The sequence below is a fragment of the Trachypithecus francoisi genome, unplaced genomic scaffold (assembly GCF_009764315.1).
Source record: "Trachypithecus francoisi isolate TF-2019V2 unplaced genomic scaffold, Tfra_2.0 Contig00586, whole genome shotgun sequence".
NCBI classification, from domain to species: Eukaryota; Metazoa; Chordata; class Mammalia; order Primates; family Cercopithecidae; genus Trachypithecus; species Trachypithecus francoisi.
The window spans coordinates 4805774-4935656 of NW_022680749.1; the positions used below are offsets into that span (position 1 = coordinate 4805774).

Here is a 129883-nt window from a genome sequence, read left to right on the forward strand (position 1 = left end):
AAAACATGCAAAGCTACCTTCTCCCTCCAGAAGCTGCCATAAATAATAATGGAGATAAATTATGTAAATCCTCTAGACCAATGCTAGAACTTAGTAAGTGATATGGTTTGGCTGTGGCCCCACTCAAATCTCAGGTTGAACTGTAGCTCCTATAATCTCCACATGTTGTGGGAAGGACCCAGTGGGAGGTAATTGAATCATGGGGAAGAATTTTCCCATGCTGTTCTCATGGTAGTGAGTAAGTCTCACAAGAGCTGATAGTTTTATAAAAGGCAGTTTCCCGGCACATGTTCTCTTCCCTGCCACAATATAAGACATATCTTTGCTCCTCCTTTGCCTTCCACCATGATTGTGAGGCCTCCCCAGCCATATGGAACTGTGAATTCATTAAATCTCTTCCTTCATAAATTGCCTAGTCTTGGGTATTTCTTCATAGCAGTATGAAAGTGAACTAATACAGTAAATTGGTACCAGTAGAATGAGGTGCTGCTGTAAAGATACCCAAAAATGTGGAAGCAACTTTGGAACTGGGTAACAGGCAGAGGTTGGAACACTTTGGAGCACTCAGAAGAAGACAGGAAAATGTGGGAAAGTTGGGAACTTCTTAGAGACTTGGAGAGCTCAGAAGACAGGAAGATGTGGGAAAATTTGGAACTTCCTAGAGACTCACTGAATGGCCTTGACAAAAATGCTGATAGCGATATGGCCAATAAAGGCCAGGATGAGGTGGTCTCAGATGAAAATGAGGAACTTGTTGGGAACCGGAGTAAAGGTCACTCTTGCTATGCAAAGAGACTGCTGGCATCTTGCCCCTGCCCTAGAGATCTATGGAACTTTGAACTTGAGAGAGAGGATTTAGGGAATCTGGTGGAAAAAATTTATAAGCAGCAAAGCATTCAAGAGGTGACTTGGGTGCTCTCAAAAGCATTTAATTTTATTCATTCATGAAGATATGGCTAGGAATTGAAACTTATATTCAAAAGGGAAGCAGAGCATAAAAGTTCAGAGAATTTGCAGCCTGATGATGTGATAGAAAAGAAAAACCCATTTTCTGGGGAGAAATTCAAGCCTGATGCATAAATTTGCATAAATGAGAAGCCAAATATTAATGCCAAGACAATGGGGACAATGTCCCCAGGGCTTGTCAGAGGTCTTCAAGTCAGCCCCTCCCATCAGAGGCCCAGAGACCTAGGAGGAAAAAATGGTGCCATGGGCTGGGCCCAGGGCCTTGCTGTTTGTGCAGTCTTGGCACTTGGTGTCCCGTGTCTCAGCTGTGGCTAAAAGTGGACAACATATAGCTCAGACCATTGCTTCAGAGGGTGCAAGCCCCAAGCCTTGGCAGCTTACACATGGTGTTGGGTCTGTGGGATCACAGAAGTTAAAAACTGAGACTTGGGTACCTCCATCTAGATTTCAGAGGCTTTATGGAAATGCCAGAATGTTCAGGCAGAGGTGTGCTGCAGGGGTGGAGACTTCATGGAGAAACTCTGCTAGGGCAGTATGGAAGGGAAATGTGGGGTGGGAGCCCCCACACAGTGTACCTACTGGGGCAGTTCCTAGTGGAGCTGTGAGGAGAAGGCCACTGTCTTCCAGACCCAAGAGTGGTAGATCTATCAACAGCTTGCACTGTGTGCCTGTAAAAGCTGCAGGTACTCAATGCCAGCCCATGAAAACAGCCAGGAAGGGGGCTGTATCCTGCAAAATCACAGGGGCAGAGCTGCCCACGACCATGGGAACCTACCTCTTGCATCAGTGTGACCTGGACTTCAGACATGGAGTCAAACGAGATCATTTTGGAGTTTTAAAATTTGACTGCACCGCTAAATTTCAGACTTGCATGGGGCCTGTAGCCCCTTCATTTTGGCCAATTTCTCCCATTTGGAACAGGTGTATTTACCCAATATCTGTACCCCCATTGTATCTATGAAGTAACTTGCTTTTGATTTTACAGGCTCATAGGCAGAAGGGACTTGCCATGTCTCAGATGAGACTTTTGGACTGTGGAGTTTTGAGTAAATGTTGAAATGAGTTAAGACTTTGGGGGACTGTTGGGAAAGCATGATTGGTCTTGAAATGTGATGACATGAGATTTGGGAGGGTCAAAGGGAGGAATGATATGGTTTGGCTGTGTTCCCACCCAAATCTCATGTTGAAATGTAGCTCCTATAATCCCCACGTGTTGCAAGAGGGACCCAGTGGGAGGTAACTGAACTATGGCAGTGAGTTTTCCTTTGCTGTTCTCGTGATAGTGAATAAGTATTATGAGATCTGCTAGTTTTATAAAGGGCAATTCCTCTGCACATGACTCTTGCCTGCCACCATGTAAGATGTGCCTTTTCTCCTCCTTTGCCTTCTACCATGATTGTGAGGCCTCCCCAGCCATGTGAAACTGAGTCCATTAAACCTCTTTCCTTTATCAATTACCCAGTATTAGATATGTCTTTACTAGCAGCATGAGAACAGACTAATACAATAAGTGTTTAACAAATTTTCTTTCCCCTTAGTTGTTCCTCCACCCTCCCAAGAAAACCAATAGCAACATAAAGGGAGCTTCACAGGTTATCAGAGCAGCTGTTGGGTTATATATGCCATGAATTCATGAACTCGCATGAGTTTGAAATTGTCTTTATTCAGTTAGATTTCTTTGTGCCTGTACATTTATTAAAGATTCAAATATTCCCAGAAGAAAACATTCATAAAGCCATCCTTCATCTTGGTAAAAGTAATTTTTCAAGTGAATTCTTTTTGTGACTAAAAGTCCTACAGAAGATATCAAAAGCAAAAACCAAAGATGCCAAAGAGGAGCTTCACAGATGTCTAGAGAGTTTTTGTAATCTAAAATCAAAGCCTGACATCAGAGTCACAACTAAATCATGAGATGAAACAGCTGGTTCTTGAACAAGAGTAACTGAAGATATATGCCTTTAGTGTGGACATCACTCAGTGTCAGCAGGTTTGTTGCTACATGACCAATGCGTACACATGCTGAGAAATTCCCCAGTGGCTAAGCCAAAAACAAAGTGTGAATTTTTTCATTCGCTACAGAAATTATTGTATTAAAATTAAGCTACTGATACGATAATTCCAAAAAGCCTTAAGATTTCTGCATAGTTCAGCTAAGATGACCAGATGGCCCAAATCCTGCTATAATTCAGCCTAATATATCTATGTCTTCCACTCTCCTTTTACTCTTGGGGTAGAAAAGGGAGGAACTAGCCATGATCAGCTACCCTTCTTTTCTTTCCACCATCCTTCCACAAAGAATAGATGTACTGAAACGAACTCACTTAAGCTGCTCACACTACCATCCTAGCCTTTGAAGTAGTCTGAACCTCTAATGTTGCTACCCTATCATCTCACATCTCTTTAGTGGCCCTGAAATAAATCACCAATTCTGTCTCTTCTGTCCCCATAGACAGTGTAGCCTAAAAATGCCTGGGCTCCCTGGATCACAGAGAATTTGGAATCAGGAAAAAGTCTCTGGAAGCTGAAGAGCTTGAGGGCCTGTAACACTGAGGGATTTCAAAGACTATCCTTTTATCCATTTTGTCTTCTTCAGTGACATGCTTCCTTTCCCCATACCTCCATCGCCATCCCCAAACTAGATATATTTTTGAAGTTGAAATCTTCTTTGAAAAATCAATAAAATTCTATCATTTAATAAAATATATTCTCTTTTTTTGGCCCAGATGTGTTTTTAATAGTATATCACACCCAAACTTCTGAAGTCATATGTGTAATCATGGGGTAGATTGTTAATAATGAACCTGGTTTGGCTGAAGTATTGTAGCTTTATTTTATTTCCTCACATATTCCTTTATGTAATTTTGAACTCACATTCTCAAAATGAATGGCTCTGGTTCAGTAAACAGATATAAATAAGACTGATCTTTGGACAGACATAAACGTTATTTTTATAGAAAGAGCTCATTTCTTGCACACCCATACCTGAAGTTCAGCCAAAAATGTCTTCTTTCTTCAGAAATCTGTGCTGCTGGTATTTCTTAAAGAAAGAATTCTAAATCAGGGAGGAAAGAATGACCTGAAATCTCATCAGTGTCCTAAATTCTGTACTAGTAATTTTAGAACCATAATTTTAGAACATGAGATTGCACTGAGGAGCTAATAATAATATTAAAACTTGTTGCTATCTTTTCTCAGCCTAGATCAAACGTTTTATAAGCAAAGAACACCATAGCTCTAAAAACAATTGTAATTATTACTATGTCATTTGCAGGGCAACCTAGATTAATTCTTTGTTTTGAGAGGCCACCTTGTCTTCTCTGTATGCTAAAGGTAGAGGGAGTAGAAGTAAAAAGCAAATTCTTTTTAAATATCAGCTTACTCAAATGGTTAAAAAATATTTTTCAGGTGCAGTTCCTTGGTCTGTGGTTTAACATTCTGTAGAGTTTTCCCTTGCTATTCAAACTTTACTCATTATTAAAAGGAGGAAAATAAAACCTGAGAGAGCCCCTAGGGTCTTGTTTTATTTAAAAGTCCTTCAGGGATCTCATATGATACATCAGTGTTGACTACATCCCCCTTCATTGTTTTCTGTATTTTCAATTATTTTTTGATAATTGTTGACTGTTACTAGAGGCCAAGCACTGTGTTAGGATCTGAAGGTATTAAGTTGACTCCATTCCTGTTTTCAAGACAATAACTCAGTCTATTTTTAACTTTTAAGTTCAGGGGTACAAGTGCAGGTGTACTACATTGCTAAACTTGTGTCATAGGGGTTTGTTGTGCAGATTATTGTGTCTCCCAGGTATTCAGCTTAGTGCCCATTAGAATAATTCAGTCTTAAAAACTGCTGGTTCTAATCAGTGCCTCTACTTACAATGAAAGTCATCATCATTTGCTTCTGGAATCTATCAACTCTCCTTTTTCCTTTCAGTCCTTTGCTCTCTCCAAAAGCTCTTCTCTAAAATGTAGCTACTGTTTGACTACTAACCTCTCCTTTTACTCTCTTCACCTTCACCTACAATACACTTTCCCCAATAGACTAAGAATCTACCACTGTAGAAGATATGCAATGATATAGGAGTATAGCCTTTCAAGGAATATAACTTTTTAAAGAGGACCTTGGGAGAGGACAAAATTTAGCTCAGGCTAAAGCTTCTAGCAATGAACTTTCACAGTGTGACACATATGGCTACTTGATGTGTTAAATCTCTTATGTTTACAAAAAGCAGAAATATACAAACATAAATACAAAGTAGGATTAATGGTGAGAATACAGGTATTTCATGGACCAAGGACAGAAAATGAAGAATAGATGGGAATTCAGTGGCATTTTTACTGGAAACTAGAAAAATCAAAGGGAGTTATGGTTCTCCATCTCTCTCTTTCTTTCTCAAGGTTTCTAACTTCTACTTCTCTCTGAGCTTGGTGCATCTGCCTTTCTCAATGAGCTGATTCTTCTCATTCACCTTGCACATGGCTGAATGTAGCCAGCAGTCCTGACTCCATATCATAAAGTTCTAGTCCTTCTACCCCTCACTAACTGGTATCAATCTTGACCCCTCAATTCAAATATGAAGAAGGGAGAGAAACTGGGAGAAAATATGTGAGTCAGAGTCTAATTAATCCAGCTCATCTCTTCAAACCAGGCTACAAAATTTGCAGTTTAATGCATAGGCAAATATTGGGTAAGGCATTCCTCTTAGCCCAGAAAGTATCAAGGTAGCAAAGTAGATAGGGCTGTCTAAGCGGGATCTAGATAGGGCAGAAGTTTTAAAAACCCTGTGTGTAAGAACAGGCAATGACATATCTTTAATGGACCTGGATTCTGTATCCTATCATAATATATCTGTAGGTTTTCACATATTCAGCCCTTCCTCTCTTCCTCCTTTCCAATTATTATCACTATTATTTAATTTGAAATCCATTGTAAATTTGTTTGCTTGTTTTCCACATCTTTTGTATTATCCTTCATTTTGGGTCCTCAACCTTCAGAACCTAGTTAGCACTGAAACAAAATAAAAATCTACACAGATGCTCTAGTGGCTATAATTGTCCACTTCTAAAGCAATCATGATAAGAAGGTACTCAAACCATATCCATCTGTCATGGCACACTGTGGCTGGAACACTGTGTATCATAGAGACAAGTGGGCAAAAAAGATGAGATATTCTAAATGCCCTTCAAAAACATAGCCAGAAAGGTGCGGAGGGGCCTCTGAATTGCCTGCTCTTTCAACTGACAAGATTGAACTGGCCCTGCCTCAAAATATAATTTGATATATTTTCTATACTTACCTGATCTCTTTACAACTCTATCTCCCTTTGTTTTTCTCTCTCTTCCTCCTCGCAATATGTTAGCCCTAATCTTAGCTGTTGAGAGAAAACAAAACATTTTACTACAGATGGGTAAATTGCTCACTTGCACACAATACATAGTGGTCCAAGAAACTGTGCCATGGAAGATATAAAATAAAATCTGCCCTGATAAAAACTCCCTTATGAAATGCTCCAACATTCCCTAAATTCAACTAACCAATAGGATTATATTACACACCTCATTTCATAAAGATGACTTTGATGACACAGACAACTTGAAAAGTAAATTCTAATTTCTGTCCTTTAGAAACAACTTTTTGGATGAATAGGAATGAACTGAATGCTAGAAGAATGGTAAACAAAATAGAAGGAGTACTCAATTAAGTTTCCCAGCTCCATTACTGGATCTATAATTGACTAATCTTGTGAGTTTGGCAAATTACCTAACTCCTATGGGGCTCAATTTTCTCAAAAGTCAAGCACTGGGTTAGATGCTAAAGCAATCACTGTTGGTTCCAGGAGTTATTCTCTCCCCTTGTTTCATTCTGTTATAGCTTATCTCCTACTATAGAAAATAAACGTAATTATTTTCACTTCTTTAGCCTCCCCTGCAGCTAGGACATGGGCACCTAACCAGTCTTAGAAAATGAAACTGATCATTCTGCCTGGGGCACTCTGGGAAAGGTTTTCATTGCTATTGAAAATAAATTTCCCTCCTAACTACATGTCTTTGGAAGTTTTCATGGCTGCAACTGTGAAAGCCATCATACAAACCATGACATAGCTAAGAAGATTACACAGAATCTGACCCAGAGCCCTGCCAAATTTTTTAGATGCTGAATCATCAGCCCTAGAAGTCAATAAACAATGTCTCATTATATAAGCTATTTTTATTTAGGTATTCCATTACTTATAGCCAAAAATGTATCCTTATTATGTTGATACCATTATTTCTAAGACCCCTACCAGCTTTAAGAACACATGATCCTATATAAAAAAGAGAGAAAAGCAATGAAAGTTGTCCCATTGATAAGTAAATTATTTTAAGGATCAATAGAAGAGAGACTTCAAAAAGGGATACTCCAAGATGGCAGACATATAGCTAAAGTAGATAGCTGCTTATATGGCATGGCCCGTAAAGCCCAGAGATGAACCTACCCTAAACATCTGCTGCCTTTATACCACAGTTAGTGGAAGGGACATCTATGGTGTACACCTGCAATACTTAAACTGACCATTATTGTTAACACTCTTTCTACATTAGGAATCTGCCTCCCACCGTAAAAGTCAAATAGAGATTTTCCCCCTTGCTGTCCCTAACAGCCAGAGTAAGAGAAAATGACTAAGAACTGGCTAGTTGAATGTTCCTGGACAAGATTTTGGATCTTAGGGGCTGTAAAATAGGGATGTCAAGGCAGTTATAAAGCTATTGATGGGAGACTCCTTAGCCTTGATGGAGTAGTGAAGGTACCACTAATTGTGCCTTCTTAACCAGACTGTTTTTGTGGTGTGAACTTGGATAAGAATTCTTGATGGGCAGTCTCCCTCAGTCCTGCCTATGTTTTGAAGCTGGTTTTTCAATTTTCCAAAAGCTTTGGGTGCTATCTCCAATATATTCCAAGTAAATTATTTTTTGGTTTTGGTTAACCAGGACCCATTTTTGTTTATCACAACCAAGAAAGCTGGCTGAGTCTCAAAATCTTCAGTGCAAAGAAGTGTGTCTTCAGAAGTCTAGATTTCATAAAGACTTGTGAAACTAAAATTTAGAAGAACAACTTCAGCTTTCGAATAACATCTGGAACTTTCCAATAACTTCCGGCCCTATCAAAGAAAATAATTTCAGTCCTGGAAGGTATCAAGGGAACCAAGTCAGTCCTCCATGAGGCAGCCGTGAGTATATTGGCTGCTCACCCCCTGCAGGTGCATACCTTCCCCAAGGACTTTAGAATAAGTGGTGGTCATTCATGACATCAGAAAACACCTTCATTTCTCACTGTCATTTTTCAAGGAGAGCTATGACTATCCTTCAAAAGTGTCTCCAACATATACTCAGAGAGGTGTGTGTGTTTGAGAATCAACATTGAGTAGAATATGACCTTTATTAAGAACAAAACCTGCAGAGTCGGCTGGAGAAAAAGAGGCCCACAATTGTTCCATTTATAGTGGAGTTGCTCCCCTATCCACCGAAGACCAGACTTCCTGCTACAATTATAAAAACAAGTTACAAAATTATAAATAAAATAAAAGGAAAATATAAACGAGAGCTATATCAACACAAAGATAATAAGTTAATTGTAGGCTAAAGTGGTTGGTAGAAAAATACACTGAACAAAATAAGTGCAAAAAAGATTATCATTAAAAAGAAAACAGGAACTGGGACAAAATTCAATATAAATTAAGAAAAATAAAAAAATTAAACAGATAAAAGGTAATGAAAAATCTCAGATTAAAATGAATAGTGAAAAGGAAAATAAGTTATAAATAGAGATCAAAAAGATACTATGAATCAATAAGAAAACACTATTTTTAAAAATCCTTTTTCAAAACAAAGTGTACCAAACAATGCAAAGCTCTAAATGGGGGGTGTGTGTGTTAAATAGTAGCAATACCATTCTCAGTAAAGATAAGGAAAACATAAACAACTGCAGGATGTAGCTGGAAGCCCTCAAGCATCAAACCAATTCCTTTGTAGGAAGGTGTAGAGAGAGCAAAACAAGGACCATCTATAACATTCTAGGGGCCGGGCGCGGTGGCTCAAGCCTGTAATCCCAGCACTTTGGGAGGCCGAGACGGGCGGATCACGAGGTCAGGAGATCGAGACCATCCTGGCTAACACGGTGAAACCCCGTCTCTACTAAAAATACAAAAAATTAGCCGGGTGAGGTGGCGGGCGCCTGTAGTCCCAGCTACTCAGGAGGCTGAGGCAGGAGAATGGCCTAAAACCCGGGAGGCGGAGCTTGCAGTGAGCTGAGATCCGGCCACAGCACTCCAGCCTGGGCGACAGAGCGAGACTCCGTCTCAAAAAAAAAAAAAAAAAACATTCTAGGACAATTATCTTTGTCAATTTTACCTAATTAAGATAACAATACTGTCTCAGAAAACATAACCCCGGAAATTAGGCAAGTGTGTAGTTGTCTTAATGTTGCCTTTGTCGTCTTTGGTAGCCAAATACCTTTTCTTGAGTCCCCACTATATATACGTCAATACGAGTCTCATCATTTTCATATTGGCTGTCTTACATAATTTCCTCAACAAAATTGGCCAGGCTCAGTGGTCTTCAAACACTATCCATACACTGTGTATTAGTTTCCTTCTGTTTCTGTAAAAATGGCTTAGTGGCTTAAAACAATGCATATTTACTCTCTTACCATTTAGGAGGCCAGAAATCTACCATGAGTCTCCCAGAGCTAAAGTCAAGGCATTGAGATAGGGCTGGCTCCTTCTGGAAGCTCTGATAAACTATTTGCTTGACTTTTCCAGCTTTTTGAGGCTGCCCTCATTTCTTGGCTCACAGGCTGCGTCACAATGCCTTTTCTCCTTCCACTTCCATTATCACACTGCTTCTTCTCTAATCCTAACTCTTCCTGTGTCCCTTATGATTATAAGGACCATTGTGATTACCTCCGGTCACCTGGATGATCCATGCAATGTCCCCATCTCATGATTCCTAATTTAATCACATCTGCAAAGTCTATTTTGCTATACCAGTTGACATACACAGGTTCTGGGGATTAGGATGTGGACATCTTCAGGGGCTGTTATTCGTCTAACAAAGACTAGTCATGTCAGAATTTCCTGAGGAGTGAGTAGTCAACAATATTGTACCAATGTTAATTTCCCAGTTTTTATTATTGTATTGGGATGAGATAAATGGTTAACAACAGGGGAAGGTGGACATCTGGAACATCTGGAACTTTCCAATAACTTCCGGCTCTATCAAAGATAATAATTTTGGTCCTGGAAGGTATCAAGGGAACCAAGTCAGTCCTCCATGAGGCAGCTGTGAGTATATTGGCTGCCCACCCCCTGCAGGTGCATACGTTCCCCAAGGACTTTAGAATAAGTGGTGGTCATTCATGACATCAGAAAACACCTTCATTTCTCACTGCCATTTTTCAAGGAGAGCTATGACTGTCCTTCAAAAGTGTCTCCCACATATACTCAGAGAGGTGTGTGTGTTTGAGGATCAACATTGAGTAGAATACAACCTTTATTAAGAACAAGACCTGCAGAGTTGACTGAGAGAATATAAACTCTCTACCATTTTAGAAACATTTCTGCAAGTCTAAAATTATTTTTAAAAAACAATATAATTGAGGATATAAACAACAACAAAGAATTTCCTGGGAGTTTTAAAAGATTTCCCAGCTCCTCCCAAGACTATAGAATCACATTCACCAGAAATGGAGCCTAAGATTATGCATTATAGAAAAGCACACGATCCTGTTTCATAGCCAGGTACGAGAACCACTAACTTGAAGATCGTGCTAGTATTATTCAACGTGTCGCCCACTATCAGCATCATCTGAGGTCTTATTAGAAATGCAGATTTTCTCAGGCACTACCCAGACCTACCAATCAGAATCTGTCACAGCCACAGGGCCCAGGAATCTTGGGTTTTAACATATTGTCCAGATGAGTCTTCACACTAAACTTTGATAAGCACTGGATTGCACGTATTTTAAATCACAGAACACAACTATTGCTATCTTGTGTTTGTAACCCAAGGCAACTGAGGCTCAGTTAAATGAGATACTCAAGGTAACACAGCTAGTAAGTGCCAAAACTGGGACAAAATTTGATGTTTGATTGAAATCTTCATCAAATTGGCATTGAATTCTGATATTTTACCTTTAGGCTTTATACGAAAGTATCAAAGTCTTTCCTCAAATGAAAATATATTACTCTGCTTGGATAAATCATCAAGACATTAAGAATTAATAAAATGGCATCCATTCATTAAACATAAATAAAGTAAACTGTTACCAGCAGAGACTTGAGGGAATGAGACTCAGAACAGTCAGCTTGACAGCAAAAGCAAAATTTTTTTTTTTTTTTTTTTTTTTTCTGAGACGGAGTCTTGCTCTGTCACCCAGGCTGGAGTGCAGTGGCGCGATCTCGGCTCACTGCAAGCTCTGCCTCCCAGGTTCACACCATTCTCCTGCCTCAGCCTCCCGAGTAGCTGGGACTACAGGCACCTGTCACCACGCCCAGCTAATTTTTTGTATTTTTTTTTTAGCAGAGACGGGATTTCACCATGTTAGCCAGGATGATCTCGATCTCCTGACCTTGTGATCTGCCCGCCTCGGTCTTCCAAAGTGCTGGGATTACAGGTGTGAGCCACCACACCCAGCCAGCAAAATCTTATATCATAGCTCATGAATATATTGACTCAATCGTATATTTCAAAAATTTCAGACCTAGTCCTTTCTTTAGTTATTTTGGTCTATAGTCTCCATATTCATATTCTCAGATACAACTTCCAAAAAATAAGACTCAGAAAACATGTATCTTACATATGGAGGAACAGCCAAGGAGACGGGTCCACATGTGTACTGCGAGAAGGAACCTATCCTCACTCCAAACCCGCTCCCTGCATCCTGGGACCCAGTACATTCAAAGACCTAGAGAGCAAAAAGAGGCATTTGGTAAGGAAACTCAAAGCCAAGAAAGAATAGGACACAAGGAAGCAACTCTAAGATGTTGGCCATCATAGCAGAGTACCAGGTCTGATTGTCATGCTACACCAGGGATCTGGGCATCTTCCTCAGTATATACTTCATGTGGGTCCACATTGCAAAGAAAAGATGAAACTGAATGATTGAAAGTTGACACTAGAAAAGAGGCAGGGCAAGAGAAGAGGAGGTAGAAATTTAAAAGCATTAAAAAAACACACACACACACACACAACAATTTTCCCCTAGTGACATTGGCAAAAGTAGTTAACTGAAAGGGCCCTGTGGGATAGGTGTTGTGAGTGGCCCACACTCACTGTGGGTTGGAAAAACTAGTGGTGAAAGAAGCAGAGCCACTTCTACCCCACCTGTGGATTCCATAGAAGTGATAAGATAAAAATTGGACCTGAAGGACTTTTCAGTTCATTTTTCTGGTCTTGGATGTGCTTATCCAGTTGATTGTAAGGATGCTTGATGAATTGAACTACTAATCTATTTGCAAGCAGTGATGAGCTCTGAGAGAACAGTAGAGCAGGCACAAGATTGAGGGCTTGAAGAACCTGAGGGAGGTTTGGTGGGAAGAAAACCAACTTGCCCTAAGCCTAAGGGAGCTCAGTGGGTGAGCCTACACCCACACTGTGGGCCTCAAGGCCAGGCCATCCTCTTTCTGTGGACCCCAGAACTTTGTTCTCTGTATTGTGTGGGAAGGTGCCCTACCTTCTGCTCAGAACATTTCCAAATGCTAAGGACCCTTGGAAAGCTCATTTATTTCAGATCCTCACTTTTTCAGCCCGTAAAAAGTTCTGGTATGGAGAAACCCAGTTGACTTTTGAAGGGACAAAGATGAAGAAAATAAATCCTAGAAATGATTCTGAGCCCTGTTTGCCATTGGTTCAACGATTCCCATAGTTAACACCTGAAGCCTGATTAGAATGAATTTTGAAGTACTTTGTAAACCACTCAAGTACTTAGTGGCTCTTGCTCAAGAATGAAGTCTAAATGCCTCCAAACAGATTGGGAGGGAGGGAAAAACATGCACTACCCTCTCTGAGCTGTCCTGACATGCTGGTTGCCTTTCAGACTACCTGATTAAATCAGGACCTAAATTTGTCACTGGCCTATTTTCGCATCTCTAGTATAGGCAGTTAATGTAAGTCCAATGCTCTGTGAATAATTTTTGTGTGAAACTTAGGGTTAGCCCATTCTATTTTCTTATCTGAATCTTGCAAATGATGGCCTATGATTCTAATTATTGTCAGAAGTGGGTCACGACCTAATTGTGTGGGCAAAAGAAAACTGGGAGAGAGCCAAGCAAAGAAAACAAGATTCACCTCCACAAATGACCTCCACGAATGACCTCACACACATGCTACTACCAGATACCTGCTGAGGACACAAAAGGCCAAGGAGAAATCAGAAAATCATTGAACTGATTTCAATTCAACACTTTTGAAATGTCATAGCTCTGCACTGATATTGAGAAGAATTCTCACCCCAGTATCATTCTAGCTGCTTGAGGCTGAGAAGCTCTTTGGTGTTCAATGCCTACAATGCTAGAGCAGGTTATATAAAAATAAAACACTCAGCTTCTGGCCTCAAGGAATATATAGTCTAGTGGAGGAAAGACAAGTAAACATATCTATGAAACAGTGTGGTAGGTGCTATGATGGAAGCGAGCCCTGCGTTGTAGGAGCCAACTCACAATGGCATGGCCAAAGAGCAGAGAGGGAGGAAGAGAGGGAGCTGGTAGGGGAAGAACAATGAGCCTCTTTATTATTTTGTGTGTGTGTGATCCAGTGAGGCATTTGTTTGTTTGTTTGTTTGCATAATTCCATATTTTCAGAAGACAGGATCAGGGAATAACTCTGTTAATGCCTCCTGGGTTTCCCATCAAAGACTAGACCCTAAAGAAGACCTATCTTTCCCTGAGGCATCGAGAAGAAGAAGAAGCTTGAATGGGCTGATGGCAATAGGAGTCATTCCAAATGAGAAACATTGTATAAGACAGTTTATACATGTCACCAATCACCAGAGAAAAACAACGTAGAACACACAACCAGACACTACTTTCTCTAACTAAATTAACCTTATTTTGTCAGAATTTCCTGTAACCATTTTCTAATAGATTCTCTCCATACCCAGTGAGGTCCCTGACTCCTATGCCTCCATCTTAACAATCTCCCACCCACTCCCATCATTTTGCCTCTGCTCTTGCTTGCATAACACAGTCTAGAGCCTGTTTATGTCTTTCTTGGTGGTCCATAGTAACAGGCTCAGAACCTACTCACTCCAGTGCAACTCACCAGTACTGCCAATTGAGTATTTGCAAACTATGGCTACTGCCAAATGAGTCCTCTGCTTGGTGTCTCTGCAGCACTTCCATGAAAGAGCTTCTTCAACATTTGAAGCCAACATCACCCTATGCAACAGCCAAACAGACATCCATGCTATTTTTCTCTCAGGGGCTGACTCAAATGCTCCTCATTTTGGTTGTTGTTGCTGCTTTTAAACTTTATTTTCTAAAATTCTATAGGTGCATATGGTAAATATTCAAACAGTACAAAGGATATGAAGTTAGAAAGTGTGTCTTCTTTCACCATTGAAACTCACTCATACCTCCCTGAATTTCCTAGAGACAATGATGTATTTGGTTTCAGCATCATTCATTGCACCTATAAGCATGAATATATATATATTCATATATATGTGTGTGTATATATATACACACACACAATATGAATGCATGAATCTATATATGTATATATACACACACCATACGTATACATACATATGTGTATATGGATCTATATCAGTACAAATATATAGAACTCCCTTATCCTTCTTAGCAGCTGCATAATACTCCATTATAAAATATGTCATAATTTAATCAGTACTCTACTAACAAGTTGATTAGTTTACTCTTTGCCTCTAGAAATGGTGCTAAATTATACATTCTAACTATAATTAGAGAGAGCAGAGAAAGATTTTTATAATAAAGCTAATGGTGCTCAAGCCTCAGGGTCCCTCACTTATACGGGCTCATTGAATTTTTTTTTTTCCTCACAGCAAAGGAACTGCAAAATTATATGTGCTTCAAGGTACACAGAACTTAGATCGGCACCTGGATGTATTATAAATGTTCTGTGACAGCAGAGTCGAAGTATATGTGTATATTACATTTTGAATGATGTTGCTGAATTCTAAAATCATGTCTGTAATCCATGCTGATGAAAATTCTCTTCACTTCTTTAGAATTCTCATGGCCTTCCATTGACATTTCTACCAGGATACATCTCTTTAGGCCTTGTATGTTATTCAGGTACTTATCTCACCTTCTTCATGCAGCTGTAAGCATCTTGAAGTCAGCACTCGATTGTTCTGTCTCTGTATTCTACCCAGTGCCTACCAAGGTGCCTTTCACATAATAGACATGTAAATGTTTGTTGAGCCTGCTTGAAGTTGTTTTTGGATACGATAGATATATAGCATAATAAATCAGTTAATAAAATACTTACATAGAGTGAACAAATAGACCACTTCTACACTGTCTTAAGTACAATTTGAATTTGGATTCTGTCTATAAGATACCAGCACTGCCACCTTTGCAGGTTTAACAGCTGTTCTTTCCTTCCATCATTAAAATCATGTAAAAATAGTATACAGCAGTGGCCTAAGGCCAAAGGCCTACAAAATAGTATCTAATTTGTTCTCTTCCCAACTTTTCCAGTTAATATTAAGCAATTAATATTACATTCTAAATATAACTTTGTGCCCAAATTTATAAATATTAAAAATAATCAAAATCTTACTGAAGCCTAAATACACGCTGGCAACTACTTTCTTATTATCTATGTGCAGTGTTTGCCAATCAGTTCAGAGCATTCAGGTTAAACTCATCAGAATACGTAAATGTTAAAATGAATGGGATATGTAATTTCTCATTTTAAGCAATTCAAAGTATAGCAATGTTGGAATCACTGCTAAAGACATAGTTTTTCCTTGATCTAAATAAAAATTCAGAGTCTCTCAGAACCCCAATTAAGCCTTATCATACATTAATCTCAGTCTTTTTGATTGTCAACTGATATTAATTTGATTCTAACTCTGCCAGTCCCTCTGTGCTTCCTAAAATCTCTATTTTTTTTCTCTCTCATTATTCCTAGTAGTCCTCTCACTTTGATATGCATCATGGTCACCTGGGAAGCTTGCTAAAAACACAATTTCCCAGTCCCATCCCTACAGTGTCTGATTCAGTGATTTCTCAAGAATATGCTACTCAATTTATGGTCCCTGTGACATGGCCTTGACATCACCTGGAGGCTTGTTAGACACTCAGGATCTCAAGCCCCACCCCAGCCCTACTAACTTATAATCTGCAATTTTAACAACATCCTAGTAGAGTCATACGCACATTAAAGTTGGAGAAGTGCTAAACTATCGCCCTCTTCCTTCCCATCTTTTTTCAGTTTGTCTCCTTGACTCCATCCCCTCTTATCCACTCAAAGACATCAGTCTTCAAATAACCTCCTCGTTTTCTTATATCTTCACTGTACCCAGTGCTTAAAATATACCAGTGAATGAGTCCAACAAAGCTCCTATCATCATGGAGTTTATGTTGGCTTTGGGAAGACAGACAACAAAATCAACAAATGAAATAAAACAAGCAATGACTGGAATAGGTTAAGAAAGAAATAACATCGCCGAGTGCAGTGGCTCATGCCTGTAATCTCAGCACTTTGGAAGTCCAAAGGGGGCAGATCACAAGGTCAGGAGTTCGAGACCAGCCTGGCCAGCATGGTAAAACGCCATCTCTACTAAAAATACAAAAAAAAAAAAAAAATAGCTGGGCATGGTGGCACACACCTGTAATCCCAGCGACTCGGGAGGCTGAGGCAGAAGAACTGCTTGAACCTGGGAGGTGGAGGTTGCAGTGAGCCGAGATCACGCCACTGCAACCAGCTTGGGCAACAGGGCGAGACTCTGTGTCCAAATAAATAAATAAATAAATAAATAAATACGTAAATACATAAATAAACACAGTAGAATGAGGTAGGAACTATTATTCTTATTTTACAGATAGGGAAACTGAAGTTGGAGGTCACACAATTAGTTGAGGGTCACGTAGCTAGTAAATGGCAGTGATCCAAGTCTCTGTAATGCCAGGCCCTATGGTCTTAGTCACTCTGCTAAAATGCCTTCATTGGAAATCCAGTTGGGATTTATCCACAGCCCTTCTCTGGTCACCTGTGAGACCTTTTGTCTCATATTCCTAGGATCTTTGAAGCCTTTGTCCCCAGTTTCAGACATTTTTGCTCTAATAAGTTTGAACACATTTCTGAAGCTCTGATCCTGGCACCACTAATACATTAGCCCATCCTGCAGCTCATCACCGTGATAGGGAAAATGACAGTGCAAACTTTCTTTGCCACTCTAGAAGCTCCAACTACCCCTCTCTTGGTTAATGAAATTAGACACTCCTGGCCGTTTTGTCCATAATTTAATAATTTTATCATCTTATCTCTTAAAAAAGAAGAACATAATTCTCTATATCTACAAATTACCAGTAGTCAGTGTCTTCTTGTATCTTTTCCAAGAAGTAGAGCAGATAATACAATATAAGCCCAGGGTATAGAACAGATCTCATCTTTTCTCCCAGATTCAGAAAATGGAAACTATTCTTTTTCAAAGGCCTAGGTTACAAAGACACTCGGTTGATACCAGTTAACATTAGACAAATATATTCCCAGAAAGCAGTGTTTAATTTTCTTAGGTACTATGCTAAAATATCCTCACCCAACTTTGATTCCCTGAAATGTTGATACCAGTTATGTTACAATAGAAATATTCAAGTACTAGAGTATTCTAACAAATAAGTCTGAAATGCTTTGTACATATTTGCTTCAAGAAAATATTTTATAGTTTGCCATATGTAAATATTATAATTGCATTTCATTTTACTATTTTATTTTTTTAATTACACTTTATGTTCTAGGGTACATGTGCACAACATGCAGGTTTGTTACGTATGTATACATGTGCCAAGTTGGTGTGCTGTACCCATTAACTTGTCATTTACATTAGGTATATCTCCTAATGCTATCCCTTCCCCCTCCCCCCACCCGACAACAGGCCCCAGTGTGTGATGTTTCCCTTCCTGTGTCGAAGTGATCTCATTGTTCAATTCCCACCTATGAGTGAGAACATGCAGTGTTTGCTTTTCTGTTCTCGTGATAGTTTGCTGAGAATGATGGTTTCCAGCTGCATCCATGTCCCTACAAAGGACATGAACTCATCCTTTTTCATGGCTGCATAGTATTCCATGGTGTATATGGGCCACATTTTCTTAATCCAGTCTGTCATTGATGGACATTTGGGTTGGTTCCAAGTCTTTGCTATTGTGAATAGTGCCGCAATAAACATACGTGTGCATATATCTTTATGGTAGCATGATTTATAATCCTTCGGGTATATACCCAGTAATAGGATGGCTGGGTCAAATGGTATTTCTAGTTCTAGATCCTTGAGGAATCACCACACTGTCTTCCACAATGGTTGAACTAGCTTACAGTCCCACCAACAGTGTAAAAGTGTTCCTATTTCTCCACATCCTCTCCAGCACCTGTTGTTCCCTGACTCTTTAATGATTGCCATTCTAACTGGTGTGAGATGGTATCTCATTGTGGTTTTGATTTGCATTTCTCTGATGGCTAGTGATGATGAGCATTTTTCATGTGTCTGTTGGCTGCATAACTGTCTTCTTTTGAGAAGTATCTGTTCATATCCTCTGCCCACTTTTTGGTGGGGTTGTTTTTTTCTTGTAAACTTGTTTGAGTTCTTTGTAGGTTCTGGAAATTAGCCCTTTGTCAGATAAGTAGATTGCAAAAGTTTCCTCCCATTCTATAGTTTGCCTGTTCACTCTGATGGTAGTTTCTTTTGCTGTGCAGAAGCTCTTTAGTTTAATTAGATCCCATTTGTCAATGTTGGCTTTTGTTGCCATTGCTTTTGGTGTTTTAGACATGACGTCTTTGCCCATGCCTATGTCCTGAATGGTATTGCCTAGGTTTTCTTCTAGGGATTTTATGGTTTTAGGTCTAACATTTAAGTCTCTAATCCATCTTAATTAATTTTTGTATAAGGAGTAAGGAAAGGATCCAATTTCAGCTTTCTACTTATGGCTAGCCAGTTTTCCCAGCAACATTTATTAAATAGGGAATCCTTTCCCCATTTCCTGTTTTTGTCAGGTTTGTCAAAGATCAGATGCTTGTACATGTGTGGTATTATTTCTGAGGGCTCTGTTCTGTTCCATTGGTCTATATCTCTGTTTTGGTACAAGTACCATGCTGTTTTGGTTACTGTAGCCTTGTAGTATAGTTTGAAGTCAGGTAGTGTGATGCCTCCAGCTTTGTTCTTCTGACTTAGGATTGTCTTGGCAATGTGGGCTCTTTTTTGGTTCCATATGAACTTTAAAGTAGTTTTTTCCAATTCTGTGAAAAAAGTCCTTGGTAGCTTAATGGGGATGGCATTGAATCTGTAAATTACCTTGGGCAGTATGGCATTTTCATGATATTGATTCTTCCTATCCATGAGCATGGAATATTCTTCCATTTGTTTGTGTCCTCTTTTATTTCATTGAGCAGTGCTTTGTAGTTCTCCTTGAAGAGGTCCTTCACATCCCTTGTAAGTTGGATTCCTAGGTATTTTATTCTCTTTGAAGCAATCATGAATGGGAGTTCACTCATGATTTTGCTCTCCGTTTGTCTGTTATTGGTGTATAAGAATGCTTGTGATTTTTGCACATTGATTTTGTATCCTGAGACTTTGCTGAAGTTGCTTATCAGCTTAAGGAGATTTTGGGCTGAGATGACGGGATTTTCTAAATATACAATCATGTCATCTGGAAACAGGGACAATTTGACTTCTTCTTTTCCTAATCGAATACCCGTTATTTCTTTCTCTTGCCTGATTGCCTTGGCCAGAACTTCCAACACTATGTTGAATAGAAGTGATGAGAGAGGGCATCCCTGTCTTGTGCCAGTTTTTGAGGGGAATGCTTCCAGTTTTTGCCCATTCAGTATGATATTGGCTGTGGGTTTGTCATAAATAGCTCTTATTATTTTGAGACACATTCCATCAATACCAAATTCATTGAGAGTTTTTAGCATGAAGCGCTGTTGAATTTTGTCAAAGGCCTTTTCTGCATCTATTGAGATAATCATGTGGTTTCTGTCTTCAGTTCTGTTTATATGCTGGATTAAGTTTATTGATTTGCGTATGTTGAACCAGCCTTGCTTCCCAGGGATGAAGCCCACTTGATCATGGTGAATAAGCTTTTTGATGTGCTGCTGGATTCGGTTTGCCAGTATTTTATCGAGGATTTTTGCACTGATGTTAATCAGGGATATTGGTCTAAAATTCTCTTTTTTTGTTGTGTCTCTGCCAGGCTTTGGTATCAGGATGATGTTGGTGTCATAAAATGACTTAGGGAGGATTCCCTCTTTTTCTATTGATTGGAATAGTTTCAGAAGGAATGGTACCAGCTCCTTTTTGTACCTCCAGTAGAATTCGGCTGTGAATCCGTCTGGTCCTGGACTTTTTTTGGTTGGTAGGCTATTAATTATTGCCTCAATTTTAGAGCCTACTATTGGTCTATTCAGAGATTCAACTTCTTCCTGGTTTAGTCTTGGGAGAGTGAATGTGTCTAGGAATTTATCCATTTCTTACTAGGTTTTCTAGTTTATTTGTGTAGACGTGTTTGCAGTATTCTCTGATGGTAGTTTGTATTTCTGTGGGGTCGGTGGTGATATCCCCTTTATCATTTTTTATTGCATCTATTTGATTCTTCTCTCTTTTCTTCTTTATTAGTCTTGATGGTCTATCAATTTTGTTGATCTTTTCAAAAAACCAGCTCCTGGATTCATTGATTTTTTTGAAGGGTTTTTTGTGTCTCTATCTCCTTCAGTTCTGCTCTGATCTTAGCTATTTCTTGCCTTCTGCTAGTTTTTGAATGTGTTTGCTCTTGCTTCTCTAGTGCTGTTAATTGTGATGTTAGGGTGTCAATTTTAGATCTTTCCTACTTTCTCTTGTGGGCATTTAGTGCTATAAATTTCCTTCCACACACTACTTTAAATGTGTTCCAAAGATTCTGGTATGTTGTGTCTTTGTTCTCATTGGTTTCAAAGAACAACTTTATTCCCGTCTTCATTTCGTTATGTACCCAGTAGTCATTCAGGAGCAGGTTATTCAGTTTCCATGTAGTTGAATGTTTTTTATTGAGTTTTTTAGTCCTGAGTTCTAGTTTGATTGCACTGTGGTCTGAGAGACAGTTTGTTACATTTCTGTTCTTTTACATTTGCTGAGGATGCTTTACTTCCAACTATGTGGTCAATTTTGGAATAAGTGCAATGTGATGCTGAGAAGAATGTATAGTCTGTTGATTTGGGGTGGAGAGTTCTGTAGATGTCTGTTAGGTCCACTTGGTGCAGAGCTGAGTTCAATTCCAGGATATCCTTGTTAATTTTCTGTCTCGTTGATCTGTCTAATGTTGACATGTTAAAGTCTCCCACTATTATTGTGTGGGAGTCTAAGTCTCTTTGTAAGTCTCTAAGGCCTTGTTTTATGAATCTGAGTGTTCCTGTATTAGGTGCATATATATTTAGGAGAGTTAGCTCTTCTTGTTGAATTGATCCCTTTTCCAATATGTAATGGCCTTCTTTGTCTCTTTTAATATTTGTTGGTTTAAAGTCTGTTTTATCAGAGACTAGGATTGCAAACCCTGCCTTTTTTTGTTTTCCATTTGCTTGGGAGATCTTCCTCTGTCCCTTTATTTTGAGCCTATGTGTGTCTCTGCACGTGAGATGGGTCTCTTGAATACAGCATACTGATGTGTCTTGACTCTTTATCCAATTTGCCAGTCTGTGTCTTTTAATTGGACAATTTAGTCCATTTACATTTAAGGTTAATATTGTTATGTGTGAACTTGATCCTGTCATTATGATGTTAGCTGTTTATTTTGCTTGTTAGTTGATGCAGTTTCTTCCTAGCATTGATGGTCTTTACATTGTGGCATGTTTTTGCAGTGGCTGGTACTGGTTGTTCCTTTCCATGTTTAATGCTTCCTTCAGGAGCTCTTGTAGGGCAGGCCGGGTGGTGACAAAATCTCTCAGCATTTGCTTGCCTGTAAAGATTTTATTTCTCCTTCACTTATGAAACTTAGTTTGACTGGATATGAAATTCTGGGTTGCAAATTCTTTTCTTTAAGGATGTTGAACATTGGCACCCACTCTCTTCTGGCTTGCAGAGTTTCTGCCAAGAGATCCGCTGTTAGTCTGATGGGCTTCCCTTTGTGGGTAAGCCAGCCTTTCTCTCTGGCTGCCCTTAACATTTTGTCCTTCATTTCAACTTTGGTGAATCTGACAATTACGTGTCTTGGAGTTGCTCTTCTTGAGGAGTATCTTTGTGGCGTTCTCCGCATTTTCTGAATTTGAATGTTGGCCTGCCTTGCTAGGTTGGGGAAATTCTCCTGGATAATATCCTGCAGAGTGTTTTCAAACTTGGTTCCATTCTCCCCATCACTTTCAGGTACACCAATCAGATGTAGATTTGGTCTTTTCACATAATCCCATATTTCTTGGGAGCTTTGCTCATTTCTTTTTACTCTTTTTTTTCTCTAAATTTCTCTTCTCACTTCATTTCATTCATTTGATCTTCAATCACTGATACTCTTTCTTCTAGTTGATTGAGTTGGTTACTGAAGCTTGTGCATTTGTCGCATAGTTCTCGTGTCATGGTTTTCATCTCTATCAGGTCGTTTATGGACTTCTCTGCATTGGTTATTCTAGTTAGCCATTCATCAAATCTTTTTTCAAGGTTTTTAGTTTCTTTGCACTGGGTTCGTAGTTCCTCCTTTAGCTCAGAGAATTTTGATCGACTGAAGCCTACTTCTCTCAACTCGTCAAAATCATTCTCCATCCAGCTCTGTTCCATTGCTGGTGAGGAGCTACGTTCATTTGGAGGGGGAGAGGCATTCTCTTTTTTTGAATTTCCAGCTTTTCTGCAGTGCTTTTTCTCCATCTTTGTGGTTTTATCTACCTTTGGTCTTTGATGATAGTGACGTACAGATCGGGTTTTGGTGTGGATGTCTTTTCTGTTAGTTAGTTTTCCTTCTAACATCAGGATCCTCAGCTGCGGGTCTGTTGGAGTTTGCTTGAGGTCCACTCCAGACCCTGTTTGCCTGGGTGTCAGCAGCAGAGGCTGCAGAAGAGAGAATATTGCTGAACAGCAAGTGTGGCTGTCTGATTGTGCCTCTGGAAGCGTCGTCTCAGAGGTGTACCTGGCCGTATGAGGTGTGAGGTGTCAGCCTGCCCCTAGTGGGGGATGTCTCCCAGTTAGGCTACTTGGGGGTCAGGGACCCACTTGAGCAGGCAGTCTGTCCGTTCTCAGATCTCAACCCCTGTGCTGGGAGAATGACTACTCTCTTCAAAGCTCCGTTGGAAATGCAGAAATCATCCGTCTTCTCTGTCGCTCACGCTGGGAGCTGGAGGCTGGAGCTGTTCCTATTCAGCCATCTTGGCACCCCTCCCCATTTTACTATTTTATCTTTTAATTTTTGTGACTACATAGTGGGTATATATATTTATTATGCACATGAGATATTTTGATACAGGTATACGATGTATAATAATCACATCAGGGTAAATGGGATATCCATCACATCAAGCATTTATTCTTTGTGTTACAAACAATCTAATTATATTCCTTTAGTTACTTTAAATGTGTAGCTAAATTATTTTTTATTATAGTCATCCTGTTGTGCTATCAACTACTAGATTATATTCCTTCTTTTTAACTATTTTTTGTACCCATTAACCATCCCCACTACCTCTCACCCCCATTCCAACCTCTTGTAACCATCATTCTATGCTTCATCTCTATGAGTTTGTTTACTTTTGGCTCCCACAAATAAGTGAGAACATGTGAAGTTTGTCTTTTTATGTGTGGCTTATTTTACTTAATGTAATGACCTTCAGTTCCATCCATGTTGTTGCAAATGACTGGATCTCATTCTTTTTTATAGCTGCATAGTACTCAGAATATTGTTATGTACTACATTTTATTTATTCATTCCCCCATTGATGGACACTTAGGTTGCTTCCAAATCTTGCCTATTGTGCATACTGCAGCAATAAATATGGAAGTGCAGATATTGCTTTAATATACTGAATTCCTTTATTTGGAATATATACCTAGCAGTGGAATTGCTGGATCACGTAGTAGCTCTATTTTTAGCTTTTTGAAGAACCTCCAAACTGTTATTTTATAGTATTTTATAGAACTAATTTACATTCCTACCAACAGTGTACAAGGATTCTCTTTTCTCCACATCCCCGCCAACATTTGTTATGGTCTGTCTTCTGCTTTCCACAGTGGCTGAAAAATTTATATTCCCACCAAAAGCATAGCATTCCCTTTTCTCTGCAACCTCACCAACATCTGTTACGTTTTGACTTTTTAATAATAGCCACTCTTACTAGTGTCAGATGATATGTCATTGTGTTTTGGATTTGGATTTCTCTAATGATTAGTGACATTGAGCATTTTTCATATATTTATTGGCTGCATTTATGTCTTCTTTTGAGAAGTATCTGTTCAAGTCTTTTGCCCGTTTTGTAATGGAGTTCTTTGTCTTTTGCTTGTTCAATTGAGTTCCTTATAAATTCTGGATATTAGACTTTTGGTGGAGGCATAATATATGAGTATTTTCTCCCTTTATCTTTGCGTTGCCTGTTTACTCTGTTGATAGTTTCTTTTGCTATGCAGAAAGTTTTTAGTTTAATTAGATTTCACTTATCTATTTTTTGTTTTGTTGCAATTACTTTCAAGGACTTAGTAATAAACTTTTTGCTACAGCTGAGACCAGAAGGGTACTTCCTAGGTTTTCTTCTAGGATTTTTGTAGTTTTAGGTCTTATATTTAAGTCTAAGTATTCTTAATTTTTGCGTGTGGTGAAAGGTAGAGATCTAGTTTTATTCTTCTGCGTATGGCTAGCCAGTTTTCTCAGCATCATTTATTGAATAGGAAGTCATTTCCCTATTGCTTGTTATTGTCAACTTTGTTGCAGATCAGAGAGTTATAGATGTGCAGCTTTATTTCTGAGTTCTCTATCCTATTCCATTGGTCTATGTGTCTGTTTTTGTACCAATACCATGCTGTTTTGCAAATAAACCTATTTTCTTTAGAAATTACCCAGCCTCTGGTATTCCTTTATAGCAATACAAGTGGACAAATCCATTTCCATATCTTGGCTATTGTGAATAATTCTGCAATGGAAGTGCAGAATTTCAACTTTAATTTCTTTTGATATATACAAAGAAGTGGGATTGCTGGATTACATGATAGTTCTACTTTTAATTTTTTGAGGAACCTCCATACTGTGGCTGTACCATTGGACATCCCACCACCAATGTACAAGGATTCTTATTTCTCCACATCCTCATAAATAATTGTTTTCTTTTCTATTTTTGATAATGGTCATCTTAACAGGTGTGAAATGTTATTTCACTGTATTTTTGACTTGCATATCCCCGATGATTAATGATACTGAACAACTTTTTATATACCTGTTGGCTATTTGAATATCTTCTTTAGAAAAATGTCTATTCAAGTTCTTTGCTCACTTTAAATCATGTTTTGTTTTGCAGGTATTTCTATTGAATTATAAAAGGTTCTTATATTTTGCATATTAACCTGTTAACAGACAAATTGTTTGCAGAGATTTTCTCCTATTCTTTAGGTTGCCTTTTCACTCTAATTGCTCCTTTGTTGTACAGAAGCTTTTGGATTTGATGTAGTTTCACTTGTCTATTTCTGCTTTAGTTGCCCGTAGTTTGCTATCATATCCAAGAAATCACTGCCAAGACCAATGTCAAGAAAATTTTCCATTAGTTTTTCTCCTAAGAGTTTCATAGTTTCAGGTATTAAGTCTTCAATCCAGTTTGAGTTGATTTTGTGTATGGTAGAAGATATAAGACCTATTTCATTCTTTTGCATATAGATACTCAGTTTTTCACACACCATTTATTGAAGAAACTATCCTTTCCCCATCACATATTCGTGGCACCCTTGTCAAAGATCAATGGACCACATACACATGAATTTATTTCTGGGCTCTCTATTCTGTTTCATTTGGCTGTATGTCTTTATGCCAGTACTGTACTGTTTTAATTACCATAGACTTTGTAACATAGTTTGAAGTCAGGAAGTGTGATGCCTCCAGCTTTGTTCTTCAAGATAGATTTGGCTATTCACAATCTTTTATGGCTCCCTTGGGAAGTTTAGGATTGCTTTTTCCATTTCTATAAAAAAATGCTATTAGGGTTTTTCTGGGATATCATTGCATCTACAGATTACTTTAAGTAGTGTGGAGATTTTAACATTAAGTCTTCAAACCCATGAATACAGGATGTCTTTCCATTTATTTGTGTCTTCTTCAATTCATTTCATCAATTCTTTAGAGTTTTTAGTGGTTAAATCTATTCCTGTTGTTCCATTTATTATAAATTGAATTGTTTATTGATCTTTTTCACGTATTTCATTGTTTGTATATAGAAATGCAAATGATTTTTACATGTTAATTTTGTATTCTGCAACTTTACTGAATTTGTTAATTAATTCTAACAGTTTTTTTTTTTTGGTGTATTCCTCAGGCTTTTCTACATATAATATTATATAATCTGCAGAAAGACACAAAATATATTATATTTTGTGCAGGTAATTACCAGAAATTTTGATGCTTATTGAATCCAGTAATTGGAAGAGATTTAGGTTTCAACAAAAGTGATACACTTTAAAAATGTGCCTTGACACTATTAGTTTAAACAAAAAGAAAGAAAATCATCGTAGTGGACACTATGCGGTTGCCTTTCAACATTCTTTCCAGCCTCTTCCCTTTGTGTGCCAGCCCATGTAGATTTCAAATTGTACACTGATTAATCATAATCATTATATTGTCATCCTCTCTTGCCAATAGTCAAAGAAATGAGATGTAAGCCAAGCAGTGTACAGCTTTTCCCTACAGACAGAGTTTATAGGAGAATGGCCCATGAAGATTGTCTTCCTCTGGACCTGTGTGTGAGGATGTGAGGCTTGAACCAACCTAAGCATGAGGCTGACACATGAAACCAAGGGCATTGGCTGGAAAATGAAGCCAGAAGCTCTATAGCAAAACCAAAGCCTGTGCTACTTGAGGATCTCCAGCTACCATATTTTATCAAATCGAACACACTGCCAGTGTAAGGTATCCTACTTTATGTACCAGTAAGACAAGAAAAACACTGCCCCGTGACATAATGCTTTCTTATCCCTTAGATTTTTTAAAAAACTTTCTTGCTGAAATAGTTCTTTAGATTTATTTGGATATAGAATTTCATCACATAGGCTTTTATACATAATAATAAGGAGCAGATGGAAATCAAATTTAAGGTCATCACAAAACTTCTCACACTCAGTCTAGCTATCGTTAGGTCTAGGTTTCTCCACATACTTTCCCTCCCTGTGCCATTAAGGTCACTGAATACACATTTTTTTTTTTCTTTTTTGAGACGGAGTCTCACTCTGTCGCCCAGGCTGGAGTGCAGTGACGCGATCTGGGCTCACTGCAAGCTCCGCCTCCCGGGTTCACGCCATGAATACACATTTTTAAAAAGAATCGCACACTTCTATCTTCAGGACTTTGTTCCAAACCAGTGATAACTAATCCTTCAAACATTGATTTGCATGTCCAAGTAATAACGTCATTATACTCACTATCTGGTCAACAGTGATTGTAAGATGCAGTTTGAGATATTAAAATATGGAAAATGCATATTTTAGAATTGCTGAAATACAGTAGGTATGCCAATAAATGTCCTTATTTTTTATTACTTCAGTGGACCCTGTCAACATGAAAACATGCCCCCTGAGAGGCCACCCTGCCTCCTGTCATCATTGCTGAATTACGTCTTTAGAGAACCATGTTGAACAACTAGAGAGCTGGAGCCAAGGAGAGTGTTTGAGTTGAAGAATTTTGTAAGGCAATCGTGATTTGCTGTTTGAATGGTGAATTATTATTGCAACTTTCCACATTATTAGAAAACAATTCTTAAAGGGCGCAGAAACTGGTTAGCAGTAGATATCATAGTCACAGTCATATTACAATTTGTGGTCCAACTCACCCAAACTGAGTAATATTTGACATTACTCATCTTAATACAAATTCAAATTTGGTATTATTAATTTAAAAGAAAATTTTCAAAAGTAGCATTCTATGTAAGTACAGTGAGTGATGATCTGTGCTCTGGGTCATTAACAAGAGGGTGGGAGGTAGGGTTTTCATAGACTATGAGGTGTGGCAGTTAACTAGAGCCTGGAAGCTATCTTTATAAATTAGAGAACAAGTTAAGAGTAAATATATTTCAGTTAATAATATTATTTTTACAAAAGAAATAATCTTATCTTGAAACTAAATATTCTTCAAAACCAGTTGTGTACAGCAAATGAGTTTTCAGCCCAAATCTCCTGATACTCCATGATAGTCCTCCACGAAAACAAAACATTATTTAAACCCTCAAATACATTTTGATCTCTAGAGAAGACAGAAGACAATGACAGCAGTAACAAAAGATATTTTAAAAGGCTATCATATATTTAGTTCTTTATATGTGACAAGCACTATGTTATGCACCCTTTAATCTTCACCTGTGAAGTGGGTAATTTTAATATCACCATTTTATTAAATATAGAAGAAAAAACTGAAGCTTGAAAGTACTAGAGAACTTGCCTGCAGTTCTGTTGGGAAATGCAAAGCTGTGAATCAAACCTGGTCTTTTAATATCCTACATGTATTTGCTTTCCTTTATACTTCATTACTTTTCAACATCAATTTCTAAGGTGACATAATAAATCTAAGGACCCCTTCTAGGTCTTCTCAGGCAGATCAAAAAGCTACTTTACTCAACTCTCTCCGGTGTGTTCAATTAGCTAATACTGATTTAAATATATAACCTGCTCAAATTTTTTAGTTCCTCCAGCAAACTGGGACATGGGAGAAATGTTTGTTAGATGTATAACTTAGGCACTGAGTACAGGATTGGCAACATTTAAATATTTTCTTGAAATGTATGCTGACTTTTGGGGTCCATTTTTAATAGACAATATCTAGTTACATATAAATATGGAGAAAAAGAAAAAGAGAGAATTAATGAAAGAGGTGGTTATAGGCACATGGATATAACTTTAGGGTTTTGAACATCTATAAAGTATTTCTCAATAGCAATATTCAGGGTCGCGTATGGGCATAAGGTTGGGCAAACCTGGGTTCAAGTTCTTGCTTACTGCCTGAGTGACCTTAGGGAAGTTACTTAACTTATCTGAGTTTAATCCCTTCATCTATAAAATAGGGAAAGCATTACTAATGCTTTCCTTTGACAACTGTTTTGAAGTTTTGGAATGGTATACGTAATGTGCCTTACACAATGTTAATACATACTTATACTCGTTCATTCATACATTTCTCCACTAATATTCACTGAGCATCTACTATGTTCCAGGCACACTTATAAGTATTGAGGATACAGCAATCAACACTCAAACAAAAGAAGATACCTACCCTTCCCCCATAAAGTATATGATTTTATGAAGGGAAACTACATTAAATTTGAAAGTTATACAAATATATGTAAAACTACAACTGAGAAAAGTGTGCCTGGATGCAGCAACTAACTGAAAGAGCTCCCAGTAGCCACACTGGAACAATTTGAATAATGAAAGTATTGTTGGGTTACAACCTGAAGTGTAAAATAAGTATTCAGGAGTAAATACTGATTTAAATAAATGAGTAAATAAATAAATAGGGGCAAATAGACAAATCTCCCATGCAGAAGAATTCCAAATAATATATGCAGATACTATATCCAAAAGGAGAATGAACATAACTTCCCACTTCTTAAATGTGGGCTATGCATAGTGACTTCCTTTCAAAGAGTACAGTATGAAAAGAGAAAGGAAAGAGTAATTTTTCAATGGAGAAACATGACAAACACTATTTCATCTAGATGATCAAAGTCAACATCAACAGTCATATATAATGTTGCTAGAATATATCCTTGATAGAATGTCATAAAGGCAGCATTTTACCTCTGTGATCTTCCTACCAAAAACCTGTAATCCCAGTCTAATAATGAGAAAAGCATCAGATAAATTCCAATTTTGGGACATTCTGTAACATACTTAATCAGTACCCCTCAAAACTGTCCAGGTCTTCAAAAACAAAGTCTAAGAAACTGTCACAGCAAAAAGAGAGCTTAAGTAGACATGATGAATGTCTATGGTATCCTCGATGAGATGCTATGATAGAGAATATGAAGTAAAATCTAGCAAAATCTGATTGAAGTATGGATTTTGGTTAAACATTAATACCCATATTGTTTCATCTATGATAACATGTATACTGTGTTAATACTATGCTAATAATAGGGGAAACAGGGTGTTGGGTATATAGAAACTGCACTATCTTTACAAATTTTCTGTAAATTTAAAGCTCCTGTAAAAATAATGTTTATCTTAAAGAAACAGTTGCAAAAACATCTAGAATGCACTTGTCCTACACCTTAATAAACATTCTTTCAAAAGTTAAAAAACGTTACCCTAAAGAGAGGAGGAGGGAAGTAGTAGAGCAGGCAATAGCTGTATTTGACTTTTGTATGTGTAGGTATATAAATGACTTCCTGAGGCAGTCCTAGTGAAGCTGAGTTAAGACTCATTAAAGATTAGCTACTGTTTTTATTCTGATAAGTTTTGTTTGTTTAATTTTTAGAAAAAGGATCTTTGCCTCTTTATCTATAAATCTACACTAGTAGAGTCACTCATTGAGTTAGCCTATCCAAGGACCATTGCCTGATTGCCTGGGAGAGAATGAGGTATATAAGTGTACGTTCTCTCCAAGACAGCACCATTAGCCATTAGTCTACAAAGGAAATCAATGTGTATTAAGTGCTTACGTGCTCAGCAAGGCAGCAAGCTCTATATAGAGTATCCATCTCACTTTTTCTAGCACTCCCAAAGATAGGTATGAAAAACCCATTCTACAGGTGAGGAAACTAAGGTTCAGAAATTATGTGGCTAGACCTGCCAGAGCTCAGAATTAAATCTTTGACTCCTGCTTTTTCTATACCACCTAGAATAATTTGTTTGTATTGTATGCCATGGATAGCATAGCCCTAATGAGATAAAATCATTTTTAAAGGCTTGTCTTGGTCACAGTTATATAAGAATATATATAAGAATATATAAAGTTTACAGGAGGATAAAAAATGTCAATCGACTACTCTGCTAATGTTTTTAAGTATAGTGAAAAAATAATTCCTCTGGCATAAAGTCAGCAGTCAGATGTTTGAACTCAGAGGAACTTAGCAAAGGAGGTCTTGCTGATTTAAGTGTGCCTTTAATTGGTGCTTTGCTTGAATGTCCTTTTTGCAGCAAATGAATCCACAATAACTATCATTAACACGAAGCTCATTTTCCAACTGAGTGAACAGAACTGGGTGAGGTTGTAAAGTGTGGTTGTCCCATTTTCAGTGGTGCTTCATTGTGTGAAGTTAATACATTAAAAGTAATCCATGTGGACAGGCCAAAATATTTCCAGCAACAAAACCCGGAAACATTTTGGTTGGCCAAAGTAAACACGATCTGGGATGCATTTTAAACCATGAACTGCCTTCCTCTCCAATCCTCTTACTCCAAGATTTAGATATAATAACACTACCATGAGCTCCCAACACACATTTAAATTTATGTTTTGACACAAACTCAATGTACTGTGAGCCCTTTCACTTTCTCTTTTATATTTTTGTCAGTAACAAATAAAGGACTCTCTTCTTCTTCTCTTATTACTAAATCCTTCTGAATAATGAACTAATCATATTATTGGAACTCATATTTCACTTAAATAATCTACAGTTAACATTCATTAAATACTTACCGTACACCGACAATAGGCTAAGTGTTTTATAGAATTATCTTAATTAATCCTCAAAATACTCCGTTTTATTTTAAAAAGCAGTTAAGATACATGGAGAGTAGTTTGAGACATTTCAAAATGCATTTAATAGTGGATAAAGTGTACATCATGTGAATTGCATCTCAACAAAACTGTTTTGAAATAGAGCTATTATCTATCATCTATCTATATATCTCTATCATCATCTATAAGTGAGATCCAGAAGAGAATAGAGGGAATGGTGCAGAGGTGAAGATATAGCAGCTGATCATTTCTAGAATTGAATAATGTCTAAGTTCTCTTAGAGGAAGCCCTAGACACACTCTAGTGAATCTGGAAAATAAGAGAGTGAGAACATTTTAAGAGAATATATGCTTTGGAAGTCCTCCTTTATCTATCCCCTCAATCTCACATCCTCTTTCGCAAACCACTACTAGTAAAATTTGATGTATGGGAATACATATATAACTATATATTTATGCAAATATATTATGCAGTTTGCTATGCATGTGTTTTTGCTTTGTTTTGAATTATTTATTAAAAGGTATCATACAATACAATTGCTGTGCAATTTTCTCTTTTCATGTAACAGTAAACCATGAGGATCTTGACATGTAATTCTATATGAATCCAGCTTTTTATTTATGGTAAGGTTTTCCATTTTTAATGCTATTTAAAAATAATCTTTGTTAACTTTTTTCAAAATCAGAGAAAAATAGAGAAGTTCATGATCCTCTCAAAAACAAAACAAAACAAAAATACTCTATTTTAGAGAGAAGGAAACTAAAATAATTTCATCAAGATTTCACAGCTAGTGAATAGGGGTTCTAAACTTGAGGTAAGAAGGAAATCTAGCTTGAGGGCCCAAATGCTTAGCCCCTGCACCTTCCTACCAGGTACTTAGTAGTGTTACTTCTCAGCATGTCTTCCCAGTGCACTCCAGTACTGACCTCCCAGTTCAAACCTAGAACTCACCAAGTTCTAATGTCAGAATTGAAGTGTTGGAGTTTCTTATCTCAGTTCCCTATGTTCTCCTCCAGATTGATCCTTTTGCCAGCCCTGTATAGGTCATTTCCTTATGAGACTCAATTACCTCAATTACTGAAAGAGACGGTCAGACTAAAAAAATTTCAAATCTCATATTCTCTCTCTTTTCCTGTTGATTGGAACTTCTGATTTGATGGTCCACACACAAGTTCACTCTGAGCTTCCTACTTACCAGAACTTTAACCTCATCAAGTGCACCTGCACTCTATGAGTCATGGTACAAGTTGGTAGAATCACAGTCACAGAATGAAAGAATCACAAGATCTTACCACTGGAAGGGAAGTTAATGGTTACAGGGTGCCGATGAGTACTCAGGTGATGAGGGGCAACACAAAAGCAGAGGCCAGTAGCCCCCAATGCCATTTCTTCCTAAAGCCAGACTGAACTTAGCTGCACATCAAGGCATTTATACCCAAGTTCTGTTTCTTTCTCTGATTATTTTAGTAGAACAAAATGTGAGAAGGAGATTGGTGAACACTAAATAAAGATCACAAAAAAATGAAAAAGAAAAGAAGGCAAGAGAACATCAACTGCCACCACTCTACCGGTAGAGAGTGGAGAAGAAAGAACATTTGCCTGCTACTTAAAATATGCCCATTCTGCTCTATGCACTGTAAAAAGCATTCTTTTTAAAAAGAATAAAAAGTAAACAGCCACTCTTCAGCAGAATAAGAATATAAAACAAATGGCAGTGAGCAACCCCAGCCCTCTCTTTTTTTGACCCAACTCTGTTCCAACACATCAAATTCAATTGGTTTAAACATCTCTTTACCAACCACTTTACTCAGCAACCTCATCACCAGTAACAGTAGGTTTAACTTTTTAGAATAATATTCTAGATACTTCTAAGATATCTTAGTGTCAAAATTCCAATAATACTGAAAATAATATTTTTAGTTGTCCAAGATTTTTCTTTTATAATAACCTTTTTTAAATGAAGGCAACTTTCTATCAAATGTCTCTGAGAATAATTCTTTGACAATCTACCTTTGGAATTTGTTGCTGCTGTTTCAGAGTTGCTGTTTTAAAATACTTATTAATTTTGTCTGTTCGTTTCTTAATTTATCATCCCTGTTTGATTACTGTCAAATTTTAAATGTAGGTTGTATAGTGGTCTGCTTCCAGCAAGTGTGTGTGTGTGTGTGTGTGTATGTGTGTGTGTGGAGAGAGAGAGTGGGGCGGGGGGAGAGGGAGAGAGAGAGAGAGAGAGACAGAGAGAGAGAGAGAGAGAGAGAGAGAGAGGCTGTGTGAGGACTGCTGAAGTTTACATAGTTCATCCTCTGGGTGCTGGGGTTCCTCATGCTACAGTCATAACCTACCTGGGCCCATTTCCCACTTTTCTAGTGCCAAAAATCACTAGCAAAGTGCTCTTAGTGAGGCTTTAGAGAGCAGTATGCCCAGCTGTATCATTTCACCTCTCCAAGTGATTCTCCACATTCATAAAACAGAATCAGAAGACAGGCTTTCCTACTTTCAACTGGAATATTCTATGATCTAGAAAGCTGTGTTAGTAAGGGTTCTCCAGAGAAACAGAACTGGCAAGGTGTGTTTATATGTGTCTCTGTGTGTGTGTGTGTGTGTGTGCACGCAGATGTAAAATGTATATATGTATGTGTGTGTATATATATTTTACACACACAGCTCACTTATGGTACAAACACATAGATCAATTAATTATTTTTAAAAATGCAACTTGGAGATCAATAGCCCTACTTTACAAATAAGAACACTGATATTCAAAGACGTTAAGATACCTTCCAAGGCCTCTTAGTGAGTCGAGGGCCAAAGCCTGTATGTTTTTCTGTACCCCAACCTGGTTCCTGGTGTGAGAATACTTTGCACAAAACATTTAACCTCATTATCTCCTCTTCTTCAAAACAGTTTCCTCCTCTTCTTCAAAACAGAAGAAATTGCACCCCCTGCTCTAATTACTTTCCAGAGTTGATATAAGGATAAAATACAAATACATATAACAATGTCTTAATTTCCAAAGTGATCTATGAAGCTCAAAGCACAAAGCTCAAAACACTCCATAGTGTAAATACATGATGTTTGTAACCAAACCATGCAGATGGGCTTAGACCTTGTAACAGAAAACCCTATGGTTTTCAGGCCAGTGTATTTTGAGACCACATGGAATCACAGTTTCATTTTTGTTTGCTAGGATAATGGAAGAAATACAGTTAATGTTCAAGACTCCTTTTAAAACTGATTAATATAAAATTAATATAGGTGAATATTTTTTATTTCTTGTTAAATGTAAGGGGTAGAAATGCAGTTCCATTACATGAATATATTGCATAGAGTTAAATCTGGCCTTTTAGTGTAACCATGACCCAAAAAGTGTACATTGTACCCATTAAGTAATATTAAGTAATATCTCATCCCTCATCCCCCTCCTATCTCCCCACTCTTCCAAATACAGGTAAATATTTAACATGAATCTGTCATTGGACTAAACACTTGCCATCACATCTCTCCTCTGAGTCTCATGGGAACTCTTCGAAGTGGGCGCTATTATTATCCCCATTTCTAGATGTGAAAATAAATGCTTTGAGAGTGAGGTGACTTACCTGAAAGTAGGTAACCAGTGAGTAGTTGATTTGGGATATTAACCCAAGTAACCGGGCTGTAAAACCCATGCTTTTTAACATTATACTCTACCAGCTTCTAATACTGACATGATTGTTGTTAAGATCCACTGAAAGTATAATAGAAACTGCAAAGCACATTTGAAAGATTATTTTCCATTTTGTATAAGCTACAAATAACGCAAATTGAGAATTTGGCTCCTCAAACACAGCCTCAGTTTTGTTTGAAAGGTTAATATTCTTTTCACAAAAATCTTGCCATTAGTTTCAGATTTCTTTTTTTTTTCCATTTGAAAATGTGTGAATGCATACAATTAGCATTTCATTATTCCACTTTTGTTACTCTTAACTCCCAAGTTATTCTAGTATTTATTGAGAAAATTAGAAAAAAATGCCCTTTTTATTTTATTGATAAATGTCTTCTACTTGGATATAGAAAGTATGGATTTGATGAATTAGTCCTGATTTAAATTCTGACAATTATAGTGTCTACAGCTAGTTTGTATTGGGAAAAAAATGAAAGAATACGGCCTAAATTGCCATAGTTAGCTTCTCAGAGTCATTTGTTAGTCATCTGTCACATGTTTGTGTGGTGCACACACAAACACATGTGTATACTTATTTTAACTTTGCTTCCTCCAGTGTCCCCTACCTTTTGAAAAGAATATATCTCTTTCTATCAAAACTTGGTAAAATTAACTCATAGAAATAGGTAATGACATGATTATTAAAAGAGAGGTTATTTGATAACTTTTTCTCAGGTCATTATATAAAAGCTAGTGCAGATTTTTCTGTGAGAATTTGTTTTTACAGTAAAGAGAATGGGGCAGATTCTAGTACAGATTAAAGACCCAATGATCTGTATTTTCTAACATGACTAAAAGGAATACACCATATTTGGTAACTGGATTTCTTTTTCTAAAGTTGCTCTTTTACGCAAAATCAGTATTTGCATTTATGTTGGTTGAGCTAAATAATATTTCTTTAAAAAAACAAACAAGATCACATTTTAAAATTCTAATTTCAAGAATATTCATTAAACAAAGGAGTAAGGATGAAAAGGAACAAGGAAAGGTGGGAGGTACTTAAGTCAGGGTGAAAGGTCAGGGCCAGGATAGCATCCCACTGTTACTTTTTTAGATGTAGCCAGGACTTTACATTAATTTTTAAGTTCTCATCTGATGCTACAATTATGTTATACTAAAACACCATCTAACATGCCAGGAGAACGAGATGTAATTTCCTAAAGCACAAAACAAAGGGAGAGAGAGAGAGACAGAGAGAATGTGTGTGTGTGTGTGTGTGTGTGTATACCTGTGCGTGTGTACCTGTGTGTATGTTTAATCAACTCAACACTAGATGGCTCTAGTTACAAAACCAATACATTTTCAAAAATCTAAAACTCTGGGATAAGACATTGAAAGAACAGATGAATTCTAACCCACTGAATCAAATTCCGCTGTCTTCTAAAGTCTTCCAAGCATTAAGAATAGCATTGAGCATTTAGGTTTGAAATGTTTTGAATCTCCAAAGGAACAGGCATAAATCCTAGAAGTTCTTATTTCACAGATCAAAACAAGAAGTTGCACTGACATCACCTCAAAGGCTACAGATCTAATCCACTTTGTAATCATCCCACTCTGTAAATACATGGTACTCTATTCTTTTCAAGTCATTTTTACATATATCAATTCCCTTGGCCCTCTCAACAATCAATGAGGTAGATAAGGGATGTAGTTATTTTCCCCATGAAAGGCAAGGACTCACACTCAGAAAAGGGGCAGAAACTTGCTCAAGATTAAGTAGCTCATAAGTCATAGTGTCTTGGGATTGAAGTGGTAAGGTCCTGACTCCTAGATCAGAGTACTTTCTAGTCAATAGGCAAGGAAAGAGAATGAGGCTTTTGCACTACTCAGTGTGTCTAATGTGGCCCCCTCAATTTTTTGAAATGCTCCCTTCCAGTGAATTCAATACCCCCAGCCACCCACTAAACACTCAAAAATGGAATGTTGAATTCTGAGGAGATTGAAATCAATGAAGATTTTTTTTTTTTTTTTTTTGAGATGGAGTCTTGTTCTGTTGTCCAGGCTAGGGTACAGTGGCGTGATCTCAGCTCACTGCACCCTCCACCTCCCAGATTCAAGCCATTCTCCTGACTCAGCCTCTCAAGCAGCTGGGATTACAGACACCAGCCACCATGCCTGGCTAATTTTTGTATTTTTAGTAGAGACAGCATTCACTATCTTGGCCAGGCTGGTTTCGAACTCCTGACCTCGTGATCCACCCAGAAGAGATAATTTTATTGAGCCAGGGCGGGGAGGATGGTGGCAGGGAAGGAAGCTTCTTATTCTTAGTAATCTTTGACTTTTAGTTATATTATAGTTTTTTTTTTTAAAGCTTTACGTTTTACCTTCACCAGCAAAACTTAATTATTTTTACCTAAATGTAGTCTGATAGTGAAAGCAAGATTTGTTGAAATCCATAAGCCTGGCCGGGCGCGGTGGCTCACGCCTGTAATTCCAGCACTTTGGGAGGCCGAGACGGGCAGATCACGAGGTCAGGAGATCAAGACCATCCTGGCTAACACGGTGAAACCCCGTCTCTACTAAAAAATACAAAAAACTAGCCGGACGAGGTGGTGGGCGCCTGTAGTCCCAGCTACTCGGGAGGCTGAGGCAGGAGAATGGCGTGAACTCGGGAGGCGGAGCTTGCAGTGAGCCGAGATCGTGCCACTGCACTCCAGCCTGGGCGACAGAGCGAGACTCTGTCTCAAAAAAAAAAAAAAAAAAAGAAATCCATAAGCCAAATATTTCATGTATGAATGATTGATCATTGCAACCACCGAATGAGTACTTACTAAGGACCTGGTATAGCCTATTTTTGTAAGTCTCTTCCTTTTTGAGCATTTTCATTTCAGCAAATAGTATCACCATCCAGCCAATGGCCACATCCAGTAATTTGAGACTTGTCCTTTAGATGTCATGCCCCACTCAGTTCCCACATCCTCTTGATGATTTACCTCCTACACATTTCATGGACCATGTCTACTTTCCTCTCTTCCCAGAGCCACCACCCTAATCTTAACTACCATCACCTACCACCTCCCCTCTTCCTGGTCTCTTTTAGATGCTTTGCCTCCTTCAAGTTCAAATCACCAATTTACTTGAATATGTACATGAGTAAAATTATTCTAAGATAACCAAGAAAAAAAAAAAAAGGAGAGAGGCAGGCAATATTATCCCATGGCAATTTATTCTCCACTCTACACCCAGAATCTATACAAATAGTCCATCCATGTGGCTCCCCTTCTTCAGATGCTTCAGTGACTTCCCATTGGCCCAGGATAATGCTGGGAATCTCATGATGGCCCTTTATGAATCGTCTGACTTAGCTACCTACTCCAGTCACTGTCCCCATCATTTTCCCTCTTGCCCTTCACAACCGACCTTCTATCAGTTGTTTGAATGTGCCAAACTCAGGCGAACTCAGGGCATCCATGTGAGCTATTTCCACTCACTAGAACGCCCACTTCCCATCCACACATCCTTCAAGTCTCAGCTTAAATGTCTTGGGTTCTGGAAGGCTTTCCTCAAGTACCTCCCAACCCACCCAGCCCTACATGAGGTTAGGTCCCTATGTTTTGTGTTCTGTTTAGTATTCTGTACTTCTCCTTCATAACACTTATTACAACTATAATTAGTTAATCATTGGGGTATTTGCTTAATGTGTGTATCTTGTATCTGGTCTGTTAACCACTGAATCCCTTAAGACTAGCACAATATTTTCCAAATACTTAAAATTGTGATCCACAGTAAAAAATAAAGTTTACTTCATAACCAATACACACAGATAGATTCATAATTAGAAAAAAAAAGTTTTCTAAATAATATTACCCTTTCCAGATGCAATTCACTTGCTATTTTCTGTTCTATTTTAATATGTTAGATACAACCCACTTTATTGATTTTATAGCCTACTAATAGACTCCAATCTCATTTTAAGTAATCACCTTTCTAATGCAACACTTAGCAGAGAGAAGTGTCTCAGTAATTGTTTGTAGAATAAAGTAATAGAAAATTCACGTTTACCAGCCACTATCTAAACTGGGTTTATTTTTACAACGTAAAGGCAAGCCTTGCCATCCTGGGTACAGTTAGCTCTCTTGATTAGACTGATGAGATCAAGCTCATAAATTTGATCTCATTCTGATCAATTGGTTTCTGTGTGCCAGGGCCACAGACTTTCTCTCTTAAAGTAGCCCTCAGAAGAAGAAAGGCTGATCCATTGTTTTTATTTTTATTCCTGATCAACGCATTCCTATCCTTGTAACAAAATGGTTTAAAAAACAAAAGCAATAAAAACAGAAAGCAATAACCTAATAATCCATTACTACCAAATTCATTACTACGATTGGCTTTTAGGAGTAATATATGAATTGTCCTACCAAAATCATCAGATTTTGGGTTAATGCGATTATAGTCCTGCCTTGTTGAATGCCAGGATCCATATCAAATAAGAAACTGGCATATTTTTAATAACTGGTTACAATAGACTGAATGTTTGTGTTCCTCCTAAAATTAATATATTGAAACCCTAACTCCCAATGTGATGGTATTTGGAAATAGGTCCTTTTGGAAGTAATTATGGTTGGAGTAGGTCATGAGGCTAAGTCCCTTATGATAAGATTAATGCCCTTATTTTTAAAAAGGAGAAGACATGAGATCTCTATTTCTGCATGCATGCACCAATGAAGGCCAGGTAAGGACATAACCAAAAAGAGGGTCCTACTGGCGCCCTGATTTTGGATCTCCAGCCTCCAGAACTATGAGAAACAAGTGTTTGTTGTTGAAGCTACCCATTGTATGGTTTTGTTTCTGTTTTCTTTGTTTTGTTTTTAGATGGAGTCTCGCTCTGTTGCCCAGGCTGGAGTGCAGTAGTGCAATCTCTGCTCACTGTGATTTTCACCTCCCGGGTTCAAATGATTACCCTGCCTCCACCTCCTGAGTAGCTGGGACTACAGGTGTGCACCACCACGCCCAGCTAATTTGTTTGTATTTTAGTAGAGACAGGGTTTTGCCATTTTGGCCAGGATGGTCTCGATCTCGTTACCTCATGATCCACCCGTCTCGGCCTCCCAAAGTGCTGGGATTACAGGCGTGAGCCACCGCACCCAGCCTTGTATGATATTTTATTATAGTAACCTGAATGAACTGAGACACTAGTTAATATCATTCTTTTTACCAGTTGGGTTTTGATGTTCTCCTTAAATACCTACAAATCCTAGCTTTCCTTTCTTTATCTCCACTTATCACCATCTAAGCACCTATCACAAAAAACAGTAAAGGAAACCCTTCCAAAACTGTCCATCTTACAATATCAACAATTCTTTGTTGTACCAGGCAAACTCGAAGTAAGAATTCCCCACTCAACTGGGAACCATGCAACCCCAGACTGAGCTTTCACTAGGAAACCAACAGGTCTACTTTGTGAGGGAATCCCTTCCTAAGAAGGAAGTAGAGGGATGTGTCCCTCATTCAGCTATCTAGCTGGGTGGGGCATAAATGCTTTCTCTAGGTCTAACATGAGGGGAGCGATTCTGGGGCTAAACAATTGTTCCTGGGATGTTTTTGTTAAACCCTGTCATCCATAGCTATGGGAAAATGATAAATCATTTCATGTTTGAGAACTGAAATAATTTCATGTTTGAGAACTAAAAACTGTAAGCAGAACTAGCATTTCAACAGTATCTTTCATCTCTTCTCTTACGTATTCACAGACGTGCTTAATTGATGGATCTTCCTTTGCGTCTATATTATAGAAGAATTGTTTGTTCTGTGCTTTTCTATGGACAAAAATGCTCCCCTAATAGTTGGTTCCTAGAAAATTAGACTCTTCTTACTAGAACTAAAGGCAAGTAGGGGTATCCTTTAATTCTAGTTTTGGAATGTGTGGTTTCCAAACTCTTAAACCAAAACTTACTCAAAATTAGGAAGGTTTTGGTTCTTCTTCCTTTTTTAAAAGTAGGCTTTATTACCCTTAGGGATTTCTCGTGTAGACTACAGCTCTTACCAGAGAACTTAGAGTATAGAGTTTGTATTTCTGAAAATACCATTTCTCTATTTTTCAAGAAACTCAGTTAGCACTGAGATTTCAGGCAATGAACAATAGCATCAGCTATCATATAACCCCAGTTTGTAGCTGATTATTGTGCTTCTCACAGAGTGGCCCCCTCTTAAAATCTAAATGAGCAGCTTGTATACAAAGAAGTATGCTTTCCCCAACCTGATCTGGCCTAAATCTATCTACTTTGTTTTATAAATGCTTCGTGTGTTTTCTGTTTATAAGCCAGCATTTATCAATGTACTTGACCTAAAACTCTATACTTTACTCCGTGTAATACAGTGATATAAAAAGTGTAAAACAAAGAAATATTCTCCTAAATTACCTTAGCCATAATATCACTTTGGCATAGTAAAAAACAAAGGAAGTAACATAAAGAAAAGCTTAGGTACCAAATTACAGTGAGTTTTACTTTTTAAATATATCGTATAAGTCAATAAAATATCTTCAAAATAATATTTACCCCAATATCTTTACAATATTTATTTTAATTTTGTAAACAAATAGCAAAGATAGTTTTAGTAGATTATATCTGGGCTGTAGTGACCCAATTATCTGGTCAAAGGGCTGCATGGATGCAAGAGACAGGGTGAGTTAAAGTTTAACTCCCAGGAATTGTAAACCAAACCTAAAGCCACTGAACCTTTGGAGTTTGATATGACGATTAGAGCATAACCCGAGTAACACGTTGAATTCGCCATAATCAAGGAAACCTTTTCCGGGTGGGGATCTCTGAAATTACTCAGGTATGATCCATGTGTTTTGCTTTTTTCTATTTCAACTCTGTGGGACTGTGCATTGTGGTATCAGTGAGAATGCAGTGAAAACAGCTTTTACCTTCTTCTATTATCGAGCCTAATTCAAGGAATTATCTAGCTTGTTTTTAGACAAATGAAACAACCAGAAAACAAAAGAATAGATTGGAATTATTATATAATCTCAAAATGAGATAGCTGCCAGGATTTAATAAATTTCTGTAGACTTACCACGGAGGGTTCAAGAGTGGAGCCAATGTTGTGAGAAGTTTATTTAGCTCTAATCAGACAGCAGGGAGAGTTGTGGTTGAGTGCCTGTCCAGATCCTAGGACCCTGAGAAACAGAAATGTAATTAACAAAAGAAACAGTTTTAACATCACCGGCAGATTTTCAGTTCTGCGTGTGGGTCGTAATTCCTATCATACTTTAGACTTCATGTATTCGATTATCTCCTGAGCTACTACCACCATAAAAAAGAAAGTCTTGGTAAACTCTTGTGATTTTCCCTGCCATTATCTTGCTAACCAAAGGAATGTTTAAACTATTCACTTCTGATTCCGGCCCAAAAAATATTATGGAAAATGACTGGTTTTCAGTGTGTTATATCTCAATCTTGGAATGGCTAATTATTATATTGTTTCCACAATTTGGGCAACTGTGCTGAGGTGGATGTATTTTCACATTTTTTTCTGTACTCTAAAAACATTATTCACAACCAGAATATAATGGTATTTAAAGAAAGAAATCAATCTGGACATTTACCAAAAAATCCCGTTTCTACCAGAAGCCCCCTAAACTCTCTTTTTGTCATGATTACCTATGTAAGTTCCAAGAAGAATGGATTCCAAACTAAACGAGTTTATTTACTATAGGAATTTTCAGATATGTATTGTAATTCTCCAAGACGATGAAGAACATAGCATTATTTGCACATTGTGCAGCATTAGTGTTCTGTAGAGCGTATTTTGGTAAATTCAGCTCTAGCTATAATTTAGGAGCTTCAAAAAATATGTTGATCTGCTCTGAAACTTTTTTTATAATGTGTGCTATGGAGCATGCAATGGGAGCATAGGTCTGGAAATGACAGTGATATCACCTATTTGTCAAAGCAGTAATGTTTTGCCCTGCTAAGTACAGAAAAAGAGACGAATGACTTATAAGGTTCATACTTTCTGGAATAACATTGACTCTGCCCATCTTAGACAACTCTTAACATTTTACTGCTCCGTTTTACTATTTATCGATTTTAAGGGAAAAAAGAAGACAGCTGGCAAGGAAAAGAAATATTGTTGTGGGCAAACATTATAAAATGACATAATGGATATTAAAACACTATAAATACTTAGTTCTTATTTTCTACTGCACTAATACCAACCTGGTTTTATGTTATTTCAAATATCAACATTTCCGGCACTATATTCAGTGGATGTTAATGAATGTGGCTCAAAAGAAAAGTGACTCCATTGTCAAGTAAGTTGAGGAAATGGTGTTAGAAAAGTTATAGCAGGTCTTGTTACCACATGAGTGTTTTGAGTAATAATGATAGCACGTATCTATGAAGTACTATATTATCAGGTCTACTTCTTTTTTTTGTTTTGTTTTGTTTTTGTTTTTTGGTTTTGTTTTTGTTTTTTCTTTTTGTTTGTTTTTGTTGTTGTTTTATTATTATACTTTAAGTTCTAGGGTACATGTGCACAACGTGCAGGTTTGTTACATATGTATACATGTGCCATGTTGGTGTGCTGCACCCATTAACTCGTCATTTACATTAGGTATATCTCCTAATGCTATCCCTCCCCGCTCCCACCTCCCCACAATAGGACCCAGTGTGTGATGTTCCCCTTCCTGTGTCCAAGTGGGTCTACTTCTAAGTTCTCCATGCATTATCTCATGTTATTCTTAGAACAACTCTATGGTGTAGATACTATTATAACAGTTTATAAATGGGAAAATGGAGGCACAGACAAGTTACCTAACAGGTTCAGCTACTCAGTTAGCAAGTGGCAGAGCCAGGCTCCTTTGTCTGGCGGTCTCATCCAGAGCCCAAACATGTAACCATTATATCACACCCTCAAGCACTGGGGACTCATGACACATGCAAATATTGTCATTTATCACAATTATCTAAGAGAGCAGGCAATGTTTTGCTTCCTGGGCTTAATTTACAACAGAACATCTTCTTTCAGGAACATCTATCAATATCTCTCAAAATTGGTATTTATCAGAATACAGGACAAGAAAGAACAAATTGCTTTTATAGCCCATGTCCAGCATTCATAACAATGAGAATCAATTGAAATAATCACAATTGAAAAATCTAAAGGACTTTAGAGTCTAGTCTTCTTCCACCAAATAGGACTATGCCTATCTGAGAAACTTTTAAAATTAATTACAGAAAGAACACTAGGCTTTTTGCCTCGACACAGCTAAGTGGAAACACCTATTGCAAAACTCCCTAGGTTTGTGACCTTGGGCATATTGTTTGACTCCTCTGAATCTCAGATTCCTCAAATGTGAAATGGGGGTAAGATCTGACCCACAGTATTTTGTGAAGGTTAAATTAGATGATAAAGCAAAGGAGAGAAATGTGGTCCCGGGTGCTTAAGAATTCAGCAAAAATCCCACTTCCCTTTTCACTTTCCTATTTGTAACAACCTCCAGAAAAATTTTCTAAAATTGCCCAAGTATACCTATTAGGCCTTGTTTGTCAAAACAATACTAATAAAGTTGAAATCATAAACTGTACTTAAAAAAATTCTGATGAATCACAAATAGTAGCACTATTCCATTTATTCAGAGCAAGTCAGCCTGTAATTTTTTTCAGTATTAAAGCACACACACAGAGCATATTTTTATTTTAGAGATTATTGCTGAAGAAAACTCTTAGTTATAAAACCCCAACACCTTTTCACCCAAACCCATGGGACACCCTGACACAGGGCATGCTTATTTCATCATGGAGGCAGTTGATGTTAAAAATTTGTTTCAGAAACTGTCTTTTCAAATATTGTCATCCCTTAGAAAGCTGAGTAGTACTGTGGGTACTATTGCACAATGGTTTTCATTGCCTTATGTGTCTCTAAAATGACTCAATAAGTTCAAACAAGACAGTATTGATCGACAGAGGATAAACACTATTTTATCTTATTCACAGAAACAGTAACCAGGCTGCTGCAAAGTGCAGCTCTCACAATCCAACTGCCCCCAGGAAAAGCATCTGGAAAAGGAGCAGCACCCTTGCGGTGACATTCCATATTAGAAATCTGTATCCCATCTGCTCCTTGGCCTGATCCTGTAAAATCCGAAGAGTTATTAACAAATGTTTGCTGCTGATTCAACCAGGAAAGCTAGTTCATTGTTTTATTTCATCAAATCTACTCCAACTAGGTTATCAGTTTTTTGTTGTTGTTGTTTGTTTGAGATGGAATATCGTTCTGTTGCCTAGGCTGGAGTGCAGTGGTACAATCTCAGCTCATCAGAACCTCCGCCTCCTGGGTTCAAGTGATTCTACTGCCTCAGCCTCCCGAGTAGCTGGGATTACAGGTGCACACCACCATGCCCAACTAATTTTTGTATTTTTAGTAGAGACGAGGTTTCATTATGTTGGCCAGACTGGTCTCGAACTCCTGACCTCGTGATCTGCTTGCCTCGGCCTCCCAAAGTGCTGGGATTACAGGTGTGAGCCACCACGTGCATCCTAGGTTATCAGTTTTAATGACCACTTAGAATTTTTAATTTGATAAACTAAAATTTTGTATTGGATATTTTTTATTGATGCAATCCAAAAATTAAAACATGTCCTTTTGTAAAAAAATTATTGTCTTGACTAAAACATGCTGGTATCTTGAGAGCTCTAATTTGATTTCTTTTAAACATATGTAAGCTAAGATATTTTTCCTACATAGATTTATATGTGGAGTTTTATGCATATATGTATTAATCACATGGAGAACATTTTCCAAATTTGTTTATTCAATAGGAATTGGTCCCTGGTAATATTAAGAGGGAAATATTAATAAGGATATAAGATAAATCCCTCTGATTTGCACAGTTAGGTGCAATGCTCTGCTCCAGACATAATATGACTAAAGAGAATTAGCTCATGACAATTTAGGCAGACAGAATGTCTAAGAGAGCAGATTGGTTTGTAATTCTATAAAATCTCACTTGCAATGATGTAGTGATGCCTTCTCTTCCTCCAGCAATTAAAAAATAATCATTGCTTTAGGATGCCCAATTGATTTAAAAATCACTAGGTTGAAGTAGTAGAACTAACTACAACAATACCTTATTTCTATAGGATATTCTAGTTTATAAAGCTTTTCATATAGTACTTATATAGATTTTTAATGGCAAATTTCTTCATAGTTGATGTCAATTCAGTATGTCTAGTTTCTTCAAGGTAACTGTGTCAATATTCACCATTCCAATTGTACAAATCTGATTAACTGAAAGATGCTCCCACCTAACATTTATAAGCCCAACTCTGTTTATGTAGCGCAATGATGATTAGGTAGTGGGCCTTCAACATCTTCACTGGACATTAATGTGTCTATCAATTAAGAGGTTAGATGAGGACAGGCGCAGTGGCTCATGCCTGTAATTCCAGCACTTTGGGAGGCCAAGGTCGGCAGATCACCTGAGGTCAGGCTAATATGGTGAAACCCTGTCTCTAGAAAAATACAAAAATTAGCCAGGCGTGGTGGTGGGTGCCTATAATCCCAGCTACCCGGGAGGCTGAGGCAGGAGAATCGCTTGAATCCAGTAGGCAGAGGTTGCAGTGAACCTAGATCATGCCATTGCACTCCAGCCTGGGCAACAGAGTGAGACTCAATCTCAAAAAAAAAAAAAAAAAAAAAGAAAAGAAAAGAAAGAAAGAAAGAAAAAGAGGTAAATGAAAACAGTGAAGAGCGGACATATGGGTTCATGTGGAAGGTGAGAGAAGAACCACTCCCATATGGGACCTAGAAGAAAATAGCCCTAAAAAGATGTAATTATAACTCAATCCAGATGCTGTAACTAACACAGTGAAAGATATAAAGGAACAGAGGTTTATAAAATCTCCTACCTGCCTGGCAGGGGACTGGCAAAGCATTGTGTACAAATGAAATTTTTTATTTCTATTGATTTTAGTATTCTTCTATCCAGCTCTTCTATTGGGATTCTGCTTAGTGCTTATCTTTCCAGCTGGGGCTTTCAGCATGAACTAAATAGTACTTTAAATTATTAGGTGTAATTAAACCCTAATGCCTCTGACTTTTTGCAATGGAAGTCAGAAATCAAAATCTGGTTCCATGGGGAGAAAAGTGTGTTGACACATATAGATGTTCATCTCAGGAATCCTCTTTCTAACCTTCTTTTCTGAAGATCCCTAACAACCCCTCACCATTCATGTATTTATTACCAACTAATTATAATTGGCACTCTATGATGATGATAACGATGATGTGAATAAAAGCCCTTACATCCTGTTACATCCTGCCACATGCCAGGCACATAGGTTAACTCATTTAATCCTCCATCACTCTATGGAATGGGTACTATTGCTACTCCATTTTTCCCGTGAAGCAACTACGGCTTAGGGACACACAGAAACTTGCCCCAGGTCACACCACTAGTAAGTGGTGTCGGAGGGGCTCCAGGCAGTCTGGCACAGGCCACCCTGCGAACAAAGGACAAATGGAACACTGGGAAGCATCGAGGCTTAGAACTAGAAGAAAACTTTTGAGATCCTTTACGTGACAGAGAAAAGCAAGTTGGCTTCCCCAAGTTAGGTTTTTGTTAGAACGACAACCCAAGGGCAGAACCCGAACCCTCAGGGGGGACTCTTCCATTGTACCACTTCCCACTGTATAGCATGTCTAATTCAGGCCGATTCTCTATGAAAATTCTGAGAGATGAATTACTAGAACCCCTGTGGTTACAGAGGAATACTCCATTCACTCCAAGACTCACCTTCCTTGATGTGCCCAGACTCATGAACTGACGTAGCCAGAGACGTAGCCTTTAACTAAGGAGACCCATTCTGTGACTTGGAGAGACTGAGAGGCCCACATCACAGAGGAAATACATGCAGACACAGGCATGGATATGGTTTAGCTTTTTGTCCCCACCCAAATCTCATCTTGAACTGCAATCCTTAGACCTGTAGGAAAGAACCTGGTGGGAAGTGATAGGATTATGGGGGTGGTTTCCTCCAGCTTTTTTCATGATAATGAGTGAATTCTCATGAGATCTCATGAGGTGGTTTTGTAAGTGTTCGACTTTCCTCCTGAACACGCTACTTCTCTTTCCTGCTGTCATGTAAGAAGGCCCAAGCTTGCTTCCCCTTTGCCTTCCACCATGATTGTGAGTTTCCTGAGGCCTCCCCAGCCATGCAGAATTGTGAGTCAATTAAACCTCTTTTCTTTATAAATTATCCAGTCTCAGGTATTCCTTTATAGTGATGTGAGAACGGGCTAATACAGGCACCATGAACATAGTGACAGGATAAACCACGGAGACATTGCTAAAAATACAAAGTAATTGTCATAAATGACTTGGTTGCCTTACACTCAAATTCTGTTAGTGTCTGAAGAGGACATAGCACCTCCTACCTGGAGGACATACCGTTTTCCCCATGGAAAAAATAATTGGGCTGCTAGGTCTGTATCTGCTAAGGGAGCCCCATATTTAAACTGACCTAATTTAGAACTTTAAATTGAGACTCAGATGCCCCCAAATAGCAGCTCCACCAACCTGAATAGAGTTATTCATTTAGAATAAGAGTTTGTTTCCATAAGTTTTGTTAAAATACAAATCAGTTGGGATGTAGGGTGTGAGCGATAGAGACTAAAATCGCTTAACAGAGTAGCCTGGCAAAGCCTTGTGGGAAGCAAGTTTTGATGATGGGGAAGAGAAGATGTCAAGAGCAGATGGTCCAGGGAGGAAGTGTCACAAGTAACTTGGGGGTGATATAAGGGACATGAGTAGCAGGTATTTGTCCGATCTTTAAGGAATAATTAACTTATTAGAGAATTTTGTCAATAAAGTCATTTGAGTATCACACTTGCAAGATACTAATTCATCCATGTCTAGTTTTCTCATTATTTCACAGATATTTAACAGGTGCATTGACTTGAATTAACATCATGCAGGAAATGCCATTATATGAACCCTTAAGATATTTTAAGAGAAAAACGTATAATGCCTGGAAACTCTTAGTTTTCTCTGACATTTAAAAACAGCTGTAAAGTTAAATCCTTTCTATAATAATTTAGTAACTCAGAATTGCAAAGGATTTCCTAAAACCCAAGGATCCAAAGCTCTGACCTGTGGTGTTGGCATAGCAGAGTGAGAGATAAATGACATGTTCAAGCAGAAGGCTCTGGACCCAGAATGCTTGGATACAAATTCTGACTCTACCACTTGCTACAGTTTCACTCTAGGCAAAGTACTGAACTCTGTGACTATTTCCTCTTCTGTAAAGTCAGGGTTGTTTTAATAATTAGATCAGAAATTATAAAGTGCTTAGAGTAATACTAAGCAAGTGTGCATAAACTTTAGCCATTTAGCTATAACTCTTATCATATTTCTATGTTGATTACAAAATGCTTTACTAGAGGAAAATAGATGAGAAAGAGGCCATGAGGTAAAAATGTAGAGTGCTTTTTAGAGTAGAATGAGCTTAGAAATTAACCCTATCCCCATCACTGGCTTGCAGTGGAAATTTGAAACAGTCTCTCCCTAATTTTCTTGTAGTGTTTTTTTTCTTTTTTTTCTTTTTTTTAAGAGTCTCATTCCATCTCCCAGGCTGGAGTGCAGTGGTGCAATCTCGGCTCACTGCAACCTCTGCTTCCCCAGTTCAAGTAATTCTCCTACCTCAGCCTCTTGAGGAGTTGGGACTACAAGCGTGTGCCATCACGCCCGGCTAATTTTTTGTATTTTTAGTAGAGACAGAGTTTTGCTGTGTTAGCCAGGATGGTCTTGAACTCCTGACCTCATGATCCTCCTGCCTCAGCCTCCCAAAGTGCTGGGATTACAGGCACCTGGCCCTCTTTCAGTTTTTTTTCTAAGACAGAGACACTCCCTATCACAGACAGGGTCTTCTAAATTAGTACAGAATGATTTGAAGGAACCTGGGTAATTATCAGAGGAAGCAAAAGAGAAATACAGATCCTCACACCAGAAAGCAAAGCTCTAAGACTTTATCATTTTCATCGTTATGAAAGAAAAGATCAGTACTCAAAGCCACTTATGATGATGCATGAAAATTAGTATAAAATCAGAACAAATATAATATGGCTTTTAAAATAGAAACATAAGGCTATCTTTCCTTACAAGTGTCAGATTGCTTCTGTGCCACTGTAACACAGATGGATTTTTTTAAGCTTCAATCAGAGATCAAATATATTCCATTAGTCGGTGATTGACAGACTTGGTGAAAACTGAGTTTTCGACTTAAACTTCTCCAAACTGTCGAGAAAACCACATGCAGCAACTAAGTTCAGAAGGTCAGAGTCTCAGGCTAAAAAGAGAGGGAGAAACCTAACACTAGAAGAAGAATGAATGAAATAGAGCACACACAGCTCATTAGGTCTCTATAATATACCACGCAAATCATTGGTACCAGGACTATCGAATAATCAACTGCTTTTAAGCTGAAGAATATCTACATTGTATGCCATGATTACTGCTTTACCGATTCATAAGACAACTTAAAAATTAAACATATACACAAAGACATTCTACTTTTCTCATTAGTCCATGCCGTTCTATAATTTCTAAGTTCTGCCAACTCTGTTTCCCAGGAATCTTCTAGAAGTCAGGCATTTTGGGAATAGCTGAGTATCATAACTGAATAAAGACACCACAACAGTCACCTGTAGTAGTCAGATCTTACAGGTACTAGAACAATAACAGCACAAAGACAGAGTTATGTGTATGTATTAGTCAGCATTCTCTAGAAAAAACATAATATATGTATATATAGGCAATAAATTTATACATGCATAAAACACATAAATATATAAATTTATGTAAATATATGTATAAATATGTAATACTACACATATAAATACAAATAAAGAGATTTATTCTATGGGATTGGCTCATGCAATTATAGAAGCAGAAGTCCCAAGATTTGCAGTAAGCAAGCTGGAGATTCAGGGGAGCCCATGCATAGTTCCAGCCCAAGTCCAAAGGTTTGAAACCCAGAAAAGTCAATGATATAAGTTCCAGTCCAGAAGCCATCAGGTTAGAGATGCAAGAAGAGCCAATATTTCAAGTCCAAAGATCAGGAAAGGCCAATGTCACTGCTCTGTCATGCAGGCTGAGCTCCCTCTTACTCAGTTTTTATGTTTTATTCAGGTCTTCGGTTGATTGGATGAGGCCCGCTCACATTGCATCTGCTGTTAAAATTTTCCAAGATCTTTTTGGGGTGAAAAAATCTATCATTCATCTTTCAATCTTCAGTGTTGACAAGGACAGGACATTTATGAGTATTCCTGTTTCTGAGTTTCTGATAAGCTTGTCCAAGTTGAGCACAGGCTGGAAAATTTATAAGAGAGTATTGGAGGCAGAGCAGTGACAAAAGGAAAGAGGCATATACAAAGGTCTCTTGTGTGATGTTGTGCTGTAAACACTGACCTCTCAGAGTTTATTCACCCCTGTGTATATATACATATTCATGTCTGCACATGTGTGCTAGTACCCTTATACATCTATACATACACACAATCACATATACCCGAGACCTAATGGAATAGACATGAATTTGGCTTAGCCAGGGAAATTATAGAAAGAATAATGGGAATTCTAGGCATGTGGGAAATGGGAAACAAGGACAAAGGCACCTAGATAAAATAAAAAGCAACTGGTGTGCCCAGGAGACCTGATGGACTTGAGCATGGAATAGCTCCAGACTTGCATTGAAAGAAAATCAGGAAAGTCAAGTTAGGACCAGGTCATGGCAGGCACTGAATGTCAGGCTAAGGGGCTGAACTGTTTCTTGCTAGTTAGTGATGGGTCCAGTGAAAGATTTAGGGCAGGAGAATACTAGAGGAAATATTTTAGGGAGATTGATCTTCCAGTGGTGTGTAGAACAGATATGCCATGCCTACAGGGTAGTAAGCAGTGACGTGTCTTTCACTCTACACTTTAGCCAAGCTCAGGTTAAGTCCAATAATGGAAGATGGGGTGGGAAATAGAGCTAGGAGTGTAGAGGGGGCAACAGGTAAGGATACATATGTACCGAAAGCAGAAAACATGTTAAGATCTAGGCTTCATGAGATGCCTATATTGAAGATTGCTCTGGATAAAGAGACTGTTAGGACTTCAGAGTTAGAATTCATAGCAATTCACAGAACTGCTCAGGCTCTTCATTATTCACCTAACTCAACTTTCCTACATCTGCTCCTTTCTCATAAGAGCTTTCCTTGCTCTCTGTCCTTTTTCTACCCCACAGCTTTTGCTTCCTTTCCATACATAGAACCACACAACAAGTATTAGTTGTATGCATGCAGTGGTCATATAAATATCTTATTGGCTAGTCCTCATCAAAACTAAGTTGAAAGAAATCATTTGAGCCAGAATCTACTAAGAGTCAGATTTTTTAAGGTAGTTCAAGGTTTTTATTTATAAATACTAACAACTAGGAGAACATTTACTCATTAGAAATGATGAAAACATAGACAAAACAATTATTACAGAAAATTTTGAATTATTCTTTTCTCCTGCTATCTAATTTCTACCTTTCTCATGTAGTCTTTTTCTTTTTAATTAGATTTTTTATGTGAGTATATGGCCCATTTATTTGGCAGGTGGAATAAATTCAATTACTCTCAATTGTTTTGTTTGACCTGTAACATGTATAAGTTAGAGCTTAAGTCAGCTGTTCTAGATGCAACTGCATATTGTTATCACCTGAGAAGCTTTAAAATCTATCATTTCCTGGGCCCCATTCCAAACCAGCTGAATCAGAATCCTTCCAGGGGTGGGGAAGATGATGCCTAAGCACAGGTGATTCTACCATGAGTCCAGGCAGGGAGCCGGTTTTTGTGCACAGATTCTGTATGTCATAGCTATCAGCACCTGGCTCTGCTGTGGCTGTTCTTAAGTGATCTTTTAATGCCAATTGGGAGTATGTTTTAATAGTGGTACAATATTTTAAGAATAAGGGTTTAAAGCAAGTTATTGCAAGTAACAGTTAAGGGATTTACTCAAACTGGACACAACCTCTGTTGGAGCAGATTACAGTGAAGTTTTGAGGGCATGGGATAAAAAAGAGGAAGGAGAGATTTAATGGAATGAACATTATTTGCTAAAATTTAAGAACGCTTGCAGTTAAATCTCGTGCTATTTTTGACAAGATGTGCACAGGTGCATAGGTGAATGCTTCCTCTTCTGGTATTTCCTTGTGTAATTTATAGTTCAAACTAAATCCTAGGGATTGAAAGTGCTTCTCATTGATATTTAAAGGGCATTTTAAACCAGTGGAAAAATGTCTTTCTAAACAGATAAAATGTACCTTTATAAAATCCACTTAATGAGAATATGCTAAAAAGCAAGATGTGTTTCTATTGGATCATAAATTATACAATTTTAAACAAGTTTTAAAATGAAAGTAAATTGTTTCAACTATTTGAAATTACTTTTTCCTCAAACAAAACAAAAGAAATTTCTAGATGTCAGGATTGTTTTGCAAAAATGATGATCTGATGATCTGTTGGCCAGATTAATATGCTTAACTTTCCTAAGAGTTAAGGTGACATTATTCCTTTAATGAGCTTGTATATGATTTCTGATTTGACATAGTTTTTTAAAAATTGGGAAAACATGCCTTCTCTACCCCTTGCATGTTTTAATGCCCTGATTTAATACTGGTGTGTGTGCATATGTGCATATACACAGATAAACACATATATACACAAACACATATTAAAATTATAATAAAATAATCATTTGTTCATTATATATTTGCTTGTTCTTTTTCTCTGATAAACTCTAAGACAGTGGTTCCTATGGTACTTTTTTTCTCTGATATAGTTTTTCTTTTCTCTATAGATATTTTCACTACAGTGCAATTTTTCCAGTATCTTAGGTTTTGCTATCTTAAGTTACTCTACTTAGGACTCAGTAGGATTCCAAATAGGGTGGTATATAGATTTTAAACCTCAACAAACAGTAATCAAACATCAGCTAGCCCTATACATCCTTGCAAAAATAACAATTTATTTAGAAATTGTATCAGCATTACTCCTTCACAACATTTAATATCTTATCTTAAAAGTTCAATATACATGTCAGATGGATTCAGAAACTTCTTTAGCCATAGATGTCACCAAAAGAGCAGGAAAGAGAACAAAAAAATTAAAGAATAAAACAGAAAAGGAAATAGAAGAAGGAAAAATGAATTATATGAACATTTGAGAATGGAGAGAGAGAAGACCCTACTCATTCCCTGTGTGTAGCTGTGTGTAACACAACTACACAAAGTAGTTGTGTTGGGTGTCTTGAGAAGCACTTGAGGCTTTGATTACCTCCACTGCAACCTCATGAGATATTTGGTCTATAGACAATTTCTTCCTCTCTTGCTATCTACAATCCGGAAGAACTAAAGATCAGTGGAAAGAAGAATCAACATCTTAAATAATTTAAATGGCTGGGCACAGTGGCTCACACCTGTAATCCCAGCATTTTGGGAGGCTGAGGCGGGTGGATCACCAGAGGTCAGGAGTTCAAGACCAGCCTGGCCAACATGGCAAAACCCCGTCTCTACTAAAAATACAAAAATTAGCCTAGCATAGTGGCATGCATCTGTAATCCCAGCTACTCGGGAGGCTGAGGCAGGAGAATTTCTTGAACCCAGGAGGAGGAGGTTGCAGTGAGCTGAGATCACCCCACCACACTCCAGCCTGGGTGATAGAGCGAGATTCTGTCTTTTAAAAAAACAAAAGAATTTAAATATAAGAATAAAAGTAATCACGAAAGCTGAGCCAGATCTTGCCAAATGATACATTACTTGGTAAACCACGAAGGTGCCACACTTGTCAAGGAGTAACATTTCAATGAGATGTGACTCAGTGCATAGCAGACAGCTGGGTCCATTTGGACCATATCCACAGGGGGTCAATCCTTGATATGTCCGAGTGAAGCATCAGACAATCCACCCACAACACTCCTCAAAGGAGCTGTTACCATAGTTCACTTTCATTCTGGCAAAGAGGCTAAGTTACCATAGTGCTTCAGATGCTCCAGACCATGTGTCCCTAAGGAAGAGAATGTGGACCACAGCATCACCCTCATCGGCTCATTATGGTGTCCTGTGTTCTTCACAGCAACACTTTAAGGAAGGCAGGGTAGCTATAATCTCCACACCTCCTGCCTAATTTTTTTTAACATGAGGAAACTGGAAAGAAGTAAAATTAGTAATTAGGAACACAATCTTAGCCTCCAGGCTACCTAAATTCAAATCATCTGTCTGCCACTCATTATCAGTGTAAACTTGAGCACTTTAACCTCTCTATTCCTTGATTTATTACCCGTATCATAGGAATAATAATAGCTACACAACTGAGCTTTTATGAGGATTAAATGAATTATGTTTAAAATTTTCAGAACATAGCATATGTGTTCAGTAAATGTTAGCTATGTTTATTATTCTTATTTAAAATATTTTTAAATATTGCCACATAATAGGCAAAAAAATGTTATCTTGGTTTTTTGTTTTGCCTTTTCCTGATCACTAAAGATTATCATTTTTAAATCATAAGTTTATAAGCTATTTTGATTTCATTTCTTTAAATCGACTGTTCATTTCCTTTGCTCATTTGTCCACTGATTTGTGTCCATTATTTATTTAAAAGTAGTCTGTATATTACAGATAATATTTCTCCATCTACTATATAAATAACAATTATTCTCTTCCAGTCTGTGGGCTTTTAAAATTTCACTTATTTTGCCATGACAGAAGTTTGTAATACTTTTGTAATCAAATCTGCTAGTCTTTTCTTTTATGGTTCTTGATATGCTTGGTTCAGAAGACCTTCTGTACCATGAGATTATAAAAACACGCCTACATTTTCTTCTGGAAGTTACACAATGTTTTTAAAGGTTATTTCTTTATTCTAGTTAGAATGCTGGCATGTTATGAGGTGATATGCCCACTTTATTTTTTTTCTCAAATTGTTTATGATCCCCCTATGAATTTGAAATAGCACTTATTGGTGAATTCCAGTATAAACAAAACTATGGGTCCAGAGTTTTTATTTTACTCCATTCATCTGGTTCTCTATTTCTATGCTTGTTTTAATCTTAACTGTTAATTAGGGTGGTTCCAAATCATTATTAACTTTCAATATAGTTATGGCATTTATTGCACATTGTTCCTGCCAGGTGAACTTTGAAATCAATTTGTCAAATTTCAGAATAATTTCATTGGACTTTAAATTAGAATTGCATTAAGGCAATAATCTGGGAAAAACTGATCCTTTTACATCAATAAGGCTTCCATTTCTTAAGGCCTTTAGATTTTTCAGTCAAATTTTATCATTTTTATATAGGTTTTAAATATTTCTTATTAAGTTATTCATATTTTATGTTTTTATTCTATTGTTTAGACCTTATTATACTTCACTTGTTATTTCTGTTAAATACAGAACATTTATAAGTTCTTTGCAGTAGTCTTTCATTAGTTTCAATTGTATTATATAGTTGATTTACTTGTTTTTAATGAGAATAAATGATTATGGTGTTTCATTACTAAGTATAATGTTTGTTTCATGTTTCTGAGAGACACTTTTTATCAATTTAAGGATGTTTTGTTCTATTGCTAACTTATGAAGATGTTTTCTTAAACCAATCGTGGGTATTAACTTTCATTAAGTACCACTTTTAGATTTACTGTGATGATCGCATGTTTTCTCTTTATCAATGAAATGAATTAAACTTCCAGAATTCCTAATGTTCAATAAACTTTATATTTTGTAGTGCTCCCATCTTGCTCATTGTATATTATTATTTTGTATGCTTTTTCATATATAGTTCATATCTATATACTCCTATATTTGTCTAGTATTCTACTTTGCAGTAAATTTTTCTCTATCATATATGATGAGTTTGTAGATAATTTCAGAAGTTTTCTATTAGTTTCTACTCTCCAAAAGGCTTTATATAGCAAAGGAATAATTTGCTTCTAAAGTGATTTATAAAACTTGCCTAATAAAACAATCTGGACCTGGTGTTATTTGGGAGGAAAACATTGAATGTTTTCAATGTAGATTATGATTACTAGTTTATTCAAATTTTTAACTTATCCTTGAGATAATTTTAAAACTTCACACTTTTCTAAGGTTTTGTCCACTGCATGTATATTTTTCAAATTATTGGTAAAAGTATTCTCTTTTGTAAAAGTCTATGACCCTTTGGTTATATCCAATTTTTCTCTTGTTTTGAAAATTTATTTACTCCTTTTTACCTTGTCAGGATTGCTAGCTGGATGCTAATTTACTACTACAATCAGCTGTTACATACATTTATCAAGTATACAGATCTGTTTTATTAATTATACTTTTATCTTTTATTCCTTCTAATTTCTTTTTGTCCATTTCATTCTTTTCCTAGCTTCTTTAGTTGAATGCTTATTTTCAGTGTTTATTGTCTTGTAATTAATAATAAACAGACTATAGTTTACAAAAATCTACTGTACATTTCAAAATGGCTAGAGAGAATGATTTGAATGTTTTCAGCATAAAGAAGAGACAAATGTTTAAAGTGATAGATATCCCAATTATACTGCTTTAAGCTTTACAAACAATATAAAAGGATTAAATTATCACATATACCCTCAAAATATGTTACACCTATTATGTATTAATTTAAAAAGAAAAGCAAGAATAGAAACTTGACCACATCTTAATGAAAAGCATGACATTTTCATTAACATTCATTTATTAACATAATTTTAACTTTTATATTTTGTATTATGAACAAGAGCTATATATCATAGAAAGCTAAAAATAGTCAAATAAGCAAGAATGAAGAAAACAAAATAATTTGTTAATCCACTCACCCAGAGATAACCAATTAGCCTTGTGTAATCAAAGTATTTTTGAATATAAAAATTAATACAAATGAAATCAGACCATTCTGTTTTGTAACCTGCCTTTTCCACTTTATTATATTTCACAAATATCTCTCTAAATTATTATATATTATTCTAGAACATTGATTTGATTAGCTGTACTGTATCACTGCTTATCCAAATATGTCTTTATCATTAGATATTTCAGTTGTGCCTACCTTTCATAACAATACTAATATATTCTATGAGAGGTGACAAGCATGAACATTCTTAGGACCTTAACGACTTTTCTACTAGGTAGCAAAAACAAAGATAAATGAAATAACTGGATGCATTATTAAGGCAACATAAAAGAGCTCAAGATAATGCATTCAAAATTGAATTTTTCTCTGCATTGGAGAAACAGGAGGAGAATAACCAATGAGAAAATCACAGATCATGGCTAAGATGAGTTAAACAAAGCAGCAAATAAAGAATAAGAATGGAGTATTTCTATAGCACCTTCTACATGCCAGGTACTATGTTAGGCACTCTCACATTCATTACTTTATTTATTTCATGCTTAAAAAAACCTTCAAGTTAGGTATCAGTATTCTTATCCTTTTTTAGACTAGAAAACCAGACCTCAGAAAAGTTAAAATCATGGTGGCAGAACTATTTTTTTTTTTTTTACTTTTTTTTAAGTTCAGGGGTACAAGTGCAGATTTATTACATAGGTAAACTTGTGTCATGGGGGTTTGTTGTGCAGATTAGTTCATCACCCAGGTGTTAAGCCTAGTACCCATTAGCTATTTTTCCTGTTCCTCTCCTTTCTCCCACCCTCCATCCTCCAAAAGGCGCCAGTGTGTGTTGTCCCCCTCTATGTGTCCAGTGTTCCCATCACTTAGCTCCCACTTATAAGTGAGAACATATGGTATTTGGTTTTCTGTTATCCTCCTCTGCAGCAGGTTCCACAAGTTTAAAGATGCTTACATTTACATTTCAGTTCTGTGACTGTGTAAGTTTGCTACAGATAATGCAGGAACAGAACTGAAATTTCAATGTAAGCTTGTCCTTCTTTAAAAATGTGGAAACCTACTACAGAAGAAAATTTTTGTCAATACTTATAAGTAAAATTAACATGTCCACTATGAACAACTTTTACATTTCTTTTCTTTGTTTAATTTAAGCCTTATCTTGGCCCAAATTGACAAGTTCCAAATTAATATATGATTTATTACTAATGCCTTAATAACATAGAGGAGGTTCTGGTTAATATTTTTTTCTGGTATTGTTTTAAAAAACTAAGATGTTGCATATTGGGACTTTGTGTGATGTCTTCATGGCTACATTTTGAAATTTTATGTATACGTATTCTCTATTAATTTTGCTACAGCTCATGATGCATGACCAAAATGCATGCTGCCACATGAATTAATTTCCAAAATAGACTTAAGATTAATTGTAAATATTTTTCCAATGTGGATATTAGAGCTTTGTATCAAGCAATGCAAAGTAATATTTACTTAGCATTGTCAGGCAAATATACAGACTTCAGTCATAAATCCTTCACCAACCACTTCAGTACTATCTAGAATTTCTTTCATGTAAAATTCCCAGGAGATACTCAAGGGCTGAAATTCATGCTAAAACCACTTGTACAACTCACATGTTACAGAAAAGTTATGTCAAGGCACAATTAAACGTTGAGGAAAGACTGGATTCAGTTTGGAGAGGTCCCAGTGGCAAGTGAAGCCATCATGGATTTGAAATGCACATGGAGCACATCACTGTACAGGCCCCAGTGGCTTCTCACTCAATTACAAAAGAACACTTCTCTGCTTACCAAGTCAGAAATAGTCTTTGTCCCCATTCAGTTTTCTTATCTAATTTCTTCTGAAAAATCAAATCAAGATAGTAAACATACTATTAAGAGAATGCCCCCATTTCCTAACTCTAAATTGTTTACCACGGTGCAGATATTAAATTAATATTTGCTGACCCTTTTGTTAAAGTCGAGGATAATTACTTTAATTTTTAACCAAGAAATCTTCTAACTTTAATTCTGTGTTTATCTTTTGTTTCCTTTCTGTTCTTCTCTGCCTGTCATTCACACTGACCATTTCTTTTGTTTGTATAAACTTATGGGGTGCTAGTGTAATTTTGTTATATGCCTAGATTACAGAGTGGTCAAGACTTTTAGGGTATCCATCACCCAAATAATGTACATTGTAACTATTAAGGAATCCCTCATCATCCTCCATCTTCTCACCTCATTACCCTTCCAAATCTCCATTGTCTATCATTTCACTCTCTACCTCCATGTGTACACGTTATGTAACTCCCATTTATGAATGAGAACAGATTTGTTTTTCTGTGCTGACTTGTTTCACTTAAGAAAATAGCCTCCAGTTCCACCTAGGTTGCTGCAAAAGATAAAATAAAATGAAATAATTTCATGATATTTTATGGCTGAATAAAATTCTACTATATATTATATATATAATACATTAATACTTAATATATATTCTATATATAATTTTCTTTATCCAATTGTTGATGGATACTTAGGTTGATTCCATATCTTTGCCATTATGAATATTGCTGCTATAAACATATGAGTGCAGGTATGTTTTTGATATATTGATTTCTTTTCCTTTGGATAGATACCCAGTAGTGCCCAACTACCATTTCTAGTTCTGTTTTTGCCAAGCTATGCTTTCATGACTCTTTAAGTGTGTTTTTCTAGTATGTATTCCTCTTACCTTCGTCTTGTATCTTTCCCAATTTACCATTTGAAAGACTTTAAGAAAAAAAAAAACAGGCCAGGCATGTTAGATCACGCCTGTAATCCCAGCACTCTAGGAGGCCAAGATGGGAAGACTGTTTGAGCCCAGGAGTTCGAGACCAACCTGGTCAACATAGATAGCTCCATCTCTATTTTCTTTTAAAAAAATTTATACATATATAATAAAATACTCATTTTCCCTCTTTCTCTGTTTCCCTAGCTGCCAACTTAATGGTACACTAGGGCAGTAAGACCTTCTACCATTCTCATAACTTCAGGCAAATCTAGATAACAAATCTCACTCAAAATCCTCACTTAGTTTTCTTTCCATGACTTAGTTTTCATGTGGGATCAGTTTTTTAGGTACAAGATAAAAGTGTTTCCTCTTTCTAGCTCAGGGTTATAATCAAAGAGCAGGAATATACTATCCAGCTAACAGGTTTAGATTTAGAAAAGTCAGAATGTACTACCCTGCCTGTACCTCTCTTCCAACTTCCTTCTCATCTGTTTCCCTGCCAACTTCCCTGAAACTGAACCCACTGGCACCTGAGGCCAACAAGGTCAGGAACTGCAGCTCTAACTTTGCCCAATTTCCACTGAGTAGTTGCAGCCAAGTGACAAGGTAAGCTATTCATTCCAACCCCTCTCTGCCTTTCAGGAAGGCAGAAGTCTTGAACCCCCAATAATTTCTAGATCTTTGTTTTCTTGGTCAAATAGGCACTGATGTTGCAAATATAAAACCAGAAAGAGATAGAAAAGTGTGTACAAATATCAATTTTATATTTTAATCACTCTGCACTCTGAATTTTTTTACTTTTCTTGTCTCTCTCACTAGTACGATGACATATTCATAAACGCGGAGAAACCACAAAGATCAATTTCTTATATAAAACAAATCCATTCCAGGATAGAACTTTCAGGAAGTAACTGGAAAAAGAGAAATAATAAGTATCAGGACTTTCAATTCAGATTAATTGTACTTCTGATTAACTGCAAGTCACTGTAACTTATAAAATTGCTGACCCAAAGTTTTGCATTTCTTCTATAAGTATCTATTAAGCACTTAGCATAATGTCAAGCTGAGCCTTCTGAGCAAACAAAGATGAAGTACAAGATAGTCCCTGTGCTCAGAAAGCTCACAGTTTAGTGAGAAAGTTAGACATGTACGCCGATAAATACAGTCATGTGTGAAACAATACAAGGATGTACAGGTTTTTTTGAGAGTACTGAGGAGCTGACACTTAAAGGTTACCTACAGAGGTTTTCATAGAAAGAAAGCATCACAGAGCAAAGAAGATGTTAATCAAGTCTAGAAGAATCAGTCAGGCCAATGTGGCGAAGTTAGGAGGCATGGGAAGGAAAAGGCATTCCAAGCAGAGAAACTGGAGGTGTAAGAAAGCATGGGAAGGCCAAGTGGCAGGGCGTGTGAATGACACCGAAAGGGGAGTCTAGGATCTAGTCCTGAAGGGACAATGTGTCATGCTAAGGAGCTGGGACTTTATCCTTCCCACAGTTGGTTTTGAAATTCTGCCTCTTGGATTTAGAGATTGATAATTATAATAATTAAAATGCTATAATAGCTACTTTTTATTGGATATTTATTAAATGCCAGAAACCATTTTAAGTATTTTAAATGTATATTCATTATTTAGCTCCCAATATTAATATTGACTCCTCAAAGAACCCTATGATGGACGTATTATCATCCTAATTGTATTTATTTTAGTAGTGGTAGTAGTAGTAGTAGTAGTAGTAGTAGTAGTAGTAGTAGTAGTATTTTGAGACAGGGTCTCATTCTGTCACCCAGGCTGAAGTGCAGTGCAGCTCATTGTAGGCTCAACCTCCCAGGCTCAAGCGAGTCACATCCCAGGTAGCATGACTACAGGTGCATGCCATTCCACCTGGCTAATTTTTTGTATTTTTTGTAGAGGTGAGCTTTTGCCATGTTACCCAGGCTGGTCTGGAACTCCTGGACCTCCCAAAATGCTGGGATTACAGGCATGAGCCACCGCATCCGGCCCCCTCCTAATCTTATATGTAAAGAAACAGGCTCAGATAGCTTCCTCTAGGACGAAAGTGGAAGAAGAAAAGATGGGACCTGCCGGGAGGATTGGCCAGGCTTGGTGGCTCACGCCTGTAATCCCAGCACTTTCGGAGGCTGAGGCGGGCAGATCACCTGAGGTCAGGAGTTTGAGACCAGCCTGACCAACATGGAGAAACCCCATCTCTACTAAAAACACAAAATTAGACAGGCGTGGTGGCGCATGCCTGTAATCCCAGCTTCTCAGGAGGCTGGGGCAGGAGAATTGCTTGAACCCCGGAGGCGGAGGTTGCGGTGAGCCAAGATCATGCCATTGCACTTCAGCCTGGGCAACAAGAGCAAAACTCCATCTCCCCCCCAAAAAAAAGAAAGAAAGAAAGAAAAGAGGTGACCATTTTTACATAGCAGGTTTGGTGGTGAGGATACATTTGAACCAAGTGTTCCGTTGCTAATAAAAACATAGTGTCTGAGAGGACAAGGAGACACAGATTGCCAGTTAATGGAAGCTGTAAGAACTAGAGGAAGCCCTGGCTTTCAATACTTTGTGTCCTTTCCTCATCCCATTGTTAGAAGGGATATAAAGAAGAAGGGAAAGGGGAGGAAATCACACAAGTGGGAGTTGACATTTCATCAGGCCCTTTCTGGAGTTCTTTTGCTGTTCCTCTACTCTGCTTCTCCCCTCCAACATGAGCTATTAGCAAACCTAGCGCAATTCCTCACAGGTGTTTTCTCATTTCACCTTCACAACAATGTGATGCACAGCCTGCTCATCACTCCAATTCACAAATGAGGAAATTGATGCTTAGAGACAGTGTGTGAATATATGATTCTTTCCTGTAATATTGACTGTAGCCTTCCCCTCCATCCAATCTCCATCTTTTTTGACCCTTTCTGCTCTCAGCCATCCTCAACTAGATAACAGTGCTATGGCACAAACCTGTGGATTTTCTCCACAGAAATTATATAAGTACACTATGTTTTACTTAGTCTGTATTGATATATATTAGTTGTACATATTTTGAGGGTACATGTGATATTATGATACCTCTATACAATGTATAATGATCAAATCAGGGTAATTAGAATAGCACATCAAACATTTATTTTCTCTTTATGTTTGCGACATTATGAATCTTCTCTTCTAGTTATTTTAAAATATATAATGAATTATTGTTAACCGTAATTTCCCTACTATAGTATCAAACACTAGAACTTCTGTCTTGCTGTACCTTGTACCCCTTAACCAATTTCTGTTCATCTCCTTCTCCCCATTACCTTTCTCAGCCTCTGGTAACCACCTTTATACTTTTAACCTCCATGAGATCCACTTTTTGTATTCTAGTTATTGATCTTATTTATTATCTCTCTCACCCCTTGTAAAACTCCATGATATTTTGGGGGATGAGAGGTTTGGTTTTTTTTCTCATCTCCATCCCTATGTCTTGAAAATTCTTAGAAGACAGTAGATACTCAATAAATAATTTCAGAATTAATAGGTGATAAATACTCATGAATGCTTTTCTCTATCTTTCCAAAGTCTTAATGCCTGCCCTGTTTGTTTTAAATTATATTGCTTCAATAAGATAGTTTGAGAACTATCCTTTCATAATTCTGATCTGAAGAACTTACAAGGTGCTAAATTAGAAGATGTATTGCAAAGCCTTTATTTCAAATTGGCCAATATTTTTAATAAAAGTTTGACTTGCTTAAAAGAAATATTTATCTGGGATTCAAGTTCACTCCTTAGAATAGGTCAACACTTTGAGAGGGGGTTGTTTTTGCAAAATAAAAATTAAAGATTAAGTGTTTCTTGTGGCAAATTTTGAATTTTATTTCCATGCCCTGATTCCCAATGATGTGACACTATAATTGAGATATTATACCGATTTTCTCAATAACTTCAGAATGAATTTATAGGTGATCAAAGACCTTTCTGATTTCAAGATACCTTTAATAACCTTTACTAATTATTAACCAAAACTAAAGGCAGATTTTGCAAATACAAACTTGTCATTTCACCATGACTGTTATCTTTTTGATGGAAAAGATGAGGTTCAGCAAAGAACAAATCTACAACTTGGCCAGAAGACGGTAGACTTTGCCTTCAAAGAGCTGTAACACGTACATAAATAATCTCATCAAACCCCATCCACAGCCTCCTTGCTCTTGCAGGTTAATTAAGCACAGTGGGAGGGTTTGAGAGTATCCTCATGAAAAGACAATTTTAGTAACATTTAGGAAAAGAGCAAGGGTTAAATTTTATCTGAAAGACTAGTTTCCTTTGTAAGTCTTCAAAATGTTTTGCCTTTTGCAAAGTACAGACGCTGAAGCTGGCATGTTAACTTACTAAGTTAGCAGATTCCCCCTAAAACACGATGCCTTAAAGCCAGGCAGAGGGTAGAACTGGCGAATGGAGAGCATTAACTGTATGCTTCTTGAAACAATCAGTGAATGCAAACTGAATTGCCCTGGGTCAGCAGCAAGCAAAACCATCAGAAAGGTGAAGGCAAGAATGTCCATGTTTATATAAAGAGGATGACATTGTTCTGCCCTAAAAAGAGCTAACTCTGTATAATCTCATGTTTTCCTTTGATATTCTAAATTATACTGAAAATATACTTCCTTTTTTTTTTTTTGAGACAGAATCTCACTCTGTTGCCCAGGCTGCAGTGCAATGGCATGATCTCAGCTTACTGCAACCTTCACCTCCCAGGTTCAAGCAATTCTCATGCTTCAGCTTCCCAAGTACCGGGGATTACAGGCATGCACCACCACTCCTGGCTAATTTTTACATTTTTGATAGAGATGGGGTTTCACCATGTTGGCCAGGCTGATCTCCTCCTGACCTCAGGTGATCTACCTGCCTTGGTCTCCCAAAGTGCTGGGATTACAGGCATGAGCCACTGCGCCTGGCAAAAATATTGCTTTCTAAATGATACTTAGCTTGGGGATATTTATTTAATTATACTACTTCAGTAGTAGAATACCTATTTCTATTACTAATAGTAGTACTATAGTAATAATAATCATAATGATAGTAGTAATAGTAATAACTAGTACTTATAATACTCTAATGATACTAGCAATAGTAATATTAATAGTATTAGTAATACTACTATTAGTATTGCTATTGCTACTAATATTCCTATCGCTACTACTATTACTATATTGGTATTATTGCTACTATTAGTAATACTAGCACTGTCATTACTAATAGTGCTACAATTAGCAATACTAGTGCTACTAGTAATATTAGTTCTAATATTAGTGTTATTAGTAATAGTTGTACTATTAATGCTAATATTAGTAGGTAGTCCTAATAATATTGTTATTGTTATTAATAGTAATATTCTATTACTATTCTGTTATTCAAATAATAGCAATTTTAGCAATGGAATACCTTAAAGTTGCATTTTTCAGAAATGATCACTTCAGCTTCACTTTTTTCTTTCATCCAATTTTTCACCCAGTTTCTTATATTATAAATGATGTCTTCATTCTGAGTATTTAAAGGACAATATGAAGCAGTACATGCATATGACAGAAAATTTTCAAAAGTACCTATATTCAAAACATTCAAGTTGCATTTGATTCAGATCATTGTAAAACATATTTCCTCTGTCCTGGTTGGCAGAGCACAGTCAGCAGGGTGAAAACCCAGCATAGAACCTGCCCTGAGCCACTGATAACTGCAACCCAGTGTGGCAGGCTTCACCTCTGTGTATGTGCAAACTCCAGGACCTCACAATCCCACAGCTTAGAACCTTCAAAATGGACATTATCTTGTTCTGGGAACCTGTGGATGTGAGCAACCATCACATTTGGAATGTGATTCAAATCATGTTCCCAAAATATAAAATATAGACAATGAAATGCTGAAATTATATATTTATATCTGTATACACAAACATGAACATATGTAAACTTTCATCACTCTTTAGAATTTACAGAAGTTTCATTGTACTCTACCGAACACGTCTGTGGTATGTGATCTGGATGTTAGCAAACCCTTCCATGTCAACTCAAAAGCATCCATTGTTCTTGTTTTGTTAAAATTAATGTCACATTTTTATTACATAGAGTACTTTGCATGATGACTTCTGTGTATATGATACTGGCACATTTTGTTCTAAACGTTTATCTTTGGAGAATAAGTAGATAACTATATTAGTGGACACATAGGCTAAAGATCAATCTCTGAGAATTCTGATGCCTTATCTTAGTCGTTAGAATTAGCGACAGTGCCCTCTTCCCGCATCTGTAAGGAACATCCTTCATATTATTTTAATAGATGTGAGCTGATCTGTTTTTGAGTATTTGGTGACATACTGAGATAAGTGGATTCAGAATTACTAATCTGCATTATAATTGGAGAATGGGTATTGTTCATTTTTTTGGTTTCTAAATTTCAACTAATATTGCGCATTTTTAAAAGTTTTTTTTAGAGTACATTTACACGGCCTTGTTTGTATGCTACTCTTAGTTGCTCTAACTTTGATGACTCATTTACAGAGAATATTTCCTAAAGATGTCCTTCATAAAAAGGAGAAGTTTGGACTTGACAACAGTAATTTACTTAATTTATCTTAAATTTGGTTTCAGTGAGCAACCCTAATTAACCTGATTTTTTGCTGATAATCACTCTCAATGGAATCAAATCACAAATCCGGGGATGGATTGAGCGGCACCCAGAAGGAAGCAGCCCTCCGCGCACTGGTCCAGCGCACAGGATATAGCTTGGTCCAGGTAGGAACTTCTTGTGAAATCTGCTGAGACTCACCACTGAATTTGCACAGTGGTGGGAATAATAGTGGTCCTAAGATGCAAAATGGGAATGGTCAGTTACATAGCTCTTTAAAGAAATGTCCCTTTCTAAAAGAGAAGGAAATTGCAACATTTCTGTTTTGTAGATGACCCTGAATGTAACCTTCTTTCTACTCTAAGTTATCAGTTCAACCTTAACTTGCCACAGAATCAGTGTCCACAGTTATAGAGACTATTACAAAAAGGCAGCTAGAATTTGCCACCCAACGCTGTGAAGTAGAACCACATTGGTGTTTCAGGAATCAGCAGAAAATAAACTACAGCAGGAACCAGGCTTAGTTTCCAGAGAGATCACTGCACACGTAAGACTTCTAGATGTGGGATCCGAGGAATGAACGTTTTGTGTCTAGCTGCTGAAATTTATTTTCTCAGAACACTTGCTCATCCAGTCTAGGATATGTAATACTAACTTCTCTCCATGTTCAGCGTTTTGTAAAAGGAAAAAGAAAACACCACAATCTTAAAACTGTCTATTTATAGACACTATCTTTTAGAAATTATCTGTATATTATTATTATCTTTATGATATCTTCTTTTAGAGAATTAAAATGCGTTAAAAATGTAGTGTTAGATACATATATTATCTTATTAAAAGAAAAAAATGTTGCTTTTCTACAGTAGGACAAAGTATTTTAATTTCTCAGCTATTTTCTTTCACTTACATACTTTCCCAACTTAACCAAATCTAGACACTACTATGAATTCAAATGTCATGTGTGATTAGCAATAAAATATACAGTAGTGTCCTTGCATTAGATGCTCCTTTGTCAGTTGCAAATTTTACATTTTATTTATTTATTTATTTATTTTTGAGATGGAGTCTCGCTCTGTCACCCAGGCTGGAGTGCAGTGGCACCATCTTGGCTCACTGCAAGCTCCGCCTCCTGGGTTCACTCCATTCTCCTGCCTCAGCCTCTGGAGTAACTGGGACTACAGGCGCCCGCCACCACGCCTGGCTAATTTTTGTGTGTGTGTGTGTGTATATATATCCATATATATGTGTGTGTGTATATATATATGTGTGTGTGTGTATATATATATATATATTTTTTTTTTTTTTTTAGTAGAGACGGGGTTTCACTGTGTTAGCCAGGATGGTCTCGATCTCCTGACCTCGTGATCCATCTGCCTCGGCCTCCCAAAGTGCTGGGATTATAGGCGTTAGGCACCGCTCCCGGCCAAAATGTACATTTATTTTTAATTAATTTTTATAAATCACAGCCTGCTTTGTTAGACATAATAATAAAGTTATTTTCTTCATCCTAATTAAGAGTGTTAGTCTTTTTTAAGATTTCAAAAAGTTTCTATTATTTCATAGTTGACTTTTTGAAGTTTCATTTAAGTCAATGGAGATACTGACATATTAGTTTTTTTAACAATTAAAAGTCCAATTATTTTAGGCTCATTAATAAACTTTTGAAAAAAGCGTTTTCTTTCTTTTTGCAATTAACACTTTCATAAATGTTATAAAAACAAGAATGTTTTTGAATCTTTTTAAAATTTTGAACTTCTTGATATTAGAAACATTTGTGCAAAGACAGTGGAAATAGAAAGCATTTCAACCCTTTCAAACAGCAATCTGTTAATATTTATATATAAGAGTGTTCCCTTTCTGGAACCGTATTTCTAATGACCCATAATATAAGATAGAAATATGTATAAATCTGTCTAGGGTGAGATTAGCTGTAATGCATATCACAAACTTAAATGTATAAATATAAGAAAATTATTAAGTGAACTATGAATGTATAATTATTATACTCAATAAGCAGAATTTATGAAAAATAATCCTAAAACAATATAAATTGTCAATGACATTAAATTCAATTCTGGGTACTGGTTCTTCCTTTTCCCCCAGATGAAATTCAGGTTAAGTCTCATAACTTTTCTGATAACGTTCAGGTAATAAAAAGATCCTTCATTAAAAAAACTGACATTTTTTCATATTGATGTTATTCCAAACTAGATTGTTTGGAATCTAGTTTGGAATAATAGTAAAGACATAAAATCATTGAAAGTTACAGTTATTTCCCTTTCCCAAGTATGTCAGAGTGGAGGATAATTTCTTTTCTGTTTTTCTGCACTGCGTTTTCCTCTTTTAACACCGGTTTGGTAACTACAATTTCTGACTCCTGATGGAAGCAGAAGGGAGAAATGAAAGCAAAGGAAATGATGAAGGAAAGTTTTTACTGAGCTACCTTCATTGGGTTCTTGGGCCTGACAGGTATCGAAGCTTGTGAGATTCTTTGTAGGATCCTCAGACACCCAGCCATCTGCTCCGTTCTCTTTGATATTTGAAGCAGCCCTCATGGAGAGGATGGAAGATAATCATGAATTCCTACATGTGGCCAAACTCTGGTCCCCTGGAAACACACATTCCCTGGAATGTGGAAACACCTAGCAAAATCTGGAAACACCCCTGGAAACACCCAGCAAAATCTGGAAGTTGAGGTGACACAAAGCAACCACCTCTCCTTGCCAACAACAAAGCTGCAGGCCAACCCATTGTTCACAGTGAGAGATTTCAGAACTGAGTTAGACCCACCAGCTTAGTGTGTTCCCCAAACACAAAGGCGGGGAATACACATCAAGCTGTCTAAGTGGTTTCTCCTGCTTTAGGCAAAATGATAGGCGCCTCCCAATCCCTCCCACTTAGGGGGAACTAAGACTCACAACACAACAGCAGTTGTCTCCAAATATCTTTGTGTAAATTCTAAAACTCCTTTCAAACTCTCCAATCTCTTTTCTAAGCTTAGGGTGTAGGGTGATAGTTAACAATAGAAAAATAGTTTCCTACTACCTTCTCATCCTGCTTGGTGCTCTAGTCACTTGGTTTCGTACCTAAACCAGAGGCCAGAGTTAATGATAATTTATTACATATTTCAAAATAGCTAGAAGAGAAGATTTGAAATATTCCCAACACAAATAAATGTTTGAGGTGAAGGATATCCTATACCCTGATTTGATCCTTACCTGATTTGATCATTACATATTGTATGCATGTATTAAAATATCACACATGGACTCCTTAAATGTGTAAAATCATTATGCATCCATTTTAAAAGTCCAATTCCATCTTAAAATCTTGTTACAGATGAAATACTATTCAGTTACTAACAGTAATCACATAAAAAATTCTGAAGGGCAATTGTAACACATTACTGTTAAAGCTATGAAGAAAGCTTGCAAATAAGTTTTTTGAAAAGAGATCCAAATAACAATGGAGATAATCTTACTCCATTAAAAAATTTTACTCCATTGTAAGGTCAAATGTTATGATTTAAGGACATTTATCTGATACAGAAAATAATGATATGTATAATTTAAAATATTTACATATAAAATACTCCTAAAATATATGGCCAATCTTTCTTTTACTTTGATCTTATCTATTCAATAATATTCAGAAAATGTTTATAATAACGACTTAGACCACAAGTTAATTGTAATAATAATAATAACAAAAAATATTCTAACTGCTTTGTGTATACTAACTCAAATAGTCCTTACTATACCCTGTGTGGTAGCTACTATGTTTATCCCCAATTTCCTGATGAAGAAAACAAGGCACAATTTAAATAACTTGTGAGATGAAGATTCTGTTGTTATTGACCAAAATTTTTGGTTAGACTCAGAAAACTAAGAATTGTTATAATGTTGTTATAATGTGACTTTTAAGATTGCAATTTTAGAGATCAGCATGCTAGAGCATATGAAAAATATTTTTTTGGAACCTAAACTTTGTAACATGATTCACTTTAAGTAGTATTCATTAGCAGCGTGACTGTTGAATCAGAAGTGCTTAAATAATGTAGAAGCCTAACGTTCCAAAAGCTAGTTATCTACACCTAAGTCCTCTAATCAAAATGTAAATACCTATATAATTCAATCATTTTGAATGAATTGAAGAATGCCTCCTGATTTTGGCTACAGAGTATGGAAAATTATCCAAGACTTCAAATCAGAAGGCCTATAATCTAATCTAGTCCCTAGGGCATATGAGTTGTATGATCTTGAATAAGTCCCTTAACATCTCCAGGCCATAATCTCCTGGAAGATCAGCTAGGCAATACCCAACTATTTGTCCATGATTTTTGTGATTCTAGTATCTTCTGAATCTAGTCACTGGTTAGCACACTGGACTATTCAGTCAAAAGGGTAGCCTAAATATGTAGAAACACAACTTCAAACTCTTTGTAACTTAGGGAAAATCCTTTAGTCTTGCTAATACTTCAGCCTTCCTACGCTGGATTATACAAAAGATTAATACGATTATCCAAAAAGAAAGAAAGGCAACATTAAGAACATCAAGTTTACTTTTTAAAAAAGTTTTTGTACAAAAATTAAGATAAAGAAACATCCTAATACAATCCAAGAAGCATACCAATAAAATGATAGTTTAGAATTTTATAAATTAGGGTTTGAAGGATTTACTTTTGCTGTATCTTTGCAGTCTCTGATATTGAATGCTGAATATTTGCAGAACAAGAATTCAAAAAACAGAGGGTGATGAATTTGTGCTCTCTTATCACTAGCAGGACAAATACAGCTATCAAAAATAGAATTTTGTGAGTTACTTAATAACGTGACCCAGGCTTTTATGCAGCAACTGATGCAATAATGCCTGCTTCTAAGGCTTTGGAAATATGCTTTGTGATCTCTTTTTAAAATAATTAAATATCTTTGGATATTGATGGCTGAAGTTTTTATCAAAGTACTTTAGAGAATAAAAGACACGTAATGCAGTACCCCGCATATGGTAAGTATTCAATACATACTCTTGATGAAAATTGTGTAATATTACTAAGTTAAACTTTAAGTTTCATAATTGTATTATGCCTTGTAAAAATATTTTTAAAGAAAGTATGCTACAGTATTAACATGTGAACAGTCTTTGTCTCTGGGTAATGGAATTATGTATGGGAATTCTTTTCTCTACTTTTTTATTCTTAACTGTACTTACAAATTTCAAAAGCTAGCATATACTTCTTTGATAGCTAAAGACAAAAAAAAATCACATTATGATGAGCCTTTCCTCAAGAATGCATTAATGATGTGGGTCATAAACCCCGTCTCTACTAAAAAAAAAAAATATATATATATATATACACACACACACACACACACACGTATATATATACACACACACACACGTGTATATATATATATACACACACACACACACACAAAAATTAGCCAGGCGTGGTGGCGGGCGCCTGTAGTCCCAGGGGGGACTATGGGGCCGTAAAATGTACCAACAGGACCCTCTTCAATGTGATTTTGCCTTTAGTCTCTTCCAAAGTTTTTGTTGTCTGAGCACAACAAACAGTGCTGTAGGGAATATTCATTTTTAGATTGTGTATAAAATAATTATTTATTTTGTATAGTTCGTTCACCTTCACATCTTGTTAAAATCAGTGACTTCATGTTGGTAAAATCTGTTTTCAGACTGGAATTTAGAAAGCAGAATTTATTTGGCTTAATATACTGTAGAAGTTGGCATTATTTCTATTAGTTATTTTCTACAATTTTTACAAGGTGTATGCAACATGAATGCCAGATATAATGTTCCTAAAGTATGAAGAGTAATAAAAATTGTGATATAAAGACTAAATGAGTTGTGGAAATTTTGTAGAGATGTAGAATTAGAAACAAAGACAGGAAAAGCTAGGATATGAACATAATATTCAAATATTAATTTAGCTTTATCACCATACAGCCTAGTGTTTCTCAAAATATATCAGGATGATATTAGGTAGTTTATAGGTCAATATTTCTTATTTTAATAATTATGCATTTATTTTAATGTACATTAGAAAAAGCATAATTAGCATACATGAAAGTTTCTCTTTAGAACTAGAAAAATACATTCTCATAGGTGAGCATATTCAGAAACATATACACTTCCACCCAATGTGGTGTCTGTTGACATCAAGTTTAATTCTATTGCAACTAAACCTAAATGTATATTTAATAAAAATCACCTTCAAGTAGTCTGAATATTTTTTAAAATAGACTCATTATATCTAATATATATAAAATTTTAAAAGGGACGTGTATTAGCTTTGTTTACCCAGTTATCCTATTGATAATCTATTTTCTAAGAATCATTACAGCACAATTTTTATGAGGTATGATAGTCCCCTTGCTTTCGTAAACCAGTGGTCATCCTAAATAAACATCAAGATTTTTTGTTTTGTTTTGTTCTTCTCTTTTGCTTCCTTAGTCCCTATTATTGAGAAAAATGTATTAGTGCCGGGTCTTGGGATTATAGAATACAAAAATGCAGTGCCTGACCTAAAGTTCATATAAAGTGGGTGAAATGAAAAAGAATGCATCCAAAATTTACAACAACAACATAAGGCAGCCTCAAATGAGCAATACAGCTGTGAGTACCAAAAAGATCAGCATTTTCTGTATAGAGCCTTAAAAGTGACAATGCTCTTTGACCTGAGGAATGAGGACAAATATTTAGGCATAATGATGTTCATCATGTTGAAATTTATAATTTTTTAGAAATTTAAACTTAAACATATCCTAAATATCCAATATAATATTAATGGTCAAATAAACTGTGATCATTCTTATATTTTCAAATTATCTAGTAATATAAAATTATGATTTCAAATAATTTTCAAAGACATGGAGAAGTATTCAAATTTTAACATTTAGCTAAAAATCTGAAGGCTACATATAAATTTGTGAAGAATAGTTTAAGAAATTATTCACATATAATAAAGAACATTGTAAAATAACGAAGTATAATCTCTTAGTTTTTCTTGCCTGATGCTCTTCTTCATTTTCTAAATTTTCTATAATAAATGCAGATCATTTTTATTACAAGCAAAAAATCTCATAAGGCAGAAAAGATTTCTAAGGGTCATTCGGTCAGGAGTAAAAAAAAAAAGAAAAAAATCATGGAAAAAAACTTCATGATTAAATTTGGGTGATAAGTCCCTAGGTTCACTAGACTATTCTTTCTAATTCTACATACACATGAAATTTGTTTAATATTGATATAGTCCAATCCTTTTGCTTTGCAGTTAGAAAATAAGCCCCAGAGGTACACAATTATAAATCAGGGGTCAACAAACTATGCCCCATGAACCAAATGTGGCTACAGCTTGTTTATGTAGTAATTGCAGGCTATGAATTTTGTTTTTTTACATTTTAAGGATTTTTTTTAAAAAGCCTAAAATATCAACTATTTGGCCTTTTACAAAAAAAAAAAAAAAAAAAAATTCTGACTCCAACCTGATTCCTTAACCTAGTGCTCTATATTAGAAGCGAGTCTAGGTTTTAAAGAAAATTCTTTTATTTAGTATTTAATCTTCTGTAAAAGAAGTAGGTGCATCCCTTCTTTGCTGCCTATTCACACCAATTCAAGCACTGGGCCCTCACTTATTCATTTATTAATTCATTTGTTGATTCCACCACAAAGAGAGACACATTTCTACCTTTATGAAGATTAGTCTCATAGAAAAGATAGAAAATAAACAGATAAAGAAAGAAGCAAAGTAACTACAGATCATGGTAAGTGCCAAGAATGTGATAAACCAGGTTGTATAAAACAGAAAGCCAGGTGACCTTCTTTAGAAAAAATGACAGTGGAGGCTAAGATTTATAAGATGAGAGCAAATGTAATTTACAAGGAGCCAAGTATCCCTGGAAGATGGAACACACAGGCAGTACTCCTTAAAGAAAATATTGATAAAATACAGAACACTTTTGGGTAGTGAAGACATTAATGTGTCTTAATTTCAAAGATCTAGTGAGATTACAGCAGATAAGTAGGTGGCTTTCATCTTTCCCTTCCTCTATTAATCAGCCATGGACCTGGTGTCCTGGGAACAATCTCCTCAAGCTAGGAGCAAAGTACAGTATTCAATTCCCACCCCTCACACTTTCCTTTCTATGTATACTCTCTTGTATGGAATTTCAATGAAATCACTTGTTTTGATTCTAATTTGTTCAATTCTTCAGCAAATACAAGCCATCAGGTACAAAAGATGGTGCTAGATCAAGTCTAATTAGAATGCCGTTCCTCTTCTAAGAGTGCCCCAAATTAAGTTAACTCTCCATCTTTCCGGTTTGAGATAATGTATTTAGGTAATTTTAATTGGATGTTTCTCAAATGGCATTTTTCCCTATAAATAATACAATAAAAATAACCTGAGGGCCTCGGGTTTACTAATTGACTTCATCTAGACTGTCTCCAAGAGGAGCAGATGGAAAAATACTGTGGCATTGACATTCTTTTTCGCCGGGCGCGGTGGCTCAAGCCTGTAATCCCAGCACTTTGGGAGGCCGAGACGGGCGGATCACGAGGTCAGGAGATCGAGACCATCCTGGCTAACACGGTGAAACCCCGTCTCTACTAAAAATACAAAAACTAGCCGGGCGAGGTGGCGGGCGCCTGTAGTCCCAGCTACTCAGGAGGCTGAGGCAGAAGAATGGCGTAAACCCGGGAGGCGGAGCTTGCAGTGAGCTGAGATCTGGCCACTGCACTCCAGTCCGGGCGACAGAGCGAGACTCCGCCTCAAAAAAAAAAAAAAAAAAAAAAAGAGACATTCTTTTTCAGCCACTGCACAAAAAATCCTAGGGACAGAAATAGGAATTTGACTTCATGGCAAAATATAGCTCCTGGGTCCTACTTTTTCCTCTATTGCCTGTTCTCGCCACCTGCTCACATCCCTGCTATCCAAGGACTTAGGTCATTCACCAAGTGCATGGATACCAACTCTTTAAATAGGTAGCAATAAGCATCAGAACAGGATGGGACCAGTAGATCATCACAGGGTCATGCTTCCCTAAGCCTATCACCCCAGCCACCCAGAGGCCAACTTGATTTTAAAGCTCAGAAGCAATCTTTCTTCTACTAGCCAGAGATGCCATAGCAAGGTGCAAAAGACTCCGAATGAAGGAGCAGTTCTGCGAATCCCTTTGTGGAGGGGGTGTGTGCCCAACATTTGTGGGAACTTCATTACCCCAAGGAACACAGATATGTTCCAGAAGCTATTATTTCCAAATAGCAATGAATTTCTCCTCAAATAGCCTCATAGGGTGTTGGCTAGATATGAAGTCTTTGATATAAGATTCAAAATCTTCATAAACTACACAAGGTAGTGTTTTCCCTTAAGCTAGAAGCACACAGTTTTTCTATTTTATCAGCTTAAAAATTGGTGTGAATCTCATGACCCAAACACGCAGAAGCATGACCAGGTCTTGTGAACTTTGGACTGTGTGTGCTGACAAATTCACAATTTTTTAAAAGTGCTATTCATTTGTTAGTACTGATTGGCAAATAAAATTAAGTGACTCTTCAACGTCAGAACCTGAAAGCTTACCATTATGATATGCAAAGACAGCTTTCAAACAAGCTAGGCAAAGAAGAAATTATTGAGATCACAGTTCCTTGCAGTCATGAATTTGTATAGGATTTCAGCAGCTGCGATCTTTTATAACATTGTTAAAGAGGTGCTGAGCAGGGAACCAATACGACATTAAATGGTACATTGTCCACATCATTAAATAACATCCAATCCCATATAGAGAGAATTATTCCACTTTCAGTTCTCTTTTAGGCTTTCAGGTGGGGAAAGTTAGTTGTTGGAGGTATGATTTAAACACCTCTCCAGGCCCTGCTAACCTTTTTAAGTCCCAAGAGCAGGACTAGAGTGCAGAGCTTTTAGTAGACGACAGTGTCTAGGTAGAAGTTGATCATGATTTCCCTTGTTTGCAATTGTTTTTATAATTACCGTCCATTTGTGGGAAATGATACTGATATTCCACTTATAAGAACAATATATATTTTCTTTTTGGTATAAGTTTATTTAAGTAACAAAGTGAATCCACGCATAAAGTCATTAGGTAATTAACAGAATAGGTGGCAATTGGACATGGAATTGGAGATACACTGATTTTTAAAATTACAACAACATCCTCTGAAGGCTCCAATTGACTAACTCACAAAACATCCTATGGACATTTTCCTCCATTAAACATGATATCAAAGTCAGCCTTCCTTTCACAAGCACCCTCACACTCCCACAGGACTACTGCAATCACCTAGTCAACCCTCCTACTCCTTCATAAATGAAATAATTAAAGTCAGAAAAGATTCAGTGCCTTGCCGAGTCCCTCAGCTTGTCAGAAATTAAAATTCACAAGGGTGTTGTAAGGAGAAGAATGATTAGATGGGATTATGTTTGGCATATGTTGAACTAGGAAAAGACAGAAGAGCAATTAACCAAACCAAATGTTCTTTATTATGTCTTTATCTGCACATGGGAATTTTCGCATAACTTAATCAGATCTAGCGGCAATAATAAAGTTAATTCCGAAAGGCAAATTGTATCTGTAAGTAAACAAAATGTTATTGGGCCTGTTGAATAAATTACACATTCTGCAAGGATAAAAGCCCCAAATGGATTAAGGAATGACTAAAGTTGTCATCTAATTACTTCTTGGAAGGAATTTAGAGGTTCCTATAGATGGAAGCAGTGTGTCTGGGCACATGCCCAGAGCCAGAAGTGAGCATGAGCACAGCAATTCCTGACCTCAAAAAAAAGGAAATAATGCTTAGCAGCCTATCATTATGCAAACTTTGCTGGAAAAGGTAAGCAGAGGGTCTTAGAAGTGACTTGGCATTTTACAGATTCTCTTTTATAGAAAAACACACACACATATGCTTTTTGTTTTCTAATTTTGAAAAACACTCAAAAAATTTTCTGTTTTGTAATTTTGAAAGAAGAAATGTTTTGTTTTCTAATTTTGTTAATAATTTTCTAATATTGAATTTTCAAATTCAATATTCTTACGAATAACCAAAATCTTACATTATAAGAAGTTTTGCAAAACACAACATTTTAAAAAGCCTATTCGCTTTTGAATGCTTCAAATGTTGATACTGAATAGTCCTTAAACACAAAGGGAAATTATTAAAATATGTTATTAAATGCATAAATTTGATAACATAAATTGCTTCTGCTTCCATAAGATAGTTAACAACTTCAAGTGAAATTATGATTAATTTCCTTGGAAATAGACTTTTAATAGTCAACCTTCCAAAGTGAAACAGGAAGGTGACTCATAATTTATTAATAGTTGTTTCCTCAGAAGAACCATATCATACATTTTTTAAAGATAAAATGTCAGGGCTTTGTAAAAAGTGAAACCAATAAATGAATTTTCAAGAGCCAAGAGCCATTTGCATCTTTCTTCATGATTTTTGCCATAGATACATGCCACCAATATTATTTATTTAGAATTCATTCAATCAACTCACTATTTTTAGTCATTTATTTTCAAAGTAAACTTTTTCTCACTTATGTAAGAAACCCACAGGTTTTGCGTGCTAATTATGCTTTTTCTAATGTACATTAAAATAAATGCATAATTATTAAAATAAGAAATATTGACCTATAAACTACCTAATATCATCCTGATATATTTTGAGGAACACTAGGCTGTATGATGATAAAGCTAAATTAATATTTGAATATTATGTTCATATCCTAGCTTTTCCTGTCTTTGTTTCTAATTCTACGTCTCTACAAAATTTCCACAACTCATTTAGTCTTTATATCACAATTTTTATTACTCTTCATACTTTAGGAACATTATATCTGGCATTCATGCTGCATACACCTTGTAAAAATTGTAAAACATAACTAATAGAAATAATGCCAACTTCTACAGTATATTAAGCCAAATAAATTCTGTTTTCTAAATTCCAGTCTGAAAACAGATTTTACCAACATGAAGTCACTGATTTTAACAAGATGTGAAGGTGAACGAACTATACAAAATAGATAATTATTTTATACACAATTTAAAAATGAATATTCCCTACAGCACTGTTTGTTGTGCTCAGGCAACAAAAACTTTGGAAGAGACTAAAGGCAAAATCACATTGAAGAGGGTCCTGTTGGTACATTTTACGGCCCCATAGACTTTCCTTAAACTATCTATCACATAATGAAGGATCTAGTATATAGGTGGAATACAATAGAAATAATGTCTAATAAATACTTTTATTCAATTTCACAAATCAATAACTAGGAAAATACAGTATAGACTCATGAAACACAAGTGACATAGTCAAGAGAGATGTCCTCCATGCCTTGTTGTCAACTTTAAGAACCATACACAGGAGTTTGGTCACAGAACCACTGTTCTGGGCATGGTCCTGGTGACTGGCAAGCTGGTAAAGACTTGAAGTGCTACTAAGCAAGCGTAGATTGGCCAGGACCCAAGGGAACAGGAGCAGGAATAAATACAAACCTGGTCAATTGGAAAATGCATAGGAAAACATCTGAAACAAGTTTAGTTATGAAAAATACACAATTGCTTCCCTCTTACGGAGGGGGGAAAAGAAACAAAGAACCAAAGAGAACCACAAAGATGATTACAAACTTGAAATATGAACTTTCCAAAGAGCCATTAAAGAAACTGAAATTACTACTCAGGAAAAAAACAGGCTCAATGAGGGTTCGTTAATTAATGTCCTTCCAGTTATGAATGAGCTTGTTTATGGGAAACAGTAAGCATCTGGTGTCCATGTTTGGTGAAGTTGAGCAGGAAAATAAATGTAACATACAACATGAGGATTTAAGAGGCTGGTAAGCCTGAGAAAAATAATCATCACAATTTTTGAATACTATATAGGCCATAAAGTTCACCAAATTGAGAACCGCAAGGAAGTCTGGAAAAATCAACGATAGAACCTTTATTCTAGTGTTTTCTACAATAAATTAAACCAGTGTGATATTAGACAAGTTGTGTATCTCTGGCCTTAGTTTCCTCATCTATAAAATTAGTATATTGTGTTAATGTAAAAATGAAAGAGAGATAATGTAACTACAAGTGTCTTCATATTTTGTCTCTGCTGTTTACTGCTTGTACGAATTTGGCCATATTTTATGCCTTGGATTCCTTGCCTATAAAATGAAAATAATAGTAGTAGCATCCTCATAGATTTGTTGAGAAGATTAAATGAATATAAAACACTCAGTAAAATACCTAATTCAATTGGAGATAGTTGTTTTTGCTGCCATTACTATCATGTGCAAGTAACAGAAGCTAACTCTAACTGGCTAAGTAGAAAAGAGTTTATTAAAAGGATAATGGTTCACAGAAACTTTAGATGTGGAGAATCCGAGTCAAGGGTAAACTTTTAAGAACAAAACCCAAAACCACATCACATATTTGTCATGATAAGAAAATGTTATCTACCATCACAGAATGCTCAAAATTAAAGTTTGCACCATTTGTGACTTTTGCATCAGAACTCAATTTTAGTAAAGGAAACCATGATTGTCCATGGTTTAGTAAAGGAAACCATGGTTTTCCAATAACCATGATGACCCCAGCTGCAAGGAAGCCTGGAAAAATCAAATGTCTGTCATTTTTAAGTTCTATAGGAGAAGGCAATTTTTGCCCAGATTCCCCAGGTATATAACAAGTTCAAATGCTCAGTGGCCAAAATTAACTCAGTTCATTCAACGTCCATGGTAAGACTTATGGCTTAGAATGAATTATTGAGGAAGGTTTTGTGGGTTTTGTCCAAGGTCAAGAAGATGGTAGACATAATCTCTTGAAGACTCAATGGCTCCATCATGAAGGACTTGAAATATCTGTGATAGGAGGAAATTTCCAAGTAATTTTGACATATAAACTGAGTAATTGGGTAGGCTCAGCATCCAATATTTAAATTAAAGCCACTAGATTTATAGTTAGAAATTGTGTCCTCAATTGTTAATTTACATAGGTGAAGACTTTCCAGCTATTTGTATATGACTCTAGAGAGACAACGGTTTCTAAGTGTTTGATTGGAAAAATAAAAGTTTCCAGAGTTTAATAAACATTCTCTCATGAAAAACAAAAATCTATATTCCTTTAGTCTGAACTATTAATACATTTGTGCTGCTGGGGAGAATGCTTCCCTTGAGGAAGACATCAGCTAGGAGGGAAAAGACCAGTTATAACCGGGCTTTATCTATTTTAAACTCCTCAACTGAGAAAACAGTGCCTGACATATTAGCAACCCAGAACCCAACTGTCCTTTCTGAGTAATGGACAGCTATTCTAACCCCATGACTAATGCCCAGTGCCCGTCTTAAATTGATCTGAATTTCCTTTACTGGTACATTCCAAGACCAGTGGGTGGCTCACAGAGCAAATCTCCGCCACTGAGTGAACTGCAGGGCATTCCTGAACTGGTCAGACTCTTTACAGTCTCAAAAAATATTCTTTAGACTTTTTTCATGTGTTTATAAAAAACAAAGACAATTAATATGCTTTCTTGCCCAATTATTTCAGATTGTAAGCAGGTAAATCCTGCTATACACATCTTATGCATAAATAGTTGGCATTTTGCAATTATAGCAATCAAGCAAGTTGAAGATACATTTTAAAAGGTCAATCTGATGGTTGCCTATTTATTTTCAAACTACCAAAGCTTTTCAAAGCAGAATTTCTAGAATTACCACTTTACTATTATGGAATGAAAGTTTGGTTTCCTCATCTTGAAGGGTAAAAATACCACCGAATGTATAGTAAATTTATTTCAATAATCTGTTGAATGTTATAGACATCAAAGATATACAAAAATGGGCTCAGGAATCATTGTCACCTAAATGGAGAGAGTTTGTCCAGGGAGGAGGACGGTAATTTGGCAACTCAGGTTGAGTATCTTTTATCCAAAATGCTTAGGACCAGAAGTATTTTGGATTTCAGATATTTTTTAATTTTAGAATTTTTGCATATGCATAATAAAGATATCTTGGGGATGGGACCTAAAGTATAAACACAAAATTCATTTATGTTTCATATGCACCTTACACACATAGCTTGAAGGTGATTTTATATAATGCTTTTAATAATTTTGTGTACCCCTCACATGAGGCCAAGTATGGAATTTTCTACTTGTGGCATGATGTTGACACTGAAAAATTTTGAATTTGGGATTTTGGGGTTAGAAATATGAGATACATTTTTCCAAATATTTTATGTAATAAAATGATTGCAAATTAAAATGATTTTAAATTGTAGTGGGGAATTTACTATTTAATGGCATGATATTATTTTTTCATAAATAAGGAGGTTTGTTTGTTTGTTTGTTTTGAGACAGAGTCTCGCCCTGTCGCCCAGGGTGGAGTGCAGTGGCGCGATCTCGGCTCACTGCAAGCTCTACCTCCCAGGTTCAGACCATTCTCCTGCCTCAGCCTCCTGAGTAGCTGGGACCACAGGCGCCCGCCATCATGCCTGGCTAATTTTGTGTATTTTTAGTAGAGACGGCGTTTTACCGTGTTAGCCAGGATGGTCTCGATCTCCTGACCTAGTGATTCGCCCGCCTTGGCCTCCCAACGTGCTGGGATTACAGGCGTGAGCCACTGTGCCCAGCCCATCCTTCCTGCCTTCCTTCCTTTCTCTCTCTCTCTTTCTTTCTTTCTTTCTTTCTCTCTCTCTCTCTCCTTTCTTCCTTTCTTCCTTTCTTCCTTCCTTCCTTTCTTTCTTTCTTTCTTTCTTTCTCTTTCTTTCTTTCTTTCTTTTTGAAACAGAGTCTTGCTCTGTCACCCAGGCTGGAGTGCAGGGACACCATCTCAGCTCACTGCAACGTCTACTTCCCGGGTTCAAGTGATTCTCATGCCTCAGCCTCTCAAGTAGCTAGGATTACAGGCATGTGCCACCATGTCCAGCTAATTTTTGTATTTTTAGTAGAGACAGGGTTTCACCATGTTGGCCAGGATGGTCTCGAACTCCTAGGCTCAAGCCATCCACCCAGCTCAGCCTCCCAAAGTGCTGGGATTACAGGCGTGAGCCACCATGCCATGCCAATAGGGAATATTTTAATGTATGTATCTGTCATAAGTGGCTTCCATACATCAAAGGAGCAAAACGGAGAAATTAAGCTGATGAACTTTGATGCCTGACTGCCTGGGTTCAAATTCTGGCTTCTCCACTTCCCAACCATGTGACTTTGGCAAATTACTTAATTTATCTGGGCTTTGGTACCTTATGTAAATGGGATAATAACAGTCCTTAACTCATGACATTAAGTAATGATAGAGCATTATCTGACATATAGTAAGTGTTATATAGGTATTTGTTTGAAAAAAAAAAAAGAAAAGAAAAGAAAAGAAGTAAATAAATGTGTCTGAAAATATCAATTGCACATATTTAAGGTAATTATTGGTTGAGATATAAACCACTAAATTACCACGGTTTGGGGTTTTTTCTATAAGCATAAAGACTTCCATTTCTCAGGTTTCTCTGTGATATCAAAGTTTTACTACTGGACAAGAATATTAGGGTAAGAAAAAAATACAAGAACTCTCTAGGCAAAAATTTAAATATTCAGTTAGATTAAAAACATACTCAGTTGTTTAAAACAACAACAAAAAAAAGGAATCCAGGTAAAGTAGAAGACTCATATGACATTTTTTAAATTACTATTTTTAAAAACGTTGTAGGAATTATTATAAATAAAAAAGTGATCATGACCACAGACACCACAGACATCAAGTAAATAATGTGATCCAAAGAACCTTTGTGCTAACACTTACAAAATAATTGAGACTCAAGTTGGTGTATATGAAGATTTAACAGGGACACCACAAGCTGTTTTACTTCAATTTTAAACAACAAACAACTGTCATACAAAACAGTGTCTTTAAACAACTAACATATGTCTTTTAAAAATCTACATAGAAAAATATTTGAAAAGGCCTATGAAATTTTAAACAATAACTACTTCTAAGGATGAGTAGAGTGATACATTGGAGAATTTTTTTTTTACTTTACATGTCATCATGTTTTTTCCACAACATGCATTATTTTATAGGATAAAACTTCTTAAAATATTAGTTGTAGAAGTTAGTAATGAACTCCTGGGCTCAAGGCATCCTTCTGCCTCAGCCAGAGTAAGTTCTAGTGTTCTATAGCACTGCAGGATGACTACAGTTAATAATATATTCTCAATATGTAGTTGTAAATAGCTAGAAGAAGGCTATTCCTTGCGTTCCCAACACAAAGAAATGATAAATGTTTGAGAGGATGGATATACTAATTACCCTGATCTGTTCACTCTTTAATGTGGTAAAAAGATAGATCTCTTAAGTATTCTTACTTAATGAAATTAAAAGAGAAAAAAAAACATATTTGCCTAGCGGTTTACAAGTTTTCACAATGTTTATCTCAAGCAAGCTGCTGAAGCACAGAGTGTGGTATTATAATCCACATAAAAAACTTTAATTTTTCTCCTTTAACCAGTCCACTATTATTATTTGTCAATGATAAATACATTCCTTACTGTGAAATGATTTTGAAAAATACTCAAGGAAACTGAATTAAAGACTTGATCATTTTCTTCTCTCCTTCACACCTGCCCTGGATTTGCAGGAAAATGGACAAAGAAAATATGGTGGCCCTCCACCTGGCTGGGATGCTGCACCCCCTGAAAGAGGCTGTGAAATTTTTATTGGAAAACTTCCCCGAGACCTTTTTGAGGATGAGCTTATACCATTATGTGAAAAAGTAAGTCCAAGTTTAACATTAATTTTTCTTATCTTTCAAGGGAAAAATACTATTCTCTTCACTTTGCTTTCATTCTCAGCCTTCTTGGTCAATGATTGTTTCCATTCAAATTACCATTCGTCAATTATGGACAAAGTTTCTAGTGATTGTCCCTTTATAATCACTGCCTTGACCTAGCTCTTGTCCTGTTACTGACAACTTGAATTGCTACAATTTCTAATGACTTTCAAATCTATATCTTGTTACCCAATCTTTCCACTGTCATGCCATCTAACTACAAATTATCCATCTACAATAATCCTACAACAACCTGTCTAAAATTAGATATTGCTCCAACTTGACATTTTAATATGATTTTATAAAGTACATTTTCATTTTAAAAGAATGTATACGTTTGACATGGCTCAACGTGTACCTATAATCCAGAATGAAATCTTCTCCAAGTCTGAATTTTTCATCTACCTAAATGCATCAAGAAGATTAAGAATATGGCTTTTCAATTAAAGGAAGAATACAAAATTCAATTTCATTTTTAATAATTTACCAAGCAGTTTTTAGCAACAAGCACATTCCTGAAAAATTTAGTAAATATGATAATTTAGCTCTCTGCCTAAATGCCAAAATTGAATTTTGTGTGTGTGTATGTTAACAGCCTCAGATTCAGAACTGCACCTAATTTTACACATACAATCCCTCTTGGCACAAGGACAAATGATGAGGACTTAATTCTGTAAGAATCTTATACATTGAATCGGAAAATGAGCATCAAGAAACATAGAGATGAAACGTGCTCAAACTCTTTCCTAATGAGCCCAGAAGAAATAGGTGTTCATTACTGAATACATGGGGGTGTGGTAGGGTAAAGCTGAGCTGAGAAGTGACCAACCACAAAGGTAATGGCATGTGCTTAATGGCACTTCTCTCCAGACATGCCCCATCATATTTATTTGGGCAACCCTTCCTACAGCAGCCAGCAATAGTAAATTGCTCAGTCTAGACTGCTGCAGGACAGTTGTGGGGGTAGAAGGGAGTATTATATGGGCAAGTAGAGTCACTATAGCCGGGGGAATAGAGTGCTCTCCTGCTCTGGAGGCCCTGGCCCTGAGTTAGTAGCATTTAGGCTAGCATTTATATTCAGCCAGCAGACTGAGAAAATGACAAGCCTCCCAGATCATACCCTGAAACATACCTGTGTTCATTTTGATGTCATGGCTGAGGAAAATGACAGCTAAGAAGTTAGTCTGGCGAATGAGCATTCTTGTATTTTGTTTTAAAGATCAATGATAGAATAGGACCAATTGGAAATAAAACTGGAGATTTCAGAGGACAGTTAGAGGGAATGGACATATACATCGAAAAAGTGCTTTTTTTTTTTTTTTTTGAGACAGTGTCTTGCTCTGTTTTCCAGGCTGGAGTGCAGTGGCACAATTATGGCTCATTACAGCCTCGATCGCCTGGGCTCAAGCAATTCTCCCACCTCTGCCTTCCAAGTAGCTAGGACTACAAGCATGTGCCACCATGCTCAGCTAATTTTTGTATTTTTTGTAGACTCAGGGTGTCACCATCTTGCCCAAACTGGTTTCAAATTCCCAGGGTCAAGCAATCCACCTGCCCTGGCCTCCCAAAATGCTGGAATTACAGGTGTAAGAAACTATACTTACGATAAAATGTGTTTTCATGTCTCTAAGATGTTCCAGATAATTATGTGATGAAAGGTAATTTGCTCTACTAAAAACACATTCTGTTAACTCAGGCTGAAATGTCACTTGGACACATTTTATTTAACTTAAGTTCTCTCACGAATCAGATAACTGATCTGAACCCACATGAAAATATGCAAACCATTCCACATGAGATGCAAATGCCAAATAGTTTACTGGCAGGAGGCAAACTTCAGAAAACATTGTGTGTGTGTGTGTGTGTGTGTGTGTGTGTGTGTATCAGCACATGCACACATACATTCAGAAGTACAAACATATATATTTTTCATTTCTATTACTTGCAGATTGGTAAAATTTATGAAATGAGAATGATGATGGATTTTAATGGCAACAATAGAGGATATGCATTTGTAACATTCTCAAATAAACTGGAAGCCAAGAATGCAATCAAGCAACTTAATAATTATGAAATTAGGTAAGCTCTACCTCTTCTAGATTAAAAGTGAAACAGACAATGCACCTGCATCTGTTTTTCTATCAAGTTTATCTAATATGGTATATGCCAAAAAAAAAAGCCAAGCCAGAAATGACACAGATTAATAATTTTCCTTGGCAAAAATAAATTTGATTAAATATTTATTTAATATTAATACTATATGAAGTACCAAACTAAGTTCTATGAGTGTTCAAAGAAACAAAACTTAATAATTTGCCTGTTTCATAAATATATTTTGGGCAGTGTTCAAAATATTGGGAATATATCAAGGTATAATTTCCTACTCGCACAGCAAATATATAAGATCACTCAAAATAGTATGAAAAAAAATCAAACCAGGATAGGATAAAGTTGTGTGAGAAGGTGGCTACTCTAATTTTGTGTATTTAAGAAAATACTCTCTGGCAGAGTGAAACTTAATCTGAGATTTGAATGAAAAGAGCCAGTCATGACAGTCAGACCTTGGGAAGGTTATTTCAGGAAAGGAGAGAACATCAAATGTAAAGTTCCCAAAGTGAACAAGCATGATATGTTTGAGGGGCAGAAAGCAAGCCCATGTGGCCAGAGAGGGTAGAGAGGAGAACTGAAAGCAATACAGTTGGAGAGCTGTGTACTCAGTGGGGAAGTATAGATGAAGTACAGAAGTCTCTGCGGTAAATAATTTGAATTTTCTTCTAATAGAAGGGAGGAAAGAGTTTTCATTACATTTACAGTTTTTTAAACATTCCTCTGCTGTTTGGTTGAGAATGTACTATGGCAAGTGAGGTTTGAAAGAGGACACCAGTTAGAAGGCTGCTGCAGTTGTCCAGATCTGGACAAGAGATAGTGGTAGTTGGATGAGGGGAATCAGTGGTGGACAAGATTAGAAAGGGTGAGATCTGGAATATATTTTAGATTGAGTACACAAAACTGGCTAGATGTTGGATTTAGACTGTGAAAGAATTCAGAAGTTTGGGAGGAAACCCAGGATTTTGGTCCAAATATCTGTGAACTTGTTAGTGCCATTGCAATGGAAAAGACTGGAAGGATAGCACAGGAAGGACTCTTTGGGGCACTTTACATTTGAGATGCACATTGAACATCCCAGGGGAGGTGCTGAGAAGGTGACTGTCTGCATTGTAGTGGAGTCAGGAGACAGGTCACAGTTGGAATATAAATTTGGGGGTCAGCTAAATATAAATAGCAATTAAGACCACGGGACTAGGGGAGAGTCCCATGTAATTGACTTTGTGCAACCAATAACCAGTTTTGATAAACTGGAAATAAAACTGATATCATGAAATTGTCTGATTTCTAAAAGCTTCACTTGGAGAGAGAACTGTCATAAATTCTTTCTTAAATGAAGCCCTGAGCCATGTGAGAGGAAGATTAGTGCAGCAGTTAAAGATCAATAGTTTTGGAGTCAGCCATGCTTCGTTTGAGTGCCACCAAGTAACTTCACCATTCTAAGCCTCAATTTCCTCATCTATAAAATGGGGATACTATCTATTTCATAGGTTTATTGCAGTGATACTACAACAACTTTACAGTGCTTAACCCAGTGTTTGGAACACAGTAACAGGTTGACAAATGATTTTTAAAAATTATATTTTAGCACAGTTCATCAATTCTAGATGCAGTTTTTTTTTTACATCTAATCCCTTTCTGAAACAGAACTGCACCTTAAAATGGGTAGATCTTAAATCTGATGAATGCAGAAAGAGCAGATTTACCACAATTATTTTTCTCTCACTTTCTATAGGATGAAAAGAAGTCATACATTATCCTCACAGTCTGTAAATCAATTAACTACTGGCTCATTTTATTAAAAACTCCTGGGCTGGACACAGTGGCTCACGCCTGTAATCCTAGCACTTTGGGAGGCTGAAGCGGGTGGATCACCTGAGGTTGGGAGTTTGAGACCAGTCTGACCAACATGGAGAAACCCCATCTCTACTAAAAATACAAAATTAGCAGGATGTGGCGGCGCATGCCTATAGTCCCAGCTACTCGGGAGGCTGAGGCAGGGGAATCGCTTGAACCTGGCGGGGCGGAGGTTGCAGTGAGCCGAGATCACACCACTGCACTCCAGCCTGGGCAACAAGAGTGAAACTCTGTCTCAAAAAACAAACAAACAAACAACTCCTTAGCCACAGGAAGATCAGCTAGATTCGGCAACTACTTGTAGTCTAACCATTCAGCTCCAAGGTTGGATTCTAGAAGAGAGTCTTGGAGAAAACATAAAGGAGGTTCCCCTCCCACAGGGGCCTCCATAGACCCAAAAGAGCTTTGTGTAGTATGTGGAGGATTGTTTGCAGTAGGAATCAGGAGACCTGGGGTCCAGCCCAGGTTCCTTTGGACAAATGCTTTAACTTCTTTGAGCATCACTTTTATTATTGGCACCTGAACACAGAGATGTTCTGAGCATTCACTATATGAAAGAATATATACTAAAGTACTTTGAAAGGGCTACAAAATGCTACATTATTGTTTTACAATTTCCAGAATTGGAAGGTTCCCCCATTCCTTGGTCTTTCATGGAACCTGGACATCGTAACACTAAGGGTTATTCCCAAAATGGTATCTGAGTTGAGATGGATATGGAATTGGCTCTGCAGGGAATCAAGTGGATTTGCTGTATCTACTTAACACATTGTTACCCAATAGGGCCTGTAAATATTCATAGGATATGAATAATGAATACAATCAATCCCCTATGGCCACTGATAATTAACAGTATCCTCTGTGAATTTTAGTGCCTTTGTCTGTAAAATAGAGATAAAAATATACCTACCTCATGAGGTGTTTTGAAAAATAAATGAGATAATGTACATACATTGGAAAATAAATGAGATAATGTACATACATCTCAGTGCTGACACATACTAGGTGCTCTGTGAATGTTTGCAGAAGGTTATGGTGGTGATGATGGAGGAGGAGAAGGGAAAAGAAAAGGAAAAATACGACAGAAATTAGGAAGAGAAAGTTACTGGCCAGGATTCCAGTTAAAGCACAGGTTGGATGCCAGAAGCAAGGTAAAGGCAGAGTGTTGTCTTAAAAATTAGGGGGTAGAATAAATGGAATAAGACAAACCAGAATAAACACCCCATAGACAACCTCACCTACTTCCACTCTGCCTTGGGTCAGTCCTGCCAGGGAGAGAACTTTTGTTGCAGAGAAGAAAACTTCAATTTGCTTTTATCCATCATTTCTCACCCACATATCATTACATGAGCTTCTACTTCATCAAATATTCACTGATCATCATCTAAATGTCTGGCTTCTAGAGACATTAAAGTTGCGGCCTCAGCTTTTGAGAGGAGATGGCTCTTTGTCTCCAGATAATTCCGGGAAAGGCTCCTGACAGACCACAACAGTTTAAAAATAAAATATGGAATTCTAGGCTCCCCCTGCTGGTAACTGATATATGACCAGCCCTCTAACTATCAAAAATAATATAATTTCTAAATACATTAATACTGTGGAAAATAAGGTTTTGGTGTTTTCTTTTTAAAATGAAGTTAAAAAAAAAAAAACTTGGAAGATTATTTTATCAACCTTTCCCTCCCCTTGAGAACCACGCTCCTGGCACAATTCTTACTTGACTGAGATGGACCTGTCACACATCTGACACACGGTCCTTGCTTCTTCAGCAAAGCATAGGAGACAGCTAGGACAGTGGCCTAACCCTGGTCAGAAAACCTGCCACACAACCAAGAGCCACTCGCTCCATGGATAGCAGACCAATCGCCCGCCCACTCAGCTGGCTGACAGCTTGTGTTCACTGCAAATGGGTCATTTCTGCTAAGCATGCTTTACTCATTTTTAATAACTTAGTGTTATTACAAAAGTCATACAGCCTAATACGTAACACATGGAAAACATCAAAAAAGTATAAAGTAATAAAAGTTAAAACCATTTCTCCGTAACTCCATTGCCCCAAAATAACCACTATGTTGACATTTTATTGTCTTTCCAGATTTTTCTATACATTTTTAATCAAAATGGTCTTCACATATACTTATTTTATAGCTTTTTAAAGCCAACAGCCTATTGTGAACTGGTTTTTTTAAACCAGTAAATATTCTTCTACGTTACTCTTTTTCATGACTGCAGAGCATGCAATGGTATGAATGCCTGTCTTTTGTTTTTCAGTGATTCTCAGCCAGGAGCAGTACTGTCCACCCAAGGGGGCATTTAGAAAGGTGGGGAGGCATTTTTGAATGATCTGATTGGTCACTATTGGCATGTAGTAGGCAAGAACTAGAGATGATAAACATACTATGGTATGCAATGAGATAATCTCCAGTTCAAAGCCAGTAACATCTCAGCTGAGAGACATTAAACCAGTTCTTTACCGTGAGGTATTTTGCTCATTTCCAATTTGGGGGAGATTTTAAAGAGCAGTAATAAATATCCTTAAACATAAATTCTAGTGCTGATTTTTATTTTCCAGGGACATATTCCCAGAAGATACTTTATTTGGTCAAAGGTTGTGCACACTTAAGACTTTTGATAAATTTTGCCAAATGTTCTCCATAATAGTTTAATCAATGTATACTCTCTGCCAGTGCAGGTGTATATACCTCAACTTGCTAAGAAGCAACTCTGAACAGTGGAAGAAACAGGAACTAAGATCCCAGAGCTAGGTTTCATTCCTTAAAATCTATAACATTTTAAGCAAGTCTTTTAATTTCTTGGAGTTTCAAGTTCATCTGTAAATGGAAATAACATCTACTCTGCCCATCCCACAGTCTTTTTGTGTGGGCCAGATAAGATCATATATGAACATGTGTTCAAGTATAAGAGACTGTTTTTAACAGAGGTCACATCAGAACAGCTTTTCTCTTTGGCTGCAAAAACAAAGGAATGTCAGGTGTTGCAAACTCAAGTGACTGCAGGGCCAGGCAGGTGGCTTCAGTAACCTGGGTTAGGTGTAGGGGCCTCAGTGTTAGAGTTGCTTCAGGGAGTGGCGAGGATTCACAACTCTTGAATCCAAATCTAGCCCAAAGAAAGCAGATGCTACTCAGCTTCAAATAGCTTTTTTCTTTGAAAATGTAGAGCACATATTGGCACATCTAATAATCTTGCAAAAGAAGCCACAACTCTACAAAAATGGTTTCAACACTATGAATCCAAACATCCCACATCTTCAGGCAACATCTGGCCCAGGGCCATACATTTTCAACCTGAATCCTACAACGATTCTCATCAATCAAAATCCCTGCTCTTTTTGCAGAAATGGGCGCCTCTTAGGGGTCTGTGCCAGTGTGGACAACTGCCGATTATTTGTTGGGGGCATCCCAAAAACCAAAAAGAGAGAAGAAATCTTATCGGAGATGAAAAAGGTTACTGAAGGTGTTGTCGATGTCATCGTCTACCCAAGCGCGGCAGATAAAACCAAAAACCGAGGCTTTGCCTTTGTGGAGTATGAGAGTCATCGAGCGGCTGCCATGGCAAGGAGGAAACTGCTACCAGGTTAGCAATACCCTCCTCAAAGATGAGATTGCTCTGCTCTATCCTGCCTGCCTCCACAAAGAAAATAAGCATTTTTAATTTTTTTGGCTCTCTATCTTTCATTGTGTTGCATTTTAAATTTTTTTATCCTTCTTCACTATCTCACAGTTGATTCCATTCCCTGAAGTTTTCACAGACTCAGTTTTGAAAAATATTCATTCTGTGCATTGAGGGTAATTTACATGCACTAAAGAAACCCAGAACTTTAAGTGACAGCAATCCTATGATGAATAAAGAGTCTTCTTAAAATTAAGTATATCAATCACAGTTACTTTTGTGTATAGATTTTGTTATCAGGCTTATTAGAATTAGGGTATAGTCTCCATTACGATGTAGAAATAAAAACCTCAAGTGATACATTATTCCAATGACAACTAGGTGACATACTTTCATTATGACTCCCTGTTGTCTAATAATTTCTGTCTAATTTGAGAGAAGAGAGATAAAAGCTCCCCTTAGAAAGGCACCTTTATTTGTTAGTTATTACAACCACAGGATAGATCCCATTTGGTGAATAAGTATCAAATTCTCTATCCACCCCAACACTGCCTCGGTCAGATCAACTTAGGAAAGTTGTTTAGGGTTCTTGACTCATTCTACAACATTCACTACAACTTACACAGGTTTTTAAATGAATACTAAAATAAGAAGATTTCAAGAATGACAGACTGGACATATTGGAATGAACTTTTCTCATGAAAATTAAGAGAGCCACCAGAATTCAAAACAAAACCACCACAACAAAGACGTCTACATTCATGTTGCCTTTGTACACACTCTTCAAAACAAACCAATACTAGATCAGCCCCCTAGATATCTTCAAAACTAGGAGACAGCTTCTAGCTTGGGGAAGATCTTTCAATAATACCTTCATGAAGGCAACTTAAAGTGAAAAAAAAAGGAGACAGTTCCAAAGATTGCTGAATCTTTTACAGAAGTAGATATTTTTAATGTTGAGTCTTTCATTCACAACTTCTTCACTCTTCACTGGCCAGCAGTCAAGTCATCAAAATCACAGGTCCATAGATAGACTCACTAACACTCCTCATAGGGACATACTTTTTGGTGACCTGGACATAATATTTTGCTATCTACTTCAATTCTTTCTTCTTCAACATCGACAACTCTACCATTGAAAAGTCTTTTGTATCCATCCTGTTCTCAGGCCACCACTGAAGTATAAACACACATATTCTAAACCTTATGTAATTTTTTTTCAAGATCTAATTACTCTCCCAGCTCTGCTTTCTCTTCCATGTGCCCCACCCTCCGACTTCTCTATCCTGAACATTACCACCAGATTAATGTTTCCAAAATATTCTATTATCCTTTCAATACCTTCTTGCAAACAGTAGGAATTCAATCTCTATCTATAGGCTGAATGATGTCTGTCACTAACTGGCCAGTTCAAAAATATTCATAACTCCTTGTTGTGTATAAGAACTAAGTATGTGATTTCATTATTCAAGACCTTTTATTCATTTCCTGGTCATTTATGACCATATTTGCTACCTTCTATTTCCCAATAAAACTCTTCCTTCTATCTGGACAGACAACGCAATGACCTAGACACTTCCATGCTTATGTCTGTCTCCTTTATTCCTAATGCTATATCCTCTACTAGGAATACCTGCCCCTCCCTCACTTGTGACATTCACCCCAGTTCAGCCAGCACCTTCTTGAGAAACCTTCCTCCAGTATTCCAGCCCGAATTAGTCACTTTCCTCCCTCAATGTAGGAAGCTGTTCATTATCTGTAAAAACAGATATGTGAAATAATTTTGGGTGTGAGAGAGTAGGACAGTGAAAGAGGGTCCAAAACAGGTGAAAGACAGTTTCCAGGGTCAAGACAATCCAATAATCCCAGAGAAACTCAACCTCCTGAAAGCTTCCCCATCTCTTCAAAGAGAATGGCACATTGGCCCACTAAAGGAACTTCTTTATGTAAGTCAAGCTGACTGGGCTGGCCAGGGCCTATCAGATAAGCTTAGAAATTCTCAAACACAGTCCTGACTTTTCCTTGTGGATTCTCTGTCCAGGATACACCATAGGGAGGCTACCTCCCCTCCCCATTCACTACTCATATTCACCATGATCCAATGCAACTCCCTTACCTATGGCCCTTTGAGCCAGTCTCAGGTGGATTTCATTCAGCTGGATTTTAGTCAGCAACTAACTCATCAGCAAACTAACAAGATGAGGCACAGTGGTGAGTAAGCCAGCCAGAGCAAACTCCTTCGCCTCTAATGAGATCTCAGAACAAAACCTATCACCCATTTGGATCACTCTACGGGTTACCCCATTGCAGACTCACCCACGACAAAGGAATTCTGTAATTGCCAACCCTTTGAGAAGCTAGTTTAAAAGAACAAGGAGACTGTTGAGAAAAAATGATAAGTGAAGACAACAAGAAACTTTTCTTTCTTAATTGACCCAGACTTGAAGACAGAGACAATGGTTGTCTAAAGGGATGTAACTGCTCCTCAGCCAGTTACCTCCTCTCTAAACAGTGGCAGTTCCCCCTTGACAAATCTCACCTTTACTGAGCTCTTTACAGGACGAAGTTGCTGCATCCCACTCAGAAACTAGAAAGGCATTCTAAGAATGCTCTGAAGAAAAGTCCTGGCAGTGATTCTCAACGTCAGGCTGCATCAGCATCACCTGGAGGGCTTGTTCTAGCACAGATTGCTAGATCCCACCACCAGAGTTCTTGATTCAGTAGGTCTGGTGTCAGGCCAGGTAATTTGCATTTACAACAAGCTCCCAGGATACTACTGCTCCCAGGACTGCACATTTGAAAACCCATGATTTGAATCAATGATTTTCCATCCTAGGCTGCACATTGGAATTACCTGATGTTTTCAAACAATATTAGTACCCATGTCAGTCTCTAATCAATTGAATCTGCATCACTGGAATATAAAGTTAGGGAACTGGTGTTTTAAATTTTCCAGATGATTCTATTCTTCAGTCAAATTGTGTGATTCACGGCTAAATCTATTAGCTAATGATACTGGGTATTCATCTTCATGGCATGTAAATAGGAATACCTGGGAATCACTCAGTCAGTAAATATTTATTAAGCATCTAGAACATATATTGCTCCCTTCTGAATGACATGAGAGATTCTAAAAAAAAAAAAAAAAAAAAAAAGTACCTAACCATTGCACTCGAAGAGTGCATATTCTGAGAAAACCATACACAAAAACAGGAAAAATTATTAAGAGGAGAGTGTATTGTTGAATCATCATTTAAAAGTTATTAAGTCTTATCTGCATCATCTTTTCTTGACCTCACAACAATAGTAGGTTGTAGATAAGGAAACTGATGTTAGAAAGGATATGTTTTCTAGCCAGGATCATTGTTCTGACATTTGAACTTGTCTTACTTCAAGTTCGTGTTCTCAAATCACTCTGTAACACTCACTTTCACTAGAGGCCTTCACAAGGATATTGGTGGAAATCACTGCTTCCTATATTTACTCTCATGTCTGTTCTCTTAGCCTTATGCAGCAGTTCATGGTCCTAGTTTCTGAGAAGACTAAAGCTAGAGCAGTAGTACTCAACTGTAGCTGCATTTTAGAATTAACTAAGCTACTTGTAAAACTCCTGAGATCCAGCCCACTTATATCAGAATTGGGAAGGGCAGTCCGGAGGTCAGTAATGAGCTGGTAAATGTTTAACAGCCAGCTCCTAGAGAAAAAAACAAAAGCCCTGATTTGCAGCATTCGCCAATTTCCATGGTATTAACACTCCCACTGTGGCTGATTTCAAGTTACCAATGTGGCTTTAACTGGTTGATAAAATCCTGATACTTTCTTTGTCTATTTATCTGTTGATGAACATTTAGGTTGATTCTATACCATGGTAATTGTGAATAATGCTTCCATAAACATGGGAATGCAGGTATCTCTTTAACATAATGATTTCATTTGGGGAGAATATATACCCAGTATGGTGACTGCAGGATCATATGGTAGCTCTATTTTTATTTCTTTGAGGAACCTGCATATTATTTTCCATAGTGGCTGTACCAACTTACATTCCCATCAACAGTATGCAAGTATTCTCATTTCTCCAAATCCTTGAAAACATTATCTTTGATCTTTTTCATAATGGCCATTCTACCAGGTGTAAGGTGATAACTCATTTTAGTTTTGATTTATATTTTCCTGATTAGGGATGTTGAGCATTTTTCATATACCTGTTGGCCATTTATATTTCTTCTTTTGAGATATGTCTATTCAAATCCATTGACTTTTTTTTAATTTTTGAGACAGAGTTTCACTCTTATTGCCCAGGCTAGAGTGCAATGGCATGATATTGGCTCACTGCAACCTCTGCCTCCCGGGTTCAAGTGATTTTCCTGCCTCAGCCTCCTGAGTAGCTGGGATTACAGGTATGCGCCACCACACCTGGCTAATTTTGTGTTTTTAGTAGAGATGGGGTTTCTCCATTTTGGCCAGGCTGGTGTTGAACTCCTGACCTCAGATGATCCACTGGCCTTGGCCTCCCAAAGTGGTGGGATTACAGGCATGAGCCACCACACCTGGTCTTTTGCCCATTTTTAATTCAGTTATTTGTTTTCCTACTATTGATTGTTTGAGTTATTTGTGTATTTGGAATATCAATTCCTTATCGAATGTATGCTTTGTAAATATTTTTTCCCATTCCTTAGGTTATCTCTTTCCTCCATTGATTGTTTCCTTTGCTGTGCAGAAACTTTAGTTTGATGCAATCCCATTCATCTATTTTTGCTTTTGTTGCCTGTGCTTTGGGGGTTATAGCCGAGAAATAATTGCCCAGACCAATGTCAAGAAATTTTCCCTTATTGTTTCTTTCTAGTAGTTTTACTGTTTCAGGTCTTAAATTTAAATCTTTATTCCATTTTAACTAGGCTTATGTGTATGTTGTAAGATAAGGGTCCCATTTCATTCTTCTGCATATGGATATCCAATTTTCCTTACATCATTTGTTGAAGAGGCTGTTCCTCCACCATTGTGTGTTCTTGGCATCTTTGCAAAGATCAGTTGACCTTAAGTGTGTGGATTTATTTCTGGACTCTATTTTGTTTCACTGGCCTAAATGTCTGTTTTTATGTCAGTATCACACTCTTTTGATTACTACAGCTTTGTAGTATATTTTGAAATCAAGTAGCGTGATGACCCCAGCTTTGTTCTTTTGGTTCAGATTTCTTTGACTAAGGTCTTTTGTGGCCCCATACAAATTTTAGAATCATATTTTCTATTTCTGTGAAAAACATCACGGGATTTTCGATAGAGATTGCATGGAATCTGTAGATTGCTCTGGGTAGCGTGGACCTTTTAACAATAATAATGCCTCCAATCCATGAACATAGGCTATTTTTCCATTTATTTGTTTCTTCTTTAATTTTTTATCAATATTTTATAGTTTTAAGTATACAGATCTTTCATCTTGTTGGTTAAATTTATTTCTAAGTATTTTTGTGGGGGGATGGTATTATAAATGAGACTGTTTTCTTTATTTCTTTTTCAGTTTTCTTGATTTCTTGTTGTTAGTGTATAGAAAGGCTACATATTTATGTATGTTAGTTTTGTATTTTACAGCTGTACTGAGCTTATTAGTTACAATGGAATATTATTCAGTATTTACAAAGAAGGAAATTCTGTCATTTGCAACAACATGGGTGAACCTGGAGCACATTATATTAAGTGAAATAAGCCAGACACAGAAAGACAAATATTGCATAATCTCACTTATATGTGGAATCTAAAAAGTTGAATTCATATAAGCACAGTGTTGAATGGTGGTTACCAGGGCTGGAGGCAGAGGTGTGGAGAGATATTGGTCAAATGATACAAAGTTTCCATTAAAATGAATAATTTCTGGAAATCTATTGTATAATATGACTATAGTTAACATATTTGTATACTCAAAAATTGCTAAGGGAGTAGATCTTAAATGTTATCACCACAAAAAAAAGTATGTGAGGTGATAGATATGTTAATTACCTTCATTTAATCATTTTACAATGTATACATGTATCAAAACATCATGTTGTATACCATAAATAGATGCAATTTTGATTAATCATACCTTTAAAAAGCTTGGAAGGAAAAATGCAAAAATAGTCTATTTTTGCAAGTAGAGAAGAACTGGTTCTAGTACATCATTGGGTGGAATCCAGGTTTCATTATTTTTTAAACCTCACCCAATATGAGGCCAAGGATGAGCTTGGCCAAAACCAGAGCTACCAAAACCAGAGTTACATGGGAGCCTTGGGGATCTTGGGGATCTTGGGATAATACAAACAAAAAAAGTCTAAGGTAAAGCATAAAAGGGGAAGGGAAGAGAGTAATGAAGAAAACTATCCCCTGGAATGCAATACAGAACAAGATGGTCACAGCTAGGGTAACAAGAGCCAGCTTCTCTAAGGTCAGTTATCTCTTAAGACATGCCTATTCTTCATTTGGGTTTTAGAATGCCAGTGCCACGGACACTTTTATTGACTGCTTTTCAAGGAATATAAAGATGCATTCTTATTGAAAATAATTGCTTCCCACGTGTAGTAATTAAACAAATAAACCCTTACCAATACTGAGAATTCCTGACTGTTCTCTCAAGCTTTGTATTGCTTACGGGATAAAGTTTATTCCCAAACAATGAATAAAAAACAAACTAGATTTCCAATCAAATTTAGAACTTGGGTTGACTCTCACTCCCCTCTCATCACTTCAACAAGATCTGCACTGTGTAGGGGTACAGGAGCAGAGTCACCAAAAAACCAAACCAAAACAACAAAAAAAGGGGGAGGTGGTTAAGTAGAACAGATCTGGGAAAGTTATCCTCTCTAAAGCTCATTTCCCATTCTGTAAAATTGGGAGTCATTCACTTCCCCACAGGGTTACTGTGAGAAGGAACTGAGATAGCACATGAAAAACAGATGGTACAGTACAAGACACTCAATAAAATGTGTTTATAGTAATACAAAAATATATGTAGCCATGGAGAACAACTACCCTTTTCAGAAGAGTTAAATTTTTCATCAAAGACTCTTCCATTGCTTGTCATCTGTCTTCTTAATTAGGATTTTTTTTTTAAAAAGTCTCCAGATTCCAGATTTATTCATGTTGTGAAAGAGGATTAAGAGGGAACACAGCTGGTCTAAGCCTTGACCAAGTGTGAGGGACAGAAAACAAGCTAAGGATGCCTGAGCCCCACCCACCTTTGCCGAAACACCATTTTTTGAACAACTCAATTGTGGTACCTAGCCTAACCAAACAGCAGTAAATACTCTTCCTAGTAACCTTCTCAATGTTCTGTGGAGTCCGACTCTATATCTGGGCCCTAAATCCATACTTTTCCTTTCTCCCTTTTGCTATCTTACCTTAAGTGACTACCTTCATCCAATGAGTGTTGTTGTGAGAGCCAAATGTGCCCTCTGCTGCCTCATTTCCATTCAACCTCAAACCGCATCCTGGTTCCCTTTATAATCAATAGTTAAAACAAGTCACTGGTCACACAGAACTCCCTTCTAGTCAGTTACTCCATTTATTTGGAATGTCTCTTAAGATCAATACTCACCAATTTTAACGGTCTTCTTGCTCATTCAAGACCTCAAGGGTCAGGCCAATTTAAAAGACCATCGGTATAAACTGAGATGATGTTGTCCTGATTTCTACATAATTAATCATAATTGTGATCATTTTCAACAGGAAGAATTCAGTTATGGGGACATCCTATTGCAGTAGACTGGGCAGAGCCAGAAGTAGAAGTTGATGAAGATACAATGTCTTCAGTGAAAATCCTATATGTAAGAAATCTTATGCTGTCTACCTCTGAAGAGATGATTGAAAAGGAATTCAACAATATCAAACCAGGTAGGACATATATACAAGATTAGTTTTTCAAAACATTCTTTAAAAGCACCTATGCTTGAGATGACTTCCCATAACATTAAGTAGAAATGCTTTTATTTAGCTCATCTCATAATTGCATGCAAACCTCTCAAACTATATTCCTAACTTTGGATTAGAAAATCAAGCCATATGGTCCTATAATATTTATCAGTATTATAATTTTATATTTATCTATGTGATTATTTAATGAATACCTATTTTCTTCACTAAACTATAAATTTCAAGAGTTCTTTTCCCCTCTTATTGTTTCCTCCTTCCTCAGACATTTAAGCTCTGGGGTACAATGATTGCTCAATAAATATTTACTGTAATAAAGAATGCATGCCATAACTATATGTCTGACGCAGGGTTTCTCAGCCTCACCACTATTGATATTTTGGAACAGATCATTCTTGGCTGTAGGGGTCTGTCCAGTGGTTTGTAGGATGTTTAGCAGCATCCCAGGCCCCTCCCTGTTAGATACCGGTAGCAACCTCCAAGATGTAATAATCAAAAATGCCTTCAGACATTGCAAAATATACTCTATGGATGGGCAAAATTGCCCCCAGTTTAGAACCACTGGCCTAATGGAATCCACTTGTGACGTTAGTAAAAAGGTGACAATCCTAGGAACCTCGTTTAAATGAAGAGGAAGTGAAAGGAATAGAGGGAAGGTGGAAGGGGATAGTTAGTTGCTACTCATCTTGCCAATATTTTTCAGTATCAATTCTAAGCCATCAGATTGACTCCCCATCTCTTTCTTCTCCATATAGGAGCTACAACACTGAGAGAGGTAGAGCATTTCAAGAAACAATGTGCAAATTACCATTTCCCAAAAACAGTTCAAAACATTAATTCTACAATCTTTTGGTAGATGTTACTGATAAAAGAGCTGCATGGTCAAATAAGCTCGTAAACACCAGATTCTGCAAAATTAAATTAATTTCTTCATTATGGAACTTACCAAAGTCTTTAGCCTTCTGACATGCTTTGAAATTCTCCAAGATACAGAAAGCTTCATTTTTCAATTTTCTGAAACATGACTGCTCTTTTTTGGCACATCGTCTTGTGGGATTACTGTGTCTTTAAACATACTCTGGGCAGTAGTGGCTTAGGGTTATCATAGTAGTAATATCCTTTCATAACTGAGAATGTCCCAGCCTCCTGGCAAATTCTCTAGGTTGTTAATAAGCATAGGCCATGGTACTGTCATGTTAAAGCTGCCTGAGAATATTCACTTACACATACTCACATTGTCTGTTTCCAACTCTGGGTGCTATTTCAGATAAATAGAATGATAAGCTGATGATTTGCTCTGAAGGATATTCAGTAAGGATGTCACTGCTCCATTTTGAAAGACTCACCAAGGATCTTTCTCCAGCCTCAAGAACTCTGCCTTCCCTGAAATATTAGTGTGATGGTGTGGCTCCACACCAACAGCTGTGAATCCATGACTAAGCTAGAAACTGCAAACGACGGACTACCGTACTGTGTGCCAAGTATTGCAGTGGGCACTTTCACAGCATGTGTCATTTATTCATCACAACTCTATAATACAGGTTGCTTTATGAATTCCATTACTTTATAGATAAGAAAACCAGGACCCAGAGTAGTTAAGTGGTTTGCCCAGGGTCACACAGCTAGCAGGTGGCAGATCCTGGATTTGAACTCGAATCTGGTAAAGGACATGTTCTTAACAACTTTAATACTCTCATGCCCAATCTTTATTCCATTCACTCACTCATTCATTCAACTGTCTTTCCTTCAGTAGCTCCTATGTGTGAGGCACTGTGGAAGGAACCAACAAGTATGATGTGTGCGTGGAAAAAGTTTAAGAAATTCCAGAAAAACTACATCTTAGACAGACTACTCTTGGAGTGAAGAGAAGATTTGTGTTTCAAAGTGACAACTAAGCTGAGATCTGAATGTTGATGCAGTTGTAGACATAGGAACCATAACGTGTGTGTATAAATATTGCTCACTATTCTCCCCTCATTGCATGTTGACTTTCTACCTTCCCAGAGTGAATAATACTTCTTATTTTTATCTAATTAAAACAGCACCCCTTTTTTTTTTTTTTTTGCCAAGGGCTAGAATGAGAAACTACTAAAAGGCTGCTTCCTTTCCTAGGCCCTGGTCATTAGCTTTCCCAGTCTGTGTATTGGCATATAGTGAAGAGACATGTGTGCCCGGATCCTACTAACTATCATGAAAATAATGAACGTCACATATCTCTCTGTTGCTTGCTCTCTCACTTTCTCTTTCTTCTTGGGACTAAAGTGTGTCCAGAGATTTCAGGTCATAGTCTGCAGCTGGTGGCACAACTCTCAGGGCTATATAATGATGTGTGGCTTGTTCTTCCTGGCCCTCTGCAAAAAAAAAAAATATGAATTGCTGAAGGTGAACAACTAGCAGACATCTGCTGCATTGAGAGGGAAAAGTCAGAGCTAACTAGTTTGTTTTATCTTGGAAAGTATGTACTGTGCCAAGGCTATACTTACCTAGAAAAATTTATAGAAAGAAACAGGAAAATGACTCTTTAAAAATTCCATTTAAAGTTTAGGTCCCTCAGAGGAACCTACATATTACCTCAAAATATTTGACCATGTATCATTTTAACCATGATGAACTTGAATAATACTATATTGCCACTCAGAGACACAAATGATAATTAGAACAAAAATTGGGATCTGAAGATGGTTTGTTCTTCCCCACTGTAGCCTAAGGGTATCTGCTGAATTTCCAATTATAGTCATTCTACAAAATCTGATCTTCCTACAAGAGTTTAGCAGTATTAGAATCACCTGAAGTGCATGTTAAATCGCTGATTGCATGGCCCATCATGGGTAGGTTCAAGGATTTCCATTTCTATTAAGCTTCCAGACAAAGCTGATTCTGCTGGTCAGGGGACCACACTTGGGGAACCATGACACTCTGATAACCTTTCCTTTGGCATACAGGTGTATTTCTCCTCAGGTTTATGTGTTGCTGACAAGTTGATAATAAACACAGCAATAATTTTTCAATTTCTTGCATCATGATTTCAGAGGATCTTTTTCTTCTTTGCTAATGGATGATTGAGTAATAATGATCATTCATATTCTATGGACTCATCCTCTGCCAAATGAGAATCAATTACTAAACAAACTCCTATGCACTAAAGAAGAAACATATTAAAATAAGCCATGTGGTGAATACTATTGTAGAGAAAACCAACTTTTATCACACAAACTCTAACTTTTTAACTTGTCTGTTTTATGAGACTAAATTTTTAAATATCAAATTTTCCAAAACCAGATGCATCTGGAAATTATCCAACAGCGAAGATAATTTGAAATATCTGCAAACAGAATTTCAGAAAATCTAAATTCATTATCATCTGAAATGCCACCTAACTGGTGTAGATGACAGAAGTCGGGGTGTGAATTAACTGATAATATTCCCTTATTCCATGTGTATTTATAGAGTAACTCCTATGTCCAAGGCAGTAGGCAGGAACCAGGAGAAGATGATACCACAAAGTCTCTGAAGCAGGTTCTCTTCTCAGGGAGATAACAGACCAGGGGGTCTAAGTGGAGAATGACATTGAAATATGAACTGGAAAAATGCAAAGACTGGAAAGGTGAAGGTCATCATTGGTCAACGTCTTTCTTCTCAATTACAAAAACGAGTCATGGGATTGGGATTGAGTCATGATCATCACCCCATGTGACACTGAAAGGAATGAAGAGACTATATTGGATATTCAGTTAATTATACGTCCCATGCTTCATGGTCTCAGAGAGCTTTATTTATCCTTAGCCTGGCCAGATAATTTTGCTCTGTATAACCATTGCCATAAGAAGTCAAGGGTTGAATGTTGAAGGGAGTGTAAAGAGAAGTATCACAATGTCTTTAATTGTCCTTATGTTACAGGTTCACTATTATTCCAAAGGAAGATAATTCTTAGTCATTGAACCATGTGGGAGAGTAAAAACTCTAATTACCTTTGTTACCTTGAATCTAAGAGGATAATGAAACTTTGATAGGTACAGAAAGGACTTCCCCATCTTCTTTTCCCTGGAATAATGTCTCATCCTATGTTGTCTCCCTAGACTCTCAAGGTACACCCAAGTGAGTGTAGGGTAAAAGAAGATAATTGGCATGCTAAACTACAGTGGTTAAACAAATTTCCACCTTACCTTCACTCTAAGCAAAAGGTCTATTTTTAAAATTGAGTAAGCAACAACATTTAAAAATACAACATCCAACTATCTCGGTACAACTATCTTTTTCATTTTTATATGTTGCTATCATGTTCAGCAGTTCCTTTACATAAAAATAGATGGTTTGTTTGGGTTTTCTACACAAATAACATAAATAAATTTTGCAAATATTTGTAAAATGCCAAATACATCAATTACAATATGAAAATCCCCTTCATTCTTCCCAACTTTTCTCTCCATTCCTGAAGTAACCCCTGTTAAGAGTTTGTCTCTATCTTTTCAGTTTGCTTTCTGTATGAGTGTATTTAAATTTTGTGCATATATATAGTTTGGGATTATTAAAAACACAAATGCCATAATATTGTACTTACTATTTTATAACTTTTTAAAACTTAACAATAGATCTTGGGCCAGGTATGGTGGCTCATGCCTGTAATCCCAATACTTTGGGAGGCCGAGGTGGGCAGATTACCTGAGGTCTGGAGTTCAAGACCAGCCTGATCAACATGGTGAAACTCCTTCTCTACTAAAAATACAAAATTAGCCAGGCACATGGTGGCACATGCCTGTAATCCCAGCTACTAGGGAGGCTGAGGCAGAAGAATCGCTTGAACCAGGGAGGCGGAGGTTGCAGTGAGCTGAGATCACGCCATTGCACTCTAGCCTGGGCAACAAGAGCAAAACTCTGTCTGAAAAAAAAAAATAGAGAGGTCTTTAATCTTCCCGTGTAATCACATACAGGTCTATTTTCTTTATAGACTCCTTGGTGTTGGTATAAATGTAGCAGATTTAATCACTCATGAAAATAGACATTAAATTGTTTTATTTTTGCTCTTTCAACAATGTTGTAATTGATACCCTTATGCATGATCCTTGTACATGTGTGTGAGTGTTTCTGTATGAGACATTCCTCAAAGTAGAATTGTAGATATTTACATTGTTTCCAGTCTTTAGCTATCATGACAGCAAGGCAGGCAACTTATCTTGGTTCCCAGATGTTCTTTCGGAAACAACTTTCTTTTTCTTCTTTTTGCTTTTCTATTTAAAGATTAATGGATAAGGATATAGGGAATACAGTTGTAGTTCCTCTCTGTGTGGACTCTAAATCTCAGTTACCTTGTCAGAATTGTAGTTACCTAATATTTAAGTTTTAAAAAGTAATTTAAAGTTAATTACATAAGACAAAAGAGATAAAGACATTTTGCTGGCACGAAAAGCATAAAACTTAAAAAAGTAATCAGCTAAATATATATTTATAAAATGATCAATAATTGAGTTCAACTCAACAAATATTTTACCATGCAAAAGGTACTATCTTTTACATTACATAAGATGCAAAGGAAGATGGAATTCCCACCCTTAGAGACCTTATAATCTAGGAAGTGGAAAGCACAAATCCCAAATTATAATAAGTCAGAATATAAATTTTATTTTTAAAACTGCAAAAAAAAATCTTCAGTTGAATGTTCTTGAAGAGATCCTTTCTTAAATATGAGATATCCATGAAAAAATCCAATATTCTTTGCAGCTAGGTGCTAAAATATATCACTTTCAGGGCTCTCTTAAGTTTGTTAATGGGGCAACCTTCACTCTATTTTACAGGTGCTGTGGAGAGGGTGAAGAAAATTCGAGACTATGCTTTTGTGCACTTCAGTAACCGGGAAGATGCAGTTGAGGCTATGAAAGCTTTAAATGGCAAGGTAAGGTAGAACAAAGAAAAAAATATGCAGATTCCATCCAAGTTTGATGTGGACATTACATTCAAAAGCACGGTCCTGCAAGTCTGTCTCACTCCAGCCTTCTCTGACATGGCCGCCTCAGTCCATTTAAGATGTACTAAAGAGAAATGATGGAAAATACAATGGAAATTGGAGATATACCTAATATATCCAACTTTAGCTCTATTTTTTTTCTAATTTGGACAAGGCACTGACACTCAATTTCCATGGAAAGAGGAGATTGAAGTAGATTATTTCAAGGTGTTTTTCACAATTCCAGTTTTCTCTCATTACTTCAAAGAGATTATCATCATTTTATTGCAGTATTTTAGAAGCCAATGAATTAAAAACATGTCAAGATAGCTGTTATTCTGCCTTCATAGTTTGATCTTCCACTTGGAAAGCTTAGAGTCTCTCACTTTGCCAAGAGTAGGGGCTGGGGAAGCTTCTATATCCTCACTACTGAGTTGTATACAGAAGCCAATATAATATTTATATATCAAGCCAATAAACATTTAAAACCTTCTGTAGACCACTTATCATGCTAGGATACAAAAAGAATCAAAGATGTTTGACAAGTAGTTAAAAGTTGGTTGGAGGAATAAGACAACTACACAAACACATGCAAAGTACAGTCAAGTAAATATCATAAAAAGAGATCAACGTGGTGAGCAAGTTCAAAGGAAGAAGTGGGCCATAAAGAATAAAACATCTTCATGGATATGAGAAGATAATATTTAAAAGAAGCCATGAAAATTGGGTATAATTTCAAAAATCAAAATATGGAAAGACAAGCAGTCTTAGACAGAGGCACAGAATTTGAGAAGAGCAAGACAAGATTGGAGAACAGGAAAATGTGGAGTAACTTGGTTGGAACATAATGCACATGGGACTGTTTTACCTATCGGATCTGGCATCAGCCAGGGTCCCAAAAGAAAACAAATAGCAAAGGAATTAATTACAAAAGTGTGAGTTGGGACTAGGGAAATCAAAAAAACAGTGTCAGAATTTGGGGCTCACAGCACTCTGGAGTGAAAGGTACAAGGGGCTGGAGAATTAATAGAAATCCTGAAAGGGGAGAGACTTGTGTAGAGCAGATCTCTGCAAGAAGTAGCTGGGTGCAGTGGCTCACACCTGTAGTCTCAGCACTTCGGGAGGCTGAGGTGGAAGGATTGCTTGAGCCCAGGAGTCCGAGACCAGCCTGGACAAGATGGCAAGACCTCATCTCTACAAAAATTAGCCAAGCATGGTGGCATGGACTACTACAGTAGTCCCAGCTACTCCAGAGGCTGAGGTGGGAGGATCTCTTGATCCCAGGAGGCTGAGACTGCAGTGATCTATGATTGTGCCATTGCATTCCAGCCTGGACAACAGAGTGAAACCCCATCATTAAGGAAAAAAAGAAAAGAGAACAGAAAAAAGTAGTGATTTTGGTCAAAGGACACAGTCAGCCCAAGGTGACCTTTCAAAGAGGGATCCAGCAGAATAAATGCCCCAAATTCACTGTTGTCTCTTTCTCCAACCTCCTACCAGCATTCTGCATTGGCTAAATCCAATCACAATCTAGAAGGCTAAAGAGGACCCCATGTAGAATAGTCTCCCAGAGCAGAGAGCAGGCTGGAGCTGGTAGGTGGTGAATTCCATAGGGAGTGGATCCAGATGGCAAAGGGAGTATCTCTTAGCCTAGGCCCTTCAGACACTGTGGAGCCTCTTGCATCTTAGCTCCTCAGGGGCCCACTCAAACTCAAAAATGTGTGAGTGCTGGAGGGTGGAGTGGAGAATATATTCACTCTGAAATACAAAAACGACAACTGCAAAGCAAAAACTAATGCATAGTTAAATACATGTCTATAAAGAAAAGCATTATTTCATCTTCATTGATTATCACATTTAATATCATAAAAGCGTTATTACTTGGAAAACAATCTATAAGTTAGATTTTCTCTATATGGAAACATTCCTGAGTATACACGATGATTGCTGGGAAGGAACAGCCATCACAAATTAAATGCCAATAATTACATTGGAATAATTACAATGGAAACATATTCAAATTATTCCCAATTTTTGCAGCTAGATATTTTTATAGTAATATTTACACATATTATTTAGTTAAATATATATTTAATATTATATTTGACTATAATGTTGTATGGAAAAATCTACAGTAAGTTTTCCTAGGAACTATGGTTTTTGAGCATATATATAGAAATTTATATTTAATTTATTAGATGAGGTGAGATCTTGAATTTTTTTGTGCAGTAATTATCACATTTACAATTTAGGAAAATTAGCCTAGTAAGAATTGACTTTTTAATACAGATGAGAGAAACATGTCATAGAAACTAGTTATAAAGCTATTATAGTCACCCAAATGGGACAAAATAAGGTCTTGAACTTAGGTAGCAATGGAATGTAGGAGACAACCATATACAGAACAGTAGGGATAAATTCAAAGGACCCCGGAACTGATTGGAGATAGGGGTGAAAAAGAAGGAGAAGTCATATAAGCTTCCAATATGGTAGGTTGTTATGAAAGTCAGGAAAGGAAGCCTATTCAGAGAGAAAAATAATGAATTGAGCTTCAGAATGATTATTCATTTACTCCAAGTGTGTGAAGTGAAAGAAATTTTACTAAGCTTGGGCTATACAGATTAATAAGATGTTGTCCTAGCTCTTGAAATATCTAAACTAAATAACTAAAATACAATATTGAGTTTAAAATGCTTTTGGATGGGACAGAGGAAGGCAGAACAAAATTTATTACGACAAGAAATCTGAATTTGCAGCAAAGAATCATTCCATGCAAAATGTATCTTGATATGGAAGTGTCTATAAGCAGAGACCTATTTGAGTCTCTCATCTTCCTCAAGACCAGACAGAAGATATAAATAATCTTATACCCAAGGTCCTCCCCTATTTTCAGTATGCCAGTTCTATTTTTTCTAATTATATCAACATCAATATAAGATTGTTGAATATCAGCTGGATTCTATCAGAGTATTCCATCTAACTTATTTGACACTGGCTCCTGCTACTAAAAAGTAAGATAAATACATAATACTGGAGACAAACCGACCCATAGGCTGAACAAAATGGTCAGGATGATCATGAAGCACAAGCTTTGTCCAGCAGACTTCGATAATCCAGGAACCACTGAGTCACTGTTGAAATCAGAGGGTAAGGGTACACACTCAGCTGCTGTGAATGTGAATTTCTGTAGAAACACTTTAAATAAAAGTGTTCTGTATATAAAACAGAAGATCATCACATTCTTATTCAAAAAAAAAAGCCACAAATGCTTTCTGACAATACTTTGTTCCTTTGATAATAAATACATCAATCTATCAAGAATTTGTTGAGAGCCATGTTTGTTTCTTGTGTAGGTAAGCAATACATAAAGTTAGTAGCACATGTAGATCTACATACATTCATTATCTTTGACATCTGGAGCTGTTCACACTCTCAAAATTTGTGTCAATAATTTGTGAGGACAAGTTTTAAGCGGTGCATGATCTGAGAACCTCAATACTACTCTCACTCCCAACTACTCCTGACCACTGTCATCCCTGTTTATTAGTTCCCAACTGTTCGGCAGATCAAAAGGTGGCTTCACAAGGAAGAACCTGTGGCAGGCAATGCAACAGCCTCCCAGATTCCTCTTCCTTTGGTAGAGCCACAGTATGCCTCTCTTCTCCTGTGAAAACTTACTTGTGTGGCTGATCTAAGGAGCAAGGCAGTTAGTAGGCTATCAGCTGGAAGGGCCTGATTTGGCTGCCCATGCTAAATGCTAATAATTGATAAGATTTCATTATTGGTCTCCTTTCACCTTCATCTTATTGTGCTAGGTAATGGAGATTTTATACCATCCATGACAAAACTAAATTTTATTGTAGTTATATAATTATATAGATATGTAATTTAAAACACATATATGACCTAATAAAAATATTACATAAGTTTCTGTCTCAGTGACTGTAACCAGATTATAAATTTATAATGAATATGTCAATGGACACCGGCCAATATGTCACTGTCAAACCTGTTGGCATCTTATGCATCTTACCAACAAAATGGCTCAGAAAAAATTCAACTGGCATACAAACACAAACCTATAAAATGACAAGATACAATCAATAAACCTATAGCAAATAGTCTAACACTTAGAAGGAATCATGTTATTAGGGCTCAGCCACGCTTGGTTATCTTCGTATCATCTCATGCTGATTTTTCTTCGCTCTCTACAACAGGTGCTGGACGGTTCCCCCATTGAAGTCACCCTAGCAAAACCAGTGGACAAGGACAGTTATGTTAGGTACACCCGAGGCACAGGTGGAAGGGGCACCATGCTGCAAGGAGAGTATACCTACTCTTTGGGCCAAGTTTATGATCCCACCACAACCTACCTTGGAGCTCCTGTCTTCTATGCCCCCCAGGCTTATGCAGCAATTCCCAGTCTTCATTTCCCAGCCACCAAAGGACACCTCAGCAACAGAGCCATTATCCGAGCCCCTTCTATTAGAGGTAACTCCAATCACATCTTGCTTTAGAGTAATCCCAAGATTTCAAATGACTCAAATTGCAGTAGCCTTAGATACATTGGATGGGTCCACTGGGAGAAAAGCACTGAAAATGTTTTTTATTAAAAATCAAGTATTATATCAATAGTTTTCCTTTAATAGGAGCCTTTTTTCACATTACAACTGGTTATTGAAAAAACGTGGTCAGAACATTGTGCAAATGAGCCTAGTGCACAGATTCAAACTTTACATGGGTCCATAAAATTTGCACACACTAAAACCTAGTTCTATAATTGTTAGCTTCTTCTGTATCACTTGTCCACCATTGTGCAGTCATCTGTGGCTCATTACAACACTTCTGGAATAGACTAGTATAGTCCAGTGGAAACCAATTACCTCAACTAGCAAAACCCGTGTGTATTTGATGGTGACTCAGTGGCATTGTCTTAATATACAAATCACAAATTATTATAAATATAATCTAACAGACACATGAGAGGTTATCATCTGATGTCCTCCAAGAAATATGTGTTATACTTTCTTAAAAGCCAAATTATTAAGGAAATTACTATATTTCTTTAGTCTATGGAGAACTAAATAAACACCAAATAGAAAAAAACCCTCAATCAGACTGCTAATAACACAATAAACATTTCACATTTGAATCCTGTAAGAATTCTAAATGTTTGAGTAGTTTTCCAAGATCCATTTCTTCAAGGAAGCTAGAAGATAAAGAAAGCCTTTATTTTATTTCCAAGCAACTAGCTTGTCCCTGCCTTTTTGGCTCCTTCAGATTAGTTTTTCTAGGATATGGCTAATGCCAACTGAATCCCAGTTCTGTCCTCTAAATACGACACGAATCTGGGCAATTCGATAAATAAACTGTGTATTTAAGTCTATTCTTGGGTTTGGCTTAGAAGCAACGAGGCACATCTAGATTACTGTAGAAACAATTATCTTACTATGTTTTACTATTTCTCAGTATAACTGAATTGATCATCCTAGGAGCTCTAGTCTTCAACGGCCTTAAAAGTTTCATCCTCATAATTACTTGCCCCAAAATTTTAATGCAAATTAAATAATCAGGATTTCCTTTAGGATAACTTGTCTATGTGACAATAAATTATATCATTGTAACATTATGCATTTATAATGAAAAATCACATCATTAACCAATCCATACATTAAATACAAATTGTCAACCAGTTATGATGTAGAAAAAAACAAACTCCACTATAACAGAAAAAAAAGCCTATCTAACAAGAAAGGAATCAATGAATGATATTCATGGATGAAGGGTAATCAATTTAATTTTGTATCTCTATGCCACCAACATAAAATCAAAGTAGCAACATGGCAAAACAAAAATCAAAAGGAATCTATGCATGAAACTCAATGGAAACTTAAGCCTCACATTGACCGAACATCAGAGAGAGGATGGTGAACCTAAAAGCATGCTTTCTAAATGCTTGTTTTCCAATAAGTCACTGGAGGTGGGATAATTAGAGAAGCCAGAATTTATTTCTAATATAGTGATCAGCGACAGTCTCTATGCAAGACTGATTTCAAAACAAGTGGTCGCATTATGTAGGAATGTTATAATAAATACATTCCCAGTCTTTATTAGTCTATATTAGAAAATATCAAGAAAAGGTAACCTAAAGACAAAAATTGCAAAATTTCCCTCCCAACATTTTTAAGTTGCTTATGTACTTATCAACAGTATTATACTTATCAATGGCATGGCTTTCTTCTGAAGCTAGTTTTTCAAAAAAGAGAAAGACACCTATGTTAAACCTTGCCTTATGTTGAGTTTCATTACATTAGAATCCTAGAGTTTCCCACCCATCTTCAGGGCAATAATCAACGTGAATTGGGCTAACTTTTCCATTACAGTAAGATTCAGGGTGATTTTCTGGTGGTTTGATTCAGTTTAATGCCTTCTTACATTCCTAGAAATTTACATGAATGTACCTGTAGGGGCTGCGGGAGTGAGAGGACTGGGCGGCCGTGGCTATTTGGCATACACAGGCCTGGGTCGAGGATACCAGGCCAAAGGAGACAAAAGAGAAGACAAACTCTATGACATTTTACCTGGGATGGAGCTCACCCCAATGAATCCTGTCACGTTAAAACCCCAAGGAATTAAACTCGCTCCCCAGGTAGGTAATGTTATTCCAGAAATAGTTTCTTTAAGTTGTGCCAATGAGCATCATTCACTTTTACCAAATGATTTGACTTGATCCCTACTCAAGCTATGGGTTTTTTTTTTCTTTTAACATATAAAGCATTCAATCAATGTCACACCTTTGAGGGAATGCTGGGCATCAGGTGCCGTTTATTCTATTATAGGTCCTTTCTCTTTTTAAAAAAATCATAAAACTTAACACCTTGAACAATATTCCACTGAAATGCAAAGACTCTGAGAGCTATTAAGAATTATCAACCCATACCCTAAATGAAAATAAAATGAGGCAAAGACCCCATCTCAGAATAAATGCCTATTGTATGTGAGCCAGGTTGGTTAGCAAATGAAGGGCATTATGGCAGAGCCCTGAATAGACCATTTAGGACATCTTTTCTTGGAAAGACTATATCTAAGAGAAAACTCCACCATGATATCTAGGTGAATTATTCACTATGAGATGTCATCAGTCATACCAAATTAACTCTTCCTCCATAGTTACATTGCGGCAGTAGCATTACAGAGAGGGTTTTTTTGTTTGTGTTCATTTAAGAGTTCTAAGTTTCCATACTTCAACATTAACCTGTGTTTTTTATTATTGGAAAATTAAAAGTTATACAAGTTTCAATACGGAAACTGACTCCCAGGGTTAAAAATAAAACAAAATAGGGTCTATGCTAACCCTGAGACTGTTCCCTGTGGGAGTGTGATAGGTGCTGATCTCTCTGAAATATATTTTGGCTGAATAATCAGTTACAGTTTGTGCATCTTGAAGGAAACTTCCCTATTCCCATGACAAAGGTGGGCTTATAGCCCCACATTTATGGAAGTAGCCCTTATAATTTCAATCCAGAAGAAAACTTGGTTTTCTAAAAGCTCATCTTGGGTAATTTTTTTAACGGGATTTCTGACTTTCTTTTATGCACAAATTAGCTTATCTAAGGTTTCTGCTAGCCCCACCCAGGGAATTAAAAAAAAAAAAAAGAAAGCCTACCAGAGTGCTAAACAGCAATCATTTGTTTGTTCACAAAAGATTTATGCACCATGTAGTGCACCTTATGCACCATGTAGTGCACTAGGTGCTGGAGATGCAGAAGTGAATATAAAAAAACCCTTACCATCAAAAATTAGATGGCAATCCAGTTGGAAAAAAACTGACACATAAACATATAACCATAGTGAAATCTGGAAGTGATATGATGAAGTTTGTTCAGAAAATATAAAAGCCAGTCACCCAGTTTCTCTTGGGTTAAAACCCAAAGCCAAGAACCTGATTAAAGTACTGGAATCCTTAGAAATCTTTTAAGAAAATAAAAAATAATAGTCACAAATTCTGTATAATAGTAGTTCTGATAGCTGTGATAGTATGAAAAGAGATCTCTTCATTTCACATCAAACTCAAGTTAGAAATTCATCGTGTCTTATATTAATATGTCAGTAATAATCTCTATCAATTAATAAAAGTGTCTCTGTCCCCAGAAAAATAACTGGGGACAGCCAGTGTACCCGCTGCACTCTGCTATTGGACAAGACCAAAGACAATTATTTTTATACAAAAGACAAATTAATAAAATTGTTCTCTGACCTTCTACAACTATGGCTTAGAAATGAAGACCATGCCACCACCAACCAATATAGATGGGGCCTAAACAACCCCAAAGTAGAGTTATGAACTTCCAGCCAGAAGCAGAGACAAATACTGCCCTGCAAAGTCAGCAGTGAGAGCTGGTGTTCCTTCCACCCGGGTTTGATCACCTGGCATAAACAGGCAGGCATCATATCTACCAGCAAAAGCTCCATTATTATTGCCCAAGAACTGTAAAGAATGCTCTATCCTACACAACAAGAGTATTAAAAAGAAAATGTCAATAGAGAAAATAGGAACAATCTACAAATTAATAAACTGGAAAATATCATGCTATTGCAGCTGGGTTAGTCAGCATAAATGAGGTAAGAAACCCCAGAGACACCTCCTGAGGCACTGTTCTGTCTTCCAGAGTTATTTTCTCAGTCTTATGCCCTGCTTTCCACAGTCCACTGAATCTGCTGACTAATGAGAGCATCAGGACCTCTGGACAATCAAAAATGGCTTCAGAATAAAGAAACTATGAATCTTTAGAAAATATTCAGTTTGGAGTAATTACAGAAGAAAACAACGTGCAGAAAGATGCTAAAAAGCATACTGTCATTAAGCAAAAGGAAAAAAAAGCCAGAAATAGTGTCTTACCAAACAAATAAAAACATTGCAACTGTCAACACCCGTCTAGGAATGCTCAGTAAACACCAATCCATTAATAAATAAATTATTTATATTTATATATAATAAATAAAACATTTATCCATTAATAAATAAATTAATAAAATAAACTTTTTAATTCTATTTTTACGAAATTGTGAGATTAAAACCCTATGGTAAATGACATGAAATAGAAATATATTCTTAGGTTATCATCTTTAAACCATTATAAACACAGAGACTGAGGGTAATAATGAGTAAATCTATACAAATCTATGCACACAGTGTTGGAGCAACAGTTTTTACAAAAACAAATATTCCAAACAAATCATAAAATTAAGCTTTTGGTAAAAAGTTACAGCTAATGGACTAAACTAAAAACATATTACAGTAAATGGTGTGAAAGTGATTTTATGAACTAATAGACCTAACATTTTAAATGGAGTTCAAATTGAGTTTATCTTAAATTTTATGAGTCATTAAACCATGTGGCATTTTATATCTTCTGATATTAGCTTGAACTCTGAAAATTAGAGTTTAAAAATCTGAAAACTTGGGATATAATGTGAATGTGTCATTTGAGGGGGAAATAACTGTTTTTATTCCTGTAGATATTAGAAGAGATTTGCCAGAAAAATAACTGGGGACAGCCAGTGTACCAGCTGCACTCTGCCATTGGACAAGACCAAAGACAACTATTCTTATACAAAATAACCATTCCTGCTCTAGCCAGCCAGAATCCTGCAATGTGCGTAACTTCTCCAAATTCCTTACCATTTTAGAGCAGGATATGCTTGTAAATTAAATGCACTTAGTCACCATCTAAACAAGATACTGAAGTCTACTACCTACTCATTTGTCATTAAATGTAAGCATTGAGATGTATAGTTGGGATGTGCCAGCCATGAAGCTGGCATATAAAGGCCCCCAAATTTCATATACACAACGAAGGTTGTGTAGTATCACCAACCATTGGAAAACAGTCAGTAGTGTAAAATGTAATAGAAATAAAACCTATAGCCCATTCTTGGCTGGGCGTGGTGGCTCATGCCTATACTCCCAGCACTTTGGGAGGCTGAGGCAGGTAGATCACTTGAGGTCAGGAGGTTGAGACCAGCCTGGCCAACGTGGTGAAACCCCATCTCTACTAAAAATACAAAAATTAGCCGGGTGTGGTGGCAGGCGCCTGTAGTCGTAGTTACTCGGGAGGCTGAGACAGGAAAATCACTTGAACCTGGGAGGTGGAGGTTGCTGAGATCGTGCCACTGCACTCCAACCTGGGCAATAGAGTGAGACTCCATTTCAAACAAACAAAGCTATAGCCCATTATTTCATCTGTGCAATGTTTAAGTTGAAGCATATGAAATTACCATTTTTATACATAATAAGACAATGGCCCATCATTTAATTTTGGACCAAATATATGACCTCTCTGTTAGTGGATATCACCTCCTGAATTTTACCATGAGCCTGCATTTCTATATCTTTTAGAAACAATTTGTTTCACTTGTGCTTTAGAAAAGGCATGTAGTGAATTATTTGTATGTCCCAGGAATGTCATAAACCACTGATGTTCTAGATGAATTTGTAAATATTCCTATATGCAACCTATATTTAGAAGCTTTAATAGCAAACAGAATGTAAAACACCCACTCAAAAAACCACCATCCAGTCATTTTACAAAACTGATAGTGCCTTAGGTTTTCACCTGACTCAGTTGTACCAGTTTAAAAATGCCTAACCTGACTGATTTGCTTTCCAGCCACCCTTTCACACCTCCGAAGCTGAGTGCCTATGTGGATGAAGCAAAGACGTACGCAGCCGAATACACCCTGCAGACCCTGGGCATCCCCACTGATGGAGGCGATGCTGGCACCATGGCTACTGCTGCTACTGCTTTCCCAGGTATGGGAAAATTGTGCCAGAAATGGCGCCCTGCAGAGAGTATTTGGGAAACCCTTTTTTGGTACCACTGAATCATAGAAATGTTTGTGTACCCCACTTACAGCAATCTGACTTGCCCCACCTTGGGACCGAAAGGAGTTTCCCAAATGAGTGACTCATTAAAACACAAGGCAAGAAAATCAAGCTGGGCAACAGAGTGGGTTCTGGTCTCGGCTCAGTTTTAAACTGCTGTGTGATCTTGAGTGAGTCAGTCTCTCTGAGTCTGGTTTGTTTTGGTTTTTACTTTTAGTATTAGAGTTTGAAACTACCTATAGATACATGATGTTTATTGGAGCTCTTACTGTGTGCTAGGCACTCACCTAAATGGTCAGGAAACATTATAATATATTAGTAATGCTCATGATACCACCAAGAGTTAGGTTCCATCAGCAAGTCTAGTACACAAATGAAGAGCCCACGTATGAAAAGATTAAGTAATTTGGCCAATGGCAATTAGCTTTTCAGCAATTTTTTCTCCCTCTCCAATCTTCAATCTACTTTTATTAATTTGATTCCAAAAATTGTGTGTGTGAGAGTGAGAGACAGACAGAGATCCTTTCAATATGTGAATAATCAGGACTCAACTCATTTGTTCTATAATTTTGGTCTGGGGCATATGCTGATTGCTTAAAGCAAAGCCTATCTGTGGATCAACAATGCATTCAGAGGTCACATGTTAAAAGATTTGTCCCCATTTATTATGTACCCACAACAAATGGTAATAATTAAAAATGAATCCTTTAGAGACTGAAGGGGACCAGGAAGAAAGTTGTTTAGGAAATTTTTTCTCAGGTGAAAATTTTTATCCTTTTTTTTTTTTTTAGTAAAAGATTATTTCTATTGAAGAAATCTATCATTTTGACTTGTCATTGTGTCAGCACGTTCCACATAAGTCCAAATTAGAGCTCTAAGTATACCTAGAAACATAACATTCTTATCGATTAATTAATTCATATATTGGTCATGTGTAGGTGTGAGAAATTTTATATTCCTCACACCCACTACACCTGGGGCTCATTCTCAGCATTTTGTTTTGTTTTGTTTTGTTTTCTCAAAAGTTGTGAATATATCCTCCATTCTGGTCAGTGAGGCTAACACTAATGATGTTTCACATCTGAAAGTGACCTCAATTCTGGCTTTGTTTCTCTGTAAGAACATGGAGACGCTCTGTGGTGAGTCCCTCGGAGGTTACCAAGGTAACAGCTGACACTGCAGAGGGCAAGGTCCTTCCTGGGCAGTGCAGGGCCAGCAGCCGGTGCTTGCTTTCCACATAACAGGGTGTTTACATGTCCATGTACTCAGGATGCCTGTCAGGGCTTCTCAGTTCTTAGAGAAAGTTGAGCCCCTGTCTTGCAGAAAGCTGCACCCCAAAGACACCTAACAAATGTACTATTAAACTAATGAGCCACTGTCAGAAGAATTTCAAAGTTTGTTTTCACATTGGAAAGGATTTGCTTTTACCCAACAATGTTTTATCTTATTCTCACTTGTATTGGCTTCTGTGAAAAGTTAAAAATATTTGGGGTATGAGTGTTGTCTGGGGAATGCCTAAGAATCTGAGAGCCTCTCTTATAACTTTGCTGTGGAGTCAAGCAAAGAATAATAGTCTCCAAGGAAAGAATCGGTTTGAAACCCAAACACCCTGGCACTTAACAAACTGACCAAGTTGAAAAAGAAAATTCAAAATCCCTGAAGGTAAAATCTGTGCCACAAACACATGCATGCATGTGTGCACATGCTCACACAATTATATTACTCACTTAGTTTAGAAATACTGTTTCCAAACTTACGGAAGTAACTGTTAACACATGTCTCCTATCCTTGGAAAATGGACCAAACATCTCTAGTGCATTAATCAGCATTACTGACCAAAGTGAATGCGCCAAGAGTGGATTCAATTTTTGTTCAAAATAATCCAACCAGCTTCCTGCCACCACTTTCTGAGAAGCCACCAGAAAAAAATCAATGTGTCTGGGGTTGGGCAGGCTTCTACCGCACATAAACCAAATGAGGTTTAAAACAACGATGAAAAACAGGTGTCCATTTGTACTTAAGTATACTTCTCTCTTTCTCTTGTTATCTTTTACAATTTCTGGATCATCTCAGAAATACTCAGGTTTTTAGACTAAAACAACACAGAAAAATAATGCTTTAGATAGTAGCTAATATGCTCTCTTCTTCAAAAGTGAATGTTCATCCACTAGACATAATGCTAACATGAAAGCACATAGATTAGTTTTTTAATTCTTGGATACTTTGGCTCTCTGAGGGGGAGAACCAGCATCAAGGCCTCTGAATACACCAAGCACAGACTTGATGAGGGGCTTGGGAGGTACGAAGGTGCTTCTGCCATTCATAGTTAGATCTAAATATGGACAGGTTAGGCATTTGCTTTTAAGGTATTATGGAGAAGTACACTTAACCTTTACAGTATTTCTCCTACTGATCTCCCAGTCTCTACACATCTTCTCGGGTAAAGGCAAATGTTTCAAATGTTTCATTTAGGCAGGTGTGGGGTTGCAGGAGAACCGGTCCCACAGAGCCCCACCTCCCCACATACCATGCCCGGCCAGCCCCTCAGTCACCTTTTCTCATTTATAAATTTGGAAAGCTTCAAAAAGTTATAAATCACAAGCTTTAATCAACTCAGTATCCTGTTAAGTTTCTCTTTCTTGGGCCCTATCCCAAGTATCTTTAATTCTCTTAAGTATGAAGTGATTCTGACACAGGTGGGAACATTGTCCTAGGACTTTTTGAATGTGATTGAAAATTACTGAGTCCACATATTGTGTCCTTAAGGGCACTTTTAAAAACATACATATTAACTTTTAGCTTTAAGTAATATATTAAAAGTTCGTATGTCTAAAAGAAGACAAATAAGCCAAAAGGGAGCAAATGTGAATTCCTTTCATGAAGTTTTCTCTGCCTCTTCCTCCAGGATATGCTGTCCCTAATGCAACTGCACCTGTGTCTGCTGCCCAGCTCAAGCAAGCAGTAACCCTTGGACAAGACTTAGCAGCATATACAACCTATGAGGTCTACCCAACTTTTGCAGTGACTGCTCGAGGGGATGGATATGGCGCCTTCTGAAGATACTTTTTTAAATTTAAGAATAAGACACACAAAACTCTATTAAAAAAAAAACTCTAACTCGGTCCCCCAATGATCATAAATAATATCTTTCCTAAAGAAATGCCTTTCCAGAGACAGTATAGCTTATATCAATTGTAGAATTGTGAAGAAAGTTCATGACTGTAAAATCGGAAGAACGTAAGAACGTTATTCTGAAATGAAATCAAATGTTAAAGAGCATTTTGTTTAACAGAAAGCTGGAGAGCCACTGCCCCAAAAGTTGTTCTTCCAATGTTCCTGAGTGTTTGGGGAGCATGTTTACAAATCCTGCCAGGGTGGAGAGAGATCTTTTAGCTGGCAAGAGTTGGGAGGGACAGAGCAGACCTGGGCAGTCAGTTAACAATCAAGGGAAGCCAAGTAAACTCCAGAGTCTTACCTCTGGCTCACAGCTGCTTTTGTGATACACAAAGTCACAAAGAGGAAAAGGGAAGGGAGGAGGCTGCTTTTCAAAATGCATGCACCATGGCTCACTGTGTGGGGCGTGATTGCAGGGCTGAGCCCATGAGAGACTAGCCAAGATTTTGTGGGTTCAATTTCTCTTCAGCCTGAAAATTCCATTCAGTCCATTTGTCACAGATCAGGATCTTCCCGTCCCCTGCAGCCCATGGGGACTTCCTAGAAATAGATATGATATGTTGTAGATATGGTCGAAACAAATACAGGCTCCATTGTTTATTCAGCTCATTAGTCCACACCTATTTTTCCCTAGATCTCCTACCTTTTCCAATAATCATGCCAACATGAAATGACCTTTTCCAATTTAAAATTTTTTGACTTGTTCATAGTGATTGATTTTCGTCATCTCAGACTCATTTTTCTCCTACCTAATATCATAAAAAAGTAAATCAGATATACAGAATATCATTTATGATACTTCTTCCTTTCAGCAAATTGACTGAAAAGTCATTTTAAAGAGAGAAGTGCAGATTTGCTCTCATCTCTTTGATATTGTTGCAATATCACGAACTAGCAATCAGAGACAGTTATATTAACTTGGGGTTAGCTTTGAATTATCTAACCCATTTATTTTAAATCTGCCAGGAAATCCTCTAACTTTCCTTCCTTTCTGTTTCAATAAGTATCAGGCGGCTTCACCATACCTGAGTCCTTTTGTCTTGAAGCTGCCACAGAAAAATCTTACATCAATCATTGCTGATTAGAAACTGTTTCAGACAATCAGCATGGGTGTTATTTACGAAGTTCCCCCTGGAGTCCTGGACCTCTTCTCCAGGAACATCTGATGATGAAGTGGGGGAGGGCAACGGCGCTACAAAACCCGGAACTGAGGTAAAGAGAAGGCACTACTTTCTTGCCATACTTGTAAATGATTGCTTTGTTCAAACATAAATAATGTAAGTCCAACACCAAATACCTGTTACTCCTACATCAGTCTCATTAGTGGTTTAAGACACAGTACTAGAATTTTCATTTTTTAAAATCCCTTGGCGGCCGGGCGCGGTGGCTCACGCCTGTAATCCCAGCACTTTGGGAGGCCGAGGTGGGCGGATCACGAGGTCAGGAGATCGAGACCATCCTTGCTAACACGGTGAACCCCGTCTTTACCAAAAATACAAAAATTAGCAGGGCGCAGTGGCGGGCGCCTGTATTCCCAGCTACACGGGAGGCTGAGGCAGGAGAACGGCGTGAACCCGGGAGGCGGAGCTTGCTGTGAGTGAAGATCGCGCCACTGCACTCCAGCCTGGGCGACAGTGGGAGACTCCGTCTCAAAAAACAAACAAACAAACAAACAAACAAAAAAATCCCTTGGCCCTTACAAAAATTTACAGAACACAAAGGAAAACATAAACACAAAGACATGGAAAATTTTGTCAACTCCTTAATAGAATTCTGTGATCCAAAAGCAGGCCAGATTCTAATCAAAATCAGGTAAATTTCAATCACAATCAAAAGTACTTGTAACATTTCCGTTGTCCTAACTCCAGTGAGATAACAAAGCCTCCAAGTCTACAGATGAAACTCTGAAAGGCCCTGTACTTTCTATTTTACATTTAGCTTCTAATATTTCCTAAGACAGTAGTCCCCAAAGTAGGCTGTACATTAGAATCTCCTGGAGAGCTTTTAAAAATGCTAATGCCAATATCATATCTCATAACATTTACACTAGAATTTCTCTGGATGGGTGCCTGGCATTAGTATTTTTTAATGATCCTTAGGTGATTTCAATGTGCACCTAGGTTTGGGAATTGCTATATTCTTGTATTTATACTCTATCTCTTAATTTCTTTTCCTTTTTATTTCACTTTTATTAAATAGAAAAAATGCAATTAAAAAATCATCTAAGTTAAGACAAATAGCCAAATCATATTTGTCCCTTAAATAGTATAAATTTAAATATAATTTATGTAGGCTTCAAACTAACTCTAAAAATGAGAAAGTAAAACAACCTTGTCCTAAAACAATTCTTAGATCCAAATTTACACTCCCCCACAGATCTGCTTTTATTCTCAAAGACAGCAATTACATTGACATAACAAATGCCCATTGGAGCAGGAAAATTTCTACTCCGTCTAAAAAGCATTCCAAATTCTAGGAGCAAAAGTTCTGATTTTCCTTAAAATCTTTGCAAATAAATAGCAAAGGTTTTTTGTCTTGTCAATGCAAATTAGGTTTGATTTAAAGAAGTTTTAAATTTAATCAAAATGAAAAGATTAGTTAATACAGGAATCTCTTTATGAGAAAAAAATCATTATTCTGGATAAAGTCATAATTGCTTTTTTACAAGATTAAGAGCAGATGCCTAAACATTCAATAATACCAAAATATTGAGAAAATTACCACTGGAACACCATCTCAGGTTTTCACACCATTTACCTCTTTGGAGCCAGTTTTCTACAAGTAGGTAGATGTGGTTTTGGTTTTTTTGCTAAACTTTTACCTTGCTTTAGTAATATCTAGGGAATACTTTGAATTCCATTAAAATAAATTCATAGAAAGTGTTAATGTGTCTACCATGCCATATGTTTATTTTTATTTTCCCCAAGTTAAGTAGATAAAGCAAGTCCTGCTACCGTAAGTTTAAAATTGTTAAGACAATGGGTTTTTTTAAATTGCTGGTAGAACCAAAGGCTAATTCTGCATAAGGTTTATATTTTTAGACTTAAGATAGTAGCACCTATTTAATACCTTCATACCTTCTGCATCACTATCAAGTTTTCTATAATTTCTTATTTGAATGCTTCCTAATTCCTTACAGAGAAAATTAAAATTAGTCAACCAACCAGGTGATGATAACAAAACAATAATTTAGGAACATCCAGTCAATTTGAATTGGTTCTATAAATTTTGGTAATTAATAGCTTATTGATAAATAAAATCACCTTAATGTTGCTTAAGTAGGAGGAAATTGATCAGCAATGAGATTGGGTATCTATTTTCTTTCATATAAAAATCTGCCTCTTTTCAAATTGCTTTATTTCTCTCCTACTGCATTAGTAACAGCACCTTCAACTGCAACAACATATAATTCCCCTAGTTGACTAGGGGATATCCTCCAATCTGGTATCATGCCAAACAACACTGTGTTTGGGGAACAGCACCCAAAATGCTGCTAAAAAGCTACCTCATGTCAAGAAAATATGGATTTCAAAAAATACTTGGCACAGTGGCCAATGCCTATAACCCCAGTAGTTTGGGAGGTCAAGGCAGGAGGATTGCTGGAGGCCAGGAGTTCAAGACCAGCCTGAGCAACATGGAAAGACGCCTACCTCTCCAAAAAAAATGTAATTGGCCAGGTGTGGTGTGGGCCTGTGGTCCCAGCTACTTGGGAAGCTGAGGCAGGAGGATTGCTGGAGCCCCGGAGGGTAAGGCTGCAGTGAGCCATGTTCACATCACTGCACTCCAGCCTGGGTGACAGAGCAAGACTCTGCCTTCAAAACAAGCAAAAATAAATATCTAACAAAAAGGGACCTGTTTCCAAATCACAGTTTCTTAACTTTTTCAAGGTGGAATAGAAATTAAACTATAAGTATATACTGATAACAGCTGTGCAGGAAATTGGTTTTTATTTTACTTAAAAGTTTTTTTTAGAAAAAAATCTTCTGATTGCATAGATTAGCAAAATATTGCATCAATATAATTTTCCATTTTCATTAATTTTTGTTATATTCTAAATGACTGTTTTATAATTCTGTCTTGGACAACTGGACCACAATTCGAATGTACACAGACAGGGATGTTCTTAGGTGTGCCATTTGTAGAATAAAGGGCAATCAAGTTAATATTTGGAGTAAATTTTCATTGCATTTTAACCTATGAAGTTTGATAAAATATATTATCATTGAACTGCTCCAACACTAAGATTTCCTAAAAGTGACCTACAAAAAAAAAAAAATGAACAATGTGCTCAACATTCACATAAAGTCATGATTATTCTCTTCTTGCGTTCATATAAAAGTTCCCAGGGGGATGAAAATGTATCTAAAAATTAGACTAGAAACTTGGCACTTTTATATATTGTAGATACACTTTCAGATATTGTAAATACATCTGTTAAAGATAAAGCTAAGTTTCTAACATAGGACTACAAGGAAACTTTGGATAAATATTTTTAAAAAGAGAATATTAATAGGATAACTTAACATTTTGTGTATACTTATTGGAAGATAGAAAGCAACTAGGCAGTAAATATTCCTACCTGACATGCAACCATTGTCAAATAAGTTTTGTTAAATTGTCAAATTTGGTTTTGAAATTTTAGTTTACTCGAATAATATCTTGAAAATGCTCTGTAATTTGCTAGAATATATTCATAGAAAATGTAATGTATCTACCAGGCTCTATGTTTGTGTCTGCCAACATTAGAAAAACAAAGTAAGTTGAGGTATAACGAGTGAAACTAAGGAAAATGAGATTTTTCTGACTCCCATTCCTTCTCTTTATTTAAGCAGTAAAATATTTAAGCTTTTTTTATTAAATGAAAAACGGGTACAGAATACTCTATTACCCTCCAAATGTCCAATATTTTTAAAGCCATGTTGTCTAACAAAGTTTATACAGAAAATAGAATTATAGGTTTAATATAGATAGCAATGTATATGTAGGCTCATTTGTGGGAGATTGCAAACTTTATGTGCCGCCAGTTCTCCTTGGTTTTGTAGGAAAGCTAAAAGAAAAACTTGTACTCTCACTAATAATGAAATTCATAACCAATTTAGATAGGGAAAATAACCTGGAAAGCAAAAGACCTCATTCATTTAAACATGCCTGGAATAAAATATGGAATACTTCTGTACATACCTCCCGCTCACAGACTTTTCTCCTATTTTGAGAGAGAAATTCAAGAAGAATAATACAGCTTTTTCTCTCTCCACAAATAATACTTTGTCTAAGGGAATAGGAGATACCAAGAAACAGTACCTTAAATAAAGTAAGCTGCCCACAGGCCTTCTTGGAGACTGAAAAATATCAGCCCCATTCAGGGCTTAGCAATGTCTCTCTGAGGTGATAACACATCCTGGTTTTCCAGGACGGTCCTGGCTTAGGTCTGCTGTCCTTCTATAAATATTAACAATGGTCCCTCTTATTTCCAAATGTGTCTCAGTTTAGACAACAAATTATACAGTGTTCGCCCCCAAACACACACACTCACACGCACACACACACACACCCCCCACCATCTTTATGGGTTGTTGTTGTTTTCTTGTTTTTAATTTTGTAGAATTGGCTTTGCTCTCTCCAAAGCAGATAACAGCTTAAACTAAAGAGCCCAGCTACTTCTTTCTGACTGAGCAGGGTCATAGTAAACAGAGAAGAATGGATCACCTCCTCCTCTGAAATCTCCATCAATCCACTTTCTGTCTAACTCTCTCTCTACCCAGCCCACTTTTGGTCCTAGTTTTCCTCTCATTACTCCTGGGCTGTGAGTCCTGAGTTCTGCCTTCATGTGGCAGAGCAAGCTAGCCATTATTATGCCAGGTTAGGTGGCGGGGCAAGACAAAAGATAGCTCTTGGGAACACTTGTTTGGTCTGTAGAGACCCACAGGGCACTAGTAGGGTATTAGAGCATTTACTAGTTTCTTTCTTCCTTGAGTCAAGTTACTTCTATCCCAAAACAGACAGGTCTTATGTAAACCTTCACCTTAAAAAGCATATTGCCTTTTTTCCTTCTGCTTCACAAATTTGCTCCAACGCTAATTCCCTTGCATTTGATTTCATCATTATGATTGTTCATCAACCATTCTTCATGAAAAATTCTCACATCATTTCACATAAAGGTTTTATTATTTTTAATGGAAAATAACATTGACAGATTATTTTCCTTTTTCATAAAATTTCCCTTTTCCCCTCCCTCTGTTCTCTTTACTAACATTGGAAATTAAATTTTACAGGCTCTATTGTTATTAACCCACAAATCTATTCTTCAGAGAATATATGATCAGCCTGTGTTTACTATGCATCTACTCTTATACCAGAAACTGTGAATACAAATACATATATTTCCTATTTCTCTCTTTAATGGGACACACAGTCTCATGGACCCATTGTGCATTTTTCAAAATTGAATATAATTGCATCAGCTGATAGGTTTGCCATTTAGAATTCTGAAAATAAATCAACTCTGTTCTAAACCTTAAGTTTCCACTATTATTGCCAAGCTCTGGACTGATACAATAAGCCTTTTAAAAGGTGAATTTAACACTTGACCTATTATGGTTATTTAAGTAAAATGAGTTTTCAAAGACTTCCCCCAGGAGAAATATAAAGGACTATGCAAAAAATCGAAGAAGGAGAAAAAGGTTAGTTGGAGGTCCAGAAGGAGAATTAAAACATGGAATTGATAAATTCACATACTGATTTATGATGTTAATGAGCAGGTACCTACACATTTTATTTACTTGAAAACATTTTGGCCATTAACTATTTCTGTTTTCTAAATATACTTGTGTTTATAAAATTTTAAAATCTATATCACAAGCCTTAGTCATGCCTTTCTTTGCAATAAATGATTTGCAATGAAGTATATATACCTTTTTACAAATGTAAATTTTATTTTGAAACTTGGCATATTCTTTATAATTCCTAAGATATCTTTGGGCACACAGACTACAGATAAATCTATTTAAATCAATTCATCATTATCACTGGTTTAAATATTTAATGTAACCATTGGAATTTTTATTCTTATTCCTTCACAGAATTCTCCTTTTCTTCTATGTTTCTGACTGCAATACAGCCCAATATTGTTATTCCTTATATCTTAATGAAAAGCAAGCTGTCAGCAAAATGCATTTATAGTTTCCAGATGTTAAACAATCTCTTTCTTCTTTTCTTTTTTGTTATTATTTTTATTTATGTGAAGTTAGTTAGCTGAGGTACCAAAAAAGAGACAAAGACAGTATTAAAAAGTGTGCATAAAGCACTTATTTTTGTACTTTAGTACAATGTTTTATAGAACTTTGTGATCTATCTAAATATATTAAGTAAAATTATACCATTCACTTGTTGGGAAAATAATCTTTGGTTTGGAAGATATGAGCATAATGGGCATCTTAGAATCATAAATCACATGAAATGAGAGACAATGCAATATTGTATAATTCCTGGATGATGCAATTGTTTTAATTGAATTTTCAAGTGCCATTATAAAGTTTTAAAAATTATTAAGATGAGTTGTTGGCTAATTTTTTCTTTCCTGAAAATAAAAGTTTTTCTTTTTGTGAGTAAATACCTGAATATTAATAATCCATAACTGCAATGTGGTTTTGACAACTTCTTTACATGATTCACATCTTCCATATAAGTTCACTCTTCTGAGATTAAATGCAACTTTTAATAATTAAATGCATTATTTTTAAATCCATAAAAAAACAAGAGAAATACTTAGCAACTAAAAATATTGAGGAAACATGACTCCAGAAAGGTAAGTGGGCCCCAAAGTTAACATTTGCCTGGGGGCATCTGCTGATCCCTAAGAACTAGAGCTAACACAGCAAACTATTCCTCCAGGACCAAATCCAGCTGCCTGACGCTTGTTGGTCCTTGAGCTAAAAATGACTGCTATGTTTTCAAAAGGTTGAGCTGAGAATGTTTTTCACATTTTTGAAAGGTTCGTTTAAAGAAAAAAAAAAAAAAGGAAGAACAAGACCATATATGGCCCACAAAGCCTAAAATATTTACTCTCTGGTCCTCGACAGTGAAAGTTTGCCAAGCTTGCCCTAAGCTAACACCACATATTTTAATTTCTGTTACCTGTAGCACCCCACTTCTTGATGCCAAATTCTGAATTAGCTAGGATTAGGTTTGGCTGGCAGTGACAGTATTCCCAAACAGCAATAGTTTAAATAAGATAGCAATTTATCGTCTCTTACCCAAAAGTCCCAAAGGGCAGTACAGTGCTGGTACTGTGCTTCACAGGTTCATGAACATAGGCTTCCTTTTGTTGATTTGTTGCTTTTGTTGCTTCCTTTTGTTGCTTTTTGTTGCTTCAATCTCATCGTCTAAGATTTACATCCAAGTAGAAAGATAGAAAAAGGACAAAGAAAGGGAAGGACACCCATGAGCTGTCCCTTTAGGAGAGCTACTGGAAGCTGCCACAGGACACTGTAATTTACAACACATTGGCCAAAATTTAAGCATGTGGCCACACCTAGCTCCAAGAGAAGATGGGAAATGTAGTCTTTATCTAGGCAGGAAAAAAATTATTTTACTATGAAAGAACGGAGTA

At 36.8% G+C, this 129883-nt stretch overlaps 1 protein-coding gene across 3 annotated transcripts; it reads left to right on the forward strand.

The window, feature by feature from the left end:
• The first annotated feature begins 42397 nt into the window (after positions 1–42397).
• On the forward strand, positions 42398–121309 carry A1CF (APOBEC1 complementation factor). Of its 3 annotated transcripts, none has more exons than XM_033215344.1 (12): positions 42398–42489; positions 67970–68113; positions 85595–85729; positions 87735–87865; positions 93105–93343; positions 101078–101242; positions 107068–107165; positions 111434–111707; positions 113660–113865; positions 116736–116872; positions 117887–118029; positions 121007–121309. In XM_033215344.1, exons 2-12 carry the CDS (start codon positions 68015–68017, stop codon positions 121156–121158), a joined length of 1779 nt encoding a protein of 592 aa, XP_033071235.1. In that variant the 5' UTR covers positions 42398–42489; positions 67970–68014; the 3' UTR covers positions 121159–121309. The 3 variants fall into 3 exon arrangements, with proteins under 3 accessions (XP_033071235.1, XP_033071245.1, XP_033071251.1); XM_033215354.1 differs by having other exon boundaries at positions 113684–113865; XM_033215360.1 differs by lacking the exons at positions 42398–42489; positions 67970–68113 and having other exon boundaries at positions 85648–85733.
• The last annotated feature ends 8574 nt before the right edge of the window (positions 121310–129883 follow it).

What these genes read in the sequence shown, in the direction of transcription:
- A1CF (XM_033215344.1), top strand. Translation starts at nt 68,015, where the DNA reads ATGGAATCAAATCACAAATCCGGGGATGGATTGAGCGGCACCCAGAAG. An exon ending in CAGGATATAGCTTGGTCCAG is followed by an intron (nt 68,114 to 85,594) that starts GTAGGAACTTCT and finishes CTGGATTTGCAG; the next exon opens with GAAAATGGACAAAGAAAATA. An exon ending in GCCAGCCAGAATCCTGCAAT is followed by an intron (nt 116,873 to 117,886) that starts GTGCGTAACTTC and finishes TTTGCTTTCCAG; the next exon opens with CCACCCTTTCACACCTCCGA.